This window comes from Aphelocoma coerulescens, chromosome 28, assembly GCF_041296385.1.
Source record: "Aphelocoma coerulescens isolate FSJ_1873_10779 chromosome 28, UR_Acoe_1.0, whole genome shotgun sequence".
In the NCBI taxonomy this organism is placed as follows: Eukaryota; Metazoa; Chordata; class Aves; order Passeriformes; family Corvidae; genus Aphelocoma; species Aphelocoma coerulescens.
Window position 1 is genome coordinate 5,048,622 of NC_091041.1, and position 135,682 is coordinate 5,184,303.

Here is a 135,682-nt window from a genome sequence, read left to right on the forward strand (position 1 = left end):
AAAGCAGTCGGGAGCTGGGGCTGCTGGGCCACGGCAGGGACGGGCCGGGACTGCAGCCCCCCACCCCAAAACCCACCCCAAAACCTCCTGAACCTCCCCCCCCCTCTGTTTGGGGGCCCAGGGACCCCTCAACCCCCGCCCCCCAGCCGCGGTTCCCCATCCTGCCTCAGTTTCCCCACCTGCTCAAAGGGGTTAATGACCCAAAACCCCCCTAAAACCCCCCCATCGCCCCCCCCCGCGGGCCGGGGGAGGGGTGGGGGGTGGGCGAGGAGCTGGGCCGGGGTTATTTAAGGAAAAAAAGGGGGGAAAAGGGGAAATCCCATGGAACGGGGCTCCCCGAGCCCGGGCGGGGGGGGGGGGCTGTTGATCAAAGCTTTGCTTTTCTTGCTTTCTCTTCCTTTAATTAATTAAAACCCCAATGCTCATGAATTCAAAATCCACCCTAAAATCTCGCCGGCCCTCCCTCCCCCCCCCCCCACTCCCGGCAGCCGCTTTTCCACGAGGATCGACCTGGGAAGCCGCTGGAAGCGGCCTCCGGGAGCTGTTCCCTCCGGAGCGGGGTGCTGGGGGTGGCACAGCCCCGCCGCGCGTGGGGACAGCCGCGGCCGTGTCCCCGTGTCCCCCCCGGGCAGCCCCGCAGCCGGTGGCTCCGGCGGGATTGTCCTGTCCTTGCCAGGCTGGCTCCCAGCCCACCGTGACCTTGGGCTCCGTGTCCCCTTCCCAGCGTGGGGGGGGGGCGGGGAACGGGGGGGGGGGAGCCCGAGGGACACGGGGAGGGGGTGGCAGGGAAGGGCTGGGGGGACGCTGGGGACACAGAGGGGCCTGCTGGGGGTGGCACGTGTTGGGTTGGGGAGGTGGCCTGGGGCGGGCAGGGAGGCACCTTGTGGGGTGACACGTGCTAGGGGTGACACGAGTGGGGCTGGGGGTGTGGGGAGGTGCCCCGGGGGGGAGGGGGGGGGGTGACACTCAGGTGGGGTGGCCCGGAGGGGCTCGGGGAGGTGCCCGTGGGGCGGCCCGAGTGGGTTTGTGGGGACAGGGAGGTGCCCTGTGGGGACACACGTGGGGCTGGGGGCACGGGGAGGGCGTGAAGGGGGAGACACGTGGGTATGGTGACCCAGAGGAGCCCGGAGAGGTGACCAGAAGGGTGACACGGGTGGGTTTGGGGGTGCAGGGTGTGAGGCGCATGAAGGATGACCCAGAGGGCCCGAGGGAGATGCCCCGTGGGGTGACACGGGTGGGCTTGGGGGAGCACAGAGGTGCCCCATGGGGTGACACGTGCGTGGGGTGACCCAGAGGGGCTCAAAGAGGTGCTCCGTGGGGACACGAGCGGGTTTGGGGCTGGGGAATGTGCCCCGTGGGATGACACGGCTGGGTTTGGGGGACACTAGGGTGACCCGTGGGGTGACCCGCGGGTGGGGTGACCCAGAAGGGAGCTGTGGGTTGCCTCGTGGGGACGCGAGTGGATCTGGGGTAGTGTGACATGTGGCAGGAGGTGCCCCATGATGTGACACGGCTGGGTCTGGGGTCTGTGTGTGTGTGACACTGCCGGGGGGGGGGGGAGGGTGACACGGCTGGGTCTGGGGTCTGCGTGTGTGTGACACTCCTGGGGGGTGACACGGCTGGGTCTGGGGTCTGTGTGTGTGTGACACTCCCGGGGGGGGGGATGACACGGCTGGGTCTGGGGTCTGTGTGTGTGTGACACTGCCGGGGGGTGACACGGTTGGGTCTGGGGTCTGTGTGTGTGTGACACTCCTGGGGGGGGGGTGACACGGCTGGGTCTGGGGTCTGTGTGTGTGTGACACTGCCGGGGGGGGGGGGGTGACACGGCTGGGTCTGGGGTCTGTGTGTGTGTGACACTCCCGGGGGGGGTGACACGGCTGGGTCTGGGGTCTGTGTGTGTGTGACACTGCCGGGGGGGGGGGGTGACACGGCTGGGTCTGGGGTCTGTGTGTGTGTGACACTGCCGGGGGGGAGTGACACGGCTGGGTCTGGGGTCTGCGTGTGTGTGACACTGCCGGGGGGGGGGTGACACGGCTGGGTCTGGGGTCTGCGTGTGTGTGACACTGCCGGGGGGGGGGGGTGACACGGCTGGGTCTGGGGTCTGTGTGTGTGTGACACTCCTGGGGGGTGACACGGCTGGGTGTGGGGGTCTGTGTGTGTGTGACACTCCTGGGGGGTGACACGGCTGGGTCTGGGGTCTGTGTGTGTGTGACACTGCCGGGGGGGGGGGGGGGTGACACGGCTGGGTCTGGGGTCTGTGTGTGTGTTACACTCCCGGGGGGGGGGGGGGTGACACGGCTGGGTCTGGGGTCTGTGTGTGTGTGACACTCCCGGGGGGGGGTGACACCCTGTGACACGCGTGGGTCCGGCTCGCGCTGTCACGCGGGGAGGGGGGGGGGGGAGCGCGGACCGTCCCACTCCGCGCGCGGGCGGGGGGGGGGGTCCGCGGGGTCCCTTCGCGGGGCTCCTCCGGACGCGCACCCCCGAACCCCCCTCTCCCCCCCCCCCGCGGCCGCGCCGCGCTGCGCCCCCCCCCGGCCGGAGGCGGCTGCGCCCCGCGGGGGGGGGCGGCGGGCGGGGGGGCGGCGCGCGGCCCCTTTAAGAGCGGGGCGGCCCCGGCCGGAGCAGGAAGGAGCCGCATACGGGCCTCGGCGAGCAGCTCCCGCGGGGCGGCCAGAGCCTGCTCCGCCCGCCCGCACGGCCCGGCCCGCCCGCCTCGGCACGGCGCGGCCCGCTCCGCTCGCCCGGACCGCTCGGCCCCCGCCCGGTACGGAACTGAGGGGTGGGCGCGGAGGCGGGGGGGGGGGGGGGTCGCGCACGAAGGGGGGGGGGTTCAGGCCTGACCCTCCCCCCCCTCCCCTGGGGTAGTGGGGGGGAGTAGGGGGGTGGGGAGGGGTCAGTTGGGTCCGTTGCGGGGGGGGGTGGGGGCTGCCCTCCCCCTCCACCCCCCCCTCCGTATACGTTGTACTTGGCCGGGCCGTGCTGGGGGGGTCGCGGAGGGGGGGGGGGGGGGGGAAGGGTTCGGAGCGGGGAGGAGTGGGGGGAGCGCGGCGCGGGGGTTGCTGGGAGCTGTAGTCCCTTGGCGGCGCCGCACCGCAGGTGCCGGTGGACGCGCGGACTGCGGTTCCCGGCGCCCCGTGCGCGCGGCGAGCGGGAGGCGTGTTGATGGGCAGCGGGCGGGGCCAATCGGGGCGCGCCCTCCGCCCCGCGCGCCCGCCCCGCCCGCCGCCGCCCGGCCCAATGGCGGGCGCCGCGCGGGGTGGCCGGGGACGGGCGCGGCGGGGCCTGCGCGGCTCCCCCCCGCCCGGGCCCGCGACCCCCGCCCGGTCCCGGCACCGCCGCGACCCCCGCCCACCCCGGTACCCCCGGCGGGGCCGCCACCGACACCTCGCCGCCCCCCCCCCCCCTCCTCCTCCCGCCGGCGCCCCCCGCCCCCGCCTCCCCCCGGCCTCCATTGCGGCGCCCGCCCGCCCGGGGGAAGGGGTGGGGTCGTGGCGCCCGGCCAAGGCTCCCTGTGGGCCCCGCGGGGGGGGCGGCCCGGGCCGGCGGGGGGGGGAGGCCGGTCATGGGTGGGGTCCCCCGGGGCCGCCCCGTGCGGGGGCGTCGGGCCGGGCCGTCCCCGCGCACCCCAAGGTCGTTGCCGGCCGGGGGGCGCCGGCCCGGCCCTGCCCGCCCCGCTCCGGCCCTGCGCGCCCGGGGTTGTTTTTACCCCCCTCGGCCGTCCCTTATCTCCCCCCGGCCGGCTGCGGGCAGGGGGGGCCGCGGTGATAATCCCCCCGCGGGGCTGGGGCGCTGCTGCCCGGAGGAGCCCGGCGGGATAAGCCTCTCCCCCCCGCGGGACTGCGCAGCAGCGAGGCCGGCGAGAGCTTGGCGTGAGGGGCAGCATCCCTTCGTCCTGCCCAAACCTTCTCTGCCTGCCCGGGGACCCGGCACTGCCTTCTCATCGTCATCCCCCTCCCCGCAGGGCTCGGGGTTGGACGTGGTGGCTCGGGTCAGGTGCCCAAAACTGCCGTGCTGAGTCCCCCGTGACAGAGCCAAAGGTCCCTGCCCTCTTCCCCTTGGAGCGGTGCTTTGTGAGGCTGGAGACGGGACAAAGTCACGGACACATCGCTGAGACCGTGGGCTGGGAGCTGGGCACTGCCAGGGGAAGGGTTCCTTGGCTGTGTTGTTCCAGGAGTGCGGGAAAAAGTTGGTTTATGAAGCTGTATTAGGAGAGGTTGAGGTTGGATATCAGGAAAAGGTTCTTTCTCCACAGGGTGCTGGGCACTGCCCAGGCTCCCCAGGGAATGGTCCCGGCCCCGAGGCTGCCAGAGCTGCAGGAGCGTTTGGACAGCGCTGCCAGGGATGCCCAGGGTGGGGTTGTTGGGGTGTCTGTGCAGGGTCAGGGGCTGGGCTGGATGATCCCTGGGGGTCCCTTCTGGCTGAGGATATTCCATGATTCCATGGAAAGCCCTGGGACTCCGGCAGCAGCACCAGAACGTGTGAATCCCAGCGTTCCTATGTTGAAAGCAACAGTTCCTGTTGTACAACCCCAGCTGACGTGACTGCCTGTCCCCTGCCTGGCTCTCCGTGTTCCCAGCTCCTGCGGACCCTCGGCTGCGGGGCAGGAGGAGTTTGGGCAGCCAAAGTTTCTCTGGGCTCAAGGACTCTTGGTAAGAGTTTGCTGCCGGTCCCAGTTCAAGAGCAGCCATGCTCCTGGGGCTGTTAATTGTCCTGGCTATCGAAACCATAACTTATATAATAACTATTTTATGGACATGGGTAGAGAAAGGTTCTGCCTGGAAGAATTTACAACCTAATGAGGGTTGAAGTTGTGCTCAGCGTAGCAACGGAGCTAAAAGGTCATCCTGGCGCTTTCCAAAAGTGTTTGGGGAGGTTGTTGGTGGTATTTTTCAAGGAATTGTGTGATTTCTCAAGGATTCTGCCGGTCCTGGTTGGAAGTTGCAGCGTGTGGGCTCTTCTAGAGGCTGAGCAGGAAGAGCCGGGCTGGCTTTAATTCTGATGGTTTTGCTGGAGTTGATGGATTTCAACTACTTTTTAAAAAAAAAAAGAGACCGAGAGAAACTGAGGAGTTTATTAGAGAGGAGCCTTTCTTGTTTAATATTCATTCTGGCCCCTGTTTAGGCTTGTTCTGGTGAAAGAGGGAGTGAAGAGGCGCAACCCAAACATGGGTGAGATGGTGGGATTTTTCCACCAAGCCTTAATTGCTTCAGTAACTCCAGGGAGGGTTTTGCAAGGCAGGAGCTCTTAATAAATGTGGTGGTGAATGAAAGTAGTTCTTCACTCTGCTGCTCTGCAACTCTTCCTCTGCCTTTTTTTTTAAATTATTAATTGTTTTTCACTCGTATTTCATCTCGTGGCCGTGGGTCTGGTGATGATCTTTAGCTGTGGCTTCATGAGGAGCTCTGCTCCGTGGAGGAGCTGGCTGGAATTAATTTGGCACGGTGAGGGCGCTGGGGTTCCCTTCATGTTTGGTGACTTTTGGAAGCAGAATTAAAAATTCCAGTTGTTCTCCCAGCGTGGGAATTTGGATGTGGGCACGGGACGCAAATGAGGGGTGAAATTTATGCTGCCATCGAGGCTCTGTGGTGGTTTGGGTGCTCCTGTCTCCTTCAAGACCTTATTTTGGGATCAAGTGCCGGGGTTTCACCGCAGGATCAAGTCCCACCTAAAACCTGGGGGGTGGCCTGTGAAATTCCAGGTCTGTGTTTGAGACAGTCTAAATGCTTGAGAAGTGTGGTTTAATCTTGATTAAAACTGACACTTGAGGGTTTTCCCCCTGTCTCGGGATGCTGAGCTTTTTGGAAGATGAGCTTGTGTGGTGAACAATTAGATCCCTACTCGTTATCTCTCCTAGTCCAGGCAATAAACAGTTGCTTGAACTACACTCTCAACCAGCCTTAACCTCAAATTTGAGCAGACCGGTCCCAGTCTGTAATTAAAAGCCTTTTGACGAGCAGAACTCAGGGAAGGGGAGAAAGACAGGCAGTGTCTGGGATAAGGGAAGCGTTTATCCCCAATCCCATGGCCCTTTGATCCAAGCTGTGTCCGTCCCGATACCTGTGCCTGGAGCGTCCCAGAGGAGCTCTGGGAGGACGTCAGCGGGAGTAAACGAGGTCAGGCAGGCGCTGGGATCCTCTGCGAGTATCCAGGGACGATTGTTCCTCGCCCAGCCCCCTGCCCGTATCGCCTTCCCTCCGCGCAGTTTCAGTTTCCCACCCGCCCGGTGGCAGCGCCGGCTCCGGTGGCAGAGCCGGGGCGCGACTTCCCGGGGCCAAAGCGCCTTGAATCGCGGTGGGGCTCCTTCCCCCGGAGCCCCGGCCGGCTGAGGGACTGGGGAATGTCCCGCAGCAGCCCCGGGCTGCAGGTGGAAGGGAACTATAGGGCTCAGCTTAATGTGACAAGGTGCGAGAAACTGGAAACTGGCGCGAGCTGCCCCGGGGCTGCAGGTGGGAGCCAAGGGCACGTCGGTGGGATGAGCCGCAGATCCCCTGGCAATCAGCGGCTTCCCAACACCCTGGCTTCGCCCATCCCTGGAAAAATGTGCGGCCGCAGCGTCAGGAGCGTGACCTGCCAGCGCCGGCCTGGCTGGCTGGAATGCTGCTCCCCGATCCCCGCGGATCCCTGTCCTCCTGGGGCACCCTCGGGATCGTTCTCCTCATGTTTCCCACCCCTGTGCCCGCCTGAAGCCGGGAACCCTCTCCCGACCCCTCTCCCTGCTGCCTGGTGTTTCTCCACAGCAGAGGATGCTCCCAGGTGTCCCAGCGCTGGGTTTTAACTCCCTCCTCCCCACCCTTCACTCCACTCCTGCACCCATTTCCTTCCTGGTTCGTGCACCTCCTGATTTCCCACCAGCGCACTGGGAACCAGTGAGTAATTGGCTTTTTTCCCTGTTGTTTGCTGGAGCTGGGAAGGCGCCGGAGGTGGGCTTGTAGCTACAGGTTGCTGCTGTGCAGTTCCTCGGAGCCTCCTGCCCCGACAGGCAGAGCACACGGATCAGCGTTCCCTCCCTGCATCCCTGTGCTCCCAGCAGGGCAGGAAGGAAGGAGCTCCGTGGCAGGAGAGCATTGCCAGGGATGAAGCCCCGCTTGCTCCGGGGATTCGCTTCTGCTCGTCATCAGCCGGAGTCGGGAATGGCGGGACGAGCTGTCTGTTAATCCACAAACTGGGAATTACATAAGGGACTGCCCTGCCCTGCTCTCTCACCAAACTCCAGTCTTATTCTTTTACTTATTTTCCTTTTTTTCTCCTCCTCTTTCCCTGTGTGGAAAAGAACAACCGGTCTGCGAGGTGTCATTTGAGGCAATTAGATTAACGCCAGAGCCTCGGGCACGGAGCGCCGAGGGCAGGGAATGTCAGGGGTGGCGGGGGGGACACGGGGGCTGCAGAGGGAATCCTGTGATGGGGAGGGGGATGGGCGGTTTGGGGGCTCCTGCAGGGAACAGGGGCTGTGGGAATGGGGGGATTTGGGGTTTGAGCAGTTCTTCGGGTTCTCTGTTCAAGGGTCAGGAGAGATGTGACAGGGAGGGGAGCATGGGGTGAAGGGGTGAATGCTATCAGGGACCTGTGAGAATGGGGGAATTTGGGATTTGAGCAGTTTCTGTGGTTCTCTCAGCAGATGACAAGGGCTGTGACAGGAGAGGGGGAATGTGGAGTGAAGGGGCAGATGGGTTTGGTTTTTGTCAAGGAAACACTGGAGTGACTTTGGGGTGATTTTGGCTGGATTGGGGGCAGCCTTTGGCCTCTGAAGGGGACAGGGTGTCCAAACATGACCTGCTCTGATTTTCCTCCAGCCTGGAGCAGCTGGGCTGTGCTGGGGGTTAACGCTTTGTGACGAGTCCTCAATTGCTCCCTTGGCAAAGGGGCCCCACGTTGCCTTTTTGGAATAGCAGCAGCTTATTCCTGCCTGGATCCTGGGGCCTGCAGGCTCCAGGGCTCTCAGGTTGGGAAAGAACCCTCCTGGGAGAGAGCTTTTCCTGCAGCCAGGACTGGAGCACACATGGTCTTGTGGTTTGTGCAGTTTTTCCCCTTTTTCTGTGTAACTCCTGAGACTTCTTTAAGTGTTTCAGAGAACTGGGGCTGGCTCAGCCATGGCCTGGTGTTGTCCAGAATCTCCCAAAACCAGGGAGCTTTCCCACAGGAGCCACGTGGGAGAGAACCTGTTGGAGGGCCAGGACTCACAGCAGTGTGGGCACACTTGGACTTGGTGAAAAGAGTTTGTTTGAGCAGCAAAACAAGGAGTTTCCATGAGTGCCAGGGTGTCCGGCCTTCCCGGGCCCCGGGCCGAGCTCAGATGGGCTCAGCTTAGGCTGAGGATTGAGGGAAGGCTGGGAGTTGCTGGAGCAGAGGTGGGTTTGGAGCAGGGTTGAGGATCCCTGAGGATCTCTGAGCAGCTCTCAGCCTCTCGGGCAGCTTGAGGTTTGTTTTGTCTCGGTGCAGGGAAGTTCCTGTGACCTGTTGGGGATCCAGCACACAGAGTTTGTGCCATGGGCCTTTGTGTCGAGGCAGAGCGACAGTGGCGGGGATGGAGGGGCTTCTCACCCCAAATAACCCCTCACACACAGAGCTGGGGTGGGAGACTCCCCAGGCTCAGAGCAAAGCACATTCCTGCCGGATTAAACCCGGCCTCTGATGACAAAGGAGAAAATTGGCAAGGAGGGCTGGGTGGAGGAACCAGTTCAGGCTCACCTTGCAACATGAGAGGAGTTTGGTGCTGTCGTGGGACGGGGCTGAGGGTGGCAGCTCAGGGAGGCTCCGTGCCTGGATTTGGGATCCTCTGGAACAGCGCTGGTGCTTGGTCCATCGGGGTCCACATCCTGCCTTTGCCAGCAGCTGGAAACTGGAGTTTCCCAGGAGCTGTGCCACGCCCTGGAAGGAAATCCCATCCCAGTTACATCCCAGGGAGCTGTGGAATGTGACTTTGGGTCATCCCTCGTCTGCCTGGATTGTGGAAGTGAGTCCTTGCAGAGGGAGCCGTGTCTCTGGGAACACCACCAGGTTTCCTGGGAGATGCAGAGTCTTTCCCAGGCCTTTGGGATGAGTCGGAGCGAGCCTGTTCCATGGTGACACTTGTCCTTCCACTGGAAGAATTCCACAGCTGGCTTGTCCGGCCTTGTCTGGGCCAGTGAAAACTGCTGGAATTCAGGCAGTTTTGGAAAACCAAGAGGAGCAAGCCCCTTTCTTCCTGGTGCTCCATAGCAGCATTCCCGACAATTCCCGACCTGGGTGGTCCCTGCTCCACTGTGGTCACTCCATGGTTCCTCTGCTCCCAGCAGGATTCGGGAGCCCCGTTCCAGTTGCTCTGGTTCTGTTTGGCACAGGTTGTCACTGTCACCACTGAGGTGTCTTGGTGAAGGACTGGAAAGGGGGCAGTTTAGAATCCTGGGAAGATCGTAAGTGGGGTGAGGTGGAACATTTCACCGGGTCTCTCGGCCTCGGGGAGATTGAATTCCCCCAAAACCTGTCCATCCAGGAGCTGCTGGGGAGGGGAGGCTCCCGATTCCCTCACAGCCCATTTCCACGGATCAGCTGCTGTAACCTGGGCTTGGGGCTTCTTCACCCCAGTTTTTCCCTGCAGCTCTCCCAGACCTCAGAGATTCCTTGCCAAATCCCTGGGCCCTGTGCAGGCTCCCACGGATGAGCCCGGGATGCGGCCGTTCCCGGTGAGGAAATGGCTGCCTGGCAGCTGGGAAGGGCTGTCCTGGCTCCGCTGGCACTGGGATCGACCCCTTTGGCCAGGGACAGGAGAGCAGAGCACCAGGCCACAGCCAGCTCCTGGCACTGCTCCTCCCTCCGGGCTGTTGCTCCTTTCCACACGAAGGAAAATCAAGGGTCTTTATTGCATTAAAGCTCTGGGATGCTCATCGAGGGGATGTTCAGATCCAGTGCTCCATCCAGACTTCACGGGAGCAATTGCTCCTCCTGCCACAGTTCCCTTGGCAGCAGCTGCAGGATGTGGGATTCTCCTTCCCCGTCTGAGCCTCCGTGCTGTCAAATCCTGATGTGTCCTGGTTGTTCCTGCAGTGCTTTAGGTGCTTCTTCCTTTGTGTAAATGGCTCTTGGAGAGCTTTAGCCCTTCTCTTCACAAGGGCCTGGAGTACCAGGGGAAGGGGGAATGGCTTCAAAATGTCAGCAGGGATAGATGGGATATAGGGAAGGAATTCCTCCCTGTAAGGGTGGGGAGGCCCTGGAATGGATTTCCCAGAGCAGCTGTGGCTGCCTGTGGATCCCTGGAAGTGTCCAAGGCCAGGTTGGAGCAGCCTGGGATCAGGGAAGGTGTTCCTGCCCATGGGATGGATCGGGATGAGCTTTAAGGTCCCTCCCAACCCACTCCATTCTGGGTTTTCAGGGATGTGTTGATCCGTACTGCAGCCTCTGCGGGGTTTGGGGCAGATTTCCCTTCCCTTGGAGCAGCTGCTTGGTGTGAAGGGGCCGTAGGAGGGGAATTGGCCGTGCTGGAGCTTCCTGTGCTGCCCAGGCACATCTTTCTAGAGCAGGGAGAGGCAAACCTCCCCGGCAGGTCCGGCCTGGCCAGGACAGCCCGGCTGTTTTGGTTACGTGGTCGCGCCGTGAGTCCGTGGGGTTGGGCTGAAACGGGGGGAGGCTGCCCGAGCCCAGGAGCTGTCGGAACATCTCGGATGTTCTTCCACTTCACCTTGAATTTGAGACTTTGACTCATCACAGAATGGTTTGGGTGGAAGGGACCTTAAAGCTCATCCTGTCCCACCTCTGCCATTCCATTCCAGTCCATCCCCACCCTCACAGGGAAGAATTCCTTCCCCATATCCCATCTAAACCCACTCTCAGTTTGAATCCATTCCCCCTTGTCATTCCATGACCTTGTCCAAAGTCTCTCCATCTCTCCTGGAGCCCCTTTAGGCACTGGAAAGTCTCTCCAGAGACCTTGCAGCAGCATTCCAGCAACCAAAGGACCTACAAGAAACAGGATGCTCTGATCTTTGGAAGGACCAGAACAAACCAACCACTCAGAGGAACCACTGGAGCAGGGTTTGCTCAGGGGTGTGATCTGAAGCCTCTTTGGGAACCAACTGAACCCTCCTCACGTGGCTCAGTCTCATTCCTTGGCTGAGCCCTCATGTCCCAAATCCAGAGCTGCGGTCGCTTTTCCCTGTTGGGAGCTGGGCAGGGACGTGCAGGGGCTGGAGGGGATGGATGCCCATGCTTGGAAAACAGAGCCAGATTGTCCAAAGCAGCCCACAGATATTTGCAGGGTGCTGGTTCTGCTCTGATCTCTTCACTTCAAGAGCTGCATGATCTTGGTCATGTTACCCCAGATGGGGTGTCCAGTCAGGACAGAAGAAAGCTGGAATTCACTCTTTGCCATTGATGGCTCCGTTGCCTTCTCAAGACCAAGGATTTCTTCCCACTGCACCATTGAAAATGTAGTTTTATTTGAAATAAAAAGCATGCTGAGGGGTTTTCTTATCTTGATTTTTCCCACAGTGCAGTTCCTTCTGTTGATGTGCAGGGTCTTCCTCTCAGGAACATCCAGCTGTTCTCCAGGCCCAAATAACTGGGATAGTTTGGCCCTACAGCACTGACAGCACGTTCCTCGTCGGGAGCAGTTGAATTTCCATGGCTCTGTGGAGTGCTTGGAATTGTGACTTCTCCCAAGCAGGCAAAACACCTCCTTCACTTCCTGCTGCCTCCGTGTTCCCCCCTCCCCGGTGCTCCGTGCGTGTCCCGAGGCCTCGGCAGAGTTTCGGGTGGATCCTGGGCAGAGGGAGGGAGACCTGCTGGGGCTTGTCCTGGGCTCGGTGTCGGCACAGGCGCTGCCTCCTGCTCCCCGTGGCCACGGAGCTGCCTCGTCCCAGGGCATCCAGGCTGGCAGATGTGTCCGTGCAGCTGGGAGAAGGACGGGGGCACTGGGATGGTCTCTCCCTAAATATAAAGAGGTGAGGACTTGTGGGGTGTGAGCTGTTCATAGGGAAAAAATTCCCGTTCCTCCAGTTGGTGGTGAGGGAATGCTGGGGTAGTGTTTGGGCCTTGGGCAGCAACCACTCTGGGTGTGTTTTTGTCTAAAGCACCATTACTTTAATAATTCTTCCTTGGTGCTGCTGCTGAGGCCACCCTGCCTTGGTCACATCCAAGAAATCCCAGAGCAACTTGGGATCCTTGGGCATCTTGAGCAAGAGGCTGAGTATCCCAGAATCCTGGAATGGTTTATGTCAGAGGGACCTTAAATATTCCTGCCATGGAGAGGGGCACCTTCCACTGTCCCAGGCTGCTCCAACCTGGCCTTGGACACTTCCAGGGATCCAGAGGCAGCCACAGCTGCCCTGGGAATTCCATTCCAGGGCCTCCCCATCCTTACAGGGAAGGATTCCTTCCCAATATCCCATCTATCCCTGCCCCATCAGTTTGAATCCATTCCCTCTTATCCCGTCACTCCATGCTCATGTCCAAACTCCCTCTCCATCCTCCAGACTCAATATCCACGGGCCGTCTCCCAGGGCTCGGCTGTCCCCAGGAAATGTGGCTTTGTGGATGGCAGAATTCCCTAAAGCCCTTTTGCCTGGTGCTCCATGGTGAGAGGGCGATGCCCATTCTCCCTCCCTGCCCCGAGCAGGTGCCAGGTGCTGCTCAAGTTCTCACCTGTACCTGGAGTGGGCGGCGCCTCTGCCTTTGGAAAGCGTTTTGGGATCTTTTCTGGATTAGAGCACACAGAAAACATTGGCTGTTCCTGGTTGCCCAGGTGTGACTGAGCTCTTCCACCTGTGTATTCCTGAGCCCTCCCAAACTGCTCAGCTTCCTCCAAATTTTAAGGCAAAGAAGCAAAGGGAAAAGAAAAAAATAAAAACCGCACTGAGGTTCCGTGGAAAACTGGTAATTAAAGAGGTGTTTTGTCAGCACTTTTGGTTGTGATCCCATCTTGATGTGGTCGTCTCATTTGAATGTAAATGTCAAATTCCAGAGCTCCTAGAGGAGAGGGATTGGGTGACATCCTGCTGAGGGAAGCACAAGCTCAGGGGTTTCAGGGGTCTGGGAGGAGAGAGGTGAGGAATTGAGGTTTTGCCACTTGTTGCCTGGCTGCAGGGCATTCCCAAGTGGATCTTGCCCATTCCATCATGGCGTTGAGCCCTGTTACCTTGAGCAAGCAGTGGGTTTGGGGTGTTTGGAACTTCTTTTGAGTCTCCCACTCAGGAAGTTCCCAAAGCCCCAAATCCATGAGGTGGAACACTCCATTTCCCATTGGTAATTCCGAGGCTGTTCAGCCCCTTGGGAAGGGAATGGGGGGTGAATTTTAACGACTCAATCTCTGGATGTGGGTGGAGCATCCAGGCCCTGACTTGATTCCTGGGGGGCTCGGGGTGGCCCCTTTGCCCCCTGCTGTCCTCGGCCACCGCGGCTGTGGGACACAAAGGCCGTGTTGTGTGCGGGGTGGCCGAGTTGGACAAGGCTCCAGGCCGGCCCTCGGCAGTCTCATGACCCTGCAGCCATTCCCACACTGTCGGGATGATTATCCCAGCCCCCGGGATGGGGGGGTGACCTTGCCTGGATGGTCTGGCTGCTCCCCCAGGCCCCCAGAGCCGGGGTGTGTGGGGGGACAGACACGGCTCCCTCAGGATCCCAGGCTGAAGCTTCCAAATGCTGCATGCAGCTCAAATTCCCTGGTTTTTGGGAAAAAAAGCTTTGTAAAGCATCTCTTGTAGAGGGGAAGGGGAGGGAGAAGCTCCAAGGCCGTTTTTGGGGTGGGCAGGGATATGGGATCCACTTTCCTCTGTGTGGTGGCTCCGATCAGGGGCTTTTGGGGAGCTCTGTTGCTGCCCTGGTGGGGATGGGACCAGCGGTGCTGAGGCAGCAGGAGCCTCCCTGGAATCCCAGCTCGGGAGGCAGGAGGGTCCCTGGGATCCCCTGGGGATGCTGGGATGGGCTGACCTTGCCCAAGGTGCCACCAAACAGGCCTTTGCCCTTTCCTCCCTGCCAGGACCCTGATGTGAAAATCTCTGAAATTAGGGCTGAAAGGTCAAATCTGGAGTCAGTCCCGGCTGTCTCAGGAAGCTTCCTGGCTTTGGTGTTCACTCTTGGTGGCAGGACTGGGGCCTGCCCTGCCCATGCAGCTCCCCTGCATCCTCCCTCCTCCTCAGCCCCATCCCATTCCTCTTGGGAGCTGAACGTTGGTGTCCTCCTGCTGTTGCATATCCAGGGATTTGCTCCAGATCGGTGTTCCACAGCCTCAGACCTGCCTTCTCCTGCCTTTTCTCTGTATAAAACAGGAAGGTGCCAAAATTAAACTCGTTTTCTGGGATTGACCAAACTTTTCAAAAATGAGTAAATATGGAAAACTACTGAGGAGGCCGGGGGTGGGTGGGGGAAGCCGGAGTTGTGCAACCTGGGCTCCTGCTCCGTGCTGGGACCCGGGGCTGGCAGTTGCTTCCTGGGTAATTGCTTCTGTTCTGGATGCATCCTGACTCATCCATCCCCCCATGGCGTGGGACAGGCCACGTCCCACCGTGCCTCAGTTTCCCCACCTGGAGATCAGGAACTCAGATACTCCAGCCTTGTGCCAGGGTGGTTTGGGAACCGATCTGTGTGTGGATTTCTTGGCTCCTGCTGATCCCAGTGTTTGGGACGGGGGAACTACACTGATTTTCCAGCAAAGGCATCACTGCTTCAAGGAGCACATGGATTTGTTGCTTGAGATGGAGAGGAGGGAAACATTATTCCTAAGTTTTGGGATCAGAGGACTGGGATTGTGGGATAATTGGGGGCTGTTCAGACTGGCAGTTCGGCTCCAGTGTCCCTTTCCCAGCAAAGGGGATCCCTTCCCACCAGGGCTGCTTGATTCTCTCTGGGTTTTTCCAGCCTTTGGAGTCAAGTGGATCTGTCAGGAGTGACTTTATTTATTTATCTTGTCCCAAACAAACCCTTGGCATTGGGAAGAGCCGCTGCTTGTGCTGGAACCTGTCCAAGATCCGGCTCTGGTGCTGGCACTTGCTGACCCCGATGTCCTTTCCTCTCTCCTGCTCCCGGGAAAGAGCAGGAGCTGCCTCAGATTCAAGGGATCAGCTCTTGTCTGTCAAATACCTGCAGCAGCAGGTTGGGGTGGCTGGGGCTCCCCTCTCCCTGCCCTTCCCAAAGGGTATTCCCTGCCTGCATCTCTCCAGGTGTTCTGGCACTCCGGGATGAGTGATGGGAATGGTGTTCCCAGTGATGACATCATTGTGCTGGCTGCTCTCAGTGAGCAGGGGACCTTCCCAGTAGGACTGGGAATGGGAAGTGCTCCCAGAGGTGGACTGGGATGCACTGGGGAGGCTCAGGCCCACACTGGGCACGGCTGTGCTCGCTCTGGGTGCTGCCTGGCTGGCGATCCCAGCTCCCTGCCAAGGCGTGCTGCTCTGGCCCAGATCCGTGCTAATTCAGCTGTTCTCACTTGAGAGCATCTGGGTTCTGCTCCTCCTCCTCCTTCCCAGGTAAGTACAGGACAGGCAGGATGCCGGGCAGGACAAGGGGAGAGGTCCAGGGGACAGGGAGAGGCGCGGGGGACACGCGTGGTGCTGCCGGGTGCGTCCCTCCGGAATTTGGGAATTCTCCCCATGTCCCCAAGCTGTGACTCACGGCCGTTCCCTCCTTTCCCGCAGCCTTTAGCGTGGAAGATGGCGGGTGGCGTGGACGGCCCCATAGGGATCCCGTTCCCAGATCACAGCAGCGACATCCTCAGCAGCCTGAATGAGCAGAGGAACAACGGGCTGCTGTGCGACGTGGTCATCCTGGTGGAAGGCCAGGAGTTCCCCACCCACCGCTCCGTCCTGGCAGCGTGCAGCCAGTACTTCAAGAAGCTCTTCACCTCAGGGTTAGTGGTGGACCAGCAGAACGTGTATGAGATAGACTTTGTGAGTGCGGACGCCCTGTCGGCGCTGCTGGAGTTCGCCTACACCGCGACCCTCACCGTCAGCACTTCCAACGTCAACGACATCCTCAACGCCGCCACGCTGCTGGAGATCCCGGCCGTCAGGGATGTCTGCACGGATCTCCTGGAGAGGAAGATTCTGGCCAAAAATGACCAGATGGATACAGTAGATCAAATTGATCAGAGGAACCATCTCAGAGCAAAAGAGTACCTGGAGTTCTTCCAGAGCAACCCCGTGAACGGCCACCAAGGCAGCTTTCCGTGGACCAACCCAGAGTTGAGAGACCTTCAGAGACTGAACTTCCGAGGCCAAGAGGAGGAGGAGGAGTCAAACTGCAATGGCCTGGACTTCTACTCGCAAGCCACCCCAACCGAAAGACCAAAGGCAAGTGACTGTGACCCTGACAGCAACCCGGCCATGTGGCTGGACCGCGAGGACGAGGAGCCGGTCAGCGGCGGGATGTTCTCCCCTTCCCAGAACGGACATTACAGCAGCCGTGGCTTGGCCACCCCGGGAGAAGAGGAGGGGGGCACCCCCAGGGGCCCTCTGGACCCGCAGGAAGCCGGGGACTCGCCCAGCTTCATCCCCACCGGCACAGAGACGGAGGACGATGCCAGGGAGGTGGATGACCTGGCCGCCAGCGCCCTGCTCCAGCAGATGATCAACTCCGTGGGGCGGCAGCAGCTCGGCGACGACGACCGCAAGGACGAGGACGGGGTCATGGATTATTACTTGAAATATTTCGGCAGTTCCAGCGAGGGCGACGTGTACCCGTCCTGGTCCCAGAAGGTGGAGAAGAAGATCAGGGCGAAAGCATTCCAGAAGTGCCCCATCTGCGAGAAGGTGATCCAGGGCGCCGGGAAGCTGCCGCGCCACATCCGCACCCACACCGGGGAGAAGCCCTACGAGTGCAACATCTGCAACGTCCGATTCACCAGGTACGGGCCGGGCGCGGGGGCTGCACAAACCCGGCTCTCCCCAGGAGCCGGCGCAGGGCTGGGCCTGGGTGATTTTATCTCCCCTGCTCTGCTCATTTCCATCCTAACAGAGTTGGGTCTGGAGGCCAAAGTTTTCCAGGGAGACGAGCGATTTGGGGGTGTGACACTTGAGCTGTCTCAAGGGGCCTGGCTCGATGGCCAGTGCCACCATCCCGCTGTCCTGAACTGCTGAGCTCTGCTGGAAACCCGGCCAGAGCTGGAGTGACGTGCTGGGGAAACAGAGCTGCAGCTCTTGGCCCGTCCATCGCGGCCGAGGCAGGAGCGGGGGAATCGTTCGGGAACGGCTCCATGGGGTGGCTGAGCTGGTGGTGGTTGGGTCGGAAGGAGGTTGGACCCCGCTCGTGTCCTGGCAAACCGAGCGCTGCGGCCCCGGTGCAGCTCCCGCGGGCGTTCGCCACGGCCCCGTCCCTAATCAGGGCTCCTCTGCTCCTTGCCTGGGCCAGGGAGCACCAAAGAAAGGGGACATTGTTTGGATCGCTCCCGGTTCACTCCAGTCCGCGGTCGGGCGCCGCCTCCTCTCCCCGGGCTCTGTGGCCGCCGGGGCTGTACCGGGGCGGGGGTCCCACCCTGGAGCGGCCCTGGCCCTGCTGAGGGGTGGCATGGGCTGCCCGGGCCTGGGGCCTGCTCCCTTCCCTTTCCCTGCTCCCTTCCCTTTCCCTGCTCCCTTCCCTTTCCCGGCCTGCTCCCTGCCTGCCCTGATATTCCCATTGTGCCAGTTCCCACTGCCAAGGCCGGCCCTCCCAGGCCACTCGTGCTTTGGGGGCTCCGTCCCATGGGGCTGCTCCATCCCATGGGGCTGCTCCATCCCATGGGGCTGCTCCGTGTGGGATCCATGAGGGATCCCTGGGGCAGCTGCGGTGCAGCCGGAGGGGCCGAGCCGTGGGCAGAGGCCGCGTCCTGCCCCTTCCCCTGGTCCTGGCCGCACCCAGCCCACGTTGGAGAGCTGAGGAATGCAGATAATGGCAGGGGCAGGGTGCCAGCCCTCCCTCCCCGCTCCCCCGGCCCTGCCACGCGGCACCTCCCTGCTCCGGGGGCCCGGGGGGCCCATCCCAACCGGTCCCACAGCGATCCCACAGCGATCCCACCCCCCTGTGCAGGATCCAGGGGCCTGCAGGATGTGGAAATGCCACAGGGTCCCTGGCAGCTGGTGGCACTGCGAGATGAGGGGAGGCCCAGGGATTTTTTGGGGAGGGGGAATTGGTGGGGCAATGCCACCTCAGCCCTTTTCCATCCTGTTCCCCTTCCATGGGTTTTGGATGAGGACCTGCTCCCTGTTGGCTCCCAGGAGGGCCTGGCACCTGTAAAAAAGCTGCTTTCCTAAAACACCAGATTCCAGCCAAAATACATCCTGCTGCTGCTTCCCACAGCCGGGGTTTGGACCTGGAGAAGCCTGGATAGGGACAGGGAGCTGTCCTTGGCACCGCTGTTCCCTGTCGTGCCCTGAGCTCGAATTCCCCTCGATTTTATTATTCCTTTGCTCTCCTTCCCCCTCCGCATCCCACGGCTGGAAAACAAACCCCTTCCCCGTTCCACGGGGCTATGGGAAGGCTGGACACGGGATGCTGGCTCTGGGAGGGGGTTTGGGGTGTGCCAGGAGGAGCCGGGGCTGTTCCAGCCGGGTGTTCCCGGCCGGGTGGGGACGGGCCCGGCCCTTCTCAGGGATTTTTGCTCCCTGGTGCTTCCTGGTTCCTCTGCGGGCGCGGGGGGAGGAGCAGCGGCAGCTCTGATAAGAAAAGAGAGAGTGGGGGGGTTAGAAAATGATAAATTTTAATTTCAAAAGGCCGTTTTTGTGTCCCTCGGAGCTGGAGGCGATCTTGGTCTTTGATCCTTCCCTGGAGCTTTAGGATTTTTGGGATCCTGTGGGCAAAGGGAGAACGTTCAGGGCGGGGAGCCGTGTGTTCCATCCGGGAGAGCAGAGAGGGACGGGGTGGATCCGCTTGGGAAGGGTCGAGCAGGTGCTGGGAGGGCAGGAGGGGCTCCCACGGCCTCGCCACGTGCTCTGGGCTGGGATTTTCCTGCAGGAAGCAGCGATGGCTGCGGCTCACGTGGCCCTGCTGGCCCCCGGCCCGGCCTGTGCACCGGCCCTGCCCCGGCTGGGGGAGCTGCGGCTGCGCCGGCCCCGAATGAGCCACACGGCCCCAAGTGAGCCATGCGTGACCCCATAGCTGCGATCAGCCCTGTACTGGGCAAGGTGTGACCCCATAACCCTGCTCAAACCCCATATGGGGCAAGGTGTGACCCCATAACCCTGCTCAGACCCCATATGGGGCAAGGTGTGACCCCGTAACCCTGCTCAGACCCCATATGGGGCAAGGTGTGACCCTCTATGTCACACACCGTGCTTTATTGGGTGATGCTTTACCCTGTGCTGTCGCTCAGCCCTGGATTGATGCTTGACCCCGTACTGGGCGATGCTCAGCCCCGTACTGGTGTTCAGCCCTTTCCTGATGCTCAGCCCTGTGCTGGACAGCGGTGACCCCATAGTGATGCTCAGCCCTGTATGGGGTGATGTTTGACCTCGTGCCAGGTGATGCTTGGCCCTATATGAGGTGCCCTCTTAGCCCCATATGAGGTGACGTTCAGCCCCACACCGGGTGGATGCTCCACCCTACACCAGCTGGTTCCAATGTCCAGCCCCACACCCGCTGCTGCCCAGCCCTGTTCCAGCGACACCCCACCCTCTTCCATCCGCAGCTTTCCCCCGTTCCCCCCATCCCTTCTCCCCTCTCCTCCACCACCCCAGAGCTCCCTCCCGCCCCCGTTCCCCGCCCTGCCCGGGGCTGACGGTGCCCTGTGTGTGCTCTCCGCAGGCAGGACAAGCTGAAGGTGCACATGCGGAAGCACACGGGGGAGAAGCCCTACCTGTGCCAGCAGTGCGGGGCCGCCTTCGCCCACAACTACGACTTGAAGAACCACATGCGGGTGCACACGGGGCTGCGGCCGTACCAGTGCGACAGCTGCTGCAAGACTTTCGTCCGCTCCGACCACCTGCACAGGCACCTTAAAAAAGATGGATGCAACGGGATCCCGTCCCGGAGGGGCCGCAAGCCCCGGGTGAGGGAGGCCGGGGCGATGCCCCCCACCCCGACGGGCAGCGCCGAGGACGGGAGCTTCCCGGCCGGAGCCGAGAGCCAGGAATCCGAGGACACCGCGCAGGGCACCGAGCAGGAGCAGCAGCACTTTGAGGAGAATTCCAATAACGAAGCGCCGGGATTGAATGTAGCAGGAGGGTCGGATGAGGGTAACACGCAAGGACTCTCCTAAACCAAAAAAAAAAAAAAAAACAAAAAACAAACCAACCCCAACGAAACAAAACAAAAAACCAACCCCAACCAACGAAACAACCACCTGAGAAACAAAGTCACAAAATCTAGTTAGTACTTTTCCTCCGATTTTTCTCTTTAAAAAGATGTTTCTCTCCCTTTTTTTAAGAAAAAAAAGCGACAAAAACAACAAAAAAAAAAAAAAAAAGAGAGATATTATATTAACGTTTTCCAATCTTCCCATCGTAAGCGGGGCTCCCCCGAGGATCCCTCATAGCCAAGGACCTTTTCTTGGAAAGGCAAGGACGCTAGGGAAGCACGAGGTGGGGATGGAAAGTGGCTCTGTCACATGGAAAAGAGCTTCCATGTAAATCCAAAGCTTTATTTTGTGTCCAAACACGTGTTTAAAAAAAAGAAAAGAAAAAAAAACTTATTTCAGAGAGAGATCTATTTAAGAAAAAAAAAAGGAAAAAATAGAAAAAAAAAAGAGTGGTAGGAGTTGGAAGGGCTGTGGCAGGGCGGGGTTTGGGATTTGGGGGCCGAGGGCTCCTTCCCAGGAGATCGGGGTCAGGATTTGGGGTCCGTCCCCCCGGCCCCGTGCGAGGCTCAGTCGGGCAGCGAGGGCTCCGGGTGGGGAGCGGCCGGAAAATTGCTGGAAATGTCTGGAAATTGCCTGAAAAAAAAAAAAAAAAAAAATCATGTGAGAGAGAGGGCAGCAGGTTCGGCAGGGTTTGTGTCGGGCACGCGGGGCTGGGGACAGCGGAGATGGTGGGGACAGGGCAGGGATGGGGACAGGGCAGGGATGGGGACAGCCAGGGATGGGGACAGGGCAGGGATGGGGACAGCCAGGGATGGGGACAGCCAGGGATGGGGACAGCCAGGGATGGGGACAGGCACGGGGAGCAGCACCTGGAGCAGGGACAGCGGGGATGGCTCCGCTGTGCTGTGGATCCAGTGCCGGGGTGTCCATCCCCGTGGCCATCCCTGTGTCCATCCCCGTGGCCATCCCTGGGCATCCCTGGCCATCCCCATGGCCATCCCCGTGGCCATCCCCGTGGCCATCCCTGTGTCCATCCCCGTGGCCATCCCTGGCCATCCCTGGCCATCCCCATGGCCATCCCCGTGGCCATCCCTGTGTCCATCCCCGTGTCCATCCCTGTGTCCATCCCCGGCCCTCCCCGTGTCCCCCCATCCATCCCCACCCCGCAGTGCCCAGGAAGTGCCTGAGTCAGCCCAGCCCCCGCTGCCGGCAGAATTTGGGGCTGGGGGGTCCCAATTCCCCTCTCCCCCCCCAGCTCCGCCCAGCGCGGCCCCAAAAACGCCTCCGGATTCCTTTGGAAAAAGGGTTCTTTGGAGTCTCCCCTAAAGGAGCAGGAGGCCTTTGGGAAGGGGGGAGCAGCCCGGCCCCCCAGCCCCATTCCCAAAAATGAATCTATATAAATATATATATCTAGAGATGCTCTATGGCTGGAGAGGCGGGTCCCGACCCTCGGGGGGAAAAGGCACCTTTGAGTTGGTCACCTGTTTTCTAAATGCACATTTTTAAATGCTAAAAAAAAAAAAAAAAAAAAAAAAAAAAGTAAAAAACCAGAGAGATTTTAAGCCCTTTTATTTTCAAAGCACTTTTTAGATTCTCTTCCTTTTATTTTAATTTTTTGTTGTTTTTTTTTTCTTTTGGTTTTTCCTTTTTTTTTTTTTTGGTGTTTTTACTTTCAAAAAGAAAAAGCAAAGAGCAGGTTTTGGCCGAATGTATTTTGGAGAGGGAGTGAGAGAGGGGGAGTGTGTGCTGGGGGTGGGGTGAGTGGTGGGGCTGGGGGAAGAGATGGATGTTTATTTAATGCAGAAAAACAAAAAAAGCAATAAAAAATTCCAAAAAAAGCTAAAAAAATAATAAAAAAAAAGAAAACAAAGAAGTCTTAGCACTTTGCGATGGAACGGGTACTTTGAGCTCACTTTATCTTAATTTAAAGAAAAAGCAAAATTCAAGATGTTTACAAGTCAAAAAAAAACTTAAAAAAAAAAAAACGACTTCTACGGAGAAAAAAAAATATTATTAAAAAAAAAAGCCTAAATTTATTTTTGTAAGAATAAAAAATGTGTATATATATATATATATTTAACAAAAAAAAACCTAGAAAAAAAAAATACAAATATAGGCAGAATCCAAGTGAGATTGGAGGATGGGAGGAAGGATGCTAATTAGGTTCTGTGACGTGCCCTGACCCTCGGGAATTTTAAATAGAAAGAAAAAAAAAAAAAAAATCCATGGAAGCTTGAATTTTAGGCAGGAATCCTGGGGGTTGTGGCTCGGTCGCTGCTCCCCGCAGCCTTGAGGAGGATTTTTTTTTTTTTTTTGGTAGAAATAATTTTATTTTTCGATGTTTTTTAGCCAGTGCCAGCGCAGAGGTGTCGGGATCCCCGCGGGTTTGGATCCCTCCTGCTCCCACCTGGGGCAGGGAATTGGGATCTGGGCAGGGAATCCCCCCAGGAAGGAGCTGGAGGGATCCAGGTTGGAATGGGGGGGGGCTGGGATGTTTGCCAAGGAGTTCCTGGGCAGGGAATGGGATCTGGATCGGGGTTGGGATAGGGATTTGCGTCCCTCCAGCTCTGCCCTGGGCGGGGAAATTGGGATCTGCGTGGGGAGAGTGGGATCGGGGCAGGGAATCCCCCCGGGAAGGGGCTGGAGGGACCCAGATCCCGCTGGAATGGGGGGTCTGCGATGCTCCCCATGGATTTGCATCCCTCTGGCTGCCCCCGGGCAGGGAGATCCGGGATCTGGGCAGGGAATCCCCCCGGGAAGGCGCTGGAGGGACCCAGATCCAGCCTGGAACTGGGGGGGCCACGATGCTCCCCATGGATTTGGATCCCTGCAGCTCCCGGGCAGGGAACTCGGGATGCGACAGCGAATCCCGGCGGGAAGGGGCGGGAGGGAGCCGGACCCGCGGTGATCCCAGGGATTCGTGTCCCTCCCGTTCCCCCTTCGGGCAGGGAACTCGGGATGCCAGGTCCGGGATGCTCCCTGTGGATCTGCATCCCTCCCTTGAGCGGGGAATTTGGGATCCGGGCAGCGAATCCCGGCGGGGAGGGGCCGGCTCCCGGCTGGAATTGGGGGCTCCGGGCGGGGCCGCCCCTCCGGCAGCACCGGCCGAGGGCTGGGAATGGGGAGGGAATTCCGCGTGGGGGTGAAACGGAGCTCGCGGTTCGGTGCTGGCGTTCGGGCCGCTCCTCCCGACTCCCTGGCCCGGTTTTTCCCACCCTCGCTGCTGCTTTTCCTTCCCCCTTCCCAATCCTGAAGGAATTTTGGGAGCTCTGGGGAAGCAGCACCGGGGGTGGGGGGAGGGGGGGTGTGAAGCCGGTGGGATGTTCAGGTGTGGGGAAAAGGGGGAACAAGGGGGGGGAAGGAAAAGATGGGAAAGGGGGAAAAAAAGAGGGGGGGAAAAAAAAGAAAAAAGAGGGGAATGATAAAAAAAAAAAAAGGAAGGAAAAAAGGGGGGGAAGGAAATTGGAGGGGAGAAATAAAAGAGGGAAAATAAGGGAGAGAAAGGGGGGAAAGAAAAAAAAGGGGGAAAATGAGAAAAGAAGGAAAAAACGGGGAAATAAATTGGGGAGGACAAGGGGAGAAAAAAAAAGGAAAGGAAGAGGGGAAAAAAAGGAAAAAATGCAAAGGAAAAAGAGCACAAAAGAGGAAGAGAGGAGCAGACTCAGGATTCCCCCAGCGATGTCCCCGTGTCCCTCCCTGTCCCTCCTTGTCCCCCCACTGGCACCACTTTAGCACAAGGTGAAGTTTGCACTAAAAATAAATCAAGAGAAAGCAAAAAATAAAAAAAAAGCTCCACCCCTCCCCAAAACCCACCAGGACTGTCCCTGTCCCGTCACCTGCCTTAACCCCCGAGCCCAAAATCCCCCCCGTAGCTCAGCATCGAGATTTTTGTCATTTTTATTCTGATTCATTTCCATTTAATTTGATTTTTTTTTTTGGTCGTTTTTTTTGAATCCAGGTTGGGATAAAATTGTTGCCAAAGAAAGTGCTGAGTTCCGGTGGGAAGAGAGAGGGAGAGAGAGGAATAATAATAATAGAAGTGATTAAATATTAATATTAATAATAATAAATTATTAAATATTACCCTTTGGATCGAAGCCAAGCAGGGGCAAGGGGAAATGGGGGGGGGAAAAAGGATTTTTTGATTTAAAAGAGGAAAAGAATTTGTGTGTCCCCCCAAACTCCCCAAACCACCTCCCCCCCGTGTCCCGAGGGGGCTCAGCCCGGGCTTGGGGGGGTTAATCCAGGTTTGGAGGGGCTCAGCCCAAGTCTGAGTGGGCTCAGCCTGGATTTAGGGGGTTGAGCTCAATTTTGGGGTGGCTGAGCTCAGTTTAGGGGCTTTGAGCCTGGTTTTGGGGGCTCGGCCCAGATTTGGGCGCCTTGACCCAGGTTTGGGGGGGCTCAGCCTGGGTTTAGGGGGGAATAATCTGGGTTTGGGGTGCAGAGCCCGGGTTTGGGGGGCTCAGCCCAATTTTGGGGCAGCTGAGCCCAAGTTTGGGGGTCTGAGCCTGGGTTAGGGGGGCTCAGCCCAGGTTTAGGGGGATGGATCCGGGTTTAGGGGGGCTCAGCTTTGGGGTCCCAGCTCAGGACAGGTGGGGGAGGGATTTGGGGCCGTTCCCGACTCATTTGGGGTCTGGGAGTGCCGCGAGAGGGGCTTCACCCCCTGCTGGGCTGAGCAGGGACAAATTTGGGGTTTTTCCCCCCAAAATTGGGTCCGGGGGGGTCCCGCCCCCCAAACTAAGCGGGAGAGGCCTCATTTTTCCATAGGGAAAGGGCTGATTCCCCCTCCCCACCCCAAAATTCTCCTTCATCCCCCCCTTTAGAGCCCCCCCAGCCCCATTTCCCCCCCAAACGGAACCATTTCGTCATTTAATAATAAACCAAGACAAAGCCCCCTGAATTTCTCTCTCTACATTTTTCCATCGTTTGGGTTTTGATTCACAACGAGCAGAAAAAAAAAAATCTAAAAAAAAATTTTAAAAAAAATTTTCAAATTTCAATTTCAATCAAGAGAAACAAACAAACAAAAAAAGAGCAAAACGGGACGGAAATTTTGGGGGGGTGGGGCGGGGAGGGGGCGAAATGCTGCGTTAAATTGTGTTTTATATCGAATGCTATCTCTATATATATATATATATACACACAGCAAGAGCTGAAATGTCCCCAGGGACGGGGGGGACACCGAGCTCGGCCCGGGGACCCCAAAGGACGCTCGAGGTGGGGCCACTTTATTATAAATATTAATTTTATTTTCGGTTTTTTTTCCCTTTTTTTTTTTCGTTTTTTTTTTGTTTTTTTTTTTTTGTTTTTTTCCTGCGTCTTTCTATAAATCTATTAAAGAGATTCTTTATCTTCAAGCACTCGCAAAGGTTGCAGCGGTTTTTATGTGTTTTTTCCAATTTCTTTTTTTTTTTTTTTTTGGTGAGGATTTTCGCGGGGTTGGGGGTGGGGGGGGAGGAAAAGGAGCGAGGAAAGGAGGAGAGAGAGAGAGAGAAAAAAATGGATAAAGAAAGAAATATATTTAAAAAAATAAATAAAGAAATAAATAAATAAAGCACAGAAAAGACATTCCATAGATTGTAACTTTGATAGTTCTTTATAAAGCGGGGGGGAGATGAGGAAAAAAAAAAAAAAAAGAAATAAAAACGATGACAAAAAAGGACAAAAAACAAACAAAAAAAAATTTAAAATAATAAAAAATTGCACTTTGGGGGGGGCTTTAAAATATTAAAAAAAAAAAAAAAGAGAGAAATAAACTATATATTAAAAATACACCCGGAGCCCGCTGGATTTCTTGGGGGAGGAGTTTATGGAGGGCAGCAGCTCTTTTTTGGGGGTCCCCCCAGTGTTTTGGGGTGGTTTTGGTGGGGTTTTAATGATTTTGAGGGGTTTTTTGGGGACAGGGGAGCCCCGGCTGGGGGAAGCAGGGCAGGGCCCGGGGCTTCCCTGGGGTTTGGGGGCGGGAGGGGGAAGTTTTGGGGGTTTTCCCCCGATTTTGGGGGTGTCCAGGGCTGCAAAGGGGATTTTTGGGAGGGTTCCCCCTATTCTGGGAGTTTGCAGGGGGGTATTTGGGGGGGGGGGATTTCCCCTATTTCGGGGGTGTCCAGGACTGTAGGGGTTTTTTTGGGGGGGTTCCCCTATTTTGGGGAACTCAGCAGGGGGTCCCCCCCCCAGCGCCCCCTCCCCCCAGTGCCCCCCCAGTCCGCCCAGTGCCCCCGGCCCCATTAAGCCGCTCGGGGGGGGCTGAGGCCCGGGGGGGGTCGGGGGACCCTAATCGCGTTTGGGGCCAGATGGCCGCGCCTTAAGGAGCCTTCGGGGGCAGATTTGGGGTGTCCCCCCACCCCCCCAGACCCCCCCAGCCCGGGGTGGGCACCGCAGGCCGGGGCAGGGCGTGGGCGCGGGTGACCCCACATCCCAAAAATCCCCCAAATCCCGGGGTCCCCGTGCCCGCAGGACCCAGCCCGGCCCCCCCCGGCCCCCCCAAAGGGCACGGCCAATGTGAGGGGATTAATTTGTGTCATAATCTGCCTTGTTCGGGGGCACGCGCGGGGATTTGGGGGTTTATCCCGGGATTTAGTGGCCGAGTCGTCTTTCTTAGCGAGACGCCCTAATGCCACTTAACACCTGGGAGCCGCGATTTTCATTAGGGGCGTCAGGGACAATTAGTAAGGGAATAATTAGGGCAGGGGCAGCCGCTGCAGGGTTTAAGCCCCATATGTGCCTGAGCGTGCCGGGAGGGGGGGGTTGGGGCACCCCCGGTTTGGGGGTGTCCAGGGGGGGTTTGTGGGGGGGGGAGATCGGTCCTAATTGGGGCCGTGCCTCAGTTTCCCCCAGTGGAAAACCCCTCTTAGCGTAGCAAAGGCAAAGGGTGGGGGTCCCCAGCGTGCCCAGTGCCCCCTCCCAGTCTGCCCAGTGCTGCTCATGGGGGGACACTGGGCACAGGGTGCCATCCTGGGGTGTCCTGCGGGGGTGGCAGCACCAGGAGGATGGGGGGGGGACACGGGAGGGGGGCGCGGGGGGTCCCTCAGGGGGTGCAGACCCCGGGAATGGGCCCCATCCTGGGTCACTGGTGACAGGGGACACGCAGGTGACCCTTGGCGTGGTGCGGGGGTCACCCGGAGCAGGTGACACATCCAGGGGGGTCCCATGTGGGCACTGGGCAGGGGGGGCACAGGAAGGGGGCCCGGGGCAGGAGGGGCCCGGGGGGGGGTCACAGGAAGGGGGCCCGGGGCAGGAGGGGCCCGGGGGGGGTCACAGGAAGGGGGCCCGGGGCAGGAGGGGTCCCCGAGGGGGTCACAGGAAGGGGGTCCGGGGCAGGAAGGGTCCCCGGGGGGGTCACAGGAAGGGGGCCCGGGGCAGGAGGGGTCCCCGGGGCACCGGGAGCCGCCCCCAGCCCCAGCGCGGCACTGGGGGGCCCTGGGGGGCCCTGGGCAGCGCCAGCGGGGCCGCGGCGGGGCCCGGGGGGCAGCAGGGGCAGCAGCAGCCGAGGCCGTACAGGGCGTAGGGGTGGAAGTAGCCGACGTTCACCCTGCGAGGGGAAACAGAGCAGGGGGTCAGCGCTGAGCCCCAACTCCCCCCTCGGTGGCCCCCAGGGCCCCCCCGGCCCCCCTGACCTGCGGACGCGGCGCCGGGCCCGCCGCCGGTGGTAATCGCCCTTGGAGAAGTCCTCCAGGTTGGCGGGGTGGATGGCCCAGAAGTGCCCTTTGCCGTTGTCGCTGCGCCCGGCCTTGACGAAGCACTCGTTAAGGGACAGGTTGTGGCGGACGCTGTTGCGCCAACTCTTCTCCTGCACCCAGAGGGGTCACTCAGGCCCGCAGGGGTCACTCAGGCCCAGAGGGGTCAGCCAGGCCCGCAGGGGTCAGCCAGACCGAGCCCCCCTGGCCCTGCCGTGCCCGCTCCGCTCCGGAGGCCCCCTGGAGAACCCAGCGCCGGGATCCGGCCACCAGCACAGGCGTTTTCCCAATGGATTGGGATCAGCCAACACCAGTAGGCTCCAAAATGAGCCTGGAGAAAGCGACCCCACCAGCCCCGAGGTCTGGACACCACAGAGGCGTTTTCCTGATGGATTGGGCTCAGCGGAGCTGGGTGAGTTCCCCCAGCCCAGTCCCACACCCCACAGCAGCACCCCGGGCTCGGCTCACCCCAAACCATGGAAACCAGCGGAGATCCCAAGGGAACGCGCCTGCCCCGGCCCCGCAGCCCCTCCCTCACCTTGTTCTTGAAGTAGGGGTAGTTGTCCATGATCCACTGGTAGATGTCGGAGAGCAGCAGCTTCTTCTCCGGGGACGAGAGGATGGCGGTGGAGATGAGGGCGATGTAGGATTGGGCCGGTTTGTCCCCGGGCTCCGGAGGGGGCCGGGGGGCTGCCGGGGGGCTCCGGCCGGGGGGCTCCGGGCTGGGGGTGGCCCCGTTCCCCCGCCCCGACAGCAGGTACTCGATGGTGAAGGAGGCTCCGGGCGGGCGCCGGGGCGCAGGTCCTGTGTGCCCACTCATGCCCGTGTCCCCCGCGTCCCCCGTGTCCCCCATGCTGCAGGTGCTGCCGGCAGCCGCCGGCGCTCGGGGCCCGGTAATTAGCGCAGATTACAGGCTTTGCTAATTGTGTTTTCACAAACGAGCTGCCCCCAAAGCGGGCTGTTTATCTGGCAAAGCCCCGGCTTTAGCGGGATTTGGGCCCTTAAGCCTCGTAAATAAAATGATTAATCCGCTGGAGGTGGAGGAATTCAAAGTGGCACCGAGGAGGTGCCCGGGGGTCCGGCTGCCCCCCAAATCCCAGGGGAAGAACCTGGAGGGGGTCGGGGGTTGCCCCAGAACCCTTCAAGCTCCTTTTGGGGTGATCCTGGGGAGATCCTGGAGACCCTGAGGTTGCTCCTGGGGACCCTGTGAGATCCTGGGATGTCCAGGGAAATCCTGGGAGGGGGTTGGGGTTGCCCAGGACCCTCCTGCCATGGACACAAATCCCCGGGGCTCATTTTGGGGTGAGCTGGGAGTGATCCTGGGGACCCCTCTGGAGATGCTCGGGAGCCTGGGGGAGATCCTGGGGAACCCCAGCAAGATTCTGGGGATCTTGGTGAGATCTTGAGGAGCTCAGGGTGACCCCAGGGAAGTTGTGGAGACCCTGTGGGAAGATTTTTCCTGGCAAGATGCTGGGGATGCTGAGTGAGATCCTTGGGAGCCCCTGGGAGAAGTTCCAGGGACCCCCGGTGAGGTGCTGGGCATCGCCAGGGAGTTCATGGAGACCCTCAGGACACCCAGGGGGTTTCCTGGAGATGCTGAAGGAAGATCCTGGAGATCCCCAGAGAGATTTTGAGGAAACCCTGAGGAGCCCAGGGAGATCCTGGAGACCCTGGGGTCAGAAATCCCAACAAGGCGACACGGAATTAAATGTAAATCTTTCATTTATTTAACAAACACTATAATTTGAACTTTGAAGAATGTGTACTGAGGGAAAGAAAAATAATTTTCTTTTTTTTGTTTGTTTTTTTTTTTCTCTTCTCTTTATAAAACAAAGAAGAAAAAAAACAGGTTATAAGAAACAAAAAAAAAAAAAACAAACCAACATATGTACAGGAAGAGCTGGCCAACTCCAACAGAAAGCACTAAAACAAGCATGGTGTTTCCAAACAGTTGCCTGGCCTGGAAAATTAAAAAGCAATTAAATTAGAATAAAAATATTAGGAAAACAACTGGACTCTAAAGCTACTGTGCAGCCAGGGCTGCGAGCACAGAACTTTGTACAGTAAAATTAATTTGGGAGCTCTACCCGGGTTTTTTTCAGTTGTTTTCATCCCCCTTTTCCCACCCCCACCCCCGTTTCAACCTGAAAACATATTGCTCGCAGCCAGGGAAGGAGAAGGAAAAGCAAAGCCTGGGGCCAACAAGTGCAGGTGTCCCCATGGGAGCGGGACCAGGAGCTGCTCCGGGTCCCCCCGCCAGACCTGGGGAAACGGGGGGGCTTTAACCCCCACCCCCTCCAAATTCCAGGTCTGGAGACAAAACCCAGCCAGGCAGGAAGGGGTGGGAGAATCCCCCTCCCACAGGGGCTCAGGGACCCCCACCCCGCTGGGGAGATGGGGGCTTGGGAGAGGAGCCCCCAAAGCTGGCAGGGGACCCCTCCTCAATTTGGAGAGGGGCCTTTGCTCTTGGGCAAGTGGCCAATGAGGATTTAGGGCAGCTCTGGCTGGACCTCGGGGGCTTTTCCCTTCAGGTGGGATTGGCCATGTGTGGAATATTTCTGGAGAGGGAAGTGCTGGGAAAGGCAGCAACACGCCCCTCTCTGTGCCCCCTTGGCTGCTGGGGTGAGGGATGAGGGAGGATGGAGGGTTTGGGGTACTCAGAGGAGACGGAGGGATGAAGGAAGGGTGGAGGGTTTGGGGTCTGGCAGTGCCCAGCAACACCAAGACCCTCGGGGGTCTCAGCCCAGCACTGGGCACAGGGCCATCCCCCCTGCTCCTCACCCACCCAGGGCCTGGGCCAGCTCCCTCCGGGGCCATTCCCAGCTCCAGGGAGAAAAGCCAGCGAGGTCCAGAGCAAACCAGAGCCGGGAGGAGCCAGTGGGAACAGCAGAGCTGCCGCAAAGGCCGGGACAGAAACTCTCCAAGACAAAGTCAAAAAGGTGACGCTTCGCAAACTCAAAAGCAACAACGTTTTGCCACCAAAGAGCACAGGAGGAGCTTTGGCTCTGGGGCCAAAGGCTGGGACAGAGAAGTGGAGGGGCCGGAGCGGCGGCAGCGCCCGGGCCCTGCCCTCGCACCCGCCCGGGACGGGCTCGGGACTCAAAGAAACCTGAATTGGAGTTACCGAGGTAGTTGGCTAAAAACTGAGATTCCCCCACCTGGCATCTTCTGGAAGGACCCCCCTGCCCTGCTCCTGCTCACGTGCCAGGTGTGCCCAGGTGCGGGGGTGGCCTGCAGGTCACTGTCCCCACCCCCAGGCCTGGGGGTGGCCTGCAGGTCACAGCCGCCGCCTCCAGAACCAACCTCAACGAAAAGGGAATGCGCAGCCCTTGTCAGTCTTCAAAAACACCAAAGTTATTGCACTTCAAAAATACAACAGATTTGTGGTTCGAGCCCCCCCCCCCCTCCCACCCCCTGCCCCCCCATGGCTTCTGCTCAACTAAAACGAGTCACTACTGCACAAATCTCTACATTTCCCTTGGGATTAGGTTAAAATTCCAAACGTGTCTCTTTACATGAGGTGCAGAGCTGCTGGAGCTCCGAGCTAGAACAGTGCGCTTCCAACCGGACATCTCACCCCTGGCACCCCATGCCCCCATCCCCACCCCTACAAACCCCCCCTCTATCCTTGCTGGGTTATAGAACCCCCCCCAGACCCCTCCCCGCTCCCCCCTCCCGCCCCGCCCCGGACTCACACGTCCAGCAAAACCTTTAGATTAATTAAGGAATGGTTAATTAACAAGAGGATCAAACTGCACACGCCTTTGGAAATGCAGGGGTGGGTGTCCTGGAGGTGTGCAGGGGAGCTCCCCCGATCCCGGGATCCAGGTGAGGGAGGATCCTGCCTGGCTTAAGACACTTTCCTTACTTCAGGCTCCAGTTCAGGGTCAGGCTCTGAGTGGGGTCGTTTTCCAACCAAGAAGCAGCTCAATGGTTTTTGTTTTGTTTGTTTTTGTTTGTGTTGTTTTTTTTTTGTTTGGCTTTTTTTTTTTTCCTTTTTTCTCTCTCGTTTTAATGAGTAATTTGGAATAGGAAAGTCACAGGAGATGAGGGAGGGAGGGAGATGAGGTGGGAGAGGACGTTCTCCCCCTCCTCCAGTTTAATAAGCACCAGAGTATTCAAGTCTGTCCGTTGGGAATTCCGAGCCGGGGCTGCAGTCAGCAGGCAGAGACTAAACCTTTCTCGTAAGAGCAGCGTCGTTTGGGCTGGGGTCCCTCATCGTCATCATCCTCCTCCTCGTCCTCCTCCTCATCCTCCTCCGAGGATGAGCTGTCCAGTGTTAAATCCACAACGTCCGCGGTGGCTTTGCCGTTGTCGCCGTTGCCGTTGGGAGCGGCCAGCAGCCCGTTCACATCCGAGGAGCCTGCGACACGAGGGGGGCAAAGCGTGGGGTGAAACCCCTCGTGTCCAGCTCAGGGGGTGATCCAACGCTCCTGACTGGTCAGCAGGGACAAGGGAAGGACACGGGGAGAGCTCAGAGCCCCTTGCAGGGCCTAAAGGGGCTCCAGGAGAGCTGCAGAGGGACTGGGGACAAGGGATGGAGGGACGGGACACAGGGAATGGCTTCCCAGTGTCAGAGGGAATACTGGGGAGAAATTCCTCCCTGTGAGGGTGGGCAGGCCCTGGCACAGGGTGCCCAGAGCAGCTGTGGCTGCCCCTGGATCTCTGGCAGTGTCCAAGGCCAGGATGGACAGGGCTTGGAGCAACCTGGGACAGTGGAAGGTGTCCCATGGCAGGAGTGGGACTGGAGGATGATCCTGCAGGTCCCTTCCAACCCGAACCACTCTGGAATTCTGTGATTTCCCCCAGGGGTTTCCAGCCTCTCTCCCCAGGGAGACTCACCTAGAACCAGGATTGGACACTGAGGGCTGCAGCTCCGCTCCTTCTCGGCTCGGATGGGGCACCAGGAGCCATCCACCAGGTACTCGATCTCGTCTGCATCTTCACATTCCGTCAGGATCTTGGACAGGAGCCTGCAGGGGGGACAGGAGGAGCTGTCACACCCCTGGCAATCAGCAGGGTGTGTGCAGTGACCCTGCATTTAAAAGCAATCTGGTGCTGGCTCCCGAGCTCAGAGCCCTCGGAGTCATGGACTTTATTCCCCATAAAACCAGAGCAGGTTCTGACAGTGCAGATCCATCCCAGCCCTTCCCGTCCATGCACCCAAACCATCAACTACCAGCTTAATTAGGTGCAATTAAAGACAGCTTTGCCTCTTCACCCAGTTTCCCAGGCACTGCTTCCAGGCTGCTGCCCCATCCCAGGGCTGCTGCAGGGACATTCCCAGGGACATTCCCAGCGAGGCTTTAGCAAAGGGTGAGATATCCTTTGGCATCAGGAAGTCAGCCACCCAACAAGCAGCACTTCCCTTCCTTCCCAGTTTTATTTCCCAAATCCCCACAGTAGCCACCAGAACAACATACGGAGCCTCCTGCAACAGGAAAACCATGAAAATACACCTGGAATGAGGCCCTGATTCCAGAGAAACTGGGGACTTGCTTTATTCCCTGTGTCCCACCGTTTGCCTGGGATGTTTATTTGGAAACGCTGCTCTGCCAGGCCTCACTCCCTCCTGGACGTGAGTATTTTCCTCCAGGAGGAAGGAGAACTCCTAGTGGAAAGTCTTCCAAGCTCAGGAAAACTTTGTGGCACCCCAGTGGGAGAGTTTCAGCTTTCCCCAGCTCCTGTAGGAATTGTTTCCACAGCCAATCCCATCACCCAGCACAGCAACCACCAAGCTGCAGCTCCCAAAAAGCTGATGAGGCCCTGAGGATCCCAGACCTGACCAACCACCTCCCTCCTTGCTCAGGAGCCTCCGGCTCTTTCTTGACTCCAGCTGAGTGCCAGCTTCCCTCTCTCACTTCCAGGGAATCTGGAAGGACCCTCACCCAACAGAATGGGCACCAAACCCCAGCCCTGAGCAGGGACAAAAGTCTGCTGAGCCTTCCCCAGTGACATCCTGCTCCTCCTCACGCAGGACACGGGCACTGCCAATCTGTGGGGGTTCCACAATCCAACCCCTCGCAGCTTCCCCTTCATCCCTCCCCTGTTAGAGATCTCCAAGGAACTGGATTTTCCTGTTGGGGTTGGCCAGGGGACAAAGCAAACAGGTTATCTGTGCTGAGGCTGCTCCAGGCTGCCTGGAAAGCCACAGCTCCTGGATCTACCCAGGGCCCACAAAGGCAGCGACGCTCCAGGAACCCTTGGCGAGTCTGGGAACAGACTGGTCCGTGCACTTCCCTGTGCCAGGGGAGCTGGAGGCACCCCAAACATCGCTCCAAACTCTCCCTGCTCTTGAGGGAACCTGCAGTAGAGGCCAATCACACAGCCACGAGGGTGGAGATCATTTTCCAGCAGGCAGGAACCACATGTGTTGTTCCACCAGTCCTTGGCCAGCACCACAAGGATGTCAGTGGTCCCAGTCCACAAAAGGCTCCCAGCATTTGGGGGCAACAAAGCTGCTGCCAAACCCACCCCAAAAGTGCTGCACCACAAGCCTGTTCCCTCCCAGCCCATTCCCACTTGCTCTAACACAGCAAAGCACTGAAAACAGAATATTGTGCACCAGCAGAATAAACTTTCAATAGTTCCAAGGTGAACTTCAACCAAGAGGCGGATGCTGCACCCAGTGGGGAAGGGGCACAGAGGTGCAAAACTCACCCATCAATGATGAGCTGGTCGTAGGGGGCAGGTTTGTCACACACAGGGCACATCCATGTGGGCTTTTTCTCATTCATCTGTAGGTAGAAGACGGCATCAAAGCACTGCAGGTGTGCGCAGGTCTCGGCCCGGCACGGCACAGACAGGCGCATCTTCACCAGCTGTGGGACCAGAGAGCAGAGCATCAGCCAGGACACCTGGCAAGGAACCCCCACATCCCCTCGGAAGGAAAAACATTTGTGAGTTTGGCAGAGCTGGTCTGGGAGCACAGTTTGGGTTCTTGACAAAACCAGACTAAAACAGAGCTGGAGCCCCTCGGCTCTGGAGCAAACTGGGAGAGCTGCGGGGGTTCAGCCCTTCCAGTGCCTGAAGGGGCTCCAGGAGAGCTGGAGAGGGATTTGGGACAAAGGATGGAGGGACAGAACACAGGGAATGGCTTCCCACTGCTAGAGGGAATATTGGGAAGGAATTGTTCCCTGTGAGGGTGGGCAGGCCCTGGCCCAGGGTGCCCAGAGCAGCTGTGGCTGCCCCATCCCTGGAAGTGCCCAAGGCCAGGCTGCAGCTGCCTGGGACAGTGGAAGGTGTCCCTTGCCCATGGCAAGGGGTGGCACTGGATGGTTTTAAGCTCCCTTCCAACCCAAACTCTGATTCCATGACCCTGCAGGGCCTCACCGGACAGATGAGCGACACTCGGACACCTGTGGTGGCGATTTCACTGTCTGGGTCCAGGCGTAGCTTCTCTTTCACTGCAGGGAGAGCAGAGGGCACAACATTTAACAAAACTCAGCCCTTGACAGCAAGGTGCAGCACAGGGGAAGCAGCTCACCCCAGCCCTGGGCTGTGTACGGATCATTTTCCCTGCCAGGGAGGCAATGAGCACATGGATTCAGCTCCAGCCTAGGCACGGTGGGGTTTATTCCCTCCTCAGCTCAGTGGCAGCAGAATGGGGGGAAATGTCTCCCCCTGACATTTCCAGTTCACAGCAAGTCCCCCCACAAGTGAGCAAACAGTCACACTGGGAGGGAAAACACATCCCATCCTTTTTCCACCAGGTCATCAAGCCTCCTCTCAGCACTGCTGGGCTGTCACCCTTCGGCTTCTACGCTGGCCAGCTCCTTTATTCCAGCAGAACATTCCACAGGAACCACAAACAGGCCCAGAGGTACCCAGGCAGACAGCTCAGAGCAAGGCAGCCATGCACAACCAGGCACAGCAGCCATCCAGCACAGATCTGGGAAGAATGAGATGTTAGGAAAGGAGGAATCCTGCCCCCGCTGCTGCAGCCTGAAGGGGAACCCAGAGGAGCAGCAGGGAAATCAAAGAAAGCAGCAGATGGGCAGGTCCCACACCAAGGTGCAAAAATCAACAAAACCAGCTTTGAACTGCTCCCCAACTCCTGAGGAGGAGCTGCTGCTCCCACTGCTGTCTGCCACTGCCTCTGACACTTCCATCACCATTTTTCTTTGGAGCAAATCAACCATTTCTTTTGACCTTTTCAGATCATAACAAAATGTCCCCAGACAATGAGGCTACATGCAGCTCTGCAACACCCAGCTTTAATTAGAGAGGGACTTCTCAGATGTGAAATTCCCAGGAGATTACAAGATTTGGGCTTGTTTTCCTCACATTAGGAGCCTTTTCATCCAAGCTTAATTTTTTATGAAGTTCTTTGTAAGAGCCTTCTCTGTGCATCAATTACTGGGAGACATGGGAAGGAGAATTTTGTAGGATCTCCCAATGAGGACTGAGCTGTTTTGGATCCAAAGCCATAACCTGTTCTCAGACCATGTTCCTGTATTAAATTCTACAGAATTTTATGCAGAAGATGAGTCAGCAGTGAGATGTGACCGAAGCCAAAGGGCAGCTTCAGGGACAGGGAATTATTTGCAGAGCAGAGCAGAGCTAGAAAAGCAAAGTTTAGGAGCTCCTCAGGTTGGCCAGTTCTGGATATCCAAGCAACTTCCCAGCAGGAAAACACAAAGGAGCTGAAATAAGACATTGCTCTTATTTGGTTTTATTTAAAGTCACCAAATACAGCTGATGTCTGCCCTGAAATCCAGGTGTCTGAAGGCTGGATACACCTGGAATCATCACCTTCCTCATGAACTACAATCTACCCTCAGGAGTGACAGGCTGAGAAAGTTCAGCCTGGAGAAGGTTGAGTGGAGACCTCACAGCAGCATTCCAGTACCTGAAGGGGCTCCAGGGATGCTGGGAAGGGGCTCTTAATCGGGAATTGCAGTGACAGGACAAGGGGGAATGGCTTGAAGAGGGGAAATTTAGGTCAGATGTCAGGAAGAAATCCCTCCCTGTGAGGGTGGGCAGGCCCTGGCACAGGGTGCCCAGAGCAGCTGGGGCTGCCCCTGGATCCCTGGCAGTGCCCAAGGCCAGGCTGGACATTGGGGCTGGAGCAGCCTGGGACAGTGGGAGGTGTCCCTGCCATGGCAGGGGTGGCACTGGATGGGCTTTGAGGTCCTTCCAACTCAAACCATTCTGAGATTCCCTGATTGTTTCTTATCCTTGGGAAGAGTTTTCCAGGATCTGGACAGTTTTAAAGACCATCAGGATCCACAGGGCCAGTTCTCCCACACAGACCTAAGCAGTGAGAAGGTTTTGTCCAGCAACTTGAAAAACTGGGAATCTTTCACACTCATGAGCTCCAGGTCAGATTCCACCTCGGAAAGGTAATTACCCCTCATTTCCAGTAATATTTCACATGTGCCTCACAGCAGGATGATTTACCTGAGTGGTTTGGGATAAGCATCTCTGGGGACCATCTCTTCTCTGAAGCTCTCAAGACATATCAAAGTGCTGCTGGTGACATCCCACTGCCAGCCCCAAGGATCCCCAGGGACTGGGGCAGCAGGACATTGTCACCAGGATCCCTTGCTCCAGAAATCTCCTTTGGAAATCACGAGGGTCAGTGCTGCTCATACTGACTCGGGTGAAGGCATGAAGCCCTTCCAGTCACAACGACACCGGCACGACACGACCGGAGACAAATCCTAAATCCAACTACAGAGCTGCTGCAGAGCCACCAGAACCACGGGTTTGGGGTGACCTCCCACGACTCACACACAGCTCAGCAAGTCTGTTCAGATAAAAAGCGGGGTTTATACAAGTGGAGGAAAGCAGAGGTGTAAATGGTGGTGGCTGTTCCCCAGCAGCTGCAGACAGGCCCTTCCTGAGCCACTCACCCAGCGCTTTGCAGAGCTCCGGGTGTTTGATCCCGATGGTTTTCAACCTCTGCAGCAGCTCTGCTGAGGTCATCTGCCGCACCAGGTACAGCCCCACCGAGTAGCTCTGGGGAGAGAGAAGGGAGAGGATGAGCAGGCTGCTCTGCAGGGCTGTCTGGGAGCTCTGGGCATTCCCTGGGCTCTCACCTTGCCGTAGTTGCCCCAGGTGACCGTGATGCGGTTGGTGGCTGCTGACAGGTACATGAGGTGGGTGAGGTTGATGGGCCGGCAGGGCCTCTTGGGTTCCACCCCGGGTTTGTTTGATGGGTAGTAGCCCTAAAGCAGCAAGGTTAAATACAGAGATTTATTTTTTACTCAAGGTACATCTATTGATCAGCTCCACTGAATTCTACTCGGCCCCAGGTCTCAAGGATGGGGGGAGAAGGAGCTGAATACAGCTGGAGCTCAAAGTAAACAGGATCGAGTTTTTATACAGAACAGTTCATTAACAACATGGCCAATCCATCAGAAAATTAGCTTTAAACTCAGCAGTGCACTTCTATACCCTGGCATTCATCAGGAAAGCAATTTCCTCCCAAATTCCCCAAATTTTCCTCCCAAATTCCCCAAATTTTCCTCCCCAATCCCCCAGTCCTTACTGGCACGGAGCAGTAGCTGTGGTTCACCTTCACGGCGATGTTGGGAGGGTACTGATCCTCCTGAGGGGAACTGGTGTCTGTGTAGCAGATTCTGGGGGGAAACAACACATCCCATAATATCCCCACACTCTGCACATCCCCAGCTCCCACAGGCCCCATCCCAATCCCAATCCATGCTCCCTCAGCAGAGCCCAGCCAGGTGTGACTCTGCTGTTTCTGCTCGAGGTTCAAAAGGAGAGTTTAAGATGCTTCTGTGAGGCCCAGGAACAAACAGTTCGCTGGAAATTCTCTCTGGAGCCATGAAATCCATGTTGAAACTTGCTGGGTTTTGCTGGAACATTCCCTCCTCCCCTGCTCTGCCCCTGATGTTCAATGAACCCAGCCCAGACCTACCTTAGCACCACCTGAACCGATTTCACACCGGGTTGCAAGTCCCTGGTAAATTAAAGAACAGAAACTTCAAATTAATTATGTAAAAAAAAAAACAAACAAACCCTACCCCAAAAAAATCACCCAAACCAGCTGCCAGACTCAAGGACTTTAGTTGTTCCTGATTTTTTTTTAATAGACTTCTAAAAAACTACCTCCCAGAACTTTATTTAAATCGTACAATTCCCCCTGCAAATGTCAGTGGTCCTGTAATTATTATTTTTTTCCTGATGCACCAACCTACAGCTTTTCTCTGGGTTTTTAAAACTGTTCAGGTGCCTTCTGGTGATTTGTGAGAATTTATAAAAACTGGGTTTTAAGGTCAGGTTTACCTGACAGTGTTCAAGACTCTCTGTGTTTAATTATTCAGCTAAAGCTGTTCATGCAAACCAAGGGACTGAGCATTAAGGCACCACTGTGAATATTGCAACCTTCAGCAGGGCTATTCCTGACAGGATTCTAACTGCAATCAGGAAAGAAATGGAAGACAGACCAAGGGTATTTTACTAGGAGGCAAAATAACCAAGATATTCTTTCTCCAGCTCTTTATTTTATCATAAAGAGAAATATTTCAAGGCTTTATGTTGAATTTTGGGAGGAATTCTTCTGCATGAAGGGAGCAGGTCAGCCAAGAGGAAACCTCCCTGCCTGCACTGCCACCTCTGAGGAGAGCCTTTGTTTGACTCAAAAGTTGCATCTGACAGAGGTCAGGGTAAATCCTAATCCAAGATGTTTCCTTAGGCAGTTCCTACGGCACCCTCCCCACCAAGGAAGTTTCCTTTCAGATGCAAACAGCCTCACACTCTGCCTTTTGAACCTGGGATGCAAAGGAAAGGCTGCAGACATTCACAACACCAGCTCAGCAGAGAATTTAGGTCATTGATGATTTCATCCCGCTTTTCCTGCCCAAATGCACCATTCCAGAGGGAGATTAGAGCAGCACAAGTGAAACTTAAGGAGCTGGATGGGTGAATTTGTAGCTCCCACTCCCCCAAAGCTCTTTGCTTTACATGGGAAGCAGCCTGGTGTCCTCAAACAAATCCTGTTTCCTTGCAGAGAACAAAAGCTTCCACAGGGAGGGAACACAGAGGAATTATGGAATTATGCAGCTGTATTTTCTTGAACTGTTAATACCCAGTGAGAAGTACCTGGAATTTCTGATGAGCTCCACTTGTCTTGGTGTTAATGCAAAAATGCACGGACTTTCCTGAAGCTTCTCATTATTCTGTGGAACTGAGCAGGGAAGAAAAGAGTGTCCATCACAGTGATAACAGCTCTGAGCACAAGGTGATTGTCATGCTCTGTTTATCTCCAAGTCTTGTTTTCTCCCACAGCCCTGTGCCAGAATTGCAGTTTTCACCTGTTTTGGCAATTCTGCTTTGATTAGAGCTTTGCTCATTGACTGCTCCCTGCTCAGTACAACCAGCACAGGCTTTGAGTTTGATTTTTCTCTTTTTTTCATTATTTTCCTCCCCCCAAATAATTCAAGAGCCATCAGTTCACCACATCAGTGGTGTCACAGTGTGACCACATCCTCAAGAAGCCCAAGAGGAGACCTGAGCCTGACACAAAAGCATGAAACCACCAGACTGAGCAGGCAGGTTCTGGAAAAGAAAGAAAACAACCCCAGCAACAAAAAAGATTAGCTCAGATAATAAAAAAGCAGCACAAAAAGCAGCTGGAAGAGACAAAACATGACTTCCAACCCCCTGACCTTGAGGGTGGGACAGCAGCTCACCCTCAGAGAGGCTTAACTGGAACCCAGCATTAACTGTGGCCTTTTGCACACTGATAATTTTAACATCAAGTGCATTTAATATGGTGAAAATAAAGCCTGAGATGTGGGAAACTTCTGTTACAACCTTTACTTCAACTCAAACATGTTTTATTTCCAGTTTTGTGTCTCCAAGCAAAGTTCAGACCCTGAGCTGGTGCAAGTCACGGGAGGAACACAAAGAGGAAGTGCTAAAACAGCTTTTTTTTAATTGTTTAGCAAGAATTGTGTGTTTTGCTTTGCATCACTTCCATTGCAAGGTTATTCAAAGCCAACAGAATTTCAGAAGTAGGAAAGTGCACTTTTGTGTGAAAAAGAGGAGATAAAGGAAGGATGAAACCTCAGCAGCTCTTGGAAGACCTGGTGACAACCTGAGTCACTCCAGGTGCTTCCCTTTAGTCCCTTTTCTGCTTTAAAATGCAAACAGAGCTTGCAAAAATAAATTTTAAAAGTAATAATTAAGATATCTTTATGGAACTTTTGTTTAATTCCAGTTTCCATCCAAATATCTCCTGGCCAAAACAACCAGCAGAAAATAAAGCATTTTATGAGGCATTTTCAGAAAGTGATGATTGAGAAGGACAATAACAAAAAGTACTTTTAATGTTTCTGATTAAGAACCTGCCCATAAACTGTGTCCTGCTGATTGTTCAGCCACACAAAGACAAAGCAAACCTGATTAGGAAAAGCGAGAAGTTGCTCATGGTTTATTTTGCATTTATGTCAGCTCACTCTTCCTTTATAAAAAATATAAATTGCTGCTGGAAAAGAAGCCCAGAATCTGAGAAGGAACCTCAGGGTACCTGATCAGGTGTTCAGCTGTTACTGAGCAGCCCGGGAAAACAGGTATTAAACTCCATCCTTAAATTCCCTCCAACTGGGTGTGCACTGCCCAAATCTGGGATTGCAGCTGGCCCACAACGGACCCAATTTATCTGTTTTTAACTGGAGCACCTTTAGCTGAGGCAGGAATAACAGTTATTTGAGAATTCCCCAGGGACTCTGCTGCCCTGCAGCCCAAAGGAGGCAGCGCCCACCTCACCCCTGATCCCAAGGCAATCATCTCCAAGAGGCAGGAGAGCCTTTTCATTAAGGAATGTGCTTCCAGCTGAAGCCTGGAACACATAAATTAAACCTCCCCTACTCCCAGCCATGGCCACATGCTTAAAATATCCCTTTTGTAGCCCAGGGAAAGGGGTTTCTAACTGGATCTGGGGTTTTGAATCAGGCAGTGGCACATTTTGAGTTTGCCAGGAGCTCAGTAGCAAAGGGGAGCAGCTGAGACACACAGGGCTGAGATAACCCCAGTTTTGGGGAGCCACAAAGGCTTCTTCATTCCCATCAGTGTCCCAGAAGGAATTAAGAGTTGCAGGACACCAGGCTGGGGAAATAAAAGAAGGGTCTGGAAGAGCTGTTGGGTTCCGGGGGCTGGCTGGGACCACGAGACCTGAACATGTGCTGGTGCCCAGCTCCTCCTGGCTCCACAGAAACCACTCTCACCAGAAGGGAAAATCAGCCAGAAACGCTCCAGGGACCAGGCTGGCCCAGGGGAGGTGTCACCTGCCAGGGGGAGAGGCTGCATTTAATGAGCCCTCAGCTCTGAGCTGATGTAGGGGAGGTTTAATGTCAACTTGGAACAAAATCTGCTAACCACGGTGGGCGTGTGCAGGCTCTCCTGTCCCTGGATGCTTCCACCTCTTGGAAATGCGTTTTCCTTCAAAATCCCATGTTGGAATTGCTGACTAACACGCATTTAACACTGAACAAACCCATTCCCCAAACAATTATAATGTTTTTGCTTGGCTCTGTCACCACTCAGCTGTTTTGTCACAGCATTAACGCCTTCAAATGAAGAAGGAATTATATAAAATCTGACTAATTAGTCCTTTTTCTTTTTGTTTCTGCACAATCAAATCTTTATCTATTTTTCTCCTCCAAGCCACAACAAATATTTTTTCAGCACAGCCAGACCAGCTCAAGTTGTAGAATCATTTAGTAGAGAATTCTGACATTACCACATGAATTTATGAGACACTAAGCAGAACACAACTTCTCCTCTGACACACTGAATTTGCTACCAGAACGTTCTATTTGACAGCAGTTAACAATACTCTTTGTTTCTCCAAACTAAAATAATGAAAAATCAGTCTCCACACCCCAGGGAAAAAGCTCTTCTTCCAGTTTTACTGGTTACCCCTCAAAATACACAGCACCACACACAAATAACTGTGACAAACACCAAAAAATAGTCAAAAATACAGTTTGCCACCCTCCTTCACCCATAGGATGCTTCAGGTCAGGGATTTTTAGTGCTGAAAAGCAGCATTAGTGTAGAATATGGCACCGTATTCCACAGGAGCCAAACAAGATGGGAATCCAAGTTACATCCCAAAGTGACCACATTCCAGGTCTGAGGAAAGAGAGGAAATCACAGGAGCACAGGATGGTTTGGATCATCCCATTCCATCCCATCCCACAGGCAGGGACACCTCCCACTGTCCCAGGCTGCTCCAACCTGGCCTTGGGCACTGCCAGGGATCCAGGGGCAGCCCCAGCTGCTCTGGGCACCCTGTGCCAGGGCCTGCCCACCCTCCCAGGGAGGAATTCCTTCCCAATATCCCATCTAAATCTCTCCTCTTTCAGTTTACAACCATTCCCCCTTTCCCAGCACTCTCTCTGTGTGTGAAAAGCCGCTCTCCCTCTTTTATCAGCTGCCTTTAAGCACCGGCAAGCCCAGAGATAAATATTCCTCTGTAAATTCCAAGCATGAGAGGAGAGAGATGGGGGAGAGGAGGGGGTCTCACCACCACATCCATCAGCCTTTCCTGCCACGTGACTTAGAGATCCCTGAAAACACAGGTTTTTCACCACCCCCGCACTCCCAACTCACCTAATTCTGTCGGCTTCAACAGCTCGTCCAGGGTGGTATAAAAGGGCAGCTTCACCAGGCGAACCTCGGGCTTGGCCACTTTGGGGGGCAACCTGCCCAGTCCGTTCAGGTATTTGCCATAGAGGGCAGGATAGTCAATGTTGGTGGTGGGCAGAGTCCGAGCCACGGCGCTGCCGCGGTCGTAGGACGAGTGCAGGGGCAGGGCCTCCGCCCGGTGCTGCGGCGGCGGCGGCGGCTGCGCCACGTCCGAGCCCTTCTTGTTGTAGCGGGTCTCGTAGAGCTCCTTGATCTTCTTGAACACCTCAGGGCTGCAGTCAAACTGGACCAGCTGCAAAGCTCGGGTCACTAGTTCGTGTTTTAGTCCGCTTTTACTCCTGCCAACAAAACCCAGCAACATCTGAAGATCTGAGACTCGGAAACTCATCACCATGTTCTAGGGGATAAAAAATTAAAAGATGTTCTCATAGTTATAAAAGGCAAAGGTTCAGTTCTCACTTTATAACTAGAAGGCAAGATATTAAAAATTCCCCCTCAAAGAAAGACCCCAAACCTGTTCAGACCCGCTGCTGTCACCTGATTTGGTTCCCATCTCCTGTTTGAGCAACACAGACACAGAGCTCACCCACTGAAATATCACCTGAAGTACAAAACCACCAGGACAGTCATCAAATGACTCAAAAATCACTTTGATAGATGCTAAGCATCCTCAAAACAGCTCAGCAGGAAGCAGGAGTGACCTCAAAGGAGATCTAAACCAAGAGGCCTCACTTGTGAAAGAGCACATGAACTCCTTCACCAGCCCGAGGCATCCAAACCTCCCAGGGAAACACGGAAAACTTCATCCCAAATGGTGACAGTGCAAGGCAGAGGAAGAAAATCAATACAAGCTGGGTGAGGCTGAGGGGAACTGGGGCCACCAGCTCTGTATTTCAGGGCACCTGAATGGGAAAACCCCTCCAGAATCCTCCCTACAGCCACGGCATCTTTAAAGAAATCACATATTTTACAGTATGGAAGGATATTCAGATTAGTACAGAGAACAATGTGTTCCCAGGAGAACAATGCCAAGCACTTCCCTGTGATCCCAGCCAGGAGCTGCCTTGGTGTCACACTGGAATGATCAATTTCAGTGCTTGATAAGCAGCAAAGCCCATCTCAGTCTTCCAAAATCCCCTCTCTGTAGCAACTCAGGCCTGTAGCTGTCAGCAGATTCAAAGGCCAGAAGGCAACTTCCCATCAGAAACCAAGAAACCTTCCTGCTATACCCACAGCTCCAGCCTGCCCAGGCTGGCATTTCAGTTCCCTAAACACCAAACAGCCTTAAAATTGCAAAAAACGAGCTTATAAAGTAAATGGGTTTGAAAATTCAAGTTGTCCTGGAAATAAACTTGATAGATATCCACACATATTCACTCCCTATCCTTCCTGGTTTGTGGGGAATATGGGAATTCAAGAAGAAACCTCACTAAAAAAAAAAAATCCAGCAGCAAAGACCCAGCAGATCTCTCCTCCCCAACTTCTACCCCACTCCTGAATTAAATAATGATTAAAAAGAAAGCACAAAAGACAGGTTTCTGTGGAATCTAACGATCTGATCATTTCCTGGAATGAAACAGCTACAGACTATAATTTATTTTTTTTTTTAAATTAAGAAAGCTACAAGTGTTTCCAGAAACATTTCACAGCCACTTTTGGATGTGTGGGAATTCGATGAGAGAGAAAATGCCATTTGATTTTCTCCTTTTCCCTTACATATGTCATTTAATCTGGAAAGCCAAAAGCTGTTATGTCACTGTCTGTAGTTAGAACTTCTGGGAGTCGTGATGTGTCCCAAAATATCTCTGATGAGGGGAAAAAAAAGGACTGATGACTAAAGAGGAGAGAAAAGATGTTTAATTGCCAGAAAGTCAGGATTTCAGAGCTCTGGATTCCTGGTGCTGCTCCACCAGACACCACCTGTGAAATCCTGGATAAATCTACGTTGTGCCTCAGTTTTCTTCAATTGAAAAACAGAATCAGGATCATTAAGGTTGGAAAAGATGTCCAAGATCATCAAGTCTGATCAAATCCCACCAGGATCATTAAACTGTGTTAGGAAATGGAGAGTGTGTTGTTCTCCCCGCAGGATTTGGGGATAAAAGGGGTATTTGGAAAGATAAATTTATCAAGACACAGCAGCAGGAGGTACCGGGGCATCCCAGGAGCACAAGAGACAGGAATTCCTCTTGTAGGAATCCCTCCTAGAGCACCTCACCCAGGACTCTTGGGGTGGAAAGTGGAGTTGGAGTCAAGAGTTTCCATTTTGGAGGAATTAAGGCCCAGCAGGATGAGGAGATTTGAGCAGCAACACAACAACAAACCCCAGACAAAGCAAACGTGCCACCGAGGGCTCGACCTGCCCCCTGCGAGCACGGAGAGCACATGGATTGCTGAGACTCCCGACACTCCCGGGTGTTCCTCCCCCGAGGAAGCTTCGTGTGGGACGGCTCAGATCCCACCAAAAACCTGCGAGGCGACCACAACGCCTGGGAAGCACCCCGGAATCCCAGGAGCAGGGGGAGGGCAGAGCCCCCCACCCCGAGCCTCTCCCGATGGGATTCCTGCGGCCGTCCCGCCGCATCCCTGCCGAGGAGCTGATCCTGCGGCCGGGGAACGCTTCCCAGGGAACACTTCCTTGGGAACACTTCCCAGGGAACGCTCCCCGGCCGCTGCCGTTGCTCCTTAACCGCCCTCAGCACCGGCTGCCCCGGCGGGCACCGGCCGCTCCCCGGCGCTGTCCCGGCTCCCACAGAACCGGGATCCCGAGAGAAACGGGAAAACCCCCGGGGCCTGAAGCGAGGCAAAAACCGCCTTGGAAACACAACTCCAAGCATGGATTTGCTTCACCCTATCCCAGAGGGGCCTCAGGGGCCGGCCCAGCCCCGGGCACTGCCCGTCCCAGCGCCTCCCCCGACCCCCGCCCGCCGGACAGCTCCGCACGGAGCGGCCCCGCCGCCGAACCGGGCAGCAGGACCCGGGGCGGGCCCGGCCGGGGCGGGGGGCGCGGGGGCAGCACCAGCCATCCTTAATCCCGGGAATTAGCGGGGGAGGCCCGGGCCGGGGGCAGACCCGAGGAGGGCGGGCGGCACCGCGGCTCGGCCCGGCCCAGCCCGGTTCGGCTCCGGTAGATCCGGCGGGGGCTGCGGCCCTGAGGCCGGGGCGGGGCAGCCCCTGAGGTGAAAAGGAGAGGGGGCGGCCCCGGAGCGCCGCCCCCGCGGTTCGCAGCGCCGCCTCCCGCCGTCCCCCCCTCGCCAGGAGCCGCCCGGTGCCGGCCGGGCCCCGCGGGCGGGGCGGCGGCGCCGCTTCCCTCACCTTCGCCTCCACCAGCTCCGCCGCCATCTTGGGCCTCCAGCGTCCACCGCGCCGGGCGCCGCCGCCGGGTCACGTGACGCCGCCGCGCTGAGGGGCGGGGCCGCGCCGCGAGCGCCGCCCAATCCGCGCGCGCGCTCCTCGCTCCCCGGCCACGCCCCCGAGCCACGCCCCGCCAGGCCACGCCTTCCCGGCAGTCTTAAAGGGGCCGCGCTCCGCAAACCGGCGACGCACCGGGGGGGACACCGGGGGGGAGCGGCGATGGGAGCGGGGATGGGAGCGGGGACGGAGGCGGCCCCGCAGGCACTACGGGAGGGGGGAGCGGGTGGGCAGGCGGTGGGTGCTGCCCCCAAGATGGCGGCAGGTGGGTGCCCCGGGGCAGGGCAGGGTCGGTGGAGCCCGGTGGGCTCTTCCCGAGGCTCCGCAGCCGTCCCGGAGTCCTGAGGGCCGTCCCCGTTGAGGAGGGAAGCGCTGGGGGTGTCCTGGAGGAGGCTGTGGGCTTTGAGAGGGGAGGGATGGGGATGGGGAAAGGTCCCGGTGCCCCGGTTCCCGCGGGAAGGGGGGGCTGGGGAAAGGTCCCGGTGCCCCGGTTCCCGTGGGAAGGTGGGGCTGGGGAAGGGAATCTCCTGGTCAAAATTCGCTCTGTGGCAGCAACATCCCAGAAACTCCCCCAGCCCTCCCGCCCCAGTCAGTGTTTGTGCCCCCTTCTGCAAATTAACCCATCCCTTATTAAAAATACCTTTTATATAGTAATAATGATAATAATACCAATATGTGTAATTATAGATATAGATAATATATTACAGTCTGCAGCTTCCTCCTGATGGGCAGCTCTGATCTCTGCTCTCTGGGAGCAGGGACAGGGCCCAGGGAGCGGCTGGAGCTGTGTCAGGGGAATTTGGGATGGATCTCAGGGAAAGGTTCTTCCCCCAGAGGGTGCTGGGCACTGCCCAGGCTCCCCAGGGAATGGGCGCATTCCCAAGCCTGCCAAAGCTCCAGGAGCATTGGGACACCGCTCTGGAACAGGGTGGGATTGTTGGGGTGTTGGTGCAGGGCCAGGGGTTGGACTCGATGATCTTTGGGGGTAACTCCAGTGTTTGGGGTGAAACGCTGCACTGGGAGAGGTTTTCCAGCACTTTCCTTGCCATCAACCCCACATACTAATTAAACGAAAAGGCAATTAACAGTTTCTCTGGAAGACCAGGATGTTAATCAGGTTTCCCAGCTTTCCCATCCAGGCTGGCAAAAGCCAGGGTTGGTGCTAAAAATCCTGGATTGCTATGGAAACCCCAAAGGCCGATAATTCATCCTGTCACGGTGGGAGAGCCAGGGCCAAATCCATCCTGGGTGTAGCTCCATCGCTGTCCTGTCTGTCCCTGCCTGACACAGGCAGGCTGGGAATGTGCTGGGAATTTGGGAGCTGCCGGTGAGGCGGTCTGGGGACAGTGTCTTGGATTTAGGCTGAATTGGGGTTGTTCAGCCTGGAGCAGTTTTGGGGTGACCTATTTGTGGGCCTGAAGGGGCTGACAAGAAACATGGAGAGAGGCTTGGGACACAGGACGGACGGACAGAGCACAGGGAATGGCTTCCCAGTGCCAAAGGGCAGGGCTGGATGGGATCTTGGGCAGGAATTGTTCCCTGGGAGGGTGGGCAGGCCCTGGCACAGGGTGCCCAGAGCAGCCGGGGCTGCCCCTGGATCCCTGGCAGTGCCCAAGGCCAGGCTGGACATTGGGGCTGGGAGCAGCCTGGGACAGTGGGAGGTGTCCCTGCCATGGCAGGGGTGGCACTGGATGTTCCTTCGTGTCCCTTCCCACCCAGAGCATTCCATGACTCCATGATTTTTGTGAGCTTTAACGCCGATGAGGGCGCACGGCGACGGCTCGGAGCCCGAGCTCTGCGGCTCCGTGACAGCCCCTGCCCGGTGGGTGGGGGGGGGTCAGGCCGGTGCCGGTCCCGCGGGTCCCCCCGCTCGGTCCCGGTGCCTCCGCGCTCCTCCCCGCCCGCAGGGGGCGCTGCAGCACCGGCACCCCCGGTACGCGCGGAGCGTGCGCAGTGCGGGCACCCTGCGGGACCGGGGCGGGGCGGGCCGGACCCACCGGTACCCGGGACCGGTGCCTGCCACCGACGCTGACAGCGGGCTCAGCCCTACCGCCTTCTCCCGGTGGCCGAGCCCTCGTGCTCGCCTGCCGCTCGGTGATACCGGCGGCGGGGCTCTCACCGCTCCGAGGGCGGCCTCACCGACCCCGGTGCCCCGGGCCGGTTCCCACACCGGCAGCGGGACGGGGGGACGTTCCCCTCGCTGCAGCCCGGTCGCTGTTCCCCCGGTGTCGCCCCGCTGTAGTCCCGGTGCAGCCGCGGTGACACGCACGTGGTGCCGGCGAGGCGGAACAGCCTCCCGACCATAGAGTCCGCCGGATAGAGCGGCGCGACCGCGCACGCGCTCGGCGCAGGCCCTGCCCCCCGGCGGTGCCGCCCTATAAGAGGGCGCCGGCTGACGTCAGCGCTCTCTTCCGCCCGCTCTGCGCTCGCCAGCGAGACAGGGCCGAGCCACCGCCATTGCCGCGACCCCCCCGCCCCGCAGCATCCGCCGCCATCCGCCACCATGGTGAGCCCCCGCCGGCCGCCGCCGCTCCCGGAGGGATGAGCGGCCGTCGCGCTTCCTGTATCGCCGGGGATGGCGGTTCCGCGAGCGCTGCGGATCCCACGGCGGCGGCTGCGGCCTGTGCTGCCGGGCTGGGCCGCGGCTGCGGGGAGAGGGTGGGGCGGCGGGAGGGGGCCGGCCCGGGCGGCAGTGTCACCCCCGGCGCCGGCAGGAGCCGTCGGTGTCGGTGCCGGGGCTGCCGCTGCCCCGCGGGGCGCTGGAGCGGTCGCGCTGATGTGGCAGCGCGGTGGTGGCGCCGGGGACGGGGCGCTGCGGTGCCGGTCGTGCCTTATGTAACGCTGCGGTCTGGGCTGTCACTGTCACCGGCACCTGCCCGGACTCGGTTTTGGGGACGTTTTGCGCCCAGCACCCGCTGACACCGCGGCTTGGGGGACACTGGGGCAGGGAGGGGTTGGTGCCGCAGCCCCGCTGCGGTGCCTTTGCTGCGGGCTGTGTTGTCACCCAGGCAAAGTTGGTGTCACCGTGACCATGGCAGATGTTTATGGGAGATTGGGATTCCTTGGAATTGCCAGAGCTGTTTCCGTACACGCTGAGTCCCCCTCATCTCCTCCCTCAAGGTGAACTTCACAGTAGACCAGATACGGGCCATCATGGACAAAAAGGCCAACATCAGGAACATGTCCGTGATCGCCCACGTGGACCACGGCAAATCCACGCTGACGGATTCCCTGGTGTGCAAGGCCGGCATCATTGCCTCGGCACGCGCCGGGGAGACCCGGTTCACCGACACCCGCAAGGACGAGCAGGAACGGTGCATCACCATCAAATCCACGTGAGTGCCCTCCCTTCAGGCTCCTGGTGTTCCCTGAGCTGAGCTCCGGGGAGTTTGACTCATCCAGGAGGTGGAAGAAGATGCTGTCGGGCTCTGCTCTAGTCCAGAAGCTCATCTCGTGCTCCTGAGGGTCTTGAATGATGCACCAAGTGTTGGTTGGCTTCTGCTCAGCCACTGAGCAATTCCTTGGTGGGCACTGGGGAAGCAGCAGCTTCCCCCTCCCAGTTTAGCACCAGGATTGTTGGATGTCCTGTGGATGTGGTGTGGAGACTCTTGGGAGCATCTCTGGGGATGTACCTGGTGGCTGTGAGGATCCTGAGGGTCCTGAAAAGGGGTGGAGAACATAGATGGGATTAGTAGAAAAAGCCTAAGTCCTTCATTTGGGAATGGAACCCTCTTTGGGTGCTTGAGAACTGCAGAGAGTTGGAGGAGGTTGGGGTGCTGGAGGATGTCATGGTTTAGGAAGGGCAGATTGTAGCCTGTGCTTCTGTTATCTCCCACATTGTCTCCCACGAGTACACTTCAGGAAATCCTGGAGCCCAGCATTTAGGTGGGAAAAGATCTCCAAGGTCATTGACTCCAACCTGTGACCAGTCACCACCTTGTGAACCAGAGCAGAGCACTGGGTGCCACATCCAGGGGTGGCAGCTGTTTGTGTGGGGCAGAATGTTTCTGAGCTTTAGGGAGGATTAACCCAGATCATAATTTTAATAGTTCCTCCTGTATTTCAGAGCTATTTCTCTGTTTTATGAACTCTCTGAGAACGACTTGGCCTTCATCAAGCAGAGCAAGGATGGTTCTGGTTTTTTGATCAACCTCATTGACTCCCCTGGGCACGTGGACTTCTCCTCAGAGGTCACTGCAGCTCTGCGGGTCACTGACGGTGCCCTGGTCGTCGTGGACTGTGTCTCTGGTAAGGTTTTCTGCAGCTGGAGCAGTTTTGGGGGAATTTGGAGAGGAGCATAACTAATTCCCCACTAATTCCCTGTGTTTGGCAGGCGTGTGCGTGCAGACAGAGACTGTGCTGCGTCAGGCCATCGCCGAGAGGATCAAGCCCGTGCTGATGATGAACAAGATGGACCGGGCGCTGCTGGAGCTGCAGCTGGAGCCAGAAGAGCTCTACCAGACCTTCCAGCGCATCGTGGAGAACGTCAACGTCATCATCTCCACCTACGGAGAGGGAGAAAGCGGCCCCATGGGCAACATCATGGTGAGGGGAGGCTCTGGGCGCTGGGCTTGGAATGAGCCACCTTGGGGAGAGGGAGCAGTTCCCTCCTCAGTGATCATTCCTTATCCCAAGCGGAGAGGTGAAGGGGGAATCTCGAAGGTGCCTGAACTCCCTGGGCTTGGGGCTCTCGCTGGCTCCCCTCCCAAAGCTGTTGTTCAAGGCCTGAGCAAATAAAAGGTGGGATTGTTGCCCAGAGCAGCTGTGGCTGCCCAATGCCTGGAAGTGTCCAAGGCCAGGTTGGATGGGGCTTGGATCAACCTGGGATAGTGGAAGGTGTCCCTGCCCATGGCAGGGGGTGGAATGAGATGGGCTTTAAGGTCCCTTCCCACCTGCTCTGCTCCTGCTGGGTTCCTGGGAAGGGAGCAGGGATGTGGGCACAGGTTCTGAGAAGAAGCTTTTGCTGTATCCCTGCATGCTGGAGGTGTCCGTGCCTTCCCGATCCTCCTGGGAAGGATGGGAATCCTGCCTGCATGTGGTTCTAAGCTGTTTGAGCACACACCTGGTGAGAGTGGAGCAAAACCAGCCCACTTCTGTGGTGCCAAGCTAAAATGGTGCCTGTCCCAGACCTCAGAGGTGGTCAGTGGAACAGAACTGCTTGAGAGTCCCAGTGTCCAAGACTCTTTGTACTGGAATGTTTTTGGGATGGAGTGGACTCAAAGCTGTTCCCCTGACCCAGCTCTGCTGTTCCCTCTCAGATTGACCCGGTGCTCGGGACCGTGGGCTTCGGCTCGGGCCTGCACGGCTGGGCCTTCACCCTGAAGCAGTTTGCTGAGATGTACGTGGCAAAGTTTGCTGCCAAGGGAGATGCCCAGCTCAGCCCAGCCGAGCGCGCCAAGAAAGTTGAGGACATGATGAAGAAGCTGTGGGGAGACAGGTGAGGAGGGAATGGTGGTGACTGGAATTCCAGATCAGCTCCGCATGGCTCCAGCCTGACACTGCAGAGGGTGGGTGAAGGGGGAGGGTGTGGTTGTGCCTGATTTAACAGGAGTTAAGAACATTTTGGTGAGTGCTGGAAACCTGGATGAGAGGGAAGGCAAGGAACGCCTCTTCCTGAGCAGGCAGAACAAGCCACGTGTCTGTAGCTGACCTGAGCGCGGACAGTTGTCTGATTTCCTTCTCTCTGCAGATACTTTGACCCTGCTACCGGCAAGTTCAGCAAATCTGCCACCAGCCCTGATGGAAAGAAACTGCCCAGGACCTTCTGCCAGCTCATCCTTGACCCCATCTTCAAGGTGAGTTCCTCAGGGTTCCTCCCTGGCCGGCACCTCCCGCTCTCCGCATCCGTTCCGTGCGTGATGATGGAAAATTTCTTCACTTTGACCTGACTTGTTTGATTGAAGAAATTCAGCTGTCTGACACATCTGGGTACTCTGGGACAGATGGGCTGTGTCTGCTGGAGGGAGGCTGGGCGCTGGGGAGGAACAGGAATTCTCTGCAGGCGCAGCGGTGCCGCTGCAGATCCAAAGCGGGTCACGGCAGCGCTGCCAACGGCTGCTCTTGTTGCAGGTTTTCGATGCAATCATGAACTTCAAGAAGGAAGAGGCGGCTAAACTGATTGAGAAACTGGACATCAAGCTGGACAGTGAGGACAAGGACAAGGAGGGCAAACCCCTGCTGAAGGTGAGGCTGGTCTGAGTCCTTTGGGGAGCAGCTGAGCAGTTGTGCTGCTCCAGTTGTGTCAACATCAACCCACTTGGGAGGTGGGGAAGGACGGGGAGGTGAATCCCCGCTGTGAACACTCTGACTGGGTCCTGCTGCTCTGCCCAGGCCGTGATGAGGCGGTGGCTGCCAGCTGGAGATGCCCTGCTGCAGATGATCACCATCCACCTGCCTTCCCCCGTCACAGCCCAGAAGTATCGCTGCGAGCTGCTCTACGAGGGCCCCCCCGACGATGAGGCTGCCATAGGTAGGATGAGTTGCTGCTTTGCAGCCAGGCCTCAGCTCCAGCACACTTCTAACTGGCTTGTTCTCCACGTGAACGACTCAGGAGTGTCTGGAATTCTTGAGTCTGTGGCTTTTGTAGCATGGGCCAAACAGGTTTAGTGGCTCACAGCTCTGTTCTGGAGGACTGGCTGAGTAACCTGAGAGTAGCCAGAGGGTTCAGCTGAGCCTGGATGTATTGAAAACATCTCTTGGTGGTGTGATCTTCCATTGTATCACAGAACAGGTGGGGTTAGAAGGGATCTTGAGAGTCATCCAGCCCCATCCCCTGCCATGGCAAGGGCACCTCCCACTGTCCCAGGCTGCTCCAAGCCCCAGTGTCCAGCCTGGCCTTGGACACTGCCAGGGATCCAGGGGCAGCCCCAGCTGCTCTGGGCACCCTGTGCCAGGGCCTGCCCACCCTCCCAGGGAACAGTTCCTTCCCAATATCCCATCCATCCCTGCTCTCTGGCAGTGGAAAGGCATTCTCCATTTCCTCTTGTCTAGACAGAAGCTCTTGGGCTGGGACAGTGGGTGCAGGTCCCCTGTGGGGGTTTTGGGGTTGGTGCCAGATACATCAGTAACTCTGGGCTAAGCTGGTCTCTCTCTCTCCCCCTCCCAGGCATTAAGAACTGTGACCCCAAAGGCCCCCTGATGATGTACATCTCCAAAATGGTGCCAACCTCCGACAAGGGACGTTTCTACGCTTTTGGCCGTGTCTTCTCTGGTCTCGTCTCAACTGGCTTGAAAGTCAGAATCATGGGACCAAACTACACACCTGGCAAGAAGGAGGATCTGTACCTGAAGCCAATTCAAAGGTATGTCCTGGCTGGGGTGTGCTTTGGGGTTGTGGTGCTGTCTTAGGACTTTTTTTGTGTCTGAGGCCTGTCAATGTGCTTGGTTATGGGCTGCAAGTCCTGCTGAGTGGGATCTGCTCCCCTTCCCAACCTCACTAACCCACCTTTGCTTTTAGGACCATTCTCATGATGGGCCGCTACGTGGAGCCCATCGAGGACGTGCCTTGTGGGAACATCGTGGGGCTGGTCGGCGTGGACCAGTTCCTTGTGAAGACTGGAACCATCACCACCTTCGAGCACGCCCACAACATGAGGGTCATGAAGTTCAGCGTCAGCCCCGTGGTGCGCGTGGCCGTGGAGGCCAAGAACCCGGCCGACCTGCCCAAGCTGGTGGAGGGGCTGAAGCGCCTGGCCAAGTCTGACCCCATGGTGCAGGTGAGTGGCCAGAATGGATCCAGGGGGACAAGTGCCGAGCCTGCTGCCTCCAGGCCTGGCAAAGCCTTGAGTTGAGTGTTGGTCCCAGCCCTGTCAAAGTGCTGCCTTGCACCCTGGGTTGGTGCTGTGACACTCCCAGATCAGTGGGAAGAGCATCTAGAAGGAGCTCTGTGGGTCAGACACGACACAGAGAGTTGCTGATGTTTCTGGCTGTGGCTCATTCCGAAGCCTCACCTGCTGTTCCTGGTGTTCCCAGTGCATCATTGAGGAGTCTGGGGAGCACATCATCGCTGGCGCCGGGGAGCTGCACCTGGAGATCTGCCTCAAGGACCTGGAGGAGGACCACGCCTGCATCCCCATTAAGGTAGAGAGGCTGAGTGGTCGCTGAGCTCGGCGGGGGGGTTTGGCTGGGGTTTGGTGCCTCACAGCCCCCTCTCTGTCCCCGCAGAAATCGGATCCTGTGGTGTCCTACCGCGAGACGGTCAGCGAGGAGTCCAACGTGATGTGCCTTTCCAAGTCCCCCAACAAACACAACCGGCTGTACATGAAGGCCCGGCCCTTCCCCGATGGCCTGGCCGAGGACATCGACAAGGGCGAGGTGTCGGCCCGGCAGGAGCTGAAGCAGCGGGCGCGGTACCTGGCCGAGAAGTACGAGTGGGACGTCACCGAGGCCAGGAAAATCTGGTGCTTCGGGCCCGACGGCACCGGCCCCAACATCCTCACCGACATCACCAAGGGAGTGCAGTACCTCAACGAGATCAAGGACAGCGTGGTGGCCGGCTTCCAGTGGGCCACCAAGGAGGTGAGGACTGGGGTCTTGGTCTGGGTGGTGCCCGTGGTTCTGCTCATCCTCCCGTTCGTTTGGAAAAAGGGTCACGCTGCAAAAAATTTGTAGTTCAGCATCTTGTAAGTTAAACAAAACTTGGTGGCAGCTGGAGTGAAGGTCTTGTAGCAGTTCAGGCACACTCAGCCTCGGAGGTTTCTCCCAGCACTGCAAAGAAACCCATCGTAGCACCATGAACTGAACGTTTTTGTGCTTCTCATGGAGCAAAATGGAGCATCTGAGGAAGGAACAGTCCAGGTGAAGAGCACAACTGGCATCAGAGGGCAAGGTGCTCTGAGAGTCTTGATGGAGATCTGGCCTTATGTGGCAATTATTTTTCAGGGTTAGACAGGAGAGGACTGCAGGATTAGATGACAGACTGGGAACAGCAACAGGAAGGATTAATTTTCCTGTGTACTATTAGTCTGAAGGAGATTCCAAACCAACAATTTCTTTGACATTACTGGGACAAAAAACCTGTTTTCCCTGGCCAAATATTTGGGTTTCAGCACCATAAATGTGTGTCAGCTCTTGTGGCTTGGACCTCAGAGCTGATCCTGAGGATGCTGCAGTGGTGTCCCAGAGGTGGGAGCTGATGCTCCCCAGAACCCTTAGGTTGGGAAAGACCTGCACGAGTCCAGCCTTTGTAGGTTTGAAGGTTCATCCCTCAGCAAGGAGGTGGAGTGGCCAAGCGGCTCCTTGGTGCTCTAGGAACCGCTTCCATGGAGCTCCTGTGAGCCCGGGGAGCAGCACCCCGGTCTGGGAATGCTGCCTGCCCTGGGCTGGTGGTGTCTGACCCCCGCTGTGCCCTCGCAGGGGGTGCTGTGTGAGGAGAACATGCGCGCCGTGCGCTTCGACGTGCACGACGTCACCCTGCACGCCGACGCCATCCACCGCGGCGGCGGCCAGATCATCCCCACGGCCCGGCGCTGCCTCTACGCCTGCGTGCTCACCGCCCAGCCCCGCCTCATGGAGCCCATCTACCTGGTGGAGATCCAGGTGAGGAGCCCCTGCCAGCCCGCAGGGGTGGGGGGCACGGAGGGGGGTGTGCAGTCCTGATTCCTCTCCCCCTCCTGTAGTGCCCGGAGCAGGTGGTCGGAGGCATCTACGGGGTGCTCAACAGGAAGCGTGGCCACGTGTTTGAGGAGACCCAGGTGGCTGGGACCCCCATGTTCGTGGTCAAGGCCTACCTGCCTGTCAATGAGTCCTTCGGTGAGTCCTGGAGCCAGCCTGGGAGGGAGAAGGGAGAGCCTTGGGAAGGAGCTCAGGAGATCCTTGAGTTCAGCTGTTCACCAGCACTGAACCATGTCCCCACATCCTCATGGCTTTGAAATCCCTCCAGAGATGGGGACTCCAACACTGCCTCGGGCAGCTGTGCCAGGGCTTGGCCACCCTTTTGGAGAAGAACCTTTTCCTAATCTCCAGCCCTCCCCTGGCACAACTTATGGGTGTTTCCTCTGGTCCTCTCACTTGTTGCTTGGGAGAAGAGACCAAGGTTGAAGATTATTTTGCGTGGGAAGAGACTTTGCAAGGTCTTCCAGTTCCACGTCCTTCCATGGGCAGGGACACCTTCCATGACCCCAGGGTGTTCCAGCCTGGCCTTGGACACTTCCAGGGATCCAGGGCACCCTGTGCTGGGGCCTTGCCACCCTCCCAGGGAGGAATTCCTTCCCAATATCCCATCCATCCTTGCCCTCTGGCAGTGGAAGCCATTCCCTGTGTCTTGTCCCTCCAGCCCTTGTCCCAAGTCACTCTCCAGCTCTCTTGGAGCCCCTTTAGGCCCTGCGAGGGGCTCTAAGGTCTTCTGAAGCCTTTTTTCCATCCCCACCTCACACTGTTTAGGCTCTCAGGAGGTTTTTGGGAGCTGCTCTAGGTTCCTCTGGTCTATCCATGGAAGTGACATCGACCTATGATCATTCCCGTCCCACCTCACCTTTTCTCTTGTTTTCCTCCCAGGTTTCACAGCAGATTTGAGGTCTAACACGGGGGGCCAGGCTTTCCCCCAGTGCGTCTTCGACCACTGGCAGATCCTGCCCGGGGACCCCTTCGACAGCGCCAGCCGACCCTGTCAGGTGGTGGCCGAGACCCGCAAACGCAAAGGGCTGAAGGAAGGCATCCCTGCCCTGGACAACTTCCTGGACAAACTCTAATGAAACTGATGGAACTCTGGGAGAACAGGAAAAATTTAATTAATTAGCGTTATCACCCATGCGGAGAGGGTTTAGACGCCCGTGAGCACCATCTTGTTAATTAATGGGTTTCATAGTGATTTTGAGAACTTCAAATAAGGAAAACAAATGAGGAAAAAAAAAAAAGAAAAAAAAAAAAAAAGCCTTATAGGTTTCTGTGTTGCACATGACTCATCTTTGCCATTGTAACTAAAACATTTTCCACTAGAACTGCCCAATTCTGTATTTATTTGACTCAAAAAAAAAAAAAAAAATTACTGCTGCAGAATGGCCCGGGGTGGGGGGGGAAAAGGAGGATGAGGAAAACGGGGAGACAGAGAGAGAAAAGAGAGACAGAAAGGGTGAGGATGCCTTATCTGCAGCGTGACTGTCCGTCGTGCCCATCGCCGCCTGTATTAGTGCCACTGGAATTAATAAAATTGGATAAATGGTGACGAAAAGTGGAAATTTTTTTGTTTTTTAGGGTTTTTTGAAGGACGAGGGTGGCGCCCTCTGGTGGGGGTGAGGCTGTGGCGCCAACAGCGCGCGCCCACCCTTTGGCCACGCCCACTTTCCGCGAGAGGCCCCGCCCCGCCATTGGGCGGGGCGTGGCCTCTCGCGGAAAGTGGGCGTGGCCAAAGGGTGGGCGTGACCAATGGTGGGCGAGGTTTTGCCGGTGAATGGGAGTGACGTAACGGTGGGCGTGGCTTCGTGTGGGGAAGGGGGCGGGGCCTGCTGTGGTGGAATGTGGCGGCGGCGACGCGGGCGGCGGCGGCGGCTCAGGTTGGGAGGGAAGGGGTGAAAATGAGGGGGGTCTGTGAGGGGCGATGTGGGGCGGGAGGGGAAGGTTGAGGGGCTGTGCGGGTGGGAGAGGGGTGATGGAGGGTGGGTGGAGTGGGTGGGGAGGGGTGTGTGGGGGTTGAGGCCTGTGGGGTGGGGGGAGGAAAGGGAGGGATTGGGAGGGGGTTGTGGGGCCTGTGGGGCTGGGAGGCGCTGTGGGTCGGGGAAGGGGTGTAGGGAGGGAGTGGGGGGTTGTGGGGCCTGTGGGATTGGGAGGGGTTGTGAGGGATTGGGAGGGGCCGTGGGGCTGGAGAAGGAGGCGTAGGGATTAGGATGGGAGGGGTGTGGAGAAGCGAAGGGATGGGGAGGGATTGGGGGGTGTGAGAGGGGCTCTGAGGAATTGGAAGGGGGAGAGGCTGTGGGGCAGGAAAGGGATGTGCAGGGATTGGGAGGAGAGTGGGTGTGGGGCCTGTGGGGGATTGGGTGGGGGGGCTGTGGGGCAGGGAGGGTCCGTGAAGGATTGGGATAGGAGTGGAAGTGGGCCAGGAAAGGGATGAGCAGGACTGGGTGGACAGTGGGTGCGGGGCCTGTGGAGCAGGGAAAAGCTGTGGCCCCCTTCCCTTCTCTGTCCCCCGCGCTTTGGGGTGTGGTGAGACCGGGGGGCATCCCCAGGACTAACCCGTACCTCGGCCACAGCTGCCCCATGGCCTGCCCGGCCTGGGGCTGTGCATCCCCGAGGAGCCAGGATCCCTGTGCTGGGTGTTGGTGTGAGCCCCCCTTTTTCCCGGTGCCACAGGTGTTGATCCCCGGCTGCTCCCCTCTGCCGACATCCAGCGCTGGCAGCACTGGGGTGGCTCCCGCTCCAGAGGGCCCCGCAGCCATGTCCACCTTCCGCCAGGAGAGCGTGGAGGACTTCTATGAGATGGGGGAAGAGCTGGGCAGGTGAGGGACATCCCACTGCGTTCTGGGGGGGCTTCCATCGCTGCACCGCCTGCCCCAGCACTGGGCCGGGACCTTCACTGGATCCAGCTGCTGGATCCTTTGTGGTTCCCCCTCTGCAGGCAGCAGGGCTGGAGCTGTGCAGAGACAGGCACCTCTGGCAGGCAGAGGTTAAAATAAAGTGTTAATTAACGTCGCTCCCGGTGGAGCTCCCGTTCAGCTCCGTCCGGGGCTGGCAGCTTCCGGCCCTCCTCGGTGGCTGCGCCTGGCCCTGTGCCTGTGGGAGGGATCCAGGGTGACTCAGTGCCTGCAGATGGGATTTAATCAGCCGGGATGCAGAGGCGGCAGTGGGGGAGCTGCCTTGGGATCCTCCAGCGCTGCCTCGGCCGCACCAGCCCCATGCCATGGCTCCTCCTCGGGCACTTGGGCAGCAAAAGCGTTGTGGGTCACTTAAGTGGTTTTTTTTTCAAAGCAGAGGAACTTCCAGGGGTTGCTGCAGGTTCTCTTGTCCGTCTGTGGCTGTGGTTCTTTGTGAGCCATGGGGAGGGATGAGGTGCCCACGGATGGATCTCACTCTGCCCTGGGGGGATGTGTGTGTCCCTGGCCGTGATCCAGGGATGTATGAAGGTATAAAGGAGTCTCAGGTCCAGGTGCAGTTACTCTGACTTCAGGCATTTCCCCTCCACCGGCCTTCTCCATCAGAGCTTTATGGTCCTCCGGGACCACTGGGCTCTGGGATTTGCTCCTGGGGGCTCCTGGCTGGAATAGGGGGCTGATGGGCATCTCCCACCCTGGCTGGCCACAGCAGCACCTGAACAGCCCAGGGAGGGTTGGCAGCTGCCACATTCCTGGGAGGAATTTCCTTCCTCCATCCTGGGTGGTGCCAGGGTGCGTAAAGCCCGGGAGCAGGCGGGAATCACCAGATCCCAATTCTTGGCATTCCTGGGGGGAAACCGTGCATCCTCCCGTCCCCCATCCTCGTGCTGCTTCCAGTGTGTGGTGCAGGACATCCTCTCCCCCCCTCACCTCCTCCCCACACCCCACAGCGGCCAATTCGCCATCGTCCGGAAGTGCCGCGAGAGGAAAACGGGCCTGGAATACGCGGCCAAGTTCATCAAGAAGCGGCGGCTGTCGTCCAGCCGCAGGGGCGTGAGCCGCGAGGAGATCGAGCGCGAGGTGGACATCCTGCGCGAGATCCAGCACCCCAACATCATCACCCTGCACGACATCTTCGAGAACAAGACGGACGTGGTGCTCATCCTGGAGCTGGTGTCCGGAGGGGAGCTCTTCGATTTCCTGGCGGAGAAGGAATCCCTGACGGAGGAGGAGGCCACGCAGTTCCTCAAGCAGATCCTGGACGGGGTGCACTACCTGCACTCCAAGCGCATCGCCCACTTCGACTTGAAGGTGAGCTCTGGGAGCTGCAGACACCCCGTGTTCAGCACTGGGAACGGGGATAAACTCCCAGGTGAGCTCTGGGAATCAGCGCTGGGGAGTGGGGACGAGTGCACTCCTGCAGTGCAGTGGGGCTGGTGCTTGGGGTCTCTCGCAGCTTGAGGCACACCCTCTGCTCTGGAATGAGGAGCCCAGGGCAGCTCCCACAGGTTGGTGTGTAGGGACAGACCCAGCTCCTTTCCCCTCACAGCCAGAGAACATCATGCTGCTGGACAAGAACGTGCCAAACCCTCGCATCAAACTCATCGACTTCGGGATTGCCCACAAGATCGAGGCTGGGAATGAGTTCAAGAATATCTTTGGGACCCCGGAGTTTGTGGGTGAGCATTCCTGGGGGCTCCTCAGGCTGCTGAAAGCTTTGGATTAATCCTGGAGAGATGCCCAGCACCCTGGTGCTGCTGCCAGGATGTGTCCATGGGGCCAGGTTTCCTTCCCCACAATAAACCCATTTTCTCCCCTTTCCTTCTAAAGCCCCGGAAATCGTGAACTACGAACCCCTGGGGCTGGAGGCCGACATGTGGTGAGTGATTCCCCTCCCGAGCCCCTTCCCATGGCTCCAGCAGCCAATCCCCTCGTGCTGGTGGATCTCCCCTCGTGCCAAAAGCTCTGTGTGACTTCAGCCTCCTCCTCCTCTCTCTTCCAGGAGCATCGGGGTCATCACCTACATCCTGTGAGTATAAGGCTGGTCTGGCGGGGACGGGGCTGCAGGATGAGCCCCCCACCTCGGGCTGGAGCATTTTTGGGGTATCCCAACCCTCTCTCTCCTCAGGCTGAGCGGAGCCTCCCCGTTCCTGGGGGAGACAAAGCAGGAGACGCTGACCAACATCTCTGCTGTCAACTACGACTTCGACGAGGAGTATTTCAGCAACACCAGCGAGCTGGCCAAGGACTTCATCCGCCGCCTGCTCGTCAAGGACCCCAAGTGAGGGATGGGGAGCAGAGCTGGGGGTTCCTCTGGGAGAGGGGACAGCCCCCCCTGCCCAACCTGCTGTGTACAGGCAGCTCCCTCTCTCCTGCCTGCACCAGCGTGGGGTGAATTCTCAGATTCCCCCGGAGGGTGCAGCAGCTCCACTGGGGTTTGGGAGGGTTTGAGGGCTGAGCTGGGCCCCCAGGGCTCAGGGTTTGGGAAGGAGCAGTGGGGTTGGGAGGTTCCCAAGGCATCCTCTGCCTGTGTTTCTCTTGGGAGGCAGTTTGGGGAGCTGGGGGCTGGATGCAGCCCTGCCTGGGGCGGCCCTGAGTGCAGTGAGTTTGTCCAGGCTCAGCCTGACCCCAAAGGTGATCAGAGGATCCCAGTCGCTTTTCCAGGGCTTTAACAGGGAAAGAGGAGCAAAGCCTCTGCCCTGATCCCAGCCTTGCTGTGTTTGCAGGAAGCGAATGACCATCGCCCAGAGCCTGGAGCACCCTTGGATTAAGGTGAGAAGTTAAAGAATCGGCACTTTTTGGTCTCTTCTGCTCCCCCCACCCCCGTGGGGCCAGTTTGGTGTCACTGCTGGGGGTCCGTGGGTGGGTGCTGGAGCCACAACTGTCCCTGCCACAGGTGATCAAGAGGAGGAATGTCCGCAACGAGGACAGCTGCAAGAAGCCCGAGCGGCGCCGGCTGAAGACCACGCGCCTGAAGGAGTACACCATCAAATCCCACTCCAGCATGCCCCCCAACAACACCTACATCAACTTCGAGCGCTTCTCCAAGGTCATGGAGGAGGTGGCTGCGGCCGAGGAGAGCCTCCGAGAGCTGGAGAGGAACAAGAAGTCCTTCCAGGAGGACATCGAGGCGCTGCTGTCCATCTACGAGGAGAAGGAGTCGTGGTACAAAGAGGAGAACGACAGCATCAGTCAGGACCTGCGGCAGATCCGGCAGGAGCTGCAGAAGACGGAGGCGCTGAAGAAGCAGGCGCAGGAGGAGACCAAGAGCGTGGTGCAGGCGGCCAATGGGCTCAAGCGGCGCTACCGCAAGCTGGAGAATCACTACGAGGCCCTGGCCAAGCAGGTGGCCTCGGAGATGAAGTTTGTGCAGGAGCTGGTGTGGTCCATCGAGCGGGAGAAGCTGCAGAGCAGCGAGGGCGACGGCAGCATCCGCTAACCCGGCCGGCCCCAGGGGCTCCGGCGCTCCCCGGTCCCCCCGCTTGCCCAGGAGCCCCCGGTCAGTGTCCCCCGGCCCTGCCGGCGTGCGGGGGGGGCTTGTGCCTCCCCAGAGCCCCCACCTCGGGGGGCTGGGGCTGTGCTGCCCCGGGGTTTGGTTTCCTGCGTGCTGCTCCTTGCCTGGCTCGTGTCCCCGCGCTCCCCGTCACCGCTGCCGCGCTCGGGGCCGTTTGTCCCCACCCCACTTGGGTCCCCGAGCTGCCCCAGCGCCCCGTGGGGGGGGTTGGTGGGCAGACCCCCCCCTCTACACTACAGCAGCAGCCACGTGTGGGCTGGGACCAAGGACTGATCCCTGCGTGGCCTCGCACTCCTCAGCCCCCCGGGTGGTCCCTGTGCCCCCCACTCCCCCCGGGGTGCTGCACCCCTTGTCCCCCTGTCCCAGCCCTCGTTCCCCCTTGTCCCAGAATAAAGGTTTCTGTGAAGCGGGGCAGCTGCCTCAGCTCCTGCTGTGGGGGAACAGGGGTTGGGAGGGGGATAAGGATGTGCCACATGGTGACAACCTGGGCTGGGCTCCCATTCAGAGATTGTCCTTAATTTGGGAGGGAAGAGGCTTTTTTTTTGCTTATGAGCCCCAATGCTGGTGGGTGAGCTCACTGTGGGCATGGCGGGAGGTCTAGGGATGGTTTGTGGGGTGTTCCCAGACTGGCGGAGCCCCCAGGCCCTCTTGCTTCAGATCCCTCACTCCTGGGGACAGGGGGAGCCAGGTCCCAGAGCACCACATTCCAGAGAACACCAGAGCAGGGATCAGGCTTCCCCTGGGAGCACCGAGGGCTTTTCGACTGCCTGTGCCCCATGGAGCCAAGATCCAGCTGCATTTGATCTGGGGAATCACCAGCCAAATCCCAGGGCTGGCAGGCGTCCCCCTGGCTGGCCACGGTGGGTTCACCTCCGGCTCAGCCCCGGGCTCAGGGCATTTGCTCCATTTCGGATTTGTCGCGCTGCTGCGGCCCCTGTGGCTCCCTGGGGATCGGGGCTGTGCCCCACATCCCTGTCCCTGCTGACGTCCCAACAGGTGTAGGTTTCCTCCCCACCCATGGGACACGTGGACCTGCTGATAATTTAATCTGCCCTGGTGTTCCCTGCCAAGGCTCTTGGCTCCCACGGGCGATGGCGTCACTGGGGCTGTCCCAGTGTCCAGCACAGCCACGGGCTCTGGCCATGGTGTGGGGACAGCTGAGCCCTCACCCTGCCCCATGCAGGCACTGTGTCCTGGGGGGCTGGGGAGGCTTTGGGGTGCGGATTTGGATGGAGCCCCAGCTCTGTCGGCAGAGGCAGTGGGTGAAAGGATGTATGGAAATCCTATAGGCCCGGCTGTTCCTGAGCCGGGCAAAGTTCACATAGTGAGAAACCTTCCCGGATTCTCCTCGTGCTGAGGGTTTGGGTTTCACACTCCCAAAAGGCTCTTGGAACTCACTGGTCATTCACCCCGGCCAAGGAGCTGCACTGCCCCAGAGCAGCAGGGGAATCTCACCCACGTGGATGCACAAAATGACACCAGAATAGCTCTAAAAAAGCAGAATATGGGGTGTGATTCATGATTTCATGAGTCTACTAATCCTAAAGCCTGTAGGAACTCGTGTGCAGAATGAACGGGATGTGCTGCTGCGGGGGGATTCCAGTGCTGTGACGTTACTGGGATCTTCTGCTCCAGTCCCCTCTTTGCAGGCGGAGCTGCCGCCAACCCGTGACGTTTCATTCTCTGGACAGAGATACCAAAATGCCTTTTTTAGGCTTCAATTTCTGCTTCCCAGAGTTTGGCAGGAGGTGGGAGCAAGGGCTTTTCCCTTATAAGTCTTCTCAAACCCCGGATGCTTCTGCACAGTTTAAACTGACCCCTGAAGGCACAGGGAACCCCCTTAGAAGCCACTGCTGCATCCCCCTGGGATCTCCTGTTCCTGCCAGGGAGCTGAGCCCTGGGAAATGCTCCGTGTAGGAACGAGGGTGACAGCTCACAGCAGGGCGTCCCTGGCCCTGGAATGGTGTAATCAGAGTGGGCTGGGTGTCCCCAGGCACGTTCGGTGCTGCACACCAGGAAATCTCCCTTTTTATGGGCTGGGGAAGCCAGGGGGTGCCAGCAGGACCCAGAGCCCTTTCTGGCCATGGGATCCCTGCTCAGGAGTGTTGGAAGATCATCGGTGTAAGACGAGGACAAGGAGATGGATCTGGCTCCCCTCTGCTGCAGCACCAGGCTGGAAGCCCCCGCCTTGGTGGGTTTTTGGGTGACTCCTCACTAATCTGTGGCAGCTGCTTTTCCAGAGCACTGTTTCTAATTCAGGCCCCAAAACCTTGGGAAGGGTCCCCCCAGGCAAGTTATTTCAGTGCCTGAGAGCTCCCAGTGCTCATCCCACAGGTTTCCTATGGGCAGGCATCACACGTATTCAGTGTGTCGCTCCCCTGGCACTGCCCTCTCAAGCTGAAATTTGGATGGTTTCAGTATTAATGCCTGAAATGGTTCCTAGGAAAGCACAATTTTTATTTCTCATTCCTTGAGAAATCCCCCCAATTCACCTCATGGATTTCAATTCAAACTGAGCCGTTCCCAGGCTGGGGGCCCGTGTGAGCACACAGCCAGTGGCATGTGGAAGGAGGTTTGAAGCCACTCGTAGCTGGAATGTCAAACACCCAGGAAAAGGGGGCTGCTGTTGTGTTTTGGATGAGCTTCATATCCATTTTTATTGCAATGAAGCTGAGTGCTGAATTAAATCAGGACATCAAGAGGAGACCGAAGTGGATTTTTACTGAATTGAAGAGATGATTTTACAAACAAGCCTTGCACGAAGCCTTCCTGTCTGCAGGAGCACCCAAGCAGGAGCTCTCTCGTTTTCCCAGCACAGCTCTACCTGCTCTGCTATAAAAATGCCATTTCCAACTTGTCTGTAAGCCAGTGGAATATAAAACAATTACAAAAAAACCCCCACCAAGGTGATCCTGTCCATCTGGTGGGAATAAGTTATCCTCAGTTTTCAACTATATACAGAAGGGACTTGCCAAAGGGCAGTGGGGGAGGAGTTCACACGAATCACCCCCATCCCCACTTCCAAAGTATTATTTACATCGCGCTGTACACGGATCTTCCAGATCTCCCCAGACCCTGGAAAGCAGGAAGGGAAAAAGGGTGAGACCCAAGCTGTTCCCAGCACAGTCCCTCCTGTTCCAGCCCTCTGGATTTTAGTTACCTATGAGCAATTTAGGAGCTTGTTGTGAATATCTTCAAAGACTTGGTTGTAGAGTTCATCCCTCGACTTCAGGCCGTCTAAATAAACTGGGAGAAAAAAGGGGGAGTCAGGCCGGGGCTTTCCATCAAAACAAGATTTTGGGAGATTAGTTGTAAAATATTTCGTATTTTATTGACCCAAATGACAACTGGTTTTTCTGTTGGAAAAACAGAACCATCCTGAAAACACAGTGCCTTGTGAAATCCTTATTCCATTACAAATTCCTTCTTTTAAATATTTTTATCCCCTCTAAGTCCTAAAGAGTACAAAGCAAAGGGCATAAGTTCTTAGCTCTAAAACTGCCTGTATTTATCCAAAGTAGGCCAGGATTACAACTTGGGAGCAAAAATAGCACCCTGCATCATCCCAGTGAAAGTTTCCTCGAATTAAATCACCCAATTCCTTAAATTCCAACTCCAAGGCTGAAGGATTTGTTTGGGGAAGACTTACCCACATCCACACCACAGTCCTCCATCTCCTTCCTGTGTTTTAGGTACATGGGCCAGACGTGTCCATCGAAGAGGCCCGGGGGGTCAGGAACGGTGTAGTTCCGTGTACTGGGAATAACAGCATGGAAGAGGAATGTCAGGAGTGCCTGAGGTTTAGGTTGGATATTAGGAAAAGAAATTTTCATGGAAAGGATTGTAAAGGATTGGCACAGGCTGCCCAGGGCAGTGGTGGAGTCCCCATCCCTGTGTTTGAATGTGGCACTTGGGGACATGGTCAGTGGTGAAGGGCTGATGGTTGGACTTGATCTCAGAGGTTTTCTCCAACCCCAACAACTCTGTAATTCCAAGTTCACCACATCAAACTCTCTCTCTTTCTCCACTTCTATCCAAATTTCCCACTGTAATCCAGTTCATGACACCAACACATCCCAGGAACTGTGAACTCTCCATCCCTTGAAGTGTCCGAGGGCAGGCTGGAGCAACCTGGGGTAGTGGAAGGTGTCCCTGCTCATGGCAGGGGGTGGAAGGAGATGACCTTTAAGGTCCTTCCAACCCCAACCACTCCATGATTCCATGACTAAGAGCAATGTAAAGGACCAGAGCACATCCAGGAGTGTTCTCACCTCCTCCTCCTCTTGCACTCGTCGTACGGCACTGCCAGGTAGTAGCGGATGTCGAACAGCTCTATCAGAGGTCTGGGGAGGGGACAAGGACAGAATGTGTTTATCTCACTTTTAATGACAGGAAAAACCATTAAATCACCCCAGACACCACAAGAATCTCTGCCTCTATGGGATTTGTGTCTGTTGAAGACAACCCAAGGGTAAAGTGCTTCCCTCACAGTTTTGTTAACTCCAAACCACGGAAAACCTCTTTTCTGAAGATCAGGGTGGCACAACAGGGGCTTTTCCCGTTTCAACACCTGCCACTGGTCCTGAGGGGGATCAGAGGGGATCCTGTGGAGGATCAGGCACTGGACTGGGAACCCTAGCTCTTCCTAGATCGTCCCAAACTCAGTTTGCAGCAAAATCTGGGACAGGGCAACTGCTTGGCTCATGTTCATGGAAGTGTCCAAGGCCAGGCTGGACAGGGCTTGGAGCATTCTGGGATCGTGGAAAGTGTCCCTGCACATGGCAGGGGCTTGGAACTGGATGGGCTTTAAGGTCCCTTCCAAACCGTTCTGGGATTCCACGTTTTTCCCCAAAAATCCAGGGAGTTCTCTCTGCCACAGCTTGCTCCTCTTACTAAGCTCAATGTAGTCAGTGTTAAAAACAAGCACAGGAGAGAACTGTTCCTAAATTCCCAGAGATTCCAGGCAGTGAATGGATTATCTCCTTGTTCTCACCAAGGTGGGGGGATGAGGGGAAGCTGCACCCCTCCGCCAGCTCAAATCCTGCTCTAAAACTCCCCTGGACTTCAGGGCTGTGCCCTAAATAAGAACCTTACATTCACCTCACTTCTACCAGCATTCAGGGGTTAATTTTACATTTTACAGCAGAAAACCCTCCGGGGTGAGAATTCAGAACAAGGCAGGAAGGGGAAATTAGTAAAAAGGTGTTTTTAGCTCTGGCACGAGGGATTTGAGGATCTTCCCTGGCAAACCACAAAGAGTTCTCCAAACCTTACTTGTAATTATAAAGCAGGAAGCCTTCAATGACCAATATATGGATATCTTGGGAGGTTGGCTCTTTAGAGCCAGGTGTGACATTCACCCCGTGCGAACGGGCAAACTTCACTGGGTTCTCAATCCAGGCCCGCACTGTGCTCACCATTGCCTCCATATCCAAGGAATCCAACACTAGTCGGGAGAAAGGGGGTGGGTGGGAAAAAGGGACACCATCAAACACCATCAAACACCACGGGCTCGAAAGTATGAAATAGAATGAACTCGGTAAAGTTACAATTACAGAAATTTACTGTTAAAGCTTTTAATAATGAAAAAGAAATACTTAGGAAAAGAATATACATTACTGCATCCTATAGGGAACACTGCTCTTACCATCCCATTGTTTAAAGCCGTCTTCCCCGACTTCTATTTGATCTTGTGGCTGAAATATAGTGAGCAATAAAACATTGCTGCAACCTCAGCGGGATCAGTTCCCTACGATGCCATCAGCACCTGGCCACTACTGCAACACCAACCACCCCTGGGCACTGGCAGCCACAGCCCCACCTCGGGCTGCAGGAACATCGACATTCCCAGCTTTCCCCAACCCCAAGAGCTCTGGAAAGTTCCCTTGGCTCACTCAAACCACTTTGGATAACGACCTTTACGTTAATCACTCGATACGTTGTTAGTTGGCAAAATACTACAGGGCATTGTTTGTAAATCAATAGATAAGAATTTTAAGTGCAAACATGGGTTAAATAGCTACATTTCTCAAGAACAGGTATTTTAACTCCTCGAATAAAAATAAAGTTGGACATAGCAGCACTTTGGTCGCTCAGTTACAGCTTTCACTGTGCTGGCAGTCACCCGAAGCTATGGATTTTTATGGAAAATCAAACAGAATTCTTCCCCCAAGGGCTCCTATCTGATCCAATCTGTGCAGGACACACCGAGCACAAGATGCAGGTGCTGGAGCACTTCATGTTTTGGGGATGACCCACAACTGCTCCAAATCCATTCCTGCATCTCTTGGACTTCCACCTGTGGTGGGGTCCTCAGATATCATCATTGCCACGAAATGGTGCAGGGTTTAGTAACATTCTGCACTCCCAGGCATTCATCTCTACAATATTTAATTGGGTTCTGATGCAGATCTATCAAAGCTCCCCCGTAAAACCCCCTTTCTGTATTTAAACCAGTACAGAGCTGTTTCAATCCTGAAGTATCATTTAGAAGTCACATTCTTACTTTAGTAAAAGAAGGAGGAAAATCCCAGCATGGAGAAAATAATTCATGTAGAGCACAGTAAATTCTGACTGAAATCAGTACTAGATTTAAATGTGTTGTTAACACTCAAAGGTGGTTTGCTGTGATTGCTCTGAGCTGGGTCATGCCAAGTTCGTGTGGCATTTGCAAAGGTCAGGATCTTCCCACCTGTCCAGTCATTTAAAAATTAAATATATATATATATCAAAACCCCCACAAAATCAGAAAACTTGTGGCTCCTAAGCTGTCAAAACGGACTTGCCCTGAATGTACAATTAACACTGCAAGGAACAGGGGACTCAACTTACCTTGAAGAAATCATCCTGATGGACGACGCAGCAGTTGGGGAGCGCCTTGATGAGCCTGTTGGTCAAGGTGGTTTTACCACCATTGGTGACCCTGCACGGAGCGGGGCGAGACAGAGGTGGAAGAACCACATTAGAATCAGGTCTGGGAACCACTGGGACCCGCGGTGAGACAGCACCGCTGAAGGAGCCGAGCCCTGAAGGAGCCGAGCCCTGAGGGATCCGAGCCCCTGAGGGGAGCGGAGCCCCTGAGGGGAGCGGGGCACTGACCCTCCCTGAGGGACCCGAGCCCCGCCCGCCCCCCCGTTTGAATTTCCCGCCCCACCGGCGCCGGCCGCCGATTGGCTGCGACTGCCCCCCCCGCCCTCTCCCCGGCTGCCGATTGGCTGTCAGCGCCCCCCCTCCGCCCTTTCCCCGGCTGCTGATTGGCTGTCAGCGCCCCCCCTCCGCCCCTTCCAGCGCTGCGCTCCCGCTCGCCCGCGTACAACGGCAGCGCCGGTTCCCGCGCGCGCGCAACGGCGGCGCTGAGGGGAGCGCGCGGGGCCGCCATGGCCGCCCCCTCACAGCCGCGGGCCCTGAGGGGAGCGCGGGGCCGCCATGGCCGCCCCCTCACAGCCGCGGGCCCTGAGGGGAGCGCGGGGCCGCCATGGCCGCCCCCTCACAGCCGCGGGCCCTGAGGGGAGCGCGGGGCTGCCGTGGCCGCCCCCTCACAGCCGCGGGCCCTGAGGGGAGCGCGCGGGGCCGCCGTGGCCGCCCCCTCACAGCCGCGGGCCCTGAGGGGAGCGCGGGGCCGCCGTGGCCGCCCCCTCACAGCCGCGGGCCTTGAGGGGAGCGCGGGGCCGCCGTGGCCGCCCCCTCACAGCCGCGGGCCTTGAGGGGAGCGCGGGGCCGCCATGGCCGCCCCCTCACAGCCGCGGGCCCTGAGGGGAGCGCGGGGCCGCCGTGGCCGCCCCCTCACAGCCGCGGGCCCGCCGGACACGCTGCTCAAGATGGAGCCGCCGAGCTGCCCTCGCTCCCTCATACCCCCGTAACCCGTTTAATGTAAAAACCCTGAATAACCTTCCTGTCCCCTGGCTTATTCCTCATTTTTTTCATCCCAGAGCTGTACAGATCCCACAGTGGCATATTATTATTATAACAAACCATATTCCCTTCCCTGTTCCATTTCCCGAACCGTCCTGCCGCACTCTCGCTCCGTCCCAGCACAAACACACTCAGGTTTTTTAAATCCCGCTTTTTAAAAAGAAAATCAATGCCCTTTATACGCTACCACCCTATTTTATTAGAAACGGCTTTCCCCCCTCTCTTCGTCCTTCAGAGAAGCCTTTAAAATAATTTTTTTTGGTCTCTCTGACCTCTAAATTTACTTGAGAGGGTGTTTTTGCCATCTCAGCATCCCTCCTGGTAACCCTATAAAAGGATATATAAAACTATGAATAAAAGTATCTCTAAAATATATAAAGATGTGTGTAAGTATAAATGTGTATATATATAAAAACATATAAAAATATATAGAGTATATCTAAAATATATATAAAAGTCTGTATGAAAGGATGTGCTGCCCTGCAAAACTCTGCTGAAGCAGCATCCATCCTTTCAATCTTATTAAAAAAATATAAAAGGATATAAAAAATAAAAGTACATCTAAAAGTATAAATTAAAAAATATATTAAAGGATATATAAAAGTGTATGTCACCCTGCAGAGCTCTCTGTATTTAAGCACCCCGAATTAACACTCAGCAAGTTGCATCATCTCTCAAATCCTGTATCCCCGACATTACTTTATAACCAGATAAATAATCCCCAAGTCTCAAACCACCTTCCACACAAAAATTAAACAGGAAAAACACGAAATATCCCCGATTTCAGCAGGCACTTACCCTCCGATGCCTATAATATATTTCATTTTGCCGAGTCGCCTCTTGAGCCGGAATGTGGCGAGGGGAAGGGGAAAGAAAAAAAAAAACCAAAAAAAAACAATTTGGGAAGGCTGAAAGAACTTGCAGCGGAACAAAAAAACTTCGCTGCCCCTGCTCCCTGTTCCCTCAGACGCTGCTTTACCTCCCTGACCCTTTCATTGAGGCTAAAGGCGCATTTGGGGCGGATTTATAGGGCCGTGTCCCCGCCCCGGCGCTGCTGCAGGAGCCCTGTGACCATCATGAGCCGCGATGTCACGTTTTGGGCAGGTCCAGCCAACCCTCAATGTCACATTTTTGGAAGGATTCAGCCAAGCCTCCGAGGGCACCTCCTGGGGGGGTTCAACCCCCCCCCAGGGTCACATTTAGGGGGGTTTAACCTCCCAGTGTCACATTTTGGGGGATTCAACCCCCCCCAGGGTCACATTTAGGGGGGTTTAACCTCCCAGTGTCACATTTTGGGGGATTCAACCCCCCCAGTGTCACATTTTGGGGGGTTCAACCCCCCCAGTGTCACATTTTAGGGGGATTTAACCCCCCCAGTGTCACATTTTAGGGGGATTTAACCCCACAGTTTCACATTTTGGGGAGTTCAATCCCCCAGTGTCATATTTTAGGGGGGTTTAACCCCCCCAGTGTCACATTTTGGGGATTCAACCCCCCCAGTGTCACATTTTAGGGGGATTTAACCCCACAGTTTCACATTTTGGGGAGTTCAATCCCCCAGTGTCATATTTTAGGGGGGTTTAACCCCCCCAGTGTCACATTTTGGGGGTTCAACCCCCCCAGTGTCACATTTTAGGGGGATTTAACCCCACAGTTTCACATTTTGGGGAGTTCAATCCCCCAGTGTCATATTTTAGGGGGGTTTAACCCCCCCAGTGTCACATTTTGGGGGTTCAACCCCTCCAGTGTCACATTTTATGGGGGTTTAACCCCCCCAGTGTCAAATTTCGGGGGGTTCAACCCTCCAGTGTCACATTTTGGAGGATTCAGCCCCCCAATGTCACATTTTGGCGGGGTTCAACCCCTCCGATGTCACATTTTTGGGGGGGTTTCAACCCCCCACTGTCACAATTTAGGGGGGGTTTCAGCCCACCCTTCAGTGTCCCATTTTTGGGGTTCCACCCCTCCAATGTCACGCTTTCAGCAGGGTTTCAACCCCCCAGTGTCACATTTTAGGAGGGTTTCAGCCGATCCTCAGGTATCACAATTAGGGGGGGTTCAGCCAACCCTCCAATTCACATTTTGGGGGCTTTCAACCCTCCAATGTCACATTTTGGGGACAATTTTTATCCCTACAGGGTCGCATTTTCAGGGAGTTTCATCCCACCCTTCCATGTCATATTTTAGGGGGGGCTCCATCACCCCAATGTCACATTTTGGGGGGGGCTTCAACCCTCTGGTGTCACATTTTGGGGGTTCATCCCAGCCCCGTGTCCCGTTTTGGGGGCTCAGCCCACCCCCATGTCACACTCTGGCCCTGCACCTGTCCCTCTCCCTCGCTGGCCCCGTGCGCTGCCGTCGCTGTCGTGGCCAAAAATAACTTTTTGGCCAGCTCTGCCTTTGCCTAAATTAGTCATGGGGTAGGTGGAAATGTCACCCCCTTCCAGCATCCCCTTGGGAGCCCGGGAAGCCGCAGAGGTGTGCGGGATATAATTAAGTCGGGGTTTTTTTTCCTTGCTGTCTCCCCTCCTTTATTCCCCAGTTCCCCTCTGATTATTTGAAACTCATCCAGGAGTATCACGGGAAGGAATTTTGCTCTAAACTTCTGCTAGGTGGAAAAAAAAAAGAAAAAAAAAAAAAAAGAAAAAAAAAGAAAAAAAAAAAAAGGTGTGTGGGGGAATTAAGTTTAATTTTGTCTTTTTTTTCGTCTCCTTTCAGTCGAGCGTTTCAGAGAAGGGAATGTGGAGTGAATCTTCCCGGAATGTCTCCCTTTGGCTCTTTCCAAGGAATTGTTTGAACAGTTTATTTTTGTGAATAGACACAAATTCCTAACCTGTTCTCTCTCCAGAGAGCCTCCTCCTCCCCAGTTAACTCCTGTAAAATAAGGCTTTTTAAGGTAAGTTAACTCTACACCTTGTGGAACCTGTGCTTTAATTCGAATTATTCCAGATTGGGGTTCTCTGACGGGTACCAGGCTTTTCAACAATATTTTTTGAAGTCTGTAATACGCATTTTTAAATAATATCTTGTCTAAACAGAGCTTAAATCACCCAAACCACTGCGTGCCTTGTTCTTCCTTTTTCTAGAACCACCCCGTGGCAGGATTAAAAGGTCACTGTTAAAAGCATTAAAGGCTCCTTTTCCTATGGTGGGTTGTAAAGTGATGGTAAAAAACTCAGTAACACCAATATTTGGGTATTTGGGGTCCTGTTTGACATTTTGCCTTGAGGTCTGCAGCTTTCACAGTGTAGGATCCAAATATCCAGGATTCCAAGGGAAGTTTCTGAAGGAGTATTTATTTATTTATTTGTTTGTTCAGATATTTCCTAAGTAGTCCAATATAGGATCCTCCAGACCATTTGGGATCTGGCATCTCCTTCACCCCATTTTATCCCATGGCATCATCCCACTCCTTATTCATATCCCCACTGTTTTCTGGATAATTTTCCTCAAATTCTGTTTGACATCATTAACTTTTATTCAGACCCACTCGTGAGCTGTGTTTAACTTGATTTTTTTTCTGTTTCAGGCCTGAAGAAGGGGTTTGTGGCCTCAAACCTCCTTTGTCTCACCCCAGCTGTGTCCGTTGAGCTAAAAAAAAACCAAAAACAAATGTTATTTTTCTCTGCAAAACTGTTTTCTGCTCCTCAACCACCAGGCCAAGGCCCAGGGCTTTGGTAAAATGAGCTGCTCGTGAATAAACATGAACTGCAAATTAGGAAAATTTTAACTGTCAGAGGTCAGGATTCTGGAGGTCTTGCAGGGAAGATGTTGAAGGCAGGAAAAGAAACTGGGTTTAAGGTAGAAGCCAGTGAATTTATGGATGGGAATACAGCAATTGAGCTCTTCCAGTCTTAGTTCCACTGTTCCCACTGTCATTATTATTTAGGGTGAATATGAAAAGATCATTTGGCTGTTCCTGGAGGCACCACTTGCAGTTACACTTTCACCATCAATGCCAGGGTAAAATGATAATTCCAGAGAAATCTGGAGCTTGGATTCTTGAGTCTGAGCAAACTCAGGGAAGCTGGATTCCCAGCCCCTGCCTGGCATTTGCAGGGGGGAGTTCCCACATCACCCCCTCAGCTGATTAAGGTAAAAAAAATTGATAAATTGGCCTCAAATTAACTCCTACTCAATTTTTTTAATGCCTTTTATTGCTTTTCTCTCCCATCCCTGAACTAGGAAGTTGTCTGGGTTAAGAAATCCAACTCCAGGGATTATTTTACCACATTTGACCTTACGTGAAGGGAAAAAGAAACCAGGAGGCTCCAAAGCTGTGTCAGAGTTACGAGGGGACGCCGACCCCAGCCACCTCTGCTCCAGTTCTCTTTGCACTGCAGACCTGCTAATCCAAATATTTTTGGAACATGCCATCCCAGTGAGGGAAATTTGTATTCTGCCCAGTTGGATTTGCCTGCAGGGACGTGGCTCAGGGATACAGGTGGGGTTTCCACCCTTGGGAAAAATGAGGATGTGGCTTAAGCTGTATCAAAAGAAACGGTGGGGTTTTAGTATTGAAAGCAGACAATAATTGTGGTGGGAGCAGCAGGGGTTGTTTGGGATCAGGGAACCCGGAGCAATGTCCCACTATCTCCATAAGGAATGTCAACACTTCTGTTTCTTCTGGAAACGGGAGGGTTGAAGGACACGGGGCCCGTTTGTTGTTGCTGTTGGGGTTTTTTTAAGCTCACAGCTGCAAACCCTATTCCTGCCAGTGGAAAAGCTCATTTCTCCTCAGTGTAAAAGCTCCTTTTCCTCAGTATAAAATCTCATTTTTAAACCTTTTTCTCCCAGCCCCTCAGTTCTCCTCTGGCTGTTCCTTTTCCCCAGTTCAGTTTTAGGCTCCCTGGGGTGCTTTTTCTCTCTCCCCTGTTCCTGCTCATGCACCAACCATCCTGGGAGCTGGAATTCACCCACATAGCTCAAATTCCCAGATTCCTGCCTGGCCTCCGAGCTGCTGTTCCTTTGGATGTGGCAAGTGCCTGCCTGTATTTGGAGATCACATTCCAGCTGTCTCCTTCCTTCCCAGCAAAACCCACCTCGGCCCAACAACAACTGACAGCAGTGGTGACACAAACACTTCCCAGCTCCAGCAAACTTCACTCAACCCATAAAAATATGAGTTATGCAAATGCCAAATGTTCAGAAAGGCTTTTTTTAGCCCCGTTTCTGGGTGAGCTACGTGTTGGTCATCTGAAACTTCCTTTTTTTGGGGCTTGTTTATGCCAGAGATACGTTATCTGCCTGACACTTTACTCATACAAATGCCATTCACCAGCGAGCCTGAATCAAAGACAAGCAATGTTCCCTCTCTAAACGTTATTTTTAGAATACTAATGTTTACTAAAAGTTCATATTAATGTTCTTTGTTCAAACTTAGCTAAATTTAGCAGGAGGCAGTTTAATATTCATGGAGCCACCGGGGCATTATTCCCCTGGGATTGTTTAGGTGCTGGGTGCCCGGTGACCTTTCTGCTGCAGAATATGACTCATTTCTTCTGCAGCTTTAATTCAGAATTTTAATCCTTCACTAATCATAAGACATTGTTTATGGGATGAGCAAGGTTATGCCAAGGTTCCTCCTGCCTGGAGGGGACATCAGAGGCAAGGAATGGGAGTCATTTTCACTTGGGAATGTTGAAATTTGGGGTTATTTATTCTTTCCAGAATTCTGGGGGAGTTGGGTGGCTCAGAGTCCTTCTCCAAGGCTGTGGATCTTCCCGAAGCCTCCCTGTTTGAAGGAGAGCAGGGGAACAGAGGCGTCAGGAGAGCAGAATTTGCTGTAAACCTCAGTGACTGCAGCAGCTCAGAGTGAGCAAAACGAGGGCAGTGGAATAGCAAAGTTAATTAGTGTGAGGTTTAACTGGCTGGCACCTCATCCTGGTGGCTCCCAGCCAGGACCTGCCACCGTCAGGGTGACATTCCCTGCCACGGCTGCTGCCAGTGACAAGGTCCCGTGGGAGAGGTCACATGGAGAGTTTGGACAAGGCAGGGTTGAGGAGCAGCTGTGCCCTCAAGGAAGAGACAGATGAGGAAAAATAACCAGTGTAGCACTGCTTTGGGAAGTGGGATTGGCCTGGAAAACTGCCCTGGAGGGAAGGAAGGACCTCACCGAGATGGGACAGGGCCCAGGGAGCAGCTGGAGCTGTGTCAGGGGAATTTGGGATGGAGAGCAGGGAAAGGTTCTTCCCCCAGAGGGTGCTGGGCACTGCCCAGGCTCCTCAGGGAATGAATGGGCACATTCCCAACCCTGCCAGAGCTCCAGGAGTGTTTGGACCCCGCTCTGGGACAGGGTGGGGTTGTTGGGGAGCTTTGGATGGCGGTGGATTCCTAAACAAAAGGTGGAGACAAGAGAAAGCCTCCAACATCCCCAGAACTGAACCCGAGGTGCCGAGGTCAGGGATCCAAGTGTGTGCTGGAAAAGGAATGAATGTTCCAGCCCTTTCCCTCTTTCCCACTCACATCATCACTTTTTTGTTTTCCTCCCCTTGGCTGTGATTCATTAAATGAATCCTGAAAGATGTGAGTGGTGTAAAACTGGGTATTTACTGATTTATCCCCCTTCAGTGCAGACAAGAGGCCTCACCACAGAGTGACAGCCCCAGGCAGGTGAAATCATCTCTAAAATCGACTCCTCCATCCAGAGGGAAACTAAACTGATTTATCCCTTTCCAGGTGGATAAAACGAGGCGGGATGAACCTCACCCCTCATGTGGGGGTTGATCACTCAGGAGAAATCCTCGTCTTAATCTGGGAATCTCGATTTGTGTCTGTGAGGCACCGAGATCAGCCAGGATGGGAAACCCCTCGGAATATTCTGTGCTGGAATTAGCTTTTCCTGGAGCTTTCTCCATTCAAGAGCCGCAGTCACTGTCAGGGAAGAACAGCCTGTGGGAGGAGAGATTCCCACTCGATGGCAGCTCAGCTCACAGCTCGTGTGACACAGGAGATTCCAGCACTGGGGAGGTGGCAGTGCTGCCTTTTCGCTCAGGCTGCACGAGTTAGATCCAACTGGGAAAGGATTTTGCTGTTCTGCAGCCAAACCCAGGCTTTAGTTTAAAAAAATATTCCACACAGGGAAGAATTCCTTCCCAATATCCCACCCGACCCTGCCCTCTGGGAAGCCATTCCCCGTGTTCGTCCCTCCAGCCCTTGGCCCAAGTCCCTCTCCAGATCTCCCGGAGCCCCTTCAGGCACTGGAAAGCCACAATTTGGTCACCCCAAAGCTCCCACGTGGTTGTTGACCCCGTGAATTGAATATTTGAGCTACAAAATTGCAACCCCTACAAACTTTTATATAGAAATTAAACAAAAAAGCGGAGGATGAGCAGAAAAAAATGTTATTGATCCTGATAAGATTTGGTTTTTTGGGACAAAATAAAATCAGAGCAAAAAAATCTGCTTCATACAGAGAGCACAGGTGCAGCCCTAACTGAAAATTAATTTCAATTAATATGGATTTCCTGAAAGAATTCACAGCATGAATACATCAGTGCTTGTTAGAGGATTAGGCTTGTATATCTTCATATTCTAACTCATTAATTATGTTAATGACTTATCGAAACCCACTCAAATTAGACATCTCAGGCATCTTCCTGTAAATACTTGTTATTTTTAATATTAAAAATAATACTAAATATTATTAATATTAAAAATTTTAAAGGGTTTATTGGGGCTTGGGGTTTTGTTTCTGTTTAAGTGGTTTTGGTTTGGGTTTTTTTCTATTCCCAATCAGGTTATTAATTGGATTATAAAAATATGTTAAAAAAACCATGAGATTAAACAACTTGAGACAAGCAGGGTTCTGTACAGGTTGATAGAAGCTCAAGGATAGGAATTTTTCCACAGCTCTTTCCTAAAGCTGAGGGAAACTGGGAAAGAATCCTCCAGAACAGGAGTTATTTTCATAAAACCACTTGGAGATGAGAATTTTGCAGTGTCAGAATTTCCAGGGAGGCCCTTGAACGCCTTCCTTCAAGGCAACAACATCCAAACAAAAAATTTTCCTCATATTTTCCACATGGAGCCAAAGCCAAAATAAAACCTACTGACAGAAGGAAGGGGATGCGGGTTGGCTGAAGGATTAGTCTCATTTTAATTGAATATCCACAGATTTTATGGAATAATACAAAGCAAAACTCGGGATACAGATGAACAGTCCGCTAGCACAAACCACCTAATTACAACCACGTCAGGAAATGACATTTCACACGTTTGTACAGCTGGGGTGGGGGTGAAAGGAAAAAAAAAAAAAAATAACCAAACCCTGGGGTTGGGGTTTATTGTCATGGTGAGTCCTCAACTCCGCTTGGCCGAGACATGCTGCTCTTCTGGCTGCCAGGAAGGAAGGAAATACAAAAGAGAAAAATGTGCTTTTTGTGTTTAGAGCCAGTTTTTGTCCCTTTCACCTGCTGCCAGGCCAGTCCCAGCCCACTGCCACCAGCCCATCCCTGACTCCCGGGTGTTTGAATCCCCAGACCTCTCAAATGGAGGATTTGTCGCTGTTAAAACCTTTTCTGCACGTCTGTGGGGAAAAAAAGAGATGGAAAAATTGCCACGAGGGAAGCTCTAGATATCCACTCACATTTACACAGCACTGTACAGAAAAAAAATGGGATTAATTATTCCACTGGAATCTACAGCAGCATCCCAGGTTTGGTTCCTGTGCCTTCCTTGTGAGTCAGAATAAAAATTACTGGACAGTCCCAAATCTGGATGATTCTGTGTGGAAAAACCAGAAAAAGCTGGAGCTGTCTGGAGCTGAGGAGGGCCTGGGATAAATCCTCAAAGAGAGGGGAAGGAAATTCCTACTCTGGAATCAACTGTACAGGAAGAGATTGGATTTTCCAGGCTGATGTGAATTGAAGTCCGGCCATTAAACACACAATGAGTAAAACCACCAGGATTTCTCTGAAGATGGGAGTAAAAGAACTTTTTCCACAGCTAAAATGTGACTTCCCAGGGATTCACCGGGAAGAAAAAATCCCAGGAAAGGTCAAACCAGAGCAGAAACTGCTCAGTGCAATACAGAGAATTCATAAACCAAAACCTTGGCCCTCCAGGGATGGTTTTCCAAGGCAGAACCAGGGCCTGGTGCACGTTTGGGACACTGAGCAGTGCAGCAGTATTGCTAAAGGGATGAAGTTTATTTCATTCTATTCTTTAGACATATTTATATATTTATATATACTGGTCAGAGTTCTACTGTAAATGCACTTTTACCAGCAACAGTGCAGGTTTCTCCCCATCCAACTGAGATTTGTCACTCCACCTTTGGGACATTTTTTGGTGTTTCTGTCCAGGAATTTGTAGCTTTTTGTTTTGCAGTCAATGCCTAAAACCACTGGTTGAAATAAGTTAATGAGAATTAATTTTTTTTTTCTTTGCTGCTATAAAATGCACTTTTGACACTTATCATTTCTCCTCGATGGGGCTGCAGGTTCTCCTCTGCGTTGAAAAGACATAAAAACATTATCCAGGCATCCATCCATCCATCCATCCATCCATCCATCCATCCATCCAGGAACATAAACTTTATACACTCATAAAACTCTGTGAAAAATTAAAATCTCGTGCACACCACTTGGAGTGCTCCATCAGAAAGTGCACTTTTTGAAACAAACAAAAAAAAATAATAATGATTGGTTCCAAGAAGTTAAAAATTGACTTTCGTGTGGAAACAACTGCCCGCCTTCTTCTCGTGAAGGGAAATTGGGGATCTGTCCTTTTCCCAGCTGAAATTCCCTTGCTCTGAAGGAATTACTTGGAAAAATGTGAAGTTTCATTGTCAGATCTGTTCATTCTGGTTTGTTTTTTTTTTTTTTTTTTTTTTTTTTGTTTTTTTTTTCTGGAAATGCAGACAGAATGTTTCTGGAAAGGAATGAAACAACCAAAAAGCACATTCTGGTGTGGAGACTGCTGAGGGCCCAGAGCCCCCACGAGAAAGGTGATTGGGATTCCTTATCCCCCACATCCGTGTTTTCCATGACAGCAGTATTTTCCATGAGGTTGTGAACGTTTTCTGATGCACAAAAGCTTTCTGGAGTTGGATTTTTGACCCATCATTCCATGTTTTATCCACTTTATTCGTTATAGAATTGCAAATTCCCTTGCAGTGCCCAGCTTGGGTCACGTTCTCAGTGGAAAGCTGATGATTTTTCTCTAAATCCATAAAAACGATCTCCAAAGGAAAAAAAAGGAACATCTACTTTCAGTATTCTCAGAGAATTCACAGACTGTGGGACCACGAGGAGCTCTGTGATTGTTTATAGGCAGAACTAAAATTGATTTAATCAGCAAAGTCCTTCCTTCACCTCTGTGGGCTGCTCAGTCCCTCTGGCAGCCCGAGTGTGAGGGATCCCCGGCTCTGCACTGGAAATTTGGGAATTCCTGGCTGCTGCTTCTGTCTCCAGACACAAAGCTGGGAGCTCAGGGTGGCGGGGAGGTGTCACCTGGAACAAATCTGATCTCCAGAAACACCTGGAGGGGCTGCTCTTCCCCTGCAGCACAGAATTCCTTGTAGAATCCCAGGATTGGGTTGGAAGGACCTTAAATCCCATCCAGTGCCACCCCTGCCATGGGCAGGGAGCTTCTGCTGTCCCAGGCTGCTCCAAGCCCCGTCCAACCTGGCCTTGGAATATTTTGTCAATAACTGGTTTATGATGAGCTTGTTTGGTGCTTTGTTTTTGACGTGCCAGTGAGGTGAAAAGTGGAATTTTTTTCCATCTTCCACCTCTGGGTTGGTGCTGTGGGTGCAGTGCTCTGCTTTCCATGCAAAGGTGCGGGCAGGAAATCCATCCATGGCTGCAGTGTGTGAGGAGAACGCCTCAGATGAGGATGAAGGTTAAAAAGTACATTTGGTGCTTCCTTGGAGCATCTGGGGAAAGAAGGATCTCATCCAGAGTGGTTTTATTCACTGAAAGGAAGGAAAAAGCAGCTTTGTGTGTCCAGAGGAGCCACCCCCACCTTCAGGAAAAATCCTGCTTTGCCAGAATTCTCCTTGAAGGGGTGACATAGGCAGGGAATTCTTCATCTGCAGGTTGAGGGGCTTTACCTGGTTGTGGAATCCTGGAATGGTTTGGAGGGACCTTAAAGCCCACCCAGTGCCCCCCCTGCCATGGCAGGGACACCTCCCACTGTCCCAGGCTGCTCCAAGCCCCAATGTCCAGCCTGGCCTTGGGCACTGCCAGGGGCAGCCACAGCTTCTCTGGGCACCCTGAGGCCTTGCAAGCTGGCTCTGGTGAAATCAGGATTTTCCAAAGAATTTTGGCCAGACAGCTGTTCCTGGATTTCTTTCTTCCCCTCCTTTGCTCACAGAATCCTCACGAGTCCGAAATCCGAATTCCAGGAGTCAGTGTCACACCTGCATCTCTCAGCTCCAGAACCCAGCCCTGCAGTCTCCATGGGGATATTCCAGGCAGGAATGCTGATGGATGAGGCCCTTGTGAGGGAAACTTCCAACACTTTAGCAGCTCGTAGGAGGTATCAGCAGTGAGTGATTGTCCAGTGTCGTGACATCGAGACGAAGACAAGGCGTGGAAAACTTCCCTGTCCGTAAGGCTCCTTCTAAACCCAGCCCCTCTGGTGTGTGTGCGTGGAGGAGAAGGTTCTGTGGAGGCTGCCATTCCACGTGGGACTCCTTCAGAGTGCCTCACACACCGGGATGGGACAAATCAGGAACAAACCACGGGATTTCCTCAGGGGAACGAGTTAACGAGGAGCCGGCGACGACGGAAGCGAGGCGGCCGCGGCTGCAGCGGTGCCGAGGCCGTGGGCACTTGGTACCTCCAGGAAGAAACACACACTGGCTGTAAAAAGGAGGGAAAGGCTCTTTCTGTTGCCTGTAGTCGTTACTCCCTGGGGTGGCAGCTTCTGGGATGTCCTGGAGGAACCTGGGGGAGCAGCTCAAAGCAAAAGGGCTCCGCGCTGGCCAGCAGCGAGTGAAGGGTTTATAATTTAAACCAAAAAATAAATTCTCTGTCTGGGCTGGGGATTCACGGACTGGAGGATGCTCTTGACTTACTACGAGGATACACAGTGAGTATTTGCGCTGTGCCAATGCTCTCTCCACAGACCATTCCCAGAACACGCCGGAACCCGTCCTGAAAAGTGCTGTTCTTGCTTCGTTTCATGGGGCTTTTTTGTTTCTTTGCTCATCATTCTTTTTTTTAAAAGGAAAATGTTTCCCAGAAGGTTGAAGGACTTTGCATCTTGGAGACAGAGGAGGCAGGCTCCGGGATTTGCAGGACTTGGAATAAGGTGGTGGCAAGGTCTTGTACCCAAAGGTCGTTGAGGTGGGTGACTGCCAGGCTGCTCGTTCTCCTACTCCGGTCATCCAAGCTGCTTCCACTCAGGACATGCTGGGCAGGAACAGAGACACAGCAGTGATTTTCAGGAAGCCAAAAATGCCATTATTGCCACTAGATCAACAAAAAGATGAGTGAATTTGGGTGAAATCTTTCACAGAATTGTGCTGGGGACACAGACAGTGCCAGTCATGGCTTTCATGGGCTGAGGGGACAATGCCTGCTGGGTGACACCGGGCTGGGGGATCCTGGGCCTAACCCAGGCTTGGCTTTCCTGTTCATGGATCATGAACGCCGTGGAATCTGTGACAGACACACAAAGAGCTCAAACCTGGTTTCCTGATCCTCTGCTGGGGGCACAGGCCTGCTGCGAAGAGAAGCGGCACAAAATAAGGGAATCTCCACCGCAAACCAATCCCCCCTCCTGCCCTGAGCTCCTGTTTATTTCTTGGAACAATCCAGCCTCAGCCAGTGGATCTTTCCCTGCTGCCCCTCAGAGTCAGACAGAATAAGAGGAGAGGCTGTATCACTCTGATCAGGGCCAAAACCAGGCCAGATTATGCTGGTGGAGGATTTTGTTTTCCAAACCCCTACAGAATTTTCCTATTCTACAGTTCCGGCCTTTACCAGCTCCGGAACACTCTGGGAATGTCCTGTTGGATCCCAGGGGTGCTACCAAGCCATGGGGTTGTTCTCATTCCCAAAGACTGTCCAAAGGAAGGATAAATAAAAGAGTTACCTTTCCCTCTCAGCCATGTCTTGTTTCTCCTCTGCCCTGTAAACACAAATCCGGTTGGAAATCCATCCCCCAGTGGGAAGGGGGGAAACTCCAGTGCCTTCCTGGGGTCATGGGCTGGCCTTGGAGAGGCCACTCTCCATCCCATCCCTCCCCAAATTAATCTTACCTTTCTTTTCTAGCCTTGATCCTCTCTTCTTCATATCTGCAACAGAGAGGAAACGTTTTTGAGTGCTGCTCTTCGCTTTGAGTCACATTTAGTGTTTGCTCTGAGGGGGACAGAAGCTCCAAGGTGCCGCAGTCTGAGGCTCTTCCTTGGATAAAACCAGGCTTGCCCCAGGCTCTGCCTTCCCGGTGCATGGATTTTGACTCAGCACCTGGCAGGATGTCCGTGCTGCCCCTCCCCAGAGCCACCCTGTGCCCCAGGGTGCCGCTGACACTCACTGGAGGACGCAGTCTGGGATCTGCACGTGCTCCATGGGGATGAGTTGCTCCAGTTCCTCCAGGCTGTGGACGTACTGGATCTTATTGATAAACTTCACACTGGCAGAGAGAGAGAGAGAGAGAGGGAAGCAGGTCCTAAAAACACCTCTGGAGGTGTCACTGGAAGCATCAGAGAGATGCAGCACAAATGGCAGCTTCACCTTGGTCACCCCCAGTTAAGGGTGAGCTTAAAATCTGATTTGTGAGATTAAACCCCAGGGAGCAGCTGGAGCTGTGCCAGAGGATTTGGGATGGATCTCAGGGAAAGGCTCTTCCCCCAGAGGGTGCTGGGCACTGCGAGGCTCCCCAGGGAATGGGCACATTCCCAACCCTGCCAGAGCTCCAGGAGTGTTTGGACAGCGCTCCCAGGGATGCCCAGGGTGGGGTTGTTGGGGTGTCTGTGCACAGCCTGGGGCTGGACTGGATGATCCCTGTGGATCCCTTCCAGCTCAGGATATTCCAGGACTCGGTGATTCCAAACTTCCACTCCAAAGCCCGCTGAGTTTGGGGCCATTCTGCTCACCTGATGAAGGGTCTGGATATGGCCAGCACGGTCCGGATGAACCACGACGGGTGCACAATGATCAGGGCCTTGAGGTTCTTCCGCAGCCTGGGGAGAAGTCAAGGGACAGAGCGTCACATTCCCAGGACATTTCCCAAACTCCCCTGTCCTGTGCTGGGCTCTAGCAGGTGTTTTGGTGCTGCCCACCCTCTGGTGTGCCCACACAAAATCCCTCAGGAAGCTCATCCAGGCTCAGCAGGCTGTGGGAGCGCTGCTCTGCTTGGGTCTCTGGAAATGTCTTTATAAACCAATTGCTGACAAAATATTCCAAGGCCAGGTCAGACGGGGCTTGGAGCAACCTGGGATAGTGGAAGGTGTCCCTGCCCATGGCAGGGGGGTGGAATGAGAGGATTTTTGAGGTTCCTCCCAACCCAAACCAATCTGGCACCTGCTCGGTCTAAGGAATGTGGGACTGGGGCAGACTCATTCCTGTTGAAGAACAGGAGTTGTGCATCTGATTTTCCTTTGAATTCTAGGATGGGAAAAGGCCTGGGAAGGATGAAGAGGCCCCACCACCAGCATTCTCACCTTCTGTCAATCATCTGGTAGCATTTCTTCAGCCAGCCCAGGCCTGGCATCCTCCTGCGGGGCGTGGCCCCATTCAGGTACACAATCATGTAGTCCTCGGCCACCAGCAGCTCCAGGCTGCTGATCACATACCTGGTGGGGGGTGACCAAAAGGGACCAAAATGAGACTCAAAAAACATCCTTTAGATTTCTTAAGTGCCTGTGTGTCACCCTGAAACACCTCCAGCCCCTTTCTTTGCAGGTCTCGGAAGAGGTTTGGTCTCCTGGGGTGTCCCTCAGGGATCACCAGCTCCGATGGACACCCCAGCTCCATTCCCTGCCTGGCAGCAGCACCTCCCAGCTGGGGAGTGTCCCAGCCCCGCTCCAGCCTGGATGTGAGTCCATCCCTGGCATAATTAACCGGAATGTTTGAATGGTTGGGCTTGTTGGGCTCGGAGCTGGGGCCAGTGTCCCACCAGTGACACTCGCTCCAGTCTGCAGCTGCACGCTGGCAGTGCTGGGCTTGGATCCAGACCATTCCCAGCTGAGATTCCCGGTGCCATGAACACAGGGAAACTGTTGTAGCGTTTCCCTCATGCTCCTGTCCCTCCCAGAGCTCTCAGGGCACTCACAGGAAGAGGTTCTCCATGATGTAGTGATAATCAGCCAGGTTGCTGTCCGGGAGGTAGCAGGCAGCAAAGACGATGATGGCATTGAGACCTTCTCCGTAGTACCCTGCCAAAGAAACACAGGTGATGCTTTCCAGCGAAAGGTGTCAGATCTGAGGGGAAAACAGCAGCAAAATTTGGCCCTGGGCTGGTTTTTGTGTCTCTGCTCAGCTCCAGGTGAGCGTTTGGGCCCCTTCAGACCTGTTTCATGATGAGATTTCCCCCTGGTTTTGGCTATAATGCAGATTTGGGGTTGAGGGAAGGAGTTTGGGGGTTTCAAAGCTGGGTTGCTCCTTGGTTTTGCTTGGATTTTGGAAATAGCTCTGACTGTGGATGCGTGGGCCCTGGAGCAGCTCAGGGGCTGGTGTAGTCCCTCCAGATGTCAATTCAAACCTCACTACAATCACTAAATACTTTGAGCACTTCTGTGCTTCTCTGCCACGCAGAGGTACCAAACAAACTGGTTTTTTCCCCCTAAACAGATTTTTCCCCTAAACACCGCCCTTGGCACCCCCTCCAGCCTGACACAGAGGGACCCAAAGCAGTGCAGGGAGCCGGGCTGTGGCCTCCCCACGCTCACCTCCGTGTGTCACCACCCTCATGTAGGGTTTGATCATCTGGAGGTCGATCCGGTGCTCCTGCTCGCCGATGATGACGGTTCTCCAGAGCCGGCCGTTGGTGGCACTGCCATCCTCTGTCCCCCCGTCCCCAAACAGGTCTGCGCTGTCCCCGGGCATGTTCTTGGCTGTGGCCACGGGGGTGTCATCTGGGAAAGGGACAAAGAGTTCTGCCTTGAAGGGAATGTGGGAAGAGCTTTGGTAACCCCGGGGATGATGCTCGGACCGCGTTTCACCTCCAGCCTTGATCTGTGTAAATTTATGGGTTTTAGTCTTGCTCCGTTGCCCAAATATGATAGAAATAACCTCAAAATCTCCCTCTGCTTATCAATCCTCAGCTGCTGTGTCAAAAATCTTTAAAATGAGGCTAAAAACCACCCCAACCCCTGCAAACGTTTGCCCAGAACCAGCCTTTTACCTTCCCATTCCAGTTCGTTCCCATTCCCCAGGAATTCGAGGGAATCTGTCTCATCAGGAGTTTCGATATCATCCACGTTAATGTCCAGGTCATCTGGTGTGTCCAGGAAGTCGTCAGAGAGGATGGAGCCCTCACTCTGGTCCAGGGAAATGTTGATTTCAGGTGCAACGAGTGTCTTCCGCTTCCGATGTGCCCCGTTAAAATTTAAAGTGTTGGGGGGAGCTGGAGTTAAAAGGAAAACAGCTGACAGGGCATCCTGGGCCTGGGTCCGTAGTGCAAGACATCATCCTGGATATTCCATGATGGAATATGGATATGGAACCCTCAGGGTGGCGGATCAGGGACTGGGAGGCACTGGGATGGACGTGCCCACACTCCTGGGATCCCAGTTTCCTCCCCCAGCTTCATGGGAAAGATGAACAAATCCAAATCCCTGCTGGTTTCCTCTCCCACGTGAGAATTTTTTTTTGTGGAGAATCCAAGGCTTTCTCCCCGCCTGCAAGCTGCCATCCCCTGGGCCTCGGCTTCCTTTGGGCTCTGGGGAAGGCAGGTTGGTACTTACAGGACGTGGTCTCGTCTTCCGTGGGGCTGCCCAGCGACTCCATCCCCGTCTCTTCTGGGAGAGGCCTGCAGGACACGAGGGAAAACCACAGGAGAGAGCAGGGGGTGTTTAGGAGAAAGTCATTCCAAGAGAGTGGAGACAGCAGGGAAAAAGCCCAGCCCCATGTGTGCTCTGCCCTGTCTCTTTTCCCAGAGCTCATCCTGAGGGATTCCAGGATCTGTGCTTCCCCCCTGGAAATCCCCACTAACCTCCGAACTATCCCTGCATTTAGCCAGGGGATGAAAAATCCAGCCAAGGGAACAAATCCTGACCCCAGACGACCTTGGCAGCATTCCCTTTCTCCATATTATCCACATTTCTCCTCTGCAGGAATTCTGAGGGGCAGTGCCAGGCTCTGGGGCTCCTCATTTGGGCACCAGGGAACCCCCTCTGTGCTCGGTGCTCTATCCCCATTCCCTGATGGTGTTCTGGGACGGCCACAATCCCCAGGGAGGGATGCTTTGATCCCAATCCATCACAGCTTTACCCAAAGGCTCTGCCACAACCACCTTTCCTGGGAAGCAGCTGCTCCTTGGTGCTGCCTCTGCTCGAGGGCAGGACCAAACCCCACGTGTGACCTCGAATTGTCACCTCAGCCCCCACTGGGTAACTCCCAGCCCCTGCTGAGGTTTGGAAGGGATTCATTCCATGCTAAAATCCAGGCATCAGCACTCCAACCCCTCTCTTGGAGCCAGAGGCCAGCCCACCACTCCTTTCCTGGGGTTTTGCAGCCTCTCGTGCTCAGCTCCTGCACCCTCCTGGTTCAAATCACGGCCCCTCCAGCTGGAGGCTGGAGGCATCATTGGATTTAAAGATTTTCCTTGCTAAAATCAATCCACAGGGTGTGGCTGTCACCCTTTGGAAGCTGCTGGAGTTGCTCCTGACCCACACTGGGGTGGGTGAAGTGGGAATCTGGCTCTGGACTGCGGCGAGGAACCTTTGCTGTGGCTGAGCCTCACTCTCCACTGCCCACCCTGGGCATTCCCAGATGCTTTTCCCCTTAACTGGAGCTGGGATTCATCTTGTCCCTGGAATTGTCTGGGTTTGACACTTCCTGCCCAAACCCCACCAACTCTACAAGTTCACGTTGTCAAATCTCTGTTTAAGACACCTCCTTCCAGGGAAGAGCTCATTCCTCCAGCTGTGGAATCCTGCTGCTGGGACAGCCCCGGGATGGAACAGGGAGAAATCCGGGACTCTGAAGGATGAGGATGAGGATGGGCCTGTGCGGAGGTCGCTGTCCAGCAGCCTGATGGCCCAGCGACACAGGAAGGGAGGTGACAACGGGGACAGGATCCAGCCCTGCTCCTCTTCCTGCTGCCGTGGCACCGGGGCCACCAGCCAAATTAAAGCCTATAAATATGTAGATCAAGGGATAATCCTCTGCTGCTGGCCGTTGTATATTTATGAGAGCTGAGGGCCTGATCAAAGGCACCCGGATCCCGGGGGCTGCCCGGACACTCCGGAGCAGTCGGAAAAACCCCTCTGTCCCCTCCAGCTCCTGTCCCCAGCGAGGCCTGGCTGTTGTTTACCCGCCCGGAGCCTGGCACGGTTTGGTGACACAGCAGCAAAATGGGGAGTGGAGGGGGGGCAGCTGCTGCCGAGTACGTGCTGCACCCGCAGCTGCTCCCTCATCCCGGGATTCATCTAAGGACAGCATCCACCAGCCAGAGGTGAAGGAAAAGCCTTCCTTACCTTCCCAAAGGCTGCTCCAATCACTGCCTCCCGCGGAAATCCTCCTTCCCGAACGCGCTCAGCCCCGGATGCCAAATACGGAGGGGGGGGGGGGGCAGCACTTTTCCCCAGGGTCGGGGGGCTCCGCTTTGCTCCGTGCCCGTCCCCGCTGCCCCGTGCCAGCCCCTTCCGCGGGGTCCGGGCGGTCCCTGCTCGCAGGGATGGACCGGGCACGCCGGGATGCGGGGAGGGATGCGGGGATGGATGCGGGGATGGATGCAGGGATGCAGGAGTGAGCATGCTCCCGCTCCGCACGCCCGCGCCTCGGCTACGGCATCCCCGCCCCGGGCCGGCCGAGCCGGGCTGGAGATCGGCCCCGGGAGCGGCGGCAGCGCGGACCCGCCCGCTCCGCTCAGCCGGGAGCTGCTCCCGCGGCTCGGCTTCCCAGGGAGGAGAAATGCTGCCAATGTCGCCCCGTGCCCCCAGTGAGTGGCTGGGTTCTGTTTTCCCGGCCCAGATCTCTGTCTAGGATATGGCTTTTCCTTTTTTTTTTTTTTTTTTTTTTTCTCTCTTTCTTTTCGGGGCTAGATTGGCTGATCGCAGCCAGGCAAAAATAGCTCTGCAGCAAATCAGCTGCTGGAGAGCTGCTGTCCCACATGCAGCAGCTTCTGCCCTATTATTCCAGCGCTTCCAGCGGGGGAGCGGCTGGAAAAGGACAATTTATTTATTTTTATTGCGAGTAGAACCCAGCTGGCTTTCCCTCGTTTGCCCGGGGGCTGTCTGGGCTCTGTCTCGCATCATTCCTGATTGAATCCCTCTGGAGGAGGCTGGGGAGCTCGTCCCGAGGGCTCCGGCCTCATCCCGGCCCCGCTCACATCCCTTTCCCTCTTCCTGGCTTTTCATTTCATTTCCAAGGAGTTTTCCCGGGTTTGGTGGTGCCGAGGCCTTTCCAGGAGAAATTTCGCTGGAAGGCTTGGCCGTGGCTGGGGGAAGTTTGCTGCTGGCATGGGCAGTGTGGGACAGAGCTCCCGGGGGACGCTTGGGTTGGTGCCGAGGTGTCCCGGAGCCAGATCAGCCTTATCCCTGATTTTCTAGGGAGCTCTGGGACAACGTTTTCCTTTCTACACCTCGATTTCCTTTCTCTATTCCATGAGCAGCCTGGTCTGCTGGAAGGAGTCCCCACCCTTGGAAGGGAGATGAGCTTTAAGGTCGCTTCCAACCCGAACCATTCCATGATTCCCATCCATCCATCCATCCCTTTCTTTTCCACACTTCCCTCTCCTTTCACTCCATTAAAAACCAGGGGGGAGCCTGAGGCTGGCACAGATCCAGCAGCTCTGCTCTCAGAGGGAAATAAAATCCACCCTGGGAACGCCGGGGCTGGCTGAGCCCCTCGGGAGGCAGCGGGAGGACAAGCGGAGTCCTGTGGGATGCAGCACAGAGGGGCTCACACGGGGACGCAGCTGGAGCTGGGATGAACAGAGCCAGGCTCATCCCAGGGGAACAGGAGCCCCTTTCTCCGTGTCTGGGAATACTGGGGCTCTGTGGGCTGCAGCTGGAGCGGGCTGGGCCAGCCCTGAAAGCCCCCGGGCACCTGCAGCCGCAGCAGGGGCTGGGCCTGGCCGTGCTCCGGGTGCCCAGCGGGATTCGGAGCTGGATCCTGGAATTGTCAGCGTTGGAAGGGACCTGTGGACATCCCCCAGTCCAAGCCCACTGCCCGGGCAGGGCCACCTGGGGCAGGTGACACGGGAATGCGTCCAGGTGGGTTTGGAACGGCTCCGGAGAGGGAGAATCCCCACCCTCCCTGGGCAGCCTGGATGTGGGAACAACGCTGGGAATGGGGCTGGGCGCAGGGAATTCAGAGCACACGGGGCTCACAGGGATGGGCTTTGGCACCTCTGTGCAGCTGATGAAGTGGCTCTGAAGGTGGAAGGTGCCACTTTGGCACCTCCTGTCACCCACACACCTCATTTCTCACAGCTGGCACCCGTTCGGATCCATTGCATCCCAATGGCTCCGCTTCCTGTGGCAAATCCCTGGCACAGCAGCACTGCTCTGTTTGGGAAGACACTGCTTGATTCAGAGGCTGGAAGGAGTCCATAAATCTACAAATCCACTCCCATATGCATGCATCCATCCTCCATCCCTTTATGCATCCCTGTATCCCTCCTACTCTCCCAGTGCTCCACACCCAGCTCTTTTCCCTCCTTCCCATGCTCATGCAGGGCTGCCAAAAGCATCCCCAAATTTTTGAGGCACTCAGAGCAGCTCCAAAAATTCTGAATTCCTGTGGGAGTCCAGACTCCTCTTGCCCCTGGGGCTGTGGGAAGGACCCTCCCACTCCTTGCCCTGATGGTTTCTCACAGGAAAAAATAAAATTCTCCTGGTTTTGTTTTTCGGGGAACACACCTGGGGAAGTCCTCGTCTTGCCATTCTTCCTTCACATCCACGTTTTCCATCCGCAGCGTGGCCTCCGTGGTTCCCATGGCTCTCAGGGAGGGGCTGGAGCCAGCAGATCCCTCCAGGAAGGGCTCAAGCTGGAAAGGGGAGGCAGAGAGGTTGGCATGGAGCATCCCGACCTGGGAGCAGCTACACTCCGTGGAAAAGCAGTGGGAGAGCTGCTTGTGCAGGACAAAGCAGCAAAACTCGGGATTTGGGGGCTACTTGGCACATTTTGGACCAGAAGGAGGAGGTGAGGTTGGCCCTGGGTCAAAGCTGTGGGTCTGTTCGGATCCCAGCTCATCTCCCTGGGGAGCAGCACTGATATCCACAAATCCTGCCCTTCCTGCTTCTCTTCCAAACCCAATCTCCTCAAAAATCCCCCTCTGCCAAGGGGAACGAGATGTGACGGAGAGGGGAGAGCAGGGCCAGCTCCTCCCAGGCTGCCTTGGGACATTCCCAGATCCCACATTTCTGGATTGGATGGGAGTTACTGGCTCTGGTTCTGCAGAGAGAGCCCTGGCACTGCTGCGTGTCCCTGCTCCCATGGGGATGTGGAGGGGGGTGAGGAGGCCTCACAGGGATGTCCCCTGAGGAATCACATCCCCACCTTGCTCCACGTGATCCAAACCAGACTCCAAAAACCTGGAGCAGCTCAGCTGAGGGCAGCCTGGGGGTGTGTTCCCAGTCTGGCCTTTCTCCTGCGCTGGTGGGAACCAGTTCAGCTCCATCAATCCTGGATTTCACCCTCACTGAACCCCAGGGCCCTTAGAACCCCATACATGGGGGGGTTTGCTTCACTGGAAGGTTCCTGCCAGACAGAGAAATTCAAACCTTTGTACCCAATTCCTTGGGCCTGCAGCTCCCAACAAAGCCTGGCCCAGGACTCGGGATCAGTCCTGGCTGCTCAGGGGGTGCAGACACCCCATTCCCAGCTGGATCCCACCCCGAGGGAAGAGGGTCAGGCCCGATCTGCTCTGCAGCATCCTCAGGTGGAATCAGCTCCTGTGTTGGGCCCAGCATCAACCACTGCAGGGTGGGCTGGAATGGTCCCCTGAGCTCAGCCTTCCCACTGGGATTATTCCAGGCACTGGCTGGGTAGGTGGGAACATATTTTTTTAGGATGAGGGGTCTGGGGTGATTCCTGGGGCTGCTCTGTCTGTCCCCAGCACAGGAGATCAGCACTGAGCAGTCTGACCGTGGCTGTGCAGCTCTTCCCAGGCCTTCTCCTGCTTCCTTTGGAGGCTGGGCATGATCTGGAGGAGATAAATCCGGGTGCATTTGCTTTAAAGGGATGAACCTGTGGAGAGGCCCCAGTGAATCCAGCATCCCTCTGTGTTCCAGGCGCTGGGATCAGCAGAGCTGGCTGCCAGCACTGCAGGGCTCCCTCCCTGCTGTCATTCCCACTATTGTCATTCCCGATTGTCCCAGCCCCACCTGGCTCAGCGAGCCCGCGGCCACGTCTGTCTCCGTTCCTGCCTTCCCTGCACCAGACACCTCCAGGCTCTGCAAAATCCCACCTTTCCCCCTCCCTCCCCGCCTCTGGCAGCTGCTCCCTGCCAGCCCCGGAGGCATCATGGAGGGAGGAAGAAAAGGAGAAGACAGCCGAGCAAATCCCGGCTGGATGCTCCCGGCGTCCAGCCTCGCCCGGCCGGGGCCGTACTCACCGCTGCCGGTGCTCAGCGAGGAACAAAGGCGATCCTGCCTCTACCCCAGCTCGGCATTCCTCCTCCCGATGGATTCAGGTGCAGCCCCTGGATCCGCCTGCGGATGGAGGAGCGTGGGGATGCATCTAGGTCGGCCTTCCCCGCAGCAGCCGCTGCTCTGCGATGTGCTCGGGCACAGGGATGGATTGAGGGCAGTTATTTGTGTTCCTCCACGGCCGCCGCTTCCTCGGCCGCCTCCCTCCCTCCCTCCCTCCCTCCCCTCCAAGGTATTTTATTATGATTTTCCGCCCGCAGCTGGCGAAGCCTCCGCTCCCCTAAGTCAGCTAATTCCCTGCTTTTGTGTGAGAGGGCGGCCGTGGGGACGGGGAGGGGGGTCTGGAGGAGGGGAGGGGAGGGGAGAGCAGCCGAGCACCCCCTCCCTGTGCCAGCGCCGCTCCAATTGGCTGCCCGGCTCCAAATCTCTGCCCGCACTCTCGCTCCGGGCGGATGGATGGCGCTGCCAGGGCTGAGCCACCCTCTCCTCGCAGCGCTCAGTGGGAGCCAGGGATGCTCGTCATCCCGCAGGATCGGCTCCCGCAGGAGGGGTGGGAGGGATTTGGGTGCAGAGCATCATTCCCTGAGAAAGCGGAAGGTGGCCGCGGCGTGGGGTGTGGGATTTAATGGTCCGGCTGGCAGGGCTGCTTTGGGGCTGAACCTCGGGTTCTGGTTGGGTTCTGGGCAGAGACACCGGGCAGCTGCTCCTGCTCATCCTCGGGGAGTGAATTCCTGCTCCCCGGATGTCCAGAGCTGCACCCACAACCCGAGCCCCATCCTGGCCCCTTTGCACTTCTGAAGAGGCTGAGATTTTCACTGCTCCAGAGCTGGGCTGTGGCTCTGCCCCACAGGAGGGGGGAGCTGGGGAGGGTCGGGATCTGCTCCAACCACAGGACAAGAGGGAATGGCCTCGAGCTGTGCCAGGGCAGGGTCAAGTTGGATTTTGGGGGAAAAAAAAAAAATCTTTACCAAAAGGTTGTGTTCAATAATTCACAGAAAGAGAACATCCTCTGGAGCCAGGCTGGGAGAGCTGGGAGTGTTCATCTGGAGAGGAGAAGGCTCCAGGGAGAGCTCAGAGCCCCTTGCAGGGCCTAAAGGGGCTCCAGGAGAGCTGGAGAGGGACTGGGGACAAGGCATGGAGGGACAGGACACAGGGAACGGCTTCCCAGTGCCAGAGAGCAGGAATGGATGGGATTTGGGAAGGGATTGTTTCCTGGGAGGGTGGGCAGGCCCTGGCACAGGGTGCCCAGAGAAGCTGTGGCTGCCCCTGGATCCCTGGCAGTGCCCAAGGCCAGCCTGGACATTGGGGCTTGGAGCAGCCTGGGACAGTGGGAGGTGTCCCTGCCATGGCAGGGGTGGAACTGGATGGGCTTTGAGGTCCTTTCCAACCCAATCCAGTCTGAGATTCTCCCCTGGAAGCTGACAGAAGATCCATGGGAAGAAAACACCAGGAATTCTCTAACACTTGATGGCTCCAAGGCGAATTGTCCAAGTCCGCAGCATCCTCTCTGCCTCTGGTGCACGTTTCCCCTTTTCCCTTCATTTTCACAGGAAGAATGTTCTTCTCCCGTTTCCCCGTTTCCCGAGGCAATCCAAGCCTGGCCGGACTCGGGAGCACCCGCCGGGATGTGGCAGCCTGTGAATGCCATCTGCTGGCTGCTGGCCCGGCCCTGGAGCAGGTGCTGCTCCCTGTCCAGGCTCCCTCCGATCCCGGAGGAATTTCACTGAGCACGCGCTGCGTTAGCCCAGCTCCTTCTGCCGGGGAATATGTTCTTTCTGGGACTCCATTTTCCTCAGGGGTGCTGGGGTGTCCCCAGCTCCACTGAGGAGCTTTTCCAGCGCTGCCGTTCTGGGAATTCTGCGCTGAGCCCGACTCCTGCCGATCCGGAGGGGGCAATACCAGGCAAGGGAATGGCTGGTGCAGGACCGGATCCTTCCCGCTGCCGGCTATTTTCCCAAGCAGCTTTTTCCCCCTTTTCCAGCCTCTCTCCCTTCCCCACATGCATTCTCCCCTGGAATGACGTTTTTTTGTTACCTGAGAGTGCGTTTCCCCCCGCCCGAGACCCAAAAACTCCCGTGAAGGGGAGGAAAGAACGGCGTGGCTCTTTGGAAAGACACTGCCCGTCATGGGAGCATCCTCCTTTTATTTCCCTGTATTTGCTGCTCCTTTTCAGGCAGTGATGATCGCGACACTCTGCAGCGACCCAGAGCCCATAAATACATCCCGATCGCGGCCCTGGCTCCATCCCGATCCCGGCCCCGGCTCCATCCCGATCCCGGCCGCGGCTCCATCCCGATCCCGGCCGCGGCTCCATCCCGATCCCGGCCCCGGCTCCATCCCGATCCCGGCCGCGGCTCCATCCCGATCCCGGCCCCGGCTCCATCCCGATCCCGGCTGCGGGCGATGCGCGGCGCGGGCTGCAGAGGTCCCCGCGCACCAGGAGATGGATGCAGGAAAAAAATTCCCGCGGGATTTCTCCAAGGGAAAAGCAGGAATGGTGAGTGTACCCCCAGCCTGAGTCTGCTGCTCCTTAAAGACGGGCTCTGATGGTGTTTCCAAAAGCCGATATCACAGAATTCCAGACTGGATTGGGTCGGGAGGGACATTAAGGAACATCCAGTGCCACCCTTGCCATGGCAGGGACACCTCCCACTGTCCCAGGCTGCTCCAAGCCCCAATGTCCAGGCTGGCCTTGGGCACTGCCAGGGATCCAGGGGCAGCCCCAGCTGCTCTGGGAATTCCATCTCAGCCCCTCCCCACTCTCCCAGCCAGGAATTCCTTCCCAAATCCCATCCATCCCTGCCCTCTGGCAGTGGGAAGCCATTCCCTGTGTCCTGTCCCTCCATCCCTTGTCCCCAGTCCCTCTCCAGCTCCCTTGGAGCCCCTTTAGGCTCTGCCATGTTCCTGTTGACCCTCATGACATTGCCATGGGCTCCCTCCTCCAGGTTCTCCAGGTTCTCCAGGTTCTCCAGGTTCTCCAGGTTCTCCAGGTCAGGATCTGATTCTCTCCAAGGATGGAGACCCCACAGCTGCCCTGCTCTATCTGCCCCAGCATTTGGCCACCCTTTAAGCTAAAAAAAAAAAAAAAAGAAAAAAAAGAAAAAAAAGAAAATATATTCTGCTCTGTTTAAGGGGAATTTCTGGGTCTCAACTCATGCCCTGGCCTCTTGTCCACTCACTGGGCACCACAGGGAAGGGTCTGGCTCCAATCACTGGAAGCTTGGCCAGCTGGAATTAAGATGAAACCTTTGTTGGAGGGAAAAGAAAAGTTATTTTGGGTCCTTTGAAATTATTTACAACTCGAACCAAAAAAGAAAAAAAAAAAGGGTATTTTGGGGATGAAAAGCTGCAGCTTTGTTTGAGATATGCTTGAAATTAAATGCTTTGCCTTTTATTGAGCTGTGGCATTTCCCAGTTGAAATCTGCCTGCCTTTAATTAAAATAAGCAGGGGACCACAGGAGCCTTCAAAGATGCATTTGCAAACCCAGAAATGTTTTATTTGGGGGAGAACAAGATGTTTTCATTGACTCCACTTAAGGAAAAAAAAACCAACCCTGATTTGCTGGTACAAATGGGAATGTTTCACTCTGGGTTGACCTAAAGAGGAAAAATTTTGTTTTTCCTAATTTTTTAATTGAATCTCTAAAGGCCAGAGCAGCTGTTTGCACAGTCCAGGCTTTGAGAAATCCCTGCAAGTGTCCAAGGCCAGGTTGGATGGGGTTTGGAGCAAGCTGGGATTGTGGAGGAGGAGAGCCACGGCCATGTCCCACAGGAACCATCCTGGACTTTCTGCACCAGGGACGATGTTTTGGGGCTGAAAATTGCCTCTGGAGAGAGAAAGCAGCGGGGGGGATTACCTGACCCCCCCAGTTTAGGTTTGAAGCCTCAGATCAGGCCCCCAAAAGCATCTGGGAGAGATTATGGCCCTGACCCGGGGCTGGTATTTATTCCAGATGAAGCCACTCGTGATAAGGGGGCACCAGGCCTGACCTGCTCCCGGGGCTTGTTTACATCTCATCAGGAGCAGAACTTCACCCCCACCCTGGCTCAACAGCAAATCCTCCCTCCCCTGGCCTCTCTGACTTCCCTGGGCACGAGAACACACGGAAAGGCATAAACAGAGCTGTCCAGGGACCTTTTTCTGGGTGTTTTGGCTGACCTGGGGCTGGCCCTGGCTCGGGGTGGGGATTGTTTGGTGCCGAGGTCGCCGTGGTGAGAAGGATCCGGGTCCTTGGCCGCTGCCACCACACCTGCTGGCCTGGCTGGGGCTGTCGGTGCAGGATGCAGCTTTTGGAAGTTCCTGGTGTTTGCAGTTTCTCCAGGATGTGTCCGGCTCCTGCTGCCTTTGTTCCGTTCCCAGCTCCTGGCTGCAGCGGGAGGCAGCGGCCGGAGGCCCGGGCAGATGTCCAGAGGGTGAGTGGTGGATGTGATCCCACCTGGGCTCCCAGGGAATGCTCCAGGGCTGGGGGAACAACATCCATGGGCAGTGCTGGATCTTGTCCCAGGATCCAGTAAAGGAGCCTGGGGGTGCTAAAGCTGCTGTAGGTCCAGAGGAGACCAGGCAAGGGCACGGGGCAGAAATTGCTGAGGGGTCACCGAGGATTTTGCTCAGGAATTCCTCTGAGCTGGAAACAGCTGGAGACAGGGAGAGGATTGAGGAGATCAAATCTCTTTGTCCTGTTCTTTTGTGGCTCTGGGCCTTGTTGTGGTCGCTGCTAGAGAGGAGCAGTGAGGGATCCTGTGTGAGGACCACATCCCTTGGCTCATTTTTGGGGTCATTTCCTGCTGCTTTGGTGCTGGTTTCCTCTCCAGGGAGCTGATCCTGGACTCTGAGCCCACCAGTTCAGACCTGCTCTGTGGATGATCTGGAAGCCCAAACTCTTCCATCCCAGCACTGAAGGAGAGGAGAGGAGCCTGATCCTGCTCAGGTGCAGGCAGGGAAGTGGAGATGAACTGGGACTGACCCTTCCTCCATCCCACCCACGTCCTCTTCCCACCCCAATGCTGCCTCATCAGTAATTTCTCTCCAAATATTCCCTCTGAGCTTCTCTCTCCCTGCAGTGGCCGTGCTCTTCTGCTTCTCCCCTTCCTCTGGTCTTTGCATCCTCCTCCAGCCTCCTGCTGCCTCCTCCTCATCCTCTGTAGGAAGCAGCTCCCAGCTCCTTCCAGATCTCTGTCCCCACAGTTCTCCAGTTCCTGGAGCTGTGGAGGGAGGGAAATTGAAGCAAACGAGCAAATGGGCCGTGAAAACCAACATCGGTCAGGAATGCAGCTTTCCGAGGCTGGAATGGGCTAATTCCTGCAGGAACAGGGCCAGGAAGGGTTTGCTCCTCTGCTTTAGGATATAAAGTTGGGTTTTGTTCTGCATTAAGTTTGACAGCCAGGACCGCTCTGCAGCACGGGGACGCCGCGGGTGAGCGGCAGAGAAAACAAAGCTTCCCTCGTGGATTTGGGGAGGAATCTGATGGATTGACTGCTGGGATTGCTGTCTCCTCCTCAGCTGCAGTTTGGGAGTCCCCCCTCTGTTCTAGCTCTGTTTTAAGCCAGGTTTAGCTGGGCTTGTCCCAGTGCCCAATGGCCATGGGGGTGATGCCTTCCAGTTCCAGGCTGTGCTTTATCCATGGAATAGGCTGAGCTGGAAGACATCCACAAGGATCAGCAGCTCTGCAACTCCTGGCCCTGCACAGGACCAATTTTTGGGTCAATTCCTTCCCCTGTGGAGGGGAAAAGGGACCTTGTACCAATGCTAATCCTCTTTCCATGACTTTTGTCCCTTCCTGGGATCAGCCAGTGGGGCTGGAGAGGAGCTGGAGTGGGAGAGGCTGTGGGCTTGGGCTTGATCCCTTCTCAAGGGCTGCAATTTTTGGTCTTCAAGGGAGCTGTTGGTGATGTGAAATAGTTAGAGCTGTGAAATCACAGAATTGTTGAGGTTGGAAAACCCTCTGAGATCATGGAGCCCAACCAGCAACGCAGCACTGCCAAGGCCACCAGGAAACCGTGTCCCCAAGTGCCACAGCCACATTCACTGAACACTTCCAGGGATGGGACTCCAGCACCGCCCTGGGCAGCTGTGCCAGGGCCTGGCCACCCTTTTGGTGAAGATATTTTCCCCTATATCCAATCTAAAGAAGAAATTTTTCCTCATACCCAATCTCCTTGAATTATCCAATCTTTCTACTCGAAACCACGCGGGGCAAAGTGGCTCCTGTCCCTTGAGGAGAGGCTCCAGCTCCTCTTGGATGCTGACAGAGCCCGGACAGGAGCTGGTTTTGCTCTCGTGTTTTATTATCTGCTCATGAACATTTATTCCTGCTGCTCTTCCCGAGGCACGGGGAGCCTGCCCAGCGTGATAAATCCTGCTTCCAGCTCCTGCCCCGAGCAGGGCAGGACATTCCCGGCTTTGGGATTCCCAGGCTGCTGACAGGTGACACAGGCTGCCCTCGTGCCCTTGACATTGATGTGGGAAGGGTTAATTAGGGCTCTGCTCTGCCTCCCTGCTCCCTGATTAATTCCAGCCAGGTGTCCATGGTTCAGGTCTTAAAACAACAACTGCTCCAGAGTCTGGGAACACTTAGTCAGGCCTCACTCTGCAATCCCAAGTATGGATAAATATTTGCACCTCCGTGGCTGCAAGACACCTTGGAGATATGAAGGCGATTGCTGGGGGAGTTCTTTCCAAGGAAAAAGATGGATTTCCTGGGGAGCAGTGGTGCTCCAGCAGCAGGCAGGGCTCGTGGGCTCCTTTTGCAGCTCTTCCTGGGTGGTCCTGGGGAAGATCCTGGGGTTTTGGGGGCTGGAGAGGAGGTGTCATCCCACAGCACATCCCAGGGAAACCAAACACGGCCCCAGCGATGTTTGGCCTCACAGCGCCGGGGCCGTGGCTGCCCCCAGTGATGGATTTCCATGGGAGAATGAGGAGGAGAAATGCAGAATCCAGGGAATGTGCACAGCCCCTTTCTTGGGATGCCCTGAGGAAAAGCTCAGCCACCCCAGAAAATCCATTTGATTCCATGAACTCCTATTTCCCCCTTGGTGTGGTTTGAGGGCTGTCACATTCTCTCTTTCCCTAAAATCTTCCAGTGGTTTCCAGCTCTGACTTTCACCCCATGAGGGAATTTCTGGCTTTCAGCAGCGTGTGATGAGGGCCAGGATGACAGAAAAGTTGTGTTTGCTTTGTGACCAGGACGATCCGGGTTTTCCAGGCCTCCTTCACACCTGGGAACTCCAAGGAAATCCGTTACCTGCTCTTCTACACCTTTTATCCTAGAACCAGGTTGGAAAAGACCTCTAAGCTCATCAAGCCCAACAATCCAATGGCCCTGCTGGTGGTCCTCTGATAATTTTTTATTTTTAAAATATTTTTAGGAGGTTTTTCTGTGTGTTTGGGTCTGAAAATCTCATGGGGACCTGCAGACCTGACCCTCATCTCGCTCTGGCCAGTGATAGCAAAATTAAAACACCCCAGGGGCTGTGATTGAGTGGATTCAGGGAAATCTGGGCTGCAGAATCCTAATTATTTGGGCAAATAAAGAGCCTCACAAGAGGCCTCTTCCCTCCAGAGTGTGATGGAGTTGTTCTGCCCCTCTGGGGAGTCTGTGCCATATTAAAACTCCTGTAATAACTTCACAGGCGTTTCCACATTCAAGTGATCATAATAATGCTCATAAAGCACACTCCAGAGTCAAGTATTTATGAATTATTTGACTTAAAGTAGGGGGGAAATAAAAAAAAAAAAATAATAATAAGAAGAAAAGACCTGGGCTGAATTAATAGCTCTGGGAGAACCATAAATTGAGAGGAATCGTGTTGCAGAGGGGAACTTTGTGTGTGCAATAAAAGGAACGTTTATGGCTCCGCTGCCTTAACTTGGTTTGGATGTTTTTGAAGCGAAGGGCTTTGAAATAACTTATAATTTTTCTCCTTTCATTTTTATATTGCCTGGAAGAGAAACACCAGGCACGTCTGTGTTAGGCATGGAGCGAGGAACCAGGTGGGAGCGCTGGGAATTCGGCGGCGTGGCCTGGAGCAGGTGAGGAGGGAGAGGAGGGAGAGTTGGGAGAGCAGGAGGAAGCTCCAGGGCCCACGGGAGATGCTCAGCCCCAGGCTGGCTCCCTCAGAGCCCACCCTGGGGCTTGGTGACCACGTGGCTCCCATTCCCTGCCAGGGCAATAAATAGTCGGGATCCTAAATCCTTGGTGAGGGATCGGCGTGTCTGGAAGCGTTTCTGGAAGCTGTTCACACCCTGCAGGAAGGCAGAGGGCTGGCAGGTTTGTCTTCCCTCCTTTCCCAGCGTGAGGGGATGCTGTTCCAGGGAGATGAAGGGGAGGGAGCCGAGGTACCTGAGGCAGGCTGGGTTCATCCCAGGCCTCCATTCACCCTGGGTCCCAAAGAAAGCAACTGGAAAGAATCCCCCAAAAAATCCCAAAGAAGGATTGGAAAGACTCTGCCCTTTAGCAAATTGGGACAAAACTTCCGCCACACCCCTAAAAACTGCTCACAAGTGACAGGGAAGAATTTCCACCCCTGAGGAAGAGAGGAGGGAGAGTGGAGATGGTTTAGGATGTGGCTTTCAGGATGTCAGGGATGAGCCGATCGGTGCAGCCGCTGCTGCACCTTCCCCGAGTCCCTGCAGCTGGAGAGGGCCTGGATGTGCCAGGAAACAGGTCTGATTCAGGCAGCAGGAATGCAGACACCATCCCTCCTTGTTCTGGGGGTTTTTTTGCTCCTTTCCTACATCCCACGATCAGAGCGACCCAAAGCGAAGCCCCAGCTCGTAAATCCTCGCCGCTGCCAGGACCCGCAGGGGTTTCTTCCCTCTGTCAAACCCAGTCGTCAAATCCCTCCCAACACGTTTTTAATGGGGGAACCGAAGGCTGGAACGTTCCCTGTGGGACATCTGCTCACAGGGAGACTCTGGCTCCCATTCCTGGCCCGGCAGCAGCCGGGATTCTCCCTCCTGGAAGCACTTAGGGCTGGGGTGGCTGCTGGGTTGTGGCACCCACGTGGAGCGAGCGGGGAGCTCCCTGTGGCTCCAGATGTGCTCCCTCAGGGCTGGGGGTGGGGGCTGGGATGTGACCCCATCCCCAAGGAAATGTCATAGGTAGGGAGTGAGTAATGGCTGAGGAGAATCCACGGGAATGCCCAGGAAACCACTGGGATAAATCAGCTGGGGGTGGAGGCACGGTGGTCCCCTTGCTTTGAAATGTTCAGGTTACAGATTTGGCACCCAGCATGGCTATTTCCTCATGGGCTGTAGAATTCCCAGCAACAGCATTGCTGGAGACAAGGACAAGAGCATCATCATCATCATCATCATCATCATCATCATCATCATCATCATGGAATCTCCTGAGCAGGAAGGGATCCAGAGGGATCCACAGGGAACCACGTGGCACTTCATGTTTAGTGGCAGAGGGGACACTCAGTCACAGGCTGGACTTGATCTTGCAGGTCTTTTCCAACCCTAACAATCCCAATATTCTGTGATTTTCCATCCTCACTGGGTTCTGGTTCCAGAAAACAGACTGGACATGAAACAGATGAAACCTTGCACTGAAGATGTGAAGTTGGGGTAACACAAAGCTGGACCCCCTGGCCTGGGATCCTCCACGGCTTCATTAATGAGAGGAACTTAAAAATTAACACTGGGCAAGTTTGATTTCTCATGGCTGCTGCTGGATGAAGTTCAGCTCGGAGGACTTTTTAACCTTAAACCAGACATCTTCAGGTCTGGGTTAAATTACGCCTCCACAGGCTGTCATTAGAGAATAAAAGGAGCAGGTAATTTTAACATTTTTGAACAATTGCCCAGATTAAATTTTTTAAAGAAGAAACCTCTGTGAGCGTTCATGGACGCAGAGAGGAAACCAGGGCTGGAATGCTTTGATTTATGAGTGGGGTTTGGGATGCCCGGGAAGGAGCAGGTCCTTGGACAGCGGCCACACGAGCTTGAAAGCCCTGCCGAAATCTTTGTGGTCAGAGGGTTTCAGGGCTGCTCTGATCCCTCTCTGATTATCAAACAGAGCCCAAATTCCTTCCCGATGACATGGCAGGGAGAGCGTTACCGGAGAAGCCAGCTGATGGATTCAGGGCGAGTGGGATATGGCTGAAGGTCCTTTGGTTTTTGGGGGAGGAATTCCATGCTGAGGTGAATCATGAGGGTTCCTGCAGCCTGCAGAGATCAGGATGTTGTTTTATTCTCACTGTGGACGTGGCCACTGAACCACAGAATCCCAGAACGGATTCGGTTGGATCTTAGATTTCATCTCATTCCACCCCCTGCCATGGACAGAGACACCTTCCGCTATCCCAGGCTCTCGTTGCTGCTGAATCCCTTTCCAAACACTCAGGCTGAGATCAGGAGGGTTTGGGGTTGTGCCAGCCCGTGCAAGGAGCTGCCCTGAATCAAATCTCCGGGCAGACAGACTCTGGTGGGGCTGGTAAAACACTGAGCACCTTCTTGGCAGAGCTGCAGTAAATAAGAGTGAGGTAAAAAAACCCCTGAATTGGCCTGGTCTCCTGGGACAGGGAGAGCTCCTGGCCAGGCTCAGTCCCAGCCCTGCTGTAGCAGCCCTGTGGAAAGGGGCTTAGGCTGCACTGAAGGGAACAAAATCCTCAATGTTTGGATTGATGAAGTAAGGGAAAAATGGCTCAGAGAGGGGGATGGGCCCAGAGGGGGTTTCTGTGCGCTAGGAGATGACCTGGATGTGTCACTGGCACATCCCATGGGCAGGGACACCTCCCACTGTCCCAGGCTGCTCCAGCCCAGCCTTGGGCACTGCCAGGGATCCAGGGGCAGCCACAGCTGCTCTGGGCACCCTGTGCCAGGGTCTGCCCACCCTCTGAGGGGGGAATTCCATCCCAGTATCCCATCCATCCCTGCCCTGTGGCAGTGGGAAGCTGTTCCCTGTGTCCTGTCCCTCCATCCCGTGTCAAACTGGCAAAGAGCACCGTGGTCCAGCCTGGGAAGTGCAGGATGATGCCTCACCCAGCCTTGGAGCAGGGAGGCTCCTGGCAAAGCCCAGCCCAGGGCTGTCTTTGCCTGGCAAACATTTGATCCCTCACAGAGTCCCCTCTGGTGCATCCAGATGTTTCCAGAGCTCAGACCCAACACAGGCACCAAAAATAAGATAAGACAGAAATAATTCCCAATAAAGCTCGCCTCCTAAAGGCAATAAATAACCCTGAGCAGATGCTGGCTGCTCTCAATCCAATTAACCATCAGCAGGGCTGTGAGGGAAAACACACCAACCCCGTTTGCTGGGAACTGGGGCTTCAGCCTCTGCCAGTTCTTGGCCTCCCACAGTGCCCCGAACCCAGCAGAGCTCTCCAGGGGCAGGACATCCATGGGCAGCACAGGGCAGCTCCTGCCCAGGGCACCTGTGCAGCCTCAGGGCTCTGCTGGCATGGGAATTTTACTCTGCCGTCCCCAGGCTGGAGTCCCTCGTCCCCACGGCTGCCACAGCAGGGCCTCCAGGAGCTCTGTGGTGTGGGAAGGTGGGGAAAATCCTCCTGCAGCCCAGCAGGGAATCATGGAATGGTTTGGGTTGGAAGGGAGCTTAAGGATCACCCAGTGCCACCCCACCATGGGCAGGGACACCTCCCACTGTCCCAGGCTGCTCCCAGCCCCAATGTCCAACCTGGCCTTGGGCACTGCCAGGGATCCAGGGGCAGCCACAGCTGCTCTGGGCACCCTGTGCCAGGGCCTGCCCACCTCACACCAGGAGGATTCCAGTCAGGATGGGACTCAGAGCCTTTAGGGTACCCCAGAGCCAGCTGGACCCTCTGCTCCCGAGGAGGACCAAGCTGTGGGGAGGTGTCTGAGCAGGGCAGGCCATGCTTGGCCGCCCGCTGGGACACACTGGGACTTTTCCAGGAATCGGTGGCCGCTCTTGGGGCTCGGCAGCCACGGCTGCTGGTGGTGGGGAGCTGCTGGAAGGGGCTGCACGTGACAGCAGTAAAAGTGTTCCTGGAGGGGTGCCCTCGCCAGAGTAAATCGTTGGCAGCCACGCGCTCATTCCCTTCCCATAAACAAAGCCAGGGAGATAAAAGCAGCAACAGCCTCGGCTGCCTGCTCCTTCCCCCCGGAGCAGCCCCTGCACACCCACCCCCCATCTGGAGCTCATTGGGGGCAGCTGCTGGAAGGACGGGGCTGGGATCCAGCTGAGCCGCCGGCTCCGGAGGGAGCTGGAAGAACGGGGCCCAGTTCGGGCTGGGAGCTGGGGTCACATCCGTGGTGGCTGATGGAATCACAGCCTGGGGTTGTTGGGGACAGGAGTTGGGCTCGATGGTCCTTGTGGGTCCATTCCAGCTCAGGAGGTTCCGTGGAGCAGAAGAGCGAGGTGGCCAGCGCGGGTTTTTAGGGCTGCTGGAGGGAACCTCTGCCTCAGGCACTCCTCGCTCCCACCACACCCACAGCTGAGCCTCAACCCTTCAAACCCTATGGCCAGCTGGGGTTTCACCTCCTGAATGTTTTCCAGCCCTTGGCCACTTTTTGGTTGGGGTTTTCTTTGGTGGAGACCCAGGGCAGACAACTGACAAATCACCCTTAATCCACCTGAGCTGCTAAATCTCCTGGTAATCCCTCCCCAGCGCTGCTCCCCTCCAACAGCCCCTCTTGGGCCCATCAATCAGCTCCTGAGTGTCCATGCAGGGAAATCCTCTTCTTTGGAAAACCTGGGGACCTCCCACAGCTTCCCTGTGACCCCAGAGAGGGGTCAGTGCTCTGAGTAAACTGGTGGGGAGAGCAGGTCCTCCTATTTATGTGGAAAGCCATTAGCTGGGAATATTTTATGGGTTGGAAGCGGAGGCTGGGGGTGATGGGAGGGCTGCAGGCAGTGCTGGAGCTGCCCCTGAAATGCCCCAACACGCCCTGGTTTGCCCTCCACGCTCGTGGCTGGGTTATCCAGCACGTTCTTAATGCCATGGAGTGAGAGAAGTGGGTGCTGAAGGTGTTCAGAGGGGAGAAAAAGAGAGCTGAGAGCCTTCCCTGCTGGATTTTAAAGCCAAACAAAAGCTCCCAAACCAACCTGGATCCCTCCTGGTGCTGTTTCAGCCCTGGTCCCTCTGTGGGTGATGTCCTGTTCCAAGCCCAGGACAGATTTTGGAGGTGTTGCTGTTTTCAACCCAACCCTGATTCCATCACATGCTGATTACTAAATCCTGAGCAATGTGGGATCTTGGCTCCTGACCTGGGAAAGACACTCATGATGATTTCAAGGAATGGGCAGGACAGGGAGAGCCGGAGGGAGCAGTGTTGGGCTGCTACTGGATCAGGGAGGGGAGGATAAATCGTCCCAGGGAACACAGCTTTTTGGTGAACTTACAGATGGACTCGGGCACGCTGCAGACACACAGCCTCCCTGATTCCCAAAAAATGCCATGATTCCTCCCCAGGAATGCTCCACGAGGAGCTGAGATCCTGGAAAATGCACAGGACCTGTGATATAACAAAGACAGAGCAAAGCTGAGGGGCAGCCTGGGGAGGGACAGTGGGGATGAGGTCTGGGCCACTCCAGGAGCCTGAGGGGATGTGGGTTTGGGGGATTGCTGGTGCTCAGGTCGGGCTGCCAACCCCAGGCTCCCATCCCAGTCTCCCAGCTGGCATCAATGGGCTCTGGATCAGGCATTGATAAATTTGTTCTTAATGGCTTCATCTTTTTAATCTGCTGTTCAAGAGCTGTGCCATGAGCCTGGAAGACCAGGAGCCCATCTCTGGATGCCAAGCAGGGCATGTGGGTGCAGGACGAGGCACAAACAGCGCTCTGAGCCTTTGGGACCTGTTGGTGTTGTGGGGTTGGGCCCCTCCCTTCTCCCTGATCCCCTTCCCTGGTGCTGGAAACCCACGCATGAAACTCAGCAGGGTGAGAGCTCCTATTTCCATTTATTTCTGTCTGCAGGGAGAAAGGCTGAGGGTGATGAGGGGCAACCTGTTCGGACAAGCCCTCCCTGTCCTACCCACTGGAGCTCAGCTGCACGCTCAGGACTGGCTCCACGCCGGAATTTGCCTATCTATGATCATCTCCCACATCTTTGTTCTTGGAAAGCCTCAGCAAAACATTCTGAGGAGCTGAGCAGGGAGCAGTCGGAGACCACAGCTGTGAGTGTCCAGGCAGAGCTCCCTGGTGAGTCTTCACAAAGGAATTCTGTGTTCCTCCCACTGCTTTGCCCTCCCCAAAGTGACTGGAGCAGGGAAAAGGAGAGTTATTCCCGGGTAGGCTCTGCAGAAGCTTTCTGAAGGAGCTGAGGAACAGAGAAACCTTTTTTGAGTTAATTTTACTGCCAACACTGAACTCCTTGATACCAGCAGAGATCTCTGGGGCCATAGCTGTGTTCCCTGCTCCCTTGGAGCCTCTCTTTTCCTGGGACAGGGTGGCTGATGAGATAAACGCTGCACCTGATAATAACACCTAATGGCTGCTTTACATCCCAGCCAAGCGTGGCTGAGCTCAGCACGGGATCCATTCACTGTGGCCATGGCAAAGAACCGACCTCTCCATGTGCCCCTGTGATGGACGAGGCCTCTTCACCTGTCCTCAAATGGAGAGGAGTTTTGGGTGGGATATTGGGAAGAAATCCTTCCCTGGCACAGGCTGTCCAGAGAATCTCTGGCTGCTCCATCCCTGGAAGTGTCCAAGGCCAGGTTGGAATAATGTGAGGTAGTGGAAGGTGTCCCTGCCCATGGGATGGAACTGGATGAGCTTTAAAGTCCCTTTTAACCCAAACCATTCCAGGATTCCTTGATATTTTTAATAAATATTTATATATATATATCAATAGACACATAGAAGATATATATAAGAATATATAAAACAGAGTATATTTATATTTAAATTAAAAGAATAAACATATTTGTACACTCCTTTATGCATGCCTCTATATAGTGTATAGAAGTAAAAATATACATTTATATACTGTATAACCCATGGTATTTTATGTGTATGTGTTACATATATATGTATGTGTATATTTTTATATATATATATAATGTTATATATATCTATTATGTTATATATATCTATCTAAATTATACAGATAGGAAAATACACAGATATAAAACTGCATATAAAATTTATGTGCTATGAACAGCATTTTATATGCATATAAATGAAATATTTACAGAATGCACGTATGTAAAACTATAGCTATAAAATCTATATACCACATATACGGTATTTTATATGTATATAAATATATTCATTTATATTTGATATCTATTATAGACGTATATATAGCACGTATAGTATAGTACTTATATTTATGTAATATTTGTATTTACATGGCATATATATTTTGTTGTAATTACAACATATTCATAGAGAATAGATCTCTAGAGAGTAGATTTCTAGAGAATGGATTTATCTTTAGCCACGATAGATTTCTGTGTTAGATTTACACCGTGTGTGCAACGTGTGCATCTATAGCGGCCAAACCAAGATGGCCGCCCCTGTAGGCCGAGGCCTTCAAGGCCCGGTTTCCTTCCGGGACAAGCAGAAGTCACGGCTGCTCCTGGTGGCCAATTCCAGCCAAGCAGGTGGCCCGATCCCGACCCGGGATCACCGGCCTGTCCCATCGGAGCGGGAACAACTGGGAACACGAGGGGCCAGGCAGGAACGGGCAGCCGGGTCTGGATCTGGGAGCATCTGGGGTCTCTGTGTGCCAGCTCCAGCGGCCCAGGGGGACCGTCCCTTCGGCTCATCGATGTCCCCCAGTGCCCCACGCTGTCCCTCCCCACCGAGCTGTGACCCCAGGGCCTCCTCTCGCGTTCCCTGGGGTCCCTGTGCATCCATCCATCCCCCTCCTCCTCCACTCCCGGTGCTGTTTGCAGATCCGCCCATGGAGGCCAGGGAGGGATGGAGGATTTCCTCCAAGAAGCTCCTCAACGTCCTCCTCTTCAGCGTCATCTTCAGCTCCTGCCTCATCATCTCCCTTTGTCCGTTCGGGAGTTTGGAGCCGGAGCATCGCTACCCCGTTCCCTCTGTCCAGACACCCCAAGGATGTGGGAATGTCAGCGCCCTGCCCAGGGGTGGCCGCAGCCTGACCATCCTGCTCTGGACGTGGCCCTTTGGGTCCAGCTTCAACTTCACCGAGTGCTCGGAGCTCCTGGGCGTCCCGGGCTGTCACTGTCACTTCACCACCAACCGCAGCCGCGTCTGCCAGGCGGATGCCGTGATCCTGCACCACCGGGACGTGTGCAGGGACAGGGAGCGCCTGGCCCGGCTGCCCCGGCTCCCGACCCAGCCCTGGATCTGGCTCAACATGGAGTCTCCGAGCCACTCCTCAAACCTGAGCGCCATGGACAACCTCTTCAACCTGACCATGTCCTACCGGCGAGACTCGGACATCTTCGTGCCCTACGGGGAGCTGCAGCTCCTGGGGCAGCCCCAGCCCGTCACCATCCCGCACAAGTCCAAACTGGTGGCCTGGGTGGTCAGCAACTGGCAGGAGGAATCCCCCCGGGTCAGGTACTACCAGGAGCTGCGCAAGCACATCCCTGTGGATGTCTACGGGAAGAACCACACCCCGCTGGCCCAGGACGAGCTCCTTGCCACCATCTCCCAGTACACCTTCTACCTGGCCTTCGAGAACTCGCAGCACCAGGATTACATCACCGAGAAGCTCTGGAGGAATGCGCTGTCCTCCGGCACCATCCCCGTGGTGCTGGGGCCTCCTCGGGACAACTACGAGCTCTTCCTGCCCCCCGACTCCTTCATCCACGTCGACGACTTTGGCAGCGCCCAGGAGCTGGCGCGGTTCCTGTTCGAGCTGGCCTGGGACGCCGAGAGGTACCGGGGCTACTTCCAGTGGCGCCGGTGGTTCCAGCCGGTGCTGGGGACGGGCTGGGCCCGGCGGCTCTGCAGGGCCTGCCACTTCCTGCACACCACGGAGCCCCGGTACCGCGCCGTGCCACACCTGCCCGCCTGGTTCGTGTAGCTGCTGGTGGCTCGACCGCCCCTTTGTGCCCCTGCGATTTCCCGGGATGGTTGGACGCGCTGGGAACAAGAGGGACAAGAGGAGCATTGGAGCAAACAGGGACAAGGAAGTCGTGGGGTGTTTATGTCTTTGTTTTGCTGGAGAATGGAAGAGGGGTTTGGGGTGGGTTTGGCTGCTCCCTGAAGAACTCGTTTTGCCAGAGTTGTCCACCTTCAGTCCCTGTGGACAATTCTGGAGCAGCTCCAGAGGTGGCCAAGAGGGGAAGGTGGAACAGCAATTCCCATCACAAACCTGTCCCAAGGACTTTGAAAGGGATGGCGCTGCCAGGCTGCTGCTCCTGCTGCAGGGGGAGCTGGCCCCGTTCCTCTCTCCCGATTCCTCTCCTCTCTCCCAGTCCCCCAGCCCCACCCTGCCCTTGCTCTGCCCTGGGCTCTCCCTGGCCACCTTTGGGTGCTGCCTCAGCACATCTCCAGCACCTCCACTGGACTCTCTGTTTTCCCGACTGCTGATCCCCGAGCTGAGCTCTTCAAAGGTCTGTCCTGACCCCGGGGGTTTTCCATGAGGGAAATCAGCTCCCAGCCCAGCAGTGCACACAGGGATGCAATTGTTTCCTCCATCAGCAGCGTTTCACAAACATTTCCAAGAATTCCAGCTGCTGTTCCTCCTGCAGTCATTCTGTAGGACCATCCACAACCCCTTGTTTTACCATCAAAAATCCCTTATTTTCTTCACTTTCCCACCTTCGTTTTTCCTCTGCTTTGGTTGAACATGTGGATCAGCACAAGCCAAATGGAGATTTTTCTCACTGGGAGTTAATTTTGAGAAGCTCCAACAATGAGGTCCAGCACTCTGAGCATCCCATTTCCTGCCTCGTTCCTTTTTCCATTGCAAAATGACCAAAGGAACACTGAACATCGTCTGGGAGCTGCGAGTTCTAAACTGGGGCTTAAATGAAACTGCTTTACTTAAAGCAACAAAAATTTGCCACTTACACTATGGAAGTTGACAACACACACCTCATCTCCGAGGAATTACACCCAAAACCATCCCTGATCCCAACACATCCCAACTTTGCATTTTTTCCTGTGACCGCTGTTTTCATCCTATTTTTTTTTTTTTTTTGATGCTCTTGGAGGAGTCAGATTTTCCAAGCAGCCCTCTCCTGCTGGATCATTAAACTTTAATTTGTCCATTTTTAATATTTATTTCTCTCATTCTAGACTGGCTGGCAGCAGGATTTGGGTTTCCCTTGGTTTTTCTGGAGCGCGCACACACCGTGCACGCGCACGGGGGGAGATTTATGGCTCTCCAAAGATTCCTCCTAAAATATTTACAAAGTGGAGCTCGGAGCGGGAATGTGGCTGTCAGGCCTCTGGGTGGCATGAGGGGGGAATATAAACAGACCTTTTTTTCCATTCCCAAAAAAAATACTATAAACCTTTTATCCTTTTTTTTTTTTTCCTTTCCCCCTCCCGTTGTTCTCCGTTTTCCGGTGCCAGGTTTGAACCTATTTTGGAGAGAAAATCAAAATTAATTCCGTTCTTCTGGACAGACTGGGCTGGGAGTGATGGTGTTAAAGGATGGGGATTTTTCCCCTTCCCTTTCCCCTTTCCCTTTCTCTTCCCCTTCCCATTTCACATGTTTTTCCCAGAATTGTCACATCTTTGAGCCAACCCAACTGGAAGCTCCTTTCCCAGAAGGGCCAAAGCTGATCATTTCTGGGTCTTTCCCCAAAAAAACTCCAATTCCCCTTTTCCTTGCCCATCCCCACTCCCCATGGCGGGGACTGACCATCACTCAACCATCGTGAAAGACGAGAAATCCGTAGAATCCTTCTTTTTATTCCCACTTTGCCGCGAGGATGGAACAGATCACACCCGAGTTCAGGTTTGCTTAAAAAAAATAATATCAAACAGCTTTTTTTGGTTTTATTTTCTTTTTTTCTCCCCTCCTCCCCCCCCACCAGGTTCAGGATAAATGGTACAAATGTAATAAATGTAAACTGCACTTGGCACCGTCGGGGTCAATAAATAACATAAAAAAGGGAGCGAGCGCGGGAGGCGTTTGGGAGGCGGCGCTTTGGGATCTGAATAAATAACATAAGTTACTTCCAATAAATAGCAGTATCCAAAATACAGATGCATTGCATCCACTTCTGCAGCCGGGCGCGGGCCCGGCGATTCCGGAGGGGGAACGGGATAATCCGGCTGGTGCCGAGCGGAGCCGGGGCTGGGCCGAGCGCTCCCACCCCGCTCCCGCGGCGGCGCTGGAACAGGAATCCTTTCTTCCCTTTTCCCCCTTTTCTACCTTTTTTTCCCCCTTTTCTACCTTTTTTTCCCCCTTTTCCACCTTTTTTCCCCCCCTTTTCCCTCTTTTTTCCTTTTTCTCCTTTTTTCCTTTTTCTCCTTGTTTCATTTTTCTCCTTTTTTCCTTTTCCCCTTTTTTCTTTTCCCCCCTTTCCTTTTGTTTCCTTTTTTCTCTTTCCCCTTTTTTCCCCTTTTCCCTTTTTTCTCTTTTCTTTTTCCCTCCTTTTCCCTTCCTTTCTTTTTATTTTCCTTTTTTCCCTTTTCCCCTTTTTTCCTTTATTATTTTTCCTTTTTGCCCTTTTTCTCTTTTTCCCTCTTTCCCTTTTTACCTGATCTTCTTTCCCCCTTCTCCTCCTTCTCCTTGTATTTATTTTTTCCCTTTCCCCCCTTTTTTCTCCTGTATCTTTTCCCCTTTTTTCCATTTTTTCCTCCTTTTCCTTTCCCCCTTTTTTCCTTTTCCCCCTTTCTTCTTTTTTCTCCCCCCCCTTTTTCCCTTTCCTCCCCCCTCCTCTTGGGCCTCCCCTTCGAGGCCACGCTTTGTTTAGCCCAGAAGGAAAACACGTGGCAGCCCCATTCCCAATTTACAAGGGGCAGCAAGCTGAGGCTCTGAATCCCACCAAAATATCATTTGTCTCGATAAATTGGGAAAATCCGTTCTCCCCAGCAGGTTCTTGGAGCTGTTTAAACCCAGAACGTTCCCTCTGCGAGTGCTTTCCTCGAGTGGAAACGACGATGTTGGACCCATTTCCCCCCTGTGGATCCCAAACTGGGAACGAGACTCTGGGAGCAAATGGGATCCTGAGCGATTTGTGGGATGTGTGGGTCTGATCCGGAGCTGGAGATGGGGCACATCCTTCCCCAAGCACAGCGTGTCCTGTTGGAAAACCCACCGGAAATCCCAGAACTCCCCGTGGCCGGGCTGGGAGAACACAACCCTCGTGCTTTGCACTGTCACAACCACCAGGATCGTTTTAAACATCTCCTCGTGTTCCCAAACCTCCTGCTCTTCCAAACCCTCCTCTCCCGGGAGGAGCTGCAACCCCACACAAGCAAAAACCCAACGCCAAAATCCCCTCAACAGCTGTTGCACACTGGCTATTATTATTAATATTGATATTAATATTAATATTAACCAGCACATGGGATGCTGAGGAAGGAGCCAGATGAGATTCTGCTGTGGCTTTGAGAAGGGAATTTTCCTTTTTTTTTTTTTTTGCATTGTAGACATTCTTCCGGACAGCTCCAGCTCCGATTACAGCAGAGGGGGCTGGAGAAATGGAAAGCATCAGGGAAACCTCAGCCTTTTATTGCAACCACATTTCCAGGGCCGGGTGGCAGCGGAGCGACGCGGGATGGCACCGGGAGAGCTGGAGGAGCTCCATGAGGAGGAGGAGCCCCGAAGAAGCCATGGAAGCAGAATCCATCCTTATGGCCACACCACGATGGCCCAGCTCATCCCATTGGGGAGTTTTGTGGCTGCACATCCCAGCTGTTCCCAAAAAACCCCAGCAGGAGCAGCGAGAGGCAGATGGAGAACATCCCCTCCACACGGGCTGGAGCTCCACTGCCAGCAGGGGGAAATTAAGAAAAAAAAAGAGCAGAAAACGATGGATTGGAGCTATTCCTGCTGCTTTTAACACATCATTGCTTTGAGTCAGGTTTTCTTCCTGGTTTTGGGGGCTCCAAGCTGAATTTGCACTGGGAATGGGGAGTTTGGCAGCTGCGAGATGTCCCAGCCCAAGCCCCCACCCTGCTGCTCCCTTGGCCCCTCATCTTCCTGCTGCTCCCACAACCACCCTGGCAAAAGGAGGATCCCTTGGGCCGGGTGTCTGTCAGTCAAGGCACCCTAAATCCCTGGATTCTGCCAAAAAATGTCCAAAACCGGGGTGCAAACACTCCAACCTCTCCCCGTGAGCAGAGGCAGCTCCTGCTCCAAATCCTCCTCTGCAGCAGCAGGTCCTGCACTGCCTCCACACCACCTTCCCTGCCTTCATTGCTCTGGTTCCATTTCTTTTTTCTTACTGCAACAAAACTAATTTTAGTTTTATAGCAGCGAGACCTGGAAAGCACCCAAGCCCTTGAGAGGACAGTTATTATTATTATTATTATCATTATCATTATTATTATTATTAGATTTGGGTGCTTTTTTCTTCTTAAACTCGAGTGAGCCGCTTATCCGCCGAGAGCCCGGCGCGGCTCCCGCTGCCCATCTGCCATTCCCATCCTCCAGCTGATTATTTTGGGCCACTTTTCCCATTTCCAGCCAAAACCAGGGCTTCAAACTCACACCTTGCTTCGGGAGCTGCACCTGCAGCGTGGAGTTTATCCGCTCCCAGTTCCCATTTCCCGGGTCTGGGTTTCACACCCCACGCCCGCGGCTGCCTCCTGCCTTTCCCAAAATACAGGGAAAACTCCGTGTTACAGAGTCCAGGCTGCCTTCCCAGGACGCCAGTCCTGCTGAAGGATGGTGTTTATATTCCTCCACTACACCCTGGCTCCGCTCAGCCAAGAGCTGCGTTTGGATAAAAAGCAAGGAAAAAAAAATCCCCACCAGCCTGGCCCTGTGTGGAGGTCGGGAATGCGGCTGGAGATGCTGTCCCCCACCCCATCCCAAGGGATCCAACCTGCTCCCCCAAATCCTGCAGCACCATCCCTGCACTGCTGGGATCACCAAACCAGCCCTCCTCCTCCTCCTCCTCAGGATGAAGGCACACGGGATTTTCCCCCCCGTTCCACCGGAGAGGAGCCACGACGCCGGGGGGGTGGCACACGGAGTGTTTTCCCTCACGTTGGTTAATGCCCAGGACATGACACCAATATTCTCCTTCTGTTTATGATTTGCTTTTTCTGGGAAGGGAGCCAAGGGGAGAAAACCCATCAATCCCAGGCAACAAATCGAGCCTGCCCAGGGAACGTGAGAGGCTGCGGGCTCATTTATTTCCCCGCAGAGTAAACAGCAGTGACACTGCTGTAAATGCGAGTGGAGCCAAACCCGGGCCTGAGTCCCCTCTCCCGCAGGATTCCAGCCCTGACCAGGGGATGGGGGATACTCCTGGGAGAGCCAGGGGGATTTTAGGAGACGCCAAACCAGGGATGCTCCTGCCCACGCCGCCAAGTGCTGCGGCTCTGCTGGTGGCCCAGGGAGGTTCTGTCATCTCCCTGGTGGTGGCCGGGCTCCGGCCCAGCTGCCCGTGGCAGGGGCACGGGAGGTTAATCCAGTTACTTCAGATTATCCCGAGTTTAAAGAAGAAAAGCCCCAGGGCTGCAGGAATGAGACGACGGCAAAAGGGGCACAAGCCAGAGGGAGTCAGAGCCACTCACAAACCACTGTTGGTGCTTCTGTGCCCCCAAACACCCGGAGCTGGGGGGCTCGAATCTCCCCCAGCAGTGCAGGGTGGTCACAAAACCCTGGGAAACCCCAAAGCTACAGAGAGAAGGACTCAGCTCCCACCCCTGGGGCCGCACAGGGCACCTGCAGCTGCCTGACACACCCCGAACCTGTAATGCACCCCAAGACACACCCCGAGCGTGCAGCACACCCTGTCCGGTACCACCCAGCACCGGCACCGCTCACAACACCCCAGCGTGTGCCGCAGCCGTGTGCCACACCCCGGCACAGAACCCCTGGCACGTGTGGGTCCCCCCGTGCCAGAGACACCTGCCCCGCACCACCCCCGTGAGGGTACCGCGGCCTGTGACACGTGTGACACGTGTGACACGTGTGACACAGCGCACCCCGTGCCCACCGAGGGCTGCACGCGCCCCGTTGCACACCCACTGTCACCTCAGCGGCGCTGGCAGGGACCCCCGGGCCACCGGCAGAGGGGACAGCAGCCTCGAGCAGCCGTCACCGCTCCAACCACCTCCGCCGTGGCACCGGCCACGTCTCTAGTCCTGCGCGGCGAGCGGGACGGTGACACTGAGGGACACGCCAGCGGCTCAGTTCTCCTCCTCCGGCCGCTCCAGCCTCCATCCCGGTCCCTGTGCCACAGCCTCGTGCCGGGGTGGCCCCGTCACACGCAGCCGCACTCCTTGGCCGACAGCTCGTTGACGGTGTAGTAGCGGTTGTAGGCGTCCAGGAAGGACACGTCGTCGTCGTAGGCCAGCGGCCTGCAGCACGGCCGGGCCCGGATCTTCTCCTTCCGGATCTTTCTCCGGCTCCTCATGCTCTTGAGGGAGAGGTCGTAGCTGCGCACGGCGGCCTCGCAGGTGCCGCTGCAGTAGCGGAACAGAACCGTCTCGTCCGACTCGTAGCCCAGGCCCAGCTCGCTGACGCTGACCTCCAGCTCGCGCAGCTCGCAGGGTTTGTGGCGGGCGCGGGCGCGTTTCCTGCGGCTGCCGGAGCGAGGGAACAGCGGCAGCTCGTGCCCGCCCGAGTTCATGGCCTGGCGGTAGCGCTCCACCAGCGCCGAGATCAGCTGCCGGATCTCGCCCTCCGTGTAGCTCTCCAGCAAGGCGCTGTCTGCAAGAGGAGGGCATGGGGTAAGTGGGTGTCCCCCTGGGGTGTGGGTGTTACTGGGTTGGGTGGAGGGGGCTTGAGATGGGAGATCCTCCATGGATGAGGATCTCGGGATCCTCCGGCATGGAGGTGCCTATGGGTGGGTGGATAAGCTCAAGATGGAGATTCCCTGGGGTGGGCGGACATCCCCCAGGAAGAAGGTTCCTTGGGGTGGATGACTCCCAGGATGGAGATTCCCTGGGGTGGGTTAACATCCACCCGAGACAGGAGATCCTCCATGGATGGGGATCACAGGATTCTCCAGGATGGAGGTGCCTTAGGGCGGATGGGTGATCCCCAGGATGGAGATTCCCTGAGGCGAGAGGACATCCCCCAGAATGAAAATTCCTTGGAGTGGGTGAACATCCCCCAGGATGGAGGTCCCTTGGGGCAGGTGGATTTGGGGATAAACACCAATAAATTTAATATTTGCACAGTTTCCCTCTGGCCTGGGAGCCCCAGGGCCCCAAGGGCTGCCCCCCAAGACCCCAGGGCCAGCAGCCAACACCCAAACTGTGCCCAGCCACTGCTGGCAGCACCCACATCTCTCTGTCCCAACCCTACATCCAGGGTTATTCCAGCTCAGCTCCGCGGGAGGCACAGGAAAGACAGAGGAAAGCGTGGTTTGACAGCTTGTCATCGATTTCCAAATTTCCACCCAAAAAAAGCAGTTCCTCTGGTTTGGAATCAAAACAAACATGTGGGGATTTCCAGCCCTCAGGGAGCACCGAGGGGCGAACAGGGGGAGCTGTTGCTGTGCCCTCATCTTCAGCTCCTGTTTGACATTTTCCATTTGTAAAAAACAGCATGGAACTAAAAAAAATTACCAAAAAAGAAGCATTTGGAGGGAAAAAAAGCAGCTTCTTCTCAGTAAACGAGCTGTTTGAGTTTCCCTCTGTGGAGAGCTGCCGTGTTCACACCGAGGTCTGGTGCCCAGTGCTCCCCGCTTGCCCCAAATTTTTTGTTTAAACCCTCCTAAAGGGGAGGGTCCTAAACGTCCTAAAGGGGACGTTGGGATGCAGGAGAGGGCAGGGAATGACCCCACGGGGATCTGGGGGCACCTGCAGGTCCGGGGGGAACAGTGACCCTGGGATGGAGGAGCAGGAGCTTACACTGGGCCAGCAGAGAGCCGTGGCGTTGCAGGGCCCGTGGGGATCTCCGCAGAGCCGCCGGCAGCGAGGAGGAGGAGGAAGAGGAGGAGGAGGAAGAGGAGGAGGAGGAATCCCGTGAGGAAGACGGCGAGGAAGGCAAGGGGCTGAATTCCCGGCTTCCGCTGAACATGTCTCTACAAACTAAAATGGATAACATGGAACTGAGGAGCATCGATGCAATGGCTGCACACTTCCATACCTTCATCTTAGAGCAAGTCAGAACATTGAAACTCTGCAAAACAGGCAAAACAAACATCCTTAATGCGCGCCCCGAGCCCCCGGAGCCCCTTCCCTCCCTCCTTCCCTCCCTCCCTCCCTCCCTCCCTCCCCATGGCTCAGGATGGGGGGATCTTCCCATGGGATCACCGGCATCCCCTCGGCTCCAGCTCCTCCCCTCCCGACACCGGTGCTGAGATGGGGAAACTGAGGCACGAGGGGCAGCCCAGGGAGGAAAAGGCTGGGATGGAGCAGGGCTGTGACACTCGACCCCACCACCTGAGAAAGGGCCTCTGGCTTCTTGCAGGCCCATAAAATTTTAGGAGAGCGGTTCCAGCTTTGCTGCACGTCCCATAAAACAGCCTCCCATTCCGGCAGCCAGAAATTCTGGCCCCCACCCACTCGCCTGTGACCTTTCAAAAGACTCAAATCCCAGCTCCAATGTGCAAAACAATAACAACAAAGTTATTCCAGGCTTTGCCGTTGGTTTCTTTTGCTCTCAAAAGCCCCAGACCAGCCCCGTCCAACCTGGCCTTGGACACTCCCAGGGATGTCGGTGTTTCCACTCGTTTTTCCTGATAAATCAAAATCCAGCGCCTCCATCCCCGCAGACGTTTTTTTGCCCACAAAAAATGGAGCATTTGGGGTTCTCCGATGTCCCTCACTTCTCACGCTCTCGTTTTTTCCCATCTCTCTTGTTTTCCAGCCCCACTCCCAATTTTTCCAGCAGACTCTTGGGATTTGTTTCCAATATTCACCGACTCCTTAAAGCTCCTGGGGTCATGAGATGAGGGAGAAAAGTGAATTTATTTTTTTTTCCACCCTAAATCCTCCTTGCTGAGGGGTTGAAAGAAGGAGATGCCAAAACTTTTAGTGCTGATGCTTCAAAGCAGAGCACCCAAAAGACATTATATTCTAAGTGTGCCATAAATTTTCCGTCGATTCATGTTTCCGGGCATTGATTCATTATTTTCCAGAGCTCAGCCTCAAGAATGGATGAAGCCACGGTGTGGCCGAAGGATTTTTGGCAGCACGAAACACTTGGAAAGACGGAGGCCTTGACGGGACATCAGAGAGAGCTTCCACCTGCCACACACTGTTTACTTGAGTGCCTTACATGGGAGCCAAGCTGCTTTGAAATCCCGGCTCCTCATGACTCATCCCGCAGGAATTAAACAATTTCCATCCAGGCGCACGGGGCAGCAGCTCCAGAGGCTGCTCCTCCAGCAGCAGCTCCGGCTCAGCGCCGGGTCCTGCTCACAGGATGGGGCTGGGTTGTCCTGGAGGGGATGGGGGTGGTGGAGAGACAGGCTGTTCCCAAAACTGCCTCAGACCTTCCCCAAAACTCCCTCAGATTTTCCCCAAAACTCCCTCAGACCATAAGAAAAACTCTCTCAGATTTTCCCCCAAATTTCTTCAGATTTCCCCCAAAACTTCCTCAGACTGTCCCCAAAAACTCCTTCAGATTTTCCCCGAAACTTCTTCACACCTTCCCAAAATTGCTTCAGACCTTCCACAAAACTTTTCACAAGCTCCCAAAATACTCTTCTGGGATTGAACCTTGCCAAAAAGCATCGGTGTGTCCGGCACTCCCGCCCAGGGCGGATGCTGCACTGGGAGTACTGGAACCTGCAGTGCCCCTGGATCAAACTGGCCACAAAATGCCAAAAACCAGCCCCAAAACGGGAAGCATTGAAAGGAAAAAAAGCCCCAAACCCTGATCTGAGTGGACCTGTTGGATTTTCAAGCAAGTGGGTGCATAAAGGAGGGGAAGATGTCCCTGTTCCCATCCCCAGCTCTGCTCCAGGGACAGGGAGTGCCACCATCTCCTGGGCTGGGGACGGGGGCACCTCATCCTCGCGGGCAGTGCTCTGAACTCCAAACCCTCCGGTGGCCACAGCGCATCCGCAGCTCATCCCTGCTCCTCCTCCTCCTCCCCCTCCAGCTCTTCCCACTCCCCGTAAGCAGAACCAGAGCAGAGCTGGGACACATGGTTCTGCTTTGCCTCAGTGAAATCCAGCCCAGCGCCAGCAGCTCCAGAGCTCTCCCCGCAGCTCCCCCCGGACCCCCCCAAAGGGCCGACCACAACCCAGGCAGCCGCTCAACCCTGGGGTCCTGCTCCTCTGGGAAAGCCTTTGGGGCACTCCTGGGTGAAGTGGGACTCTGGAGGGAACAGCAGAGCCGGGCCCAGCCCCATGGGATGGGGGAGAGGGAGATGGGATGGGGGAGAGGGAGGTGGGATGGAGGAGAGGGAGGTGGGATGGGGGAGAGGGAGGTGGGATGGGGGAGAGGGAGATGGGATGGAGGAGAGGGAGATGGGATGGAGGAGAGGGAGGTGGGATGGAGGAGAAGGAGAAGGAGATGGGATGGAGGAGAAGGAGATGGGATGGAGGAGAGGGAGGTGGGATGGAGGAGAAGGAGATGGGATGGAGGAGAGGGAGGTGGGATGGGGGAGAGGGAGGTGGGATGGTGGTGGGGCAGAGGAAGCTCCAGCATCCCCGGAGCCCCCAGACTGAGCAGGCTGAGCTCCCTCGTTCCCACGCTGCCATGACATTTACGTTCGGGCTGAATTACAGCGGGTTTGGTTTACATCTCTCCCAACAGCTGAAGAGCAAAAAACCCACCCCCAACCCCCTCAACATGGGGAAAATAATAAGGAAAAGCATCCCCCACTGAGGCTGTGGGATGTGGATGGATGGGCCAAGGGCACCCCGTGGTGCCGGGGGCGATGCCGGGGATGGCGGCCACACCAAGTCGTGGTTGGAGAAGGAAGCCTGGGGAGGTCCCATCCAACGGAGCAGCCCTTGCCGTGGCCCCATCCATATTCCCACCACCTCATAGAATCATGGAATCCCAGACTGGCTTGGGTTGGAGAGACCTTAAAGCCCACCCAGCGCCACCTCTGCCATGGGCAGGGTCACCTTCCACTGTTCCAGGCTGCTCCAAGCCCTGCCCAACCCGGTGGAAATTTTCCCTCATTTTGGAATTGGCAGAGCCAAACCAGCTCCAGCTGCCGAGCACTGGAGGAAGCACCAGGACAAGGCAGGAATTTTGGGACATTGACTCATCCGTCCGCTCCACATCCCACATCCCGGACACCGGAGGGCATCACCTTTGGGAATGAGCAGGCACAGGACCCCCAGAGCCCCCCCAGCACGGCCAGACCACCACCCTGAGGAGGAGATGCCCTGTCCCGTATTCCTGAGCTGGGAAAGCCCAAGGAGCAAATCCTGCCAGAGAGGGGTCCGGGAGCTCTTCCAGGGGGAAAAGGAGCACGGGGGGGGAAAAAATCCCAATTTGTGCCAGGCCAAGGGGCACCTTGAGCCATCCCTGCGTGCCAGGGACAGCATCCTGTGCCCGAGCCGAGCCGGTTTGCACAGGCAGAAGCCAAATCCCCCGGGAAGGAAATCCCAGCACCAGTGCATCTCCAGTACCCCCAACCCAGAGACGCCGCGGCCACGACCCTCCTGACTCTCCCCACCCCCAGGAGCTCCACCCAGACCCAATTTGGGGCTGAATTTCTGCACGGAGCCCTCGGGACAGACTCCGGGGCGGTGCTGACCCGTCTCACCGTGTCCCGCGGGATCCCCGTTCCCTCCACCCGGCGTGGCGATGGGATGCGGGGAGGCTGCCGGCCCGGCGGGATAAATCCATGCCCTGGGAAGCTGCGGCGGAGCCTTTGATTCCTTCCCCGGAGGTCTCGCGTGGGCTTTCATGTCATTAATTAACGGGATGCGCAGCGGGCGCCCGGCGGGGAGGAATCCCGCTGGATGCGGAGCCGAGCGCGGGGATTTCCGCCGCCGCGTCCCCTTGCCGGGACCAGTTCAGCCCCAGTTCAGCCCCAGTTCAACCCTGGCTGGGCTCAGCTCAAGGGAAAATAACGATGCTGCTTCCCCTCCAGCCTCGGCTTCCCTCGGTTCCCCCCCATGCCTGTCCCCGGCGCTCCGGGGGCTGGGAATGCAGCTGCCATACAAATCCGCAGGGAATAAAAGCGCGGTTTGATGCAGCGCAGCTCCCTGCAGCATCACCCAGCGCGGCCCGGGGACACCCGGGGGTGTCTGTGCAGAGCCTGGGGACACCCGGCCGAGATCTGCCCCCTGACACCCCCAGCTCTGAAAAACACCGCTAAACCCAGCACATTTCGGGGATATTTACTCCCTTTCCAGCTAAAAAGCAGCCGAAGCATTTAAAAGTCGTTGCGGGGACGTGGGCGGTGTGGCCTCAGTTTGTGGCCCCAGTTTGTGGTCCCAGTTTGTGGTCCCAGTTTGTGGCCCCAGTTTGTGGTCCCAGTTTGTAGTCCCAGTTTGTGGCCCCAGTTTGTGGTCCCAGTTTGTAGTCCCAGTTTGTGGCCCCAGTTTGTGGTCCCAGCCCAGTGTCCCCACCGGGCCCGGCAAGGTGTGACAGCCCCGCCAAGGTCACCGCGGCTGCAGCAACACAAAAACCTCCCTAAGCCGATTCCGTCAGGTCTAAGCAGCAGCAAGGGCCGCCCTTCACGGGAAGAGGTGAGTAATTAGAGATTAATTACTGATAAAATCCCTCAGGGTGCTGCCCGGCGCCGCCGCAGCGGGAGCGGAGCGTGGCTCGAGGTGAGGTAACACCGACGCGGGGAATGAGGTGGGAATATCTGCAGGGAAAACCCCCTGCAGACGGATCCCGTTTGCTGAAGGGCAGGGAAAATCAAATTACATGGCTCGAAATCCCACCGGACCCGGGATGGTTTGTGTGGCCGTGGGGGAAATCAGGGGTAACACCAGCCAAGGACCCCCCACCTGCCGCAGGGCGCCCTTGGGTGCTGCTGTGCTGACCTCCCGCACCCCTGACGCCGCTTTTCTGGCCCAAATTTCCCCTCTCGTGCCAAAACCTGGACTCTGAATGTCAATTATTTTTGGATCCGAAGCGACGCTCCCGCCCCCCCCCCCCCCCCCCCCGGAATTAATAAACCTCCCGATGCCAAAAAGGGGCGGTTTGTCAGAGGAAACTAATTACTGTGGCTTGTTTGAACAATCCCAGTGCCTCGGGAAAGAGGGTTAAAAGCTTAAATTTTGGCAGCGAGACGGAGCCCAGGCTCCAGATGTGCTTTGCTCTGGGCCCATTTCGACACCGCTGGTATCTGAGAGCTGCCACGGCTGCACTGGGGGCAAAATCTCCTTTTTCCCAAGAAAGGAAAAGCCCTCGGTGGGATCAAGGAGGGAGAAATACACCAGAGGCAGGAGGGCTGCCGTGACAGCATCACCTCCCACAGCACAGCTTGGCCACTTTCCCCTTCCCTGTTTTTTGTAGGGTTTTCCTCCCCTGCGGATTCCCCAAATCCCTTGGAGCAGGGATGGGGTCACTGTGCTGCAGCGTGCCTCAGTTTCCCCTTTGGAAAAACACCCTGGGAGCACCTCGAAGGACTCCAGGTATTAATTCCTGATTTTCCCAGGGTTCCACCTCTGCCTTTTCCACAAGTCTCAGGTGTGCTGGCCCGATCCCTTCAGCTCCCGCCTTAATAATTCCCCTTCTCATCCCTCGGGAAACAGATCCTGCTCTGACCCAGCATCCCTGCAAGCAGGATGGGTGGGGCGAGCCAGGAAGGAGCAGTAGGATGGGGGAGCTACATCCCTGCGGGATGAGCATCCACCTGCATCCCTCCACAGCATCCCGGGCAAGCAGCACAGGTGATGCCGATGCCTCCTCCAGCGCAGAGCTGGGAATTCCCCCGCTCTTCCCTCTCTTCTCCCCACAGATCCCGGATTCCCGGCTGCACAGAGGGGGCCGGCTTGTCCCGGCGCCCGCCGGGGATTAGGGCACTTTGCTGAGGGCACCGGCACAGGGGCGAGGTTTGCAAATCCAATTTGCACTAAACCCTTCCAGTGGGTTTTGGCCGGAGCGCGGACTGGGATCCCATCAGGATTTACCGACCGACTCCAGTGTCAACTGCCAACATATTGAACCACTTAGCGCTGCTCCGGAGCGAGCAGATGAGGAATTCCGCCCGGGACAGCAACAGTGGCACTCTGGGAATGGGGATTTCAGCTGGAGGGAGCTCAGAACCAGGAGATGCTCAAGGCTGGAGGTGATGGGAAGAGCTGGAGGGTCTCTGAAGGGCAGCAGGTCACACAGATGGACCTTGGCACATGGACATGGCAATACCACGGAGAAGGACACATCCCTGAGCTCTCCTGTCACTGCAGGGAAAACCTGCCAGGATCCCTCAGGGATGAGAGGTTTTCCACTGGGAAGAGCCACACGGTTTCCAAAAAAGCAACGTTTTCCCTCCGCTCCCAGCCAGGACGTCGGTGTGTGGGGAGAGCCGTGGCCATTCTGCCCTTCCCACCCCGCTGCCCTTTCCCTCAGCTCCAGCTCAGACTTGATCAAACTGTGGGTAAAAGATTGGGATTGTTTGTCCTGCTGCCATGAAAACACCGACTACAATTGGAACACAGCCACCCAAATCCTGCCCATGCTCCTGCACAGGAGCTGCCACCGCAGCGAGGGGAGGGCAGGTGACACAGACAGGGACAATCTGTACCTTTGCTCCCCATTTTCCTCCTTTCCCAGACCAGAGGCTGCTCACAGCAACAAGAAATTCAGGAAAGCGCTGCTGGAAGATCGTGGCATGGCTGAAGAGCTCCGGCAAAACATGGATTGGGGCATTTCTCTGTCACTGCCCATGGGAGTGGGGTTGGCAGCCGGTCCTACTGCAGCTCCTGTGCTGGTGGTCAGGGATGGAAAACATCGACCGTCCTCAGATTCACTGCCCAGAGCAGCTGTGGCTGCCCCATCCCTGGCAGTGCCCAAGGCCAGGTTGGACAGGGTTTGGAGCAACCTGGGATCGTGGAAGGTGTCATTTCCCAAGGTCCCTTCCAACCCAAACCATTCCAGGATTCCATGATCTGCTCTTGGAGACAGGTGGGGGCCAGAACCCCCCTCTCCTCCCCATCCCTCCTCTGCCAGGAAGCTCCCACCACAAGTGATGCTTTGCCAGGGCACAGCCCAACATTCCCCCTCTGTCTGTGCTCAGAGGGTTCACACCACTCAAATCCTGGCTGGATCCTTCCAACCTCTCCTTTCCCCGCCCCAGACTTCTCTTGGGTACCAAACAGGTGGGTTTTTCCCCCAGTTCAGGGTGATGCTTTTGGTGCCCAGCCCAGCTCGGAGGAGCTTCACTGCCTCCCACGTCCTCCCCCACGTGCAGCGGCTCCAGAGCTGGCACTGTCCCTCCCAGCCGCCTCCGGGGAGCTGCTAAGCCTCAAAAATGTGTTTTTAATAAGCCAACAGCACTTAACGAAGACAGCAGCTGCCCTGTTAAATCAGAGGCGAGCCCTTCCTCCAGAGAGGACGGGATGGGTGTTCCCAGCTGGGACCTCCGGGGTGAAGGTGTTTTAGTTCACACCCAAGGTTTGGGCTGGCTTCGGTGTCCCCCTGTGCTGCACAAGGACACAGCGTTGGTGGCTAGCCAGGGAAGGCTGCAGAGAGGGAAAAACCCAGGGAAAACCAAAAAGCCACTCCAGCATCTTGCTGGGAGCATTCCCTGCCTCTTCCTCCTGGCACGGCTGCAGCTTGGGATGGACCCCACGAGGATTTGGGATTTTGGCTTGCAGACCCTGCTTTGCTCCAGGGCAGCAGGACTGGGGGCTCTGCCCTGTGTCACCGGTGCCGTCGGCCACCAGATGCCATCACCAAATCCCACAGCCCTGGTGGGAGTGACAACAGCAGCAATAAATACACCCTGGGCTCCCAGGCAGCTCCTTCAGCCAAAACCAACATTATTAATGGCAAAAAGGCCCCCACGAGCCACGGGGCTTGGTCAGTTCTGCATCGCTGCCAATGCCAGTAAGACCCAGACATGGCAACCATGGAGGAAAGTCGGTTTTCTCCCTGGGAAGGACCAGGGCTGGGTTTACAACCACCTCTAAACCAGGCCAAGATTTAATTGAGGGACTTCCTAAAGCCTGGAGCCACAAAACCAGGACCCTGCTCCTGAATTAGCTCCATTCTCAGTGCCCGGGAGAGCTCCAGGATTCATCCCCCTGCCCCAAGCACCACAGGTCCCTGTGCTGCAAAAAAAGCTGCTGAAACAGAGAAAAATGCAACTCCTGCTTTGGATTATTGCAGCCTGGGAGCGATGCTAAAGGAGGGACTTCCTCTCCTGGGATATCTCCCGCTGCGGGGCCGCTGACCCCTCGGAGCACTGCGAGAGCCGGGGTAGGGCTGCCCCTGCCTCCCTCCCGGCAGCCACCAGCCCTCCCCGCCGACACTGGGCTTGGAGGCAGTTCAAAGGCAACCTTTGCTGCGGGAAAGCAAATTAAATGTGGTTCCATCCAAATGAAAACACTCCAGAACCCCGGCGCTGGTGCGAGTGGCATCGCCTGCGAGGGGCTGCCGCGGCCTTTGAGCGACGGCAGGAGGAAACGCTTTTTGGAGAACAACGCGGTGGCAGAGATTGTTTCAATTTAGCTCTGGGGTGCTGGGCTACAAAGTGAGCCCGTTTCGAGTTTCGTGAGGGAGAAGCGGCGGGAATGAAGCTGCTCACGGCATTTCCCTTCCCAGGGCAGTCGCAGAGGGGGCGGCTTCGCTCCGACGCGCTCGGGATGCTCCGTCCCGCGAGAGCAGCAGTGCACCACGCCTGGCATAGCCAGGAGCGAGCTTCTCTTCCTCTCCCCCAAGTTTCATGGGGAAACTCTACTCCAGACTGGCCAAATCCCAGAAAAATCTGAGTTGGGTGGGATTTCTCCAGTCCAGCCAGTTAATGGTGGAGCTGGAGCAGACGGGATTGGACCGAGGGACTGGACCACCCCAGGCTGCACTCCTGGGATGCCAAGTGATCCCAGGCAAGGTGGGACTGGAGGGCCCAGCTTTGCCCAGGTCCTCACCCCCTTCCCAGGCATCCGGAGCTTTGGGAGCTGCCAGAGTGGGACCCCACGATGCTGCCCCGACTGGCCTTGGCAAAGCTGCTGGAAGCAGGACTGTGCACGTGTGCTTTAGCTTAGACCAGCAATGAAATCGCCTGTGGCACTGGAGGGAAAAACCCCACTCCAGTAAACGCCACACCAGCAAAACCCTCACCAGTAAGATCCACAGCAGTCCTGTACTACTTCATCTCCTGGGATGGGAACTCACACAGGGCCCCAGGACCCTCCCTCCCCTCAGCATCTCCCTCCAGCTGAGGCTCAGCCCTGCTGAGCTGCTCCATGGGCAGGGATGACATCAAGAGGCAGCTGCCAGCTCCTCGTGCCCCCCAAACCCACCCCTGTGAGGGGACAACATGGCTCAGCACGACCCAGGGTGGGGAGAAGACGGGGCTCCGAATGCCACCTCCCTGTGCTGCCCTGGGGACAGCCAAGGTGACACCTTCTCTGACCACACCATTGGCTGGGCTGCGTTTCGGGCTCATGAGAGGTACCCTGACCTCAGAAAGGGGATATTACAAAATCCTACATCCATCCCTGCAGTCCCCCAAAGGTGGAAATCAACCCCAAAGCGCATCCTGGAGCCCCCGCGCCCCGCACGGCCCAAGGGAGCTCCAGAGGGAGGTGGAGCGCGATGTGATTCATGGCACTGCCGTGGGAGGGCATCCAGGGCCGCCGCAGCCGGGCCCAGCACCACCCGCCCTCGGCACGGGCACCGGGGGGTGCCCACCCCCCAACGCCTGCGCGTCCCCCCGGCCGGGCCACAGCAAACCGGAGCAGCTGCTTTTGTTTCCAGCCCAACCACGAGGCCTGGAAGGTGCTGGGCTCTGCCCTTGAAAACCCCGGAGGAGCCTGGCCCTGGTGCCGCATCCTGCTGCGAAGTCGCTGCGGCCACGCGAAGCGGGAGGGAGAGCTCGGCATTCCCGGGATGCGCCACACCTCCCGTGCGCCTTCCTGCGGGCAGCACCGAGCTGGACCAGCGCTGAGCCAGCCCTCCGACATCCAGCGCTACCTGAAAACTTGGGATGTAGGAACAGGGAAGTCTAATCCTTCTCCGCAGCCCCGGAGCTGCCGGGGATGGAGGCGCAGGACGAGCCCGGAGCCTGCGGTGACACCGAGGACGCTCACACCGGGGCACGGCCACGGCACGAAGCAAACCCGAGGTGCAGCATCTGCAGCCCGCTGTCAGCGCCGCAGCGGGCGGATTTGGGTCGGAACCAAAGGGTAAAACCCAAACCCAAGCTCTCACACCTCCTAAAATTTGGCACAGAGATGCCCCTTCCCTGTTCGGTTTCTCTGCCCTGCGCCAGGCAGAGGCTCGGCTGCTTCTGCCACTAAATCCAGGAGCACCCACGACCACGAGAGGATGAATTTGGGATCCACTGCGATCCCGCCTTTAGATCTGGGATCTCAGCACACATCCAGGATTCACACAGCACTTCCAGCAGGCACCAGCCCCTTCTCCCGCTGGGATAAACCGTGCCCTTCACCCAGCGCCTGACTGCGGATCGGCTCCCGGAGCAAGGATGGGATTTAAATCAGTGCTGGCTACAAGCTACCATATATGTGCAATAAAGACACCCGAGGTCTGGCTTGTTTTGTTAAAGCCTTCGTGGAGACCGCAGCGAGAGGGGGAAATTCCCTCCCTCGAGGATGGGGGGAAATTCACCCCCCAGCCCCAGCCGAGCTCTGGACATGGTCAGCACTGCGGCGCGGCCGGAGCTGGGAGAAGGTGACGGGGCTGGAGATGCCGGCTGGAGATCCTTCCGTTCCTTAAACTAATATTTAGACAGGACCCATCTCCTCCCTCCCGCGAGCGCTCCGCGCCCGGAGCCGTCCCGCGCCGTGTTTGTGTTCCTGCGTGGCGGGACGGGCTCCAAGTATGAAGCAAAGTCCTGCGGCGGCCGCACAGGCCGCCCCGACCCCGGGAGGGTGCTGGGGACCGTGGCCGGGGTCCCCTCGCTCCCCCCATTCCCGGGGGAGCCCGAAGGCTCCGGTTCTGCCCCGTTCGGCGGTGGCAGCATCCGACCGGCCGGGCGCGGGCGGCGGGGAACGGCGCGGGTCCCTCCGGGGGAAAGAGGCTTCACCGGGACCCCCGGAGCCGCCCCCGGTACCGCAGCGCCAGCGCGGGGCAGGAGCGTCCCGGGCCGGGCAGGTGCCCGGGGCCGGCGCTGCCGAGCCAGGGCCGCCCGCGGCGCTTACCTGGACGCCGGGCCGGTGCCGGTGCGCGGCGCTCAGCGGCGGCTCCGTGCCGGGGCACGCGTGGGGCCGGGGGTCGCCATGGGCGAGCGGCGCGGGGCTGGCGCGGGTCTGGCTCGGCTGGAGCGCGGCGGGGGGGCTCGGCCACCGCCTCCTCCCGCGCCGGGGGGCGGGTTTGGAGCCGGCCGGTTCCCCCGCCCCGCCCGGTCCCGAGCCGGGCTGCGCTCCGGTGCCGCTGCCGGTGCCGCCGGCGGTGCCCGTCTCGCCCCGCTGCCTCCCGGTGCCGGTCCCGCTGCCGCCCGCGCCCCGCAGCCAGGCGAGTCCGCGGCTCCCCCGGAGGAGGCACCGGCTGCTTCTCGCAGCGGAGCCGACGGGGCCGCCCGGCCCCGCCCCGGTCCCTCCCGGTGCCGCCCCGGTCCCTCCCGGTGCCGATCCCGCCCCGCCCGGGCTCAGCCAGACGCGCCGACACTGCCCCGGTGCTACCAGCCCCGAGCCCCGGTTCTGCCCACGGCATCGCCCCGCTGCCCCGGTTTCCCACCCTTGGACCCCTCGGTGCTGCCCCCGGAGCCGGTGCCCGCCGCGGGCAGCGACCAGCCCGGGCCCGGTGCCCAAATGTCCGCTCGCAGCCGTACCCAAGGCCCCCGGCCATGGGCACATCCCTTCCACGTTACATGGGGGCATTTTTAAGCCGGTCAGGGCAGGGGACGCCGGGGCTGCCGGCAGCTTTCCGGCTCAGTCGCCCCTCGGCTCCCACACGGGTTTCGCAGAGTGAGGACCCGCTGGGAGCGCGGCAGGGTCACCGCTTGGCACAGGGCAGGCTGGAGATCGATGCCAGCCGGGACAGGCTGATGAGTGCATGGAATGAGTTGTCTGGAGATGAGGAGTGGTTCTGCACTTTCTGTGTAAGAACCAAATTGCTTGGTTGGATTCATGGAGTTGCTCCAGTTGGAAAAGCCCTCTCAGACCATCAGGCTCAGTCGTTTCCTCCACCCACATCCCCAAGGGCCACTTCTGCACATCCTTTACATCCCTCCATGGTGACTCCACCACTGCCCTGGGCTGGACAACCCTTCCAGTGAAGAAATGGCCTTTAAGGCCCCTTCCAACCCAACCTTCCAAGTCAAACCATTCCAGGATTCCGTGAGAAGTGCTGAGGAGAGGCAGGAGCCCAGGGGGTTCATCGAGCTGCAGCATCTCCCATGGCCGTGCTATGTCTCCTCTCCTCGCTCTCCCATCCAAGCAGAGCTTCACCCTCTTGGAAATCAGGATGCTGCTTTGCAATGTGAATGCTGGAGATGCTGAAGAGACCCCAGAAAAGGCAAATCCGGCTTTGGGAGGGGTGTGGGTGTCCCTTGGAATGAAGCCAGGCTGCGACAGACCTGCTTGGGCACACTTCCAGAGGCTGCTCCTGGCACAGGGATGCTCAGGGAGCCAAAGGCTGGAGGAAACAGTGGGATCAGAGTTTAGAGAGGACAGACTTAGCGCTCCCTAAATGCCTGGCTCCTTCCTTCTCCCATCTCCCCAGTGTTTGTTTTTGTAAGTATTAATATGCTGGGATTGTTTTCTTTAGCGCACGTCGGGGCTGGAGGGGTTCACCGAGGGCTCTGGGATCTGGGTGACCTTGGCCCATCGGGACACCTTCCCAAGAGTGGTCTAGGGAGTCTGACCCATGGCTGTTTCAGGTCTCCACAGCCCTGGCAGGAGCCACAGAGCCACAAAGACCCCTGGCCCGAGCTCCAGAGTGCCGCTGGTGGGGTGGGCAGCAGCACTGAGTGCTGTGGCTCTTCCCTCTGGCTTGAGGAGGGTTCACCTGGCCGTGTCCAGCTGCTCTGCGACAGCACTGCAGGACCCTCCTCCTGCTCAGGAGGCAGCAGTTGTCCTGCCAAAAACCCCAGTAGCTGCTAAACAAACAACTTAATGCAAAGCAGCCTCGGTGGAGAAGGAGAGAACGTGCCCAAGGAAGCGTCGAAGCCATTACGGAGCCGCAGCAAAGGCAGCACAGCCTGGTACAATTTGCATCTTTTGTTTTAATTAACGTTCTGCTAATGACTTGTGTAACATGGCTGGTGATAGGCAGCTTCCATCTATCCCCTGGTGTTTGCTCAGAGCCCAGAATGTCAGCCTGCCTGGTGGTCACCGTGGGATTGTTGGGGTTGTCCTGACTCGACGATCCCTGTGGGATCCAGGGAATATTCCATGATCCCCACACCTCACCCTGCTGTCTCTAACTGGGTTGGGATCAGCACCAAAATCACGAAATGCAGAGTGTAACTGGGAGCCTCTGGCTCGTGGAGGAGGTTTGGGAGTCGCTTCTGTTTGGCTTGGCTGCCTCCCCTTGACCAGTCAAGCCACCCTTGATCCACTCGGATTTAAAGCGTCTCCACGCTGGATGTTTGCAGGCTGATCCAGGAGATTCCCCTTCGCTCTTCCCGTGTTTTGTGCTCTCAGCCTGGGCACCGGACACCGTGCAGTGACACCTCGGGCGCGTTCCTTGTGCGGCATCCTGAAAAAGCCCCAGACAGCCCCGGATTCCCATGGCCCTGACACAGGGAGGGATGTGCTGCAGGCTGGGGGGACTCCCAACACACGGGATGTGAGGGGGCTGGGACACAGGATCCGGAGGGGGTGTTGTGAACCGCTGGGATGGAGTGAGAAATTGGAACCAGGCGGGAAATCCGTGCTAAGGAATGTCACACACGAAATCCACGAGGAACAAGTGTCCGTAAACACCGAGGGGGAAAGTCTAAGCAATTAAGTCATTGGAGATGTCAAATAGCCCATGGACCCCACATTCGGACATGACAGATGAACAAAAACATAGACATTAAAAATTCCTGAAAACTAACAAAGGAACTATGATTAATTTCCCTCTGTTCCAGGGCAATCGCATTATATACACACAAAGGAGTCATAAAAATTCCGGGATGACGGAACAAAATCCTTCCAGAGCTCCACAGATAAAATACAACCATGCTGGAGGGAGCTGGGATGGTCCAGGGAAGGAGGACGCCTGGGGCTGGCTCCCACATATCCCTTCGGGTAAAAGACCTTTCCCAGAGGATGCAGCTACGAGGTGACACCTGCTGAAAGTGCTGCTGGACACAGATGTTGTGTCCCGGCTGGAGATGGGACAAATCCTTCTTGGTGACAGCAGAAGGTCCCTGCAAAGAGCCACACGTGGGATGAGCTGGGCTTTGTGAAATCCCAAGGAATTTGGGATGGGGATGCGTCAGCAGTGGCACAAACAAGGATGGTGCAAGGATGGGCAGGAGGGAGGCAGGGAAAGGAAAGGGGTCAACATCCTTCTCTGCCACGGCCAATTTCAAACCCCTGTTGAGTCCCAAGTGCCGGAACTGAGCGTTTAGGAACGAGAGAAAATGAAGGGATAAAGTCAAATCGTTGCAGTCCAAGAGGCAGGCGGCTTCCTTCAGTTCAGAGGAAGATATTCCAAACCAAAACCACAAAGAAAATATCATTAGAAGAGGCCGCAGCGCTGCTCGGTGACTTGTTCATTGGCTTTTTGTGGGATGTTTTTCATCAAATCCGGCTGTGGAGTCTGCAAAATTAATTAAGGAGGGGGCTGAGCAGTGCCAGGGGCTGAGGGGGGTTTAGGGGCTGCCTCTGTACGAGCAGAAAAATCCCGTGAGAGCGGCAAACCCCCAGCCCAGCTCCGCAGGGATGGTCCCCTGGGACAGGCAGCAACCCGGGACCGGGGTCGCAGCATCCCGACATCCCAACATCTCCAGGAATGCTGCATCCTGAGCGATCCCATCCTCGCTGGAGGCTGCAGCCTGGCCCGAGGCTGCTCATAATTCACTGCCCTCTGCTCGGCAGCCCCGAGCGGTGACCCCCACCATGGGGACGTCATTCCCACATCCTAATGGGCCGTGAAACTCCCGCACGCTCGGGACACGCGGAGTCCGGGCTGGGAAAAGCTGGAGGGGAAAAAAAAAATATAGAGTGGGGATTGTGGCAAAAAGGTGCGAAATACCAAAAAAAAAGGGAAGAGAGGCGTGGGACGGGGACGGGGACAGCGGAGGTGCCGGAACCGGCAGCGCCCTGCGGCCCTGGGCTGTCCCCGCATCCCCGCCTGGCCCTGGCAGGTGACGGCAGCAGCCCTGCCTCGCTCTTTCCCCATTCCAAACCCCGGTTTTCCAGCCAGGAGAGGTGTGCCGGGCGAGAGCCATGGCAACTCTTATACAGAGCGTCAACAAAAATCAGCTAAATAATGACTTTCTCCTTGAAATCCCCGGGGGGTGGGGGAGGCTCCGGGCCCGCTCTGCCGGCCATAAAAAAAGGCTTTAAAATTTTTCAGTGGATGCTGAAGAGGAGCTAAGGGGAGCCCCTGCTCCAGCTCAGCCACATCCCAGCCTGCGGGAGCAAGGGGTGGGCACGGATATCCGGGACAACACAAATCCATGGATGTCCTATTCCCTGACCTTGAGCTGCCTCATCCCCTCTGCACCAGCCTAAAAACAGCTGGATCTTGGAATCCGGCCTGGATAGGTGGGAGAGGGACACCTTGGATTAAACCTGGTTTTTGGGGTTTTTTTGCGTACATCTTGAAAAAAATATTTTATTTTAAACCCAAATCAAATGGTTTCCAAAAAACTTTTTTTTTTTCTTTTCTCTTTGATAATGGAAAAATTCAGCTCGGAGGCAGCTTTGTGAGCTGGATGGGAAATTCTCCTGTGGGGAACTGTCCTCCACCTTCCTCCCAGCAAAGACAACCCTCCCGCCTCGCCACTCAGCAGGGACTCAATTACACAGATGAGGCTGACCCAGCTAAAAGAAGAGTTTGACACGAAATTGGGAACCTGCCAAAAAATTCCTAATTGAAAGTGGTTCCTGCCGTGGGGTCTGCGCCCGGTGACCCCTCCTCTGTCACCGTGAGTTACGAGCACGCTCCGGTTCGAAATAAGCAGAGGAAATCTCATCCTGTTTATATGATTCCCTTTTCCTCCTGCCTGGGCTGAGCCCTGGGCACGTTCTGGGGTGCAGGAGAGCGGCGGCTCTGCCTTTTTCCAGACCCATCTCTTTCCTCGGAGCGACACGCTGGATTATGAACAGATTAAAAGTTCAAGCTCTAATAAACTGAGTCCCCAAAAGCAAATTTAGGCAGAGGAACAGATGGGATTTCCAGAATAGTGGATGTGTCCTGCACTTTCTCCCTGTGTCCTGGTCCTGACGGGATGCTCGGAGGGGATGGGGATACGGAGATTTTGGGGGACAAGAGCCACGGGGGGGCTGAGAGAAGTGAGGCAAGAGGAGAAGCTGCCACTCGTGGGATGTGTCTCAGGCTTGTCCCACACACCTGGACTTCTCCCACCTCCACCGCAGCTTGGCCATCGGGCAGGCCCCAGAATCCCGGGGATTTTGCCCAGGGCTGTGCTCCGGAGCTGTAACAGCCACTGTACAGCATCCTGCCTGCTGCCGGGATATCTCCACAGGGCCGTTTCACACCTCCTCGGGCGCGAAGGTCACGCACCAGATGTTCCCCATCAGCAGCAGATCCAAGGACATTTTACACCGGATTTCGGCAGTCAAATTGCCTTCATTTTCTCAGAGGCAAGTGATCCTTGTTCTTGGAGCAGCGTTTGGCTGGGGAAGGGCTGAGTGCTGATGCACGAGCAGTGGGATCCATGGGATACAGAGCAGAGCCTGCCTTCCTGAGGTCTTCTCCAAAATAGCTGCTGGCAGCCAGAGGTGTCTGGCTCTGGGGAGAGCGCTGACCCCCAGGACACCGCGCTGACCCCCGGATGCCCAAGCTCCTTCCACTGCCCACTCTGGCAGAGCAGGGATGTTCCGAGGGTCAGCCGAGCTCTCCTGATCCCACAAGAAATGTCCCAGTTTCACGTGGGCTCTTCCTGCGGGTCTCCCACCAGGAACAATCCTTGTTCTGCCACCCCAACCACGGGGACCCCCAGGGATCGGCTCTTCCAGCTTC

The 135,682-nt window shown here is 56.0% G+C and overlaps 9 protein-coding genes, 1 long non-coding RNA gene and 1 other non-coding gene across 12 annotated transcripts; 6 read left to right on the plus strand and 5 right to left on the minus strand.

The window, feature by feature from the left end:
- Positions 1 to 2,654: 2,654 nt before the first annotated feature.
- On the plus strand, positions 2,655 to 20,901 carry ZBTB7A (zinc finger and BTB domain containing 7A). Its single transcript, XM_068997206.1, has 3 exons — positions 2,655 to 2,767; positions 15,603 to 16,810; positions 19,681 to 20,901. The coding sequence occupies exons 2-3, from the start codon at positions 15,618 to 15,620 to the stop codon at positions 20,132 to 20,134; spliced, it is 1,647 nt and encodes a 548-aa protein (XP_068853307.1). The 5' UTR covers positions 2,655 to 2,767; positions 15,603 to 15,617; the 3' UTR covers positions 20,135 to 20,901.
- Positions 20,902 to 27,508: 6,607 nt separating this feature from the next.
- On the minus strand, positions 27,509 to 28,699 carry LOC138099880 (forkhead box protein L2-like). Its single transcript, XM_068997474.1, has 3 exons — positions 28,385 to 28,699; positions 27,787 to 27,959; positions 27,509 to 27,701 (listed from the first exon to the last, which is right to left on the minus strand). Exons 1-3 carry the CDS (start codon positions 28,697 to 28,699, stop codon positions 27,509 to 27,511), a joined length of 681 nt encoding a protein of 226 aa, XP_068853575.1.
- An 891-nt stretch (positions 28,700 to 29,590) lies between these two features.
- On the minus strand, positions 29,591 to 46,868 carry PIAS4 (protein inhibitor of activated STAT 4). 2 transcript variants are annotated; one of them, XR_011146759.1, is made up of 12 exons: positions 46,786 to 46,868; positions 43,435 to 43,867; positions 39,919 to 40,003; positions 38,735 to 38,776; positions 38,342 to 38,432; positions 37,890 to 38,018; positions 37,704 to 37,809; positions 35,179 to 35,252; positions 34,507 to 34,667; positions 32,689 to 32,819; positions 31,609 to 32,209; positions 29,591 to 29,806 (listed from the first exon to the last, which is right to left on the minus strand). XR_011146759.1 is itself a non-coding variant. In XM_068997149.1 (11 exons), exons 1-11 carry the CDS (start codon positions 46,810 to 46,812, stop codon positions 32,004 to 32,006), a joined length of 1,485 nt encoding a protein of 494 aa, XP_068853250.1. In that variant the 5' UTR covers positions 46,813 to 46,868; the 3' UTR covers positions 31,537 to 32,003. The 2 variants fall into 2 exon arrangements, 1 of the variants encoding a protein (XP_068853250.1); XM_068997149.1 differs by lacking the exon at positions 29,591 to 29,806 and having other exon boundaries at positions 31,537 to 32,209.
- A 2,375-nt stretch (positions 46,869 to 49,243) lies between these two features.
- EEF2 (eukaryotic translation elongation factor 2) lies at positions 49,244 to 58,055 on the plus strand. Its single transcript, XM_068996818.1, has 15 exons — positions 49,244 to 49,387; positions 50,002 to 50,216; positions 50,948 to 51,129; positions 51,215 to 51,426; positions 52,140 to 52,318; positions 52,571 to 52,676; positions 52,951 to 53,064; positions 53,212 to 53,350; positions 53,987 to 54,182; positions 54,338 to 54,596; positions 54,853 to 54,960; positions 55,045 to 55,398; positions 56,236 to 56,418; positions 56,499 to 56,631; positions 57,376 to 58,055. Exons 1-15 carry the CDS (start codon positions 49,385 to 49,387, stop codon positions 57,567 to 57,569), a joined length of 2,577 nt encoding a protein of 858 aa, XP_068852919.1. The 5' UTR covers positions 49,244 to 49,384; the 3' UTR covers positions 57,570 to 58,055.
- LOC138099884 (small nucleolar RNA SNORD37) lies at positions 52,734 to 52,802 on the plus strand. The gene has a single exon (XR_011146778.1). It is a non-coding gene; the product is annotated as a small nucleolar RNA SNORD37 (small nucleolar RNA).
- A 224-nt stretch (positions 58,056 to 58,279) lies between the features above and the next one.
- On the plus strand, positions 58,280 to 65,620 carry DAPK3 (death associated protein kinase 3). Its single transcript, XM_068996860.1, has 9 exons — positions 58,280 to 58,370; positions 59,164 to 59,309; positions 60,353 to 60,713; positions 60,952 to 61,081; positions 61,233 to 61,281; positions 61,405 to 61,431; positions 61,531 to 61,683; positions 62,129 to 62,174; positions 62,299 to 65,620. The coding sequence occupies exons 2-9, from the start codon at positions 59,248 to 59,250 to the stop codon at positions 62,839 to 62,841; spliced, it is 1,371 nt and encodes a 456-aa protein (XP_068852961.1). The 5' UTR covers positions 58,280 to 58,370; positions 59,164 to 59,247; the 3' UTR covers positions 62,842 to 65,620.
- On the minus strand, positions 65,619 to 71,818 carry NMRK2 (nicotinamide riboside kinase 2). Its single transcript, XM_068996861.1, has 8 exons — positions 71,626 to 71,818; positions 69,748 to 69,838; positions 68,564 to 68,612; positions 68,191 to 68,362; positions 67,188 to 67,259; positions 66,566 to 66,672; positions 66,077 to 66,162; positions 65,619 to 65,991 (listed from the first exon to the last, which is right to left on the minus strand). Exons 1-7 carry the CDS (start codon positions 71,649 to 71,651, stop codon positions 66,077 to 66,079), a joined length of 603 nt encoding a protein of 200 aa, XP_068852962.1. The 5' UTR covers positions 71,652 to 71,818; the 3' UTR covers positions 65,619 to 65,991.
- A 1,540-nt stretch (positions 71,819 to 73,358) lies between these two features.
- LOC138099857 (uncharacterized) lies at positions 73,359 to 74,534 on the plus strand. Its single transcript, XR_011146775.1, has 3 exons — positions 73,359 to 73,439; positions 73,546 to 73,723; positions 74,357 to 74,534. It is a non-coding gene; the product is annotated as an uncharacterized lncRNA (long non-coding RNA).
- Positions 74,535 to 83,420: 8,886 nt separating this feature from the next.
- On the minus strand, positions 83,421 to 93,700 carry ATCAY (ATCAY kinesin light chain interacting caytaxin). The gene is made up of 12 exons (XM_068997476.1): positions 93,508 to 93,700; positions 91,811 to 91,938; positions 87,689 to 87,753; positions 87,127 to 87,348; positions 86,672 to 86,857; positions 86,056 to 86,158; positions 85,445 to 85,576; positions 84,878 to 84,964; positions 84,316 to 84,414; positions 84,041 to 84,076; positions 83,875 to 83,910; positions 83,421 to 83,502 (listed from the first exon to the last, which is right to left on the minus strand). Exons 2-12 carry the CDS (start codon positions 91,885 to 91,887, stop codon positions 83,421 to 83,423), a joined length of 1,125 nt encoding a protein of 374 aa, XP_068853577.1. The 5' UTR covers positions 91,888 to 91,938; positions 93,508 to 93,700.
- Positions 93,701 to 108,892: 15,192 nt separating this feature from the next.
- On the plus strand, positions 108,893 to 110,474 carry LOC138099765 (4-galactosyl-N-acetylglucosaminide 3-alpha-L-fucosyltransferase FUT6-like). The gene is given in 2 exon segments (XM_068997254.1): positions 108,893 to 108,927; positions 108,929 to 110,474. Coding segments are annotated over 2 exon segments (1,581 nt in total).
- Positions 110,475 to 116,576: 6,102 nt separating this feature from the next.
- Positions 116,577 to 129,799, minus strand: NRTN (neurturin). The gene is made up of 3 exons (XM_068997332.1): positions 129,739 to 129,799; positions 118,391 to 118,661; positions 116,577 to 117,242 (listed from the first exon to the last, which is right to left on the minus strand). The coding sequence occupies exons 2-3, from the start codon at positions 118,632 to 118,634 to the stop codon at positions 116,794 to 116,796; spliced, it is 693 nt and encodes a 230-aa protein (XP_068853433.1). The 5' UTR covers positions 118,635 to 118,661; positions 129,739 to 129,799; the 3' UTR covers positions 116,577 to 116,793.
- Positions 129,800 to 135,682: the final 5,883 nt, after the last annotated feature.

Bases quoted from the DNA above. Each gene is read 5' to 3' on its own strand.
- EEF2 (XM_068996818.1), top strand. The intron at 53,065-53,211 runs GTGAGGCTGGTC...TGCTCTGCCCAG, and splicing joins AGGGCAAACCCCTGCTGAAG to GCCGTGATGAGGCGGTGGCT. The intron at 54,961-55,044 runs GTAGAGAGGCTG...CTGTCCCCGCAG, and splicing joins ACGCCTGCATCCCCATTAAG to AAATCGGATCCTGTGGTGTC.
- PIAS4 (XM_068997149.1), bottom strand. From the start codon at position 46,812: ATGGCGGCGGAGCTGGTGGAGGCGAAG. The intron at 40,004-43,434 runs GTGAGTTGGGAG...TTCCCTGCTCAG, and splicing joins GTTGAAGCCGACAGAATTAG to TTCCACAGAATAATGAGAAG. The intron at 38,433-38,734 runs GTAGGTCTGGGC...GTTTCCCCCCAG, and splicing joins TCGGTTCAGGTGGTGCTAAG to AATCTGCTACACAGACACCA.
- NRTN (XM_068997332.1), bottom strand. From the start codon at position 118,634: ATGAAGGTATGGAAGTGTGCAGCCATTGCATCGATGCTCCTCAGTTCC. The intron at 117,243-118,390 runs GTAAGCTCCTGC...CTCCTCTTGCAG, and splicing joins CGGCTCTCTGCTGGCCCAGT to ACAGCGCCTTGCTGGAGAGC.
- ZBTB7A (XM_068997206.1), top strand. From the start codon at position 15,618: ATGGCGGGTGGCGTGGACGGCCCCATAGGGATCCCGTTCCCAGATCAC. The intron at 16,811-19,680 runs GTACGGGCCGGG...TGCTCTCCGCAG, and splicing joins TGCAACGTCCGATTCACCAG to GCAGGACAAGCTGAAGGTGC.
- DAPK3 (XM_068996860.1), top strand. From the start codon at position 59,248: ATGTCCACCTTCCGCCAGGAGAGCGTGGAGGACTTCTATGAGATGGGG. The intron at 59,310-60,352 runs GTGAGGGACATC...CACACCCCACAG, and splicing joins ATGGGGGAAGAGCTGGGCAG to CGGCCAATTCGCCATCGTCC. The intron at 61,432-61,530 runs GTGAGTATAAGG...CTCTCTCCTCAG, and splicing joins GGGGTCATCACCTACATCCT to GCTGAGCGGAGCCTCCCCGT.
- ATCAY (XM_068997476.1), bottom strand. From the start codon at position 91,887: ATGGGAACCACGGAGGCCACGCTGCGGATGGAAAACGTGGATGTGAAG. The intron at 84,415-84,877 runs GTGAGCAGAATG...TCTCTCTGCCAG, and splicing joins ATATCCAGACCCTTCATCAG to TGTGAAGTTTATCAATAAGA. The intron at 83,911-84,040 runs GTAAGATTAATT...TTGTGTTTACAG, and splicing joins ATCAAGGCTAGAAAAGAAAG to GGCAGAGGAGAAACAAGACA.
- LOC138099880 (XM_068997474.1), bottom strand. From the start codon at position 28,699: ATGGGGGACACGGGGGACGCGGGGGACACGGGCATGAGTGGGCACACA. The intron at 27,960-28,384 runs GTGAGGGAGGGG...CTCTGGGTGCAG, and splicing joins ACCCCTACTTCAAGAACAAG to GAGAAGAGTTGGCGCAACAG. The intron at 27,702-27,786 runs GTCAGGGGGGCC...TTCCCCTCGCAG, and splicing joins GCCCGGCGCCGCGTCCGCAG to GGTGAACGTCGGCTACTTCC.
- NMRK2 (XM_068996861.1), bottom strand. From the start codon at position 71,651: ATGAAATATATTATAGGCATCGGAGG. The intron at 68,363-68,563 runs GTAAGAGCAGTG...TCTCCCGACTAG, and splicing joins CGGCTTTAAACAATGGGATG to TGTTGGATTCCTTGGATATG. The intron at 66,163-66,565 runs GTAAGTCTTCCC...TTTTTCTCCCAG, and splicing joins GGACTGTGGTGTGGATGTGG to TTTATTTAGACGGCCTGAAG.